Below are 131739 nucleotides of genomic sequence, written 5' to 3'. Positions count from 1 at the left end.
TAAATTTTGAATTACCTTCATCAGAAAAGGATATGATATGTATGAGAAAAGCAAAACTATGCTGTAAGTACTAGATGTTTAATGAGAATTAGTATGATTTGAAAGTTTGTATATGAAGAAAAGAATAATATATTTCTAATAGAAATGGGCCTGCAACTATTCATGTATGAAAAAATAATTTTGAAAACTTGCCAAATACCTTCTTCATATCCTATAATATTTCGTTAGAATACAGGCACTAGTTTTGTTTCAGCAGGTTTTTATTTGAAAGAGGAAAGAAGCAAAGAAAGCAAATTTTTTCATCGCAAGTAAACTCAAAATTTCAGTAGAAAATGTTTTCATAAATTATGTTTGAAATCACCTTCACCATTCCTTATATATGTATAAACACGTGCCCTCTTTCTTATTTCTTCAGTTGTTATACTTTACGCTTGAAATTCATTCTTAATATTCTCGCTGGTTCGTCTATTCTAACAGTGTAAGATCGGGACTTCTCGCTGGCCACGAAAATAATCCAAAATTATATCAAATTTGGTCAACTTAGAAAGAATCAACGAAAAATTAAGTAAGGTGAGAAATCTTCTAAAAATAACAAAAACTCAAATTTCTCGTAAACTGTTGATTTTTGGTCATCACAAAATACCTATGGCTCAAACGATTAAAATGAGTCATACTAACACGTCCTCCAAGGTTCAAGTCTAATTTGGAAACACCCTGTATATACCTATGACAATAAATACCTACAATATAGAATAGAATTCAATCAGTATTGAACAGAATATGAGAGATTCCCTTGTTTTCAAGATACAGGGGGTTTCTTTTCTTGGGGTCCTACTTTTTGTTAGGTATTATTATACCAGTTCATCCAATCTATATCAAGCTTCGATACAGATTGGGTAAATAAATACCTACCAATGCTAAAATTAATTCATTGATCACAGCTCACTAACTGGATCATTATAATAATTGGATATTTATAATAATTTGGATGTCCCTGAGGATTACTAGAGAATTGTTTGAATTTTTATTCTCGTAATCGGCAACACATAAGACAAAAGTACAAACAACCAAAAAGTGTAGGACTAGACAAAGTTTCTTTTTACATTTTTCAAAACTACCAGTGATCCAACAAAGAAAGTTCTGGAGGAATGAAGTGGGCATTATTCCAGAAAAAATTTTTGCATTCAGAATTAGCATATCGCATAATAAAATATTCAAATTGGGATATTTATACTAAATTCAAGTTGAATATTTTTTGAATGGAAGGAGCTACGAAAAAAACTTGAAAAAAAAATTAAACCTTATTAGCTTCATAGCTTGTAGGTATCTTGAAAACAAATCGTTTGCGTGTCAATGATTATAATACTTTTTTTCTTAAAATGATCCGATAAATCGGATAAATTTGGAAACACCCTGTAGAAACCAACATATAATATCAACCTAACCAGTCTAAGGTATATTTCTATCAAATACTTAAAGTTATTTAATGGCTTCTAGATATCGAACAAGAAAATTTTTTTTACCACAAGCAGTACCGTTTGGAAGTAATTTTCTGTTATGATCATAAACATTTCGAACATTGGTTCCAAATTGAGGTGATCTATATTGGATATCAGTTAATTTTCGCCTTGAACACAGTCAACTACTATGGATTTTCCCTGAAAATCTATGACTAACAAATTTCAATTTCATAAAAATATCTGATATATTCGAATAAACTCTTATTTAATCCACCTCACACTAGAATAATTGTACTTTGAATTATTCATTTCATATAAACGAGAGGACCACGATTCAACGGAGACTTCAACAAGCAGTTAAGCGAGTAACCCAGAATCATTTGTAATATTTTCTAAAGAGGAGCATTGACTCTGGGTCAGGAGTTTTTGCGAGCACTTTCAGTGAAAAATGAACTCATTTCACTGACTAAGTTGAAAATTACAAAATACTCTGAATACAAAAAAAAAGTTTTCGCGAATGCACCAAAATTTAAAAAAATTGTTCTTTTTATTCAATTTGAAAATATTGTTTGGAGGTTTTTGCAAGCTTATTTCGAAAAATATTGTGCCTCAATGTTTATGATTTTCAGATTCGGATTTTTCCACCAGTTTCACCATTGCTGGTCGAGAAGGTGCTTCACGACGACCAAAAGTGCTTTAGTTTTGCGAACAGTGATGCAAAATAGTCGATTGCATAGCAATAGAAAACTTTTAAATTAAATCTGAATCTTAAAGCAGTAAAATCATTGGGTTTATTAATTGAAAGATGTAGCATAAAAAACATTCCGAAATTTTTGGTCTGCTTTATAAAAAACATAGTAATAATATCTATTTTAAGATATAAGTATAATACAATGAAACATCCAAAAGACAAAATTATATATATTTGCATAATTAAAAACGGTTATGCTTCACCTCATGAGCGTAGCTAAGGAGGGAGCATTCAAAATTGGATTAAAAGAAATAAATCATAGAGTATAGTTAAAATTATAAGTATTGCAGCATTCAGCAGAAAGATCGGTAACGGAAATAGCTCCGCTACTGATAAGTATCATTTTGGTAACGTTGGTATTTTCGCTTGGACGGGTTGCTCCTTTTCTTGACAATGTCCTGACGTTTTAAGAAACAAGATGTTCTGGGGTCTTTCTTGAAGGTTATGCCATGATAAGGGACAATTTTCCGTTTTAATATAGATTTTAATTTCCAAGTATTTTTCAGTATTATTACTTTTTATTTCGCCTTCTTTTCGAAACAATGGTTATGGATATGAGAGTTATTCCATTCGTTTTCGATGAGGACGAAGATATATTCGAAACAATAATTAGTCTTATTCTAGTAAGATGTTACCAAAAAGTGGTATAAGATGAATTTGCTACCAAAGATGGCGGCCGCTAAGGAGCATATACTACGAACCGGAAACTAATAGAATGCGTTCAGCAGAAAATCCATAGAATATTAACAACTGTTCCTTCTGCTAAACAAGGCATTTGAATATCGCAAACTTCAAAAACTTATAAGTTGAAATTTGTAAATGAAATAGAGATGAAAATCATAAATAGTAAATAAATACGGCCACGAGTTAACATTTGTATATATAAAATGAAATTACAAAGTAGGTAAATATATAATCAGAAATTTATATTGAATAGCTAAAATTTCTGTATAGGTCAAATCTCCCCGTGTAGATGTTAAAATTACATCCTGAAATATTTCAGATATTTTTGTGTTAATCCTCGGACCTACCGCTGTGCTTACATAGCATAAAATTCTTGAATAATATTTGGAAGAATCGTCCATCCGTATATACCCGGAACTGAAGGCGATTATGAGGAACCGCTTTACATGTGAAGGTTTTCTTCTGAAGAAAAAATATCAGTTCCTCGGAACAGCTCAAAGGCGATTTGACGGAGACCTGTTCATCATTTCATAACAACACGATCTGGGAATATTTTACTATAATTGAATTATTATCTCGTTGATTAAAATGTACATTTTATGATTGTTAGACTCCAATTAGTTAACGCGGTTTTCATTTGTTTAATTAGCAGGATCTTTAGGCATCCTTTTTGTGATTTCCTGTTTCATCAACTGAAGAATGAGAGATGGCTATTGTATTTATAGTGGCAGATAAAACTGGATTTCATGGAATTGAATTGAATAAATCGTAGACAAACATCCGTTTGCATATTTTTTCATATGAAAAATTCGAACGCCAAAAATGTTCCCATATTGTATATGCTATTTGGAAATAATTGCAAACAAATTTGGAGAAGCATTAACGTGGAGTCAGGAAGCAGGTCTTGAACGTTCGTCATTCATGCGCTAATTAAACGTATGAATGAAAAAGTAGTAGGTATACACCGAATTGGTCTACAAAAATTGATTGGCTCAACTCGGTCGGATCTTCTAATACTGATTTCTTTCTTCTTGGTATTGATATTTCATATAAACAAGCAGAATCTGAACTCGAACGGAAATATTCATAATTTTAATTTTCTGTGGCTTTGATAATCAGCTTGATTTTGTATCTCATGCTATTTTTGCTATTCTACCTATGTCCATTTTACTGATGTGATCGTTTTAAAACCCATGACCGGCGTTAGGACTGAAACAGTGAAGTGACCGTTTTAGGCGTCTCTATTTGAGGAGCGGAAATTCGGCCCAGTTTGATGTCCGCCTTTTATTTTTCATCCCTAATACTTAAAAACAATATAAGATAATGAAACATGCAAGCCCGGCGTTAAGGGTGAAACAGTGAAGCGACCGCGACTATGTGAGGGGCGGCAATTCGGCCTAGTTTTCTGGCAGCCCTTTTATATTTCATCCTTGAATCTTGAAGACAATGAAGGCTGTTTAGCTTCGCTGCTTTGTCAACATTCCCCACAATAAAATTCCTCAAACCTCCTTTAATAAATGGCCTGTATAATACATAACACATGACAGTCCAACCGATATAAACAGAACTCCATATTACCCTCATTGAAAGAGGGATAATATCATTATGTGTTTCACAAAGCCGAAAAACAACAACAATCTTGATTCGAATTATTTGGAAGCCAATGTTTACACCCTCAACATATGGAAAATTCCTACAATTTTTCATTCGAAACTAGTAAATATTGAATGTCTAATGTTTTCAGCGGAACACAGGTAAATATTGAATGTCTAATGTTTTCAGCGGAACACAGGTTTGTAATCCAAATTAGTTTTCGAAGCAGTACTGAAACTTTGTATGTCCTACCGCCCTTTGTAACTTGTGATGTGATAAGTAATCATTCTTCGATTTTACGCAGTGCCATGTTGATGTGAAAATCAGATATAGTACTCAATCATCGGCTTCGAAGAAGTCCAGGAGTAAATAAGGAAATGTACAGCGACAAAAACGAATAGTACCTAAATAGACACATAGACATACATTTTGTTTTACATTATTAGATTTGAATTTTCTGCAAAAGCAGGCAAGTGAAGAATTATTATTTTAGGTAGGTAAAAATGTCAGAATTCAAATTCGAAATCAATTCAAAAGAAACCCAGTTTCCACTAGGTTTCTTCACCAGGTTCACTCTTTGCTATGAGTTCTCTTCACCAGGTTCACTCTTTGCTATGAGTTCTCTTTACAATATATATTCTTCAATTGTACTTGTAACATCACACAAAGATTCTTGAATCCTTCGGGAACTTCCCTTCTTGCTTTCATGTTTTGCTTTCTTCATTTAAGAAGATATGCATATCCTCACTGCAATCACACCACAAATGAAGAGAGAATTGACTTTTTGAACCGAATAAGAATTTATTGCAAATATATGACAATTTTGACTGGAACATTAGCCCATTGGAGCAAGAATGTGACGTGTCAATTGACCATATTCAACGTCGCCATATTGTTGTGCGACAATACCAACTACCCAGTGTTCCCAACGGAGAAATATTTAGTTTACTAGAAAAATACTATCAGCCATAGAGATTATTCTTCCACTGACTATTTCCAAAAATGGAGCGAAGCCTTTATTTATATAATCGGCCACAGTTAATTTGTTTATAAAACAATTATGTTTTATAAACAAAATTAAAAATTATAAAACACTTATGGCCAGTTGCACCGTTTGCCTAAACATTGATTACTTTCTGATTTCTTGAGAGAAATCAGAAAGTTCTGATTTCTTGAGAGAAATCAGAAAGTAATCAATGTTTGAATTTTTAAACAATGTTTATGCAAATGGTGCAATTGGCCATAATGTTTTTATTTCCAAAAGGTGAAATTTTTGCGAAATATTGTCCCAAACAAGCCTATCTGACGTAGCAGCCGGAAACAGTACTCCGGGATTCACATATAAACCATACTTATAAACTTTATATTGTGGAATTTTTCTAGTAAACTCAATATTTCTCCGTTGGGAACACTGGGTAGTTGGAACTGTCGCACAACAATATGGCGACGATGAATCAGGTAATTTTTCATTTCAACATCACTATATCCAGGGAACAAACTGTTACAATGTAAAAAGTCGTTCATTTCTTGAAGATGACAAAATCGTTCTTAAAAGTATGTTGAATGATAATTTGAATCATTCCCCAGAATGAAGTTACCTAAGTTTTTAACCAATGAGAACTCGGAAATTTTCTAGATAACTAAAGATTCAAATTTTTAATTCAAACATGAATTTTGTAATTAAAACTTTTCAAGATATTTATTGAAAGCAATGAATTTGAAACCAAACAAATTAACTACATATATGCTTTGATACACATAAATAAAAGAAATAGAAGCCCTTTTTAATTTCCACAAATTTTTAATTTATTTGCTAATAGGTGACTTTGCAATGCGACCTTTTCTTTATGAAGCCGCTTAGACGGCGAAACAATTGTCGATTAATTTAAAGATATGTGAAATTTAAAAAGTGCTTTTATTTCTTCTATTTATTTTTATCAAATCAATATGAATTTACATCAAGTAGGGACTGAATCCATTGAATAACTGTATATCCTACTATTCATGATTCTTATTTCTATAAAATATACTTAAATCACTGTTCCTAAAACACATTACACGTTTGGAATTATTTGCTATCAATTTGGAAATTATGCAGAAATGATCTTATACAATTTCAGAACTTTTTTGTCGTCTTTGATTTGATATAAATTTCCCTAGCTCTAAAAACAAAATACATATTATCTGGATTTCAAAGGCTTTATAATCAAGAAATAGAATTAAAACATTTTCGGGAATTCGGGAACTTGACGGCAGTTATGATACCTCTGAATTTCAACTACCCACCAAAGTTTTGAAGTTTACGAGTAGTGTGTCATAACCTTGAAACAAAAAGAGGTCAATTATCGCAAGTAACATCAGACTAGAGCCTCATAATTAATAATAAAAATTTCAGTTATACTGCCAATAAATTAGATAGTGAATTTATAATCGACGATAAAGATTTTATGGCAGTCCAGTTGTACATGATTCAAAGAGTGATAAACTGAGAGATTGTGATATAGATTTCATAATGAAAAGAGTAAAGATATAGGTATACTTGAATATCAGAAATATAATATCTACATAGGTAGATAGTTTGTTTAATATTGAAGGGAAGATGATAAAAATTAATGGGGAGGCAAATGGATAAGGTCTCCTTGAAATTGAAGAAGAGTGTTAGTATTTCTTTCCTTCTCTTTGATCTAGTGACCACAACTAAATAAGGGGTCAGGAGCTTTCAAGCGCTTGTTCTTTCATGCGGCAATTGCTCCCTTTGGAGGGTACTTATACCCATATACAAGGATTCAATTGGCGCATGAATGAACGTGCGCTCGAAAAAATTCGAACATCACGTCAGTGCCAACTTTTTTTTTCGAGTCCTGCTTAAATTTTTCATGGTCCTGACGCCGCTAGAGTGGTAGGGCTTTTGGTAATGCTGATAAAAAAATAAAAGGGATTCTTCTACTTAAAAAAAATTAAATCATAAAACATGATATTAAATAAAACTTGCTTTCATAGCAACGAAGTGATAAATATCTCCGAATATCTCAGATAAGTTTCAGTGTTTTTCCGATAATAAGAAAACATGAAATGATAAAATGTTGTTGTGAATTGGAATTGAAAAATATCTCAAATATGTTTAAAATTTTTTTCATTAATGAAATATTCAAATGGAGCGTAAAACTACAGTGTGAATCCCTAATTTCTGTAACCTCGAATGAATTGATGAATAATCTTTTTTGACTGTTGAATTTCATCTTCCAAGCGAAAAGAACAAGGTTAAAATTCAATCTTCCATGTTCTGTATAATTTAGTGGGTAACACCAGAAGATTTATAACCACAAACACATGATGATTGTTGGTATCCATGAACCGGAATATATCAACAAAAGAGAACGAAAATCTCGAGGATATGTAGCTTTTGAAATTTTTGGGATTCTTTTACAATGACATAGACCATTGTCATTATTATCAATTATGTTCAATCGATCAAGACACAGACACGTCGTAAAATAAGAATAGATGCTACTATCGTTTCGTTATTAATCAATTTTGTTCGAAGAGTTTTTTATTTGTTTAGCTCTAGGCGATTATTCGGTAATTTTCAGGATGCTTTATGTCAATGCTATAAAACGGCTCAATTTGCCCACCAAGGAGAGGAGTGAAGTTTTTTTTTGTGAGAAAGAATAATTATTTTATGTTCAGAAATAAAAAACACTGAAAATTTTATACGAAATGGTTAATTATATCCTTTTTCAACACAAAATATCTCGAATCAGGGAGAAAAATAGAAAAAAGAATATCATGTAGCTGGATTCGAAGGGGTCATAAGGTCCAAAATTCGAAAAAAAATTTCAAATATTCATGACTGTATTAAGCCAATTGAAAAGTTCCAGGTCAGATGCACAGATGACTGTGCTAGTTTTGAATGCATATGATTTGTAGTTAGTACCAACCTTCGAAGGATATGTGTCAAAATTTGACAGCAGTCCGACCATTAGTTTGTGAGATGTGTAGCTACTTTTGTTATTAAAAAAAAGTGGAAAAAAAAAATCGTGTGGTGATAAATATTGCTTTCTGGAGGGCAAAAATACAGTTGAAGCAACATCTTGGCTTGATGAAGAGTTTCCAGGGTCTGCACCAGGAAAATCAACCATCATTGATTGGTATGCTAAGTTTAAACGTGTTGAAATGAGCACCGAAGACGGCGAACGCAGTGGACGCCCAAAAGAGGCTTTCACCGACGAAAAAATAAAAAAAAAGTTCACAAAATAATTTTGAATGACCGTAAAGTGAAGTTGGTCGAGAAAGCAGTCATTGTTAAGATATCATCTGAACGTGTACATCATATCATTCACAAATATTAGTACATGAGAAAGCTGTGTGCAAAATGGGTGCCGCGCGAGCTCACAACCGATCAAAAGCAACAACGTGTTAATGATTCTTAGATTTCTTAGCAATGTGTTGAAGCTGTTTAAATGCAATAAACCTGAATTTTTGCGTCGATATGTGACAATGGATGAAACATGGCTCCATCATTTCACTCCGGAGTCCACTTGACATTTAGTGGACTGTACACGATGAACCGAATCCAAAGCGAGGAAAAATACAACATTCAGCTGACAAGTTCATGGCATCAATATTCTGGGATGCGCAAGGTATGATATTCATTGATTACTTCCAAAACGGTCAGACCATCAACAGCGATTATTATATAGCGTTATTGGATGGTTTAAAGGATGAAATCGTTAAAAAAACGGCCCCATTCGAAAAGAAAAAGGTGCTGTTTAATCAAAACAATGCGCCGTGTCTCAAATCGATTAAAACAGTGCCAAAATTGCATGAATTGAGCTTCGAATTGCCTCTCCATCCTCTATATTCACCAGATCACAAAAGAATGCTTGCTGGAAAGGAATTTGGCGCCAATGAAGAAGTAATCGCCGAAACTGAGGCTTATTTCGAAGTGAAAGACAAATCGTACTACAAAAAATGGTATCGAAAAGTTGAAAGATCGTTTAATCGCTGTATCGCCCTCGAAAGCAACTATGTTGAATAATAAAATCGAATTTTGCCAAAAAAATGTGTTTTACTATGGTAGACAGGGGACTTTTCAATTGACCTGTTAAGAGGACGTTGAAAAAATATCATCCTAGATATTTCAAAGCTTTCGAGTAATTATTTAGGCAATAGATTCTGAGTAAATATAACGAATGAGTGTGTATTGTTTGAGATTTGGTTTGTTCAACACCAAGCAAATTGGTATTATGCGTTAGTACTTATTTCCACTGTAAAATTCAAAATTTTGAATTGTAGGTATCCTTGGATTGCGAGGGCTGGTGCTGCAGCCCTGAAGCCACCAGTTCTGTTGGTGATTCCATTGATCATTTTCAAGAAATTTCAGTTGAAAATTGTCCAGCTATTAGTTGAAATAATGGAAAACGTTCTGCGTTTGACAATAATTTCTACTAGATTCCGATTAATCTTCTTCCAATTGATATATCCTTATTAATTGATGGGAATTATTTTCAAATGATCACATGTACTGAAAACAAACAGTTCAGACCAAAAAATACGAATTTCATGTGGATGATTGATGAAACGGGTACGTTAAGGTCTTTCAGACAGAAAATTCAAACTCGGGTTCAGAGACAACTGTGACGATTCGTGAGAAATTGTTCTTACAAAACATTTGTGTTTTTTGGCGCAGTATTCGAATCTGCAATAAAAAATAGGGCATGTTATGCCAAGAGTTAGCATTTAAAGTAAAATTTTTGATAAAATATCATTTTCTGCTTGACACAATAAGAAAAAAAGATATTGACATTTTAATGAAAAGGGAGCTCATTCTGGGATTTTCAATCCAAGACTTTCATTCAGTGTGTTATTTTTGTTTTATTGTCAATGTGTTTATATTGTTTAATTGAATGTTAGAATTGCTTGCCACTGGCTTGAATGCAAACATGACATCTTTTCAAAAATGATCTCTTCATCAGTTGTGCGCATCCGGAGGTATTTAGTTCTTCAACTATTTCATTAATTCTTTCTCAGAGTTCTATTTCAATATCGATCGGTTAGTAATTCATCTTCTCCTTTATTCAACCACAGAAGAAAAAATCTAATGGATTCAAATCTGGTGGTCTAGGAGGCCACAAAATGGGATCAAGGTGCCCAATCCATCTTTGTGGATAATATTCGTCCAAATACTTGACTTGCGTAGTGTGCCGGAAAGTGATCATTTTACAGCCACATTAATATACGTGTAGCCAAAGGTATTTCTTCTAGAAGATACCAATAATAGTTGAAAGCTCGTAAATTAGAGATCTGGGCTTCAACCACTTAGAAAGTGGTGGTGGTTGAAGTTGCAAAAAATAGGATATTATATTATAAGGATTAATAGTGCATATTTTTTTACGAGCAAAACTATTGTATTCTTGTCCACCCTGTACCAATTGGAATCAACATATCAACATGTGATACATTTTTGGAATCAGCTCAGCTAGAGTAATCGGAAAATTAAGACAAAATGGGAGTGTCTCATTAAAAAAAAATGACGGAGACGTCATTAATCGAGAGTAATTCACCCTGTATATCCGATTATTATTTTAAAATACGGTAAATTAAAATAAAAAATCGATATGTTTCTGGATTATTTCTTAAAATAGTCTGTTTAGCTGAAAATGAATTTGTTCCATACTTTACGGACAGAGTGTATAATTATATGTATATGTGTTATGTTATGAAATACTATTATAAATATGAATGTTTTCTCTTTTTGACATTAAAACTAATGTTATAATTGCCAAATATGTACTTCATTCTGAATATTTTGATAATGTTCATCCCAACCTCACATTCGCCAAATATATCGAAATATCGTAGCAAATTAGAGAGCTTACTTCGTCATGCAGAATCAGAATCATTCCCTGAAATTCCTTGGACCTCAATATCCTGCGTTCTACTTATACGATTTTGACGAAATTAAGAATGAATATTTGGATTGAAACATAAAATGTTTCATAGCAATTTCAGTGTTTTTGAATAAACGGTGTGTATTGTGCCTACTGCCTGTGTAAATTTAAACTTCTCCGAAGATAATAGTGTTACAAAATGTAGGTACGTAACAACGTACCTACAGTGGAGTGCTGACTTTTCAGAACCGAAAGATGATTAAACATTATGTCAAAACCATTGAGGGAGATTTCGGTTTTTCCATTAATTTGATACTCTATACAAGGTGTTTCCAAATTAGACGTGAACCTTGAAGGAAGTATTAGTTTCGTTGATTTGCTGTTGATTGCTGTCGATTTGGTCAACGTAGAAATAATTGACTAAAAATGAAGTAAGGTGAAAAATCTTTCAAAATCAAGAGAACTCAAATATTTTGTAAATATTGATAATAATATAAATTTTTGTTGATCGATAAATAAAGCTTAAACGACAGCAAATGAGTCATACTAACACGTCCTCCAAGGTTCACGTCTTATTAGGAAACACCTTAACACCCTGTCTTTCTCATAATTTTGTCACTCGGAAATTCTACCACACCAGGCAAAAACTATCTAAGCCCCTCTCTCCCAAATAAGCTTATGCTCATGCACAGTTGTGTTTGACTTTTCCTGATGCAGTGATGTGCATATTCATTTCGCGATTGTATGCTGTCTTGGTTGCGCCAGAACAGAAACATTGCCGAAGAAGCCTAAATCATATAAAAGTAAAAATATTCCACCAAAAGTTCAAGGAAAACTGTGAAGAAGGTTTACAGATGCGACACACTTAATATATTATAGAAACAATCTGAATTAACCTGACCTACCTATGTTGAAACACAATAACCTAGCGAACAATAATAATGAGACCAAAACGGAGGAATTTTTCGAAGCAACATATTGCGCAACATGACAAAATTAACCTATCAGAATGAAATTCCCCTTTCAACCTCTAACAACCCGAAATTCGCCATGCTCATCTCAATTTAATCAATAACGCCGTGGAAAATCGAACTCAACAATGGATTCTCTGTTGACATACAACCTGATAAAAAAAATTATTGCGTTGAATTGATATTTTGTAATCACTATCTTCGTGAAATGCATTAATAATTCATGGGTTCATCCATCCAATGGAATGTTATATTTGTAAACCAAGACGAATTTGTTATAATCCCAAATATATGGGTTGTTGATGATTAGTTTCGGCGATATGTTGAAACATTAGTTGATATGTTGAATGTTTAGTATCATAAGTTTGGTAAATGGAGATTTCTATCGTTGATTGATTGTTTAAACGAAGATGAATTATGCTCTTGCGCTCGATGGAACATTTAACGATTGTGAGAATTTCTATTCGCCATTTAGTTTGAAACATTCTTTTATAGACAGCAAGCATTCATTCTTCTCATCTAAGTGCACCAAATGTTTGGACACCAATTTCTTCATAGTATATGTATTAAAAAAATGATTTTAGAACAGGTTCAAATGAATGTTTTTTAAACAACAACATTTTTATTATAAATTGAATATAAAGGTCCATGGACTTCAAAAATACGCAGTCTTCTGGGTATATCTCGTATCAAGCCTTGAACCGTTCGAACATAAATTCCTCGGATTTTAATGAAAATTATGTATTTATTACACCATTCAACAGCCTGAGCCAATCACAGAATGGGAAGAAAATTACAAGAAGTGAAACCTTATTAGACTAAATACATTCTATGTGAAAAATAAAAAAAACAAAAGAAATCGAAACCAATAAGTGCGAGCACTTATCGTACGGTGAAAAAATGTTAGATGAGCAACACTTGAAGAAAAACAACAAACAAACGGAGTCCACAACAGAAGCCAGCCGTCCATTTGTGGTTTCCGCAGGAAGACCCAATGGGTTTTCGGGCAACAACCAACATCACCATGTGGGAAGCTATAGCTACCTGCGTGAAAACTACAAATGGACGGCTGGCTTCTGTTGTGGACTCCGTTTGTTTGTTGTTTGTTTTTCTTCAAGTGTTGCTCATCTAACAATTTTTCACCATACTGATGAGGGCCGAAATCTTATAAATAATACTTCCAAAAACTTGCTGAAGTTGCTCAAAATAAAATTGGTCTATAATTTTCATTCATCCGTTCTAATGATTGTTAGTCGTTTTCTGCTTCCATTATACATGTGCATCATGAATGGTTGGCCATAGCCAAGTGGTGAATTCAGGTCATCCAGGCCTTTCATAAGAGTAGCTTGTTGTATATCCTAAGACTCTTAGTTTCGGAGATACATGGTGGTTCATGGAAATTGGCCTAATTTTCTGATATCTATAACTTGGCAATCAGAAGTACGATTTTGTTTGAAGTCTGTGGGCTTGTTCACTTCATACAACCCTTCATAACGTTTCATGTAATTTTAATATTTCCAGTAACCAGATTTTTGAGTTTTCTACTTTAGAATTCGAAATCTTCATTTCTACACGATTTAGAGGAATGTCGTTATTGCTATGAAAAAATACATAATTCAGTGTGATGAATTCAATTTTTATTTTGAATCGCATACTTCTACAGCTTTCTGTTCAATTTTTTTTCATTCTGAAATATTCAGCTCCTACTGAGTGTTATGAAATTATTCTGAGGTCCAATATAAGGCAAAAAAACCTCGATGCATTAAATAGAATATAGCGCACTGAAGAAACTAGATTTTGGCTTAATATTACGCCAGTTTGCCAATAACAATTTTTTTTGAGTGATTTCAGAATATTATTTTCAATTCTCAAAAGTTCCTGTAAGAAAATTTTTCATAATAAAAATTGAAATTTTGTTTGATTCCAAGAGATCCAGCAGTGTCAAGGCCGCCAGGGGGCTAGTCGTTCTTCTGTGACCACAAGCCCAAAAATACCTCAAACCAGCACCGTCTGTATAGGCTTCAAAACTGACCTTTCCACTTCAGGCACACAGCAGTATTAGTTATTTATTCAACAGCAAATAGTTGAACTATCCTCAGGGAATATTTTTTGTAGCTCAGGAATGGAAAAGTTTTATAGCTTAAAGGAACAGTTTCCTCAATATGATATTTCAACAATTGAATGACTATATTCAAAGCCATGCTATGGTATCAATATAGTGTATGAAGTATGTACATCAAGATCCACTCCGTATAAAACGGTAGCAAAACTTTCTTATAAAAAGCTTTTAACATTATTTAACCTTTATTTACAATAAGGTTCCATCAACAATAAAAAATTCTGCAACTCTTATGAATTCAAGAGGAAAATCAAAAATTGGTTGAAAATGATGTCAGCAAGAGTGGTCGAAGAAATGCTCTGTATAAAAAATTCATTTGTTCATGTTTAGATAATGTGCCTGCTCGCTCAGTTTTTCTTCCCTTTCAAGATGAAATGTTTTTTCTTTTTATATGTCATCTGGATTTGTTTCTCTTTGAGTGTCCTTTTGTTTTTGAGTAAATGACAAAATAATTTCCCACACAAGGCAGATCCAGTGGCTTGCCAATGGATGTGCGTTCGGGAAAGATATCTATATATTTTTTTCTAATGTTTTTTTTTGACATTTTGAGGGTTAATGGAATTCTTGTTAGTTTAATTAGTACATAATGTTATACAGATTGTAAGAAAGTTTTGTGTGTGGGTCAAATAAACATTTTAATTATTATTATTATTTGCCACATGGCAATCTTTCCAAAAATTAACTTTATTATCTTATTATCACCTAAAAAACATTTTCCATCTAATACAGTAACTTCACTCGGGAAGCTACTATTCAATAAAATAATATATTACATTGCAAAATATCATTACCTACCTAGTACCTGATCACTATCCTTTTCAACAGTGATTGTTTTGTATGGATTTATACCATATGTTTCAACTGAAATTGTGTTAATTCAATATAAGAATATTTTTCTAATATTAATTTGGAATGGAAACATTCAAAAGACGAAAGTTGAATTGAAAAAAATTTCCTAATATTCTGTATAGTATGGGCCACATCTTAATCCTATATAATTTTACACGTCATTAACTCTCCATTCAAAATAAAAGTTCTATTGCTGAAATATCAATTATAATTCGTGATGTTGTTAAAAAATCTTTGGTTATATCGTTATATGAAATTCTTCAACATCAATCAAGATGTTACATTTGGAAGCTCACCTATATGAGTTCGGCATCTTCAATTGAATTTGCATGATATTCTGAATAATGATGCTAAATAATGTTACTTTAGCGATTTTCTTTAAATTTCTGTAAACCTTCATTATCGATTAACACAGAGGCAGATAGATAGGCATGAAATCAAAGTTATTTGAAAGCATTTTATTAGTGAATATAAACACCAAAAATAATTTATTGAAAAAAAAATTTAATATTGATTTATGAAAGTGTTCATAATGCTGTCTTAATATAGGTACACCCGGAAGTTATATACTTATAATGCCTCGAATTATTTCAAGTAATATAATTTTTGTTTATTATTTTCAGAAATATTCCTTTGGAATTCTTCGAGGGAGTAATTCGAAAACATATTCCGTGAATTTTCAAGGCCAAATATCGAAATGAGGACATAATATAGTACAGGGTGTCCTAAATTCGATGCTCACTGAAAGCATCTCGAGAACTATGGGAAAAATCTTCATAGCCGCGGCCAACGGACTTCTTTCTTCGAAACAATAAGATATCGGAAAGTAACATTTATTGTTAACATACAGGGTGGCCACTTTTTCAATGGGATTGTATTGGTAACTTTTAAACCATAAGAGTTAGAAGGTCGGTCAAATGGAGAAAAAGTTGCATGCATAGAAGCATTTTCAAGTAGTTCAAACAAATCCAGATTATCAGGGCCGGTTATTGAGATATCATAAGAAAAGTAAATTCTGTCATTTTGATTTTTCTTTTTTTCCCACTTTATTTCAAATATTAACAAAAAATGTTACAGGAATTTTTTATTCGACAGTAAATTATCCTCAATTTGACGTAATCAGATTTCGTATCCAACGTTTCGTACTCTTTGGGCCACCCTCAACCTCATTTTTTTCAATACGGACCTGCGTATTTTATGACATTTTTCGAAATAACTTTTAACGCTGAATTCAACGATATATCATACAATGTCATTCAAAGTAGATTTTAAGGTGATTTTGACCTGCTTGATAATGCTTCTATGCATACAACTTTTTCCCCATTTGACCGACCTTCTAACTCTTATGGTTCAAAAGTTACCAATACAATCCCATTAAAAAAGTGGCCACCCTGTATATATGATAGTCGTAACAGATCATATAGAAAATAATTAGAGTTTTAGAAATATAGAGCTGAATTGAATGGGACACCCTATGTTTTTCAACACAGTTTTTTTGTCCGCAGATTTGTCGAAAAGCATCCCGTTTCCGGTTTTTCAAAAATTATTCTCGTTTCAAAAATATTGAGTTTTTTGACTTCTTGTTTTGATGGGACTCCTTACATGTATATGAATATTTTTCATTCATTTCGAGATTAAATTCATTTTGTGTCCATCGTATTATTGATAAATTCAGTGATATATAGGGTGTTTCTGTGTTTATAGAAATTAATTATCGATTCAGAGATATAGAGGACTGTTAGCGGGACACCCTAAATTACAATTCTACAATTAACACAAAATGATTTAATCTACAAATGAACGAAGAGTGTGCCATCAAAATATTTAGGCAAAAAACTCGAATCTTCGAAACATTTTTGACATTTTTGAAAAACCGATAGAGGAATAATTTACGACAAATTTTCGGATAAAAACAGCTTTGAAAAAAATTGGGTGTCCCGCATTTGAAAAGCACCAACTTTGCTCTGTATTTTTAAAATGGTAATTGATTTCTAGAATCTGTTAGGAGTATCATATAAACCATAAAAACTACTGAAAAAAAACGATTCTGAATTTTTTGAATATTTCGTACTGAAACCAAGATATACCGAAATATTTGTAACAGTCATTTTTCAGAACGAATCGAGATATCTATGATCTGACTTCTGATATCTTATCATTTCGAAAAGAGAGCTCGAGTGTACTTGAAGATTTTTTCTCTAAGTATTATGGCCAGTTGCACCATTTGCGTAAGCATTGATTGAAAATTGTTTCAAATTGATTAAAAATTTAAACATTGATTACTTTCTGATTTCTTAAGAGAAATCAGAAAGTAATCAATGTTTAAATTTTAATCAGTGTTTAGGCAAATGGTGCAAAATATGAGTTTCCGAGTGCCCTTAGAGTTTCCGAGATGTTTCAGTGAGCATCGAATTTGGGACACCTGTACGCACTACGGTTATACTGCATACCGTATAGTTTTTTGGTTATGAATATTTCATTTTAAATTTTGAAAAAGAATCCCATATTCGAATCTCTGCTATATTTTCACTAGAAATTTTTTTTGTTTGTATTGAGATAATTTGTTTCGACGTCGTGGCAAGTGGAAATTCGGAAGAAAAACAAACACTGCATCATAATATTTAAGATACAATTTTTCTTTTCAGAGTATATGAAATGAAAGTGAATACATAATAAACTTTGGTGAGAAAGTTCTTATGTGTTTTCATAACATTATTGCAGATTTCAAACATTTCTTTCCGTCTTCAGGTGTTCTCGTCTTTCTCTTCTGAAAACTTCATTTGGATCATCTTTGAAATTGAAAAAGACAATCTCTACTTTCTACACATCCTCCAACTATAATATTGTTTTCTACATATCTATAAATTTTTTGATAATATCTATCGTCCTTGAATGAGAGTAAAAGAAACTGGACATTGCCAACTAAGTTAAACGGACTAATCAATTAAAATGTCCAAAAAACATCGAATCCGTGGGCGTAAATAGATCAACTACTTTCCTAGATCGAGATACACCCACTTATTCCTAATAATATCAGCGAATTATCCACCAAATCGGTCCCCCGCAAAAACTAACCATCACAATGGGATCAAGTATCGAAAAAAGTATTTGTTTAATCGATTTCGGCTACTGTATATTTATTTATTCAAATTCACACTCGCCTACACGGAGGCTCTCGAGAATTGTTACAATGGCGCTAAATTTCAATAATTCGTTTTGTTACGAAACCTTCAGTGGATAGAGTGGAAGGTGCGGTTTCATAATGGTTAGTGGAATGTTTGAAATAAGACGAATTTTAAGATGACTGGATTTTCAAGGGAAATCTGACGTTGCTTCATTTGGCGATATCTCAGCAGTCAAATAACGGATAAATAGTTATCAATGAAAAAATGACAGCTAACACGATCATATGAGAAATCTATTAAATAAAAGAAAAGTATCGAATTGAATTGTGGCAGTTTAGAATAAAATATCATGCAATAATATTTTCGCAATACTAACATCAGGAATGTTTCATTCCTTACTAATTTCAAGTATCAGAAGTAGGATATATAATAGCTAGATAGGTAATATAGCAAGGAGTAAATGATTGAATTTGGAAAAAAACTCGTGAATATGTGAATAATTTTTGTTACTTGGATATTGTACTTTTTAAATTTTACAACAAATCAGCTGTTCGAGGAGATCAAAAGTCAATGTTTAGTTTAGTAGTTTTAGGCATTTTAACAACAACTAAACATTGACTTTTGATCTCCTCAAACACCTGATTTGTTGTAAAATTTAAAAAACGACTACAATATTCAAGTAGGTAACAAAAATTGTTGACATGAAAAAACCTTCACGAGTTTTTTCCAAATTCACTCCTTGCTATATTATCTATGTTTTACCAAAAAAAAATTAAAAATTTAAACAGCTCCGTCTGGGTGTTGCTGATTCTTTGTCAGTTAGTATATTTTGCAGTCTGTTAGAAATAGCCGTTCGTACGCGTACGAACGGAAATCCAACTACTGTTATGAGATGTTATCAAGCATGGTTTGATAATGCCCAAAATCGAAGAAGAGTAGGCAACGGACGTCGAAAGGGCTCTAATAAAGTTCAAGATTGACGTCTAAGACCTATGACCAATAGAAACCGATTTGCGACAGCTCGATCTTTGGCTGATGAGTGGTTAGGAGAACAAGGCCATCCTGTAACTTTCCGAACGGTTCACTGCTGTATAAGGTCTTTTTTACTGCAGCATTATCAACCCCATCTTGGGTTACCTCTGACGGTTGAGCATCGCCGGCAACGATTACAGTGGTGCAAAAAATGTCAAAATTGGAATGTAGAATGGCATCAGGTCGTCTTTTCTGAAGAATCTCGATTCTCCTTAGGTGCACATGATGGTCGAAGAAGGGTAAAACGACGTCGGGGAGAAATACGCGAACCCCAATTTGATGTTGAGCGTAATGTACACCGGACAGTAGGCGTTATGGAATGGGGTGCTATTGCACATGCAAATAGGTCACCTTCAGTCTTTATACAAGGTAACATGACAGTGCTGCATTACCTTCAAGAAATAGTGGAGTCATATGTTCTTCCTTACATTAACCAGCTCGAGAATCCAATATTTCAGTAAGATAATGCTCTACCTCATGTTGCCAAAGTTAGTTTAAACTTTTTCGAAGCGACCCATGCGAATCTTTTGCCATAGTGGCATAGTGCCATAGTGGCATATTATTATTATTATTATAAGTTTATTGAGCAAAATTATATTATTATATATTATTATTATTATTATAGCCGCCCACTTCCCCCGATTTTTCGCCCATAGAGCATGTTTGGGACATCATGGGCTTGGAAATTTACCCTAGCCACCACAGAATTTGGCAGCTCTCAGACATGAAGTACAGGTAGCTTGGGATAGTATTCCTCAAAAAGAAATAGACCATCTTATTGCATCAATGCCGAGACGTGTTTGGGAGCGTATAGATAATTGCGGTGGACAAACACATTATTTACAAATTGTAAACCCTTCGTTTTTTTTCTAAATTTCATCATATACTCCTTGCTATACTATCCTTGTTTTACCAAAAAAAAATTGAATATAAACAGCTCCTTCTTGGTGTTGCAGTTTCTTTGTCAGTTAGTATATTTCAGTGACAACAGATCCCACCGAATTTAATTCATGCAAGTGAACAATTTCAAGCTTGATGCCAGATTTCGTGTTGATAGCATCATCAAAACCATAGTTTTTTGTCACTCAAATTTAGTAATGCTAAGTCAGCTTTGCATTGCTTCTGTCATTCGAATTCTGGGACTTTGCTTGATTTTTTCCATTTTCCCTTTTTTTTTTCATCTGGGTTGTAGTTGGTTGCTTCTTTCAGTTTTTGGTACAGATGATATTCTGTTTTTTTTTCTTATTTCTTCATTCCTTATGTACCAGGGAGTGTTGATGGCTCTACTAAGTGTTTTGCTTTGGATTTTTTCTAGGGTTCGTATGTGTGACGAGTTCGTGACACGTATGTACTTATTATCGTGGCATTTACATTGTTATGAGATCTTTCCTTTTTCCCGAATAAAATAAACTCTGTTATTTCGAATTGATCATCCTGCATATTTTGCGAATATTTCTTATTCAATGTTCCCTATACAAAATATATAGCTATATTAAGATTATCTTCGCGGAAGTTAAAATATGAAATTTTACAAATTTGATGGCTATGATTGGATGAACTGGTTTAATTTGAATAATCTCTAAATGTGTGTTCCATGTTAGAGGTATATCCACATTTGAGTTGTAGAACAATTAGGAATTCTAAATAACATAAGTCACGAGCGTAGCCAGGGGGAGGTTCGGCCCATTAAAGAATTTTTATGGTTCCCACCTATTTCTTTTAAATCTTACAAATCAGGAATTTGAGATTTTAAACTTCAATAATATTAAAAAAATGTGATCACTAGTGAAATGCCTTTATGAAACTACATATCAACTACAACTACCTATCAAGCAGAAATCTACTACTAGGTTTTGAGATATTTATAGTGGTTTAAAAGTTCATGCGATATTTCGTGAAAAATTTTATCAAATGAATTTGAAAATGCGTAGAAAAGTTCCTGACTTCACGTCAGTCCTTCAATTATTCAATATACTATACGCCAAGAACATAATTCATTGGAATGTCTTCATATTCTATAGGCTGTTTCTAATTACTTATTATCTATATTATTAATACAGTCATTAATAATACCATTCAAATATTTTAATGCTTGCACCATTATGAATATTTTGCATACCACATCTAATTAATTTTTCCATGTCATTATGTTGCTATATTTTGGGATATCGACTTGCTGTTTTAGTGTTATTCAACTCATAACAGAAACTTTGACAGTAGATTAAGCCCGAGAATCATCCTCTGTAGATACATTTCGTAAGGTAGATTCTGAATGGTGAAAAATATCGAGGAAAAGACATAGAAAGGAAGATCACATCTAAAAGCACATTCGTAATAGTTTTCGTAATAAACATTCATAAAAATATAATATTTCTTGAAGACGGTCAACCGAATACCTCGATAACGTGTTTTTGGCTTACCCACCTCCAATATAATATAACACTTTATGTAATAACAACACAGCAAAATTTATAGCATTCTTATTTGCTTTCGCCGATTGTTTATCGGTAATTTCGGTCAAATAACGCATTTTAATTAACTCTGAGGTGTTCGAAGAGGATTATTCCGTCGATTTTAATTTCAAGGAACCGCAAATGTAAAAGTGAAATTTTTCCTTATTTTCGATGTTGAAGAGACACAGAAACGAATTGCGATATCTCATCATGATAATCATTTCTGCAAATCTCAAGGCGCAAAATATAAAAGTTTCAGTTTTGGTTTTCAGAACAGAATACCTGAATACAAGATGAAAGTAGGTAATAGTAGAAGTCGAGGCTATACACATATAGTTTATCCAAAGTCACTTGAACTAGTCCATAAAAAAGCTTGGCTAGATGTCCCTTCGTAGTGGATATCGCGATCCGCTAAAAACCGAGGTTGATTTTGAAGAATTGTAAAACAAAAAATTCACTGGTCCCAAAAGGAATTTCTAGAAACTTGGACAACCCTTGTATAATCGAAATATTCTGGCTTCGTCCAAGTGACTTTGGATATACTATACAGAGGAGTTCATTCGTAAATGGGCGGAAGCTAAGGGTATATATAGGACACTAAAGCTAGTCAGAATAACATATGAATATGAATGATTGAAGAGTCTATCTCTCTTTATAATCAAGATGCACAGTGTTTAATTGATTGTGTCAATTCCTTCAATTAAAATAAAAATGTAAATGTGAATGAGAAAAAGCCTTTTTGTGTTTTGGTACAACCGATGTAAATGTGCTGCAAAGTAATCGAGACTGCGCTATAGTTTTTAATCCCATAAGCAGAAATCCAGTAGTGAGTGTCCCATTGTTATCGACGTATTATATTTCTGCCTATATCTTGATTGAAAACTATCGTGGCGTCCCAATTACTTTGCAGCTCATGTGCACCGAGTCTAATCTGCTCTTTTCTTACATCCTATGGTAATTTTCTCAGGAATATATAAAATTTTCAGATACATATATAAATTTATATAATTGAGCAATGAATGAACGATTCACAATGCATTTTCTTCAACTTTTAGATTTCACGCATTCTTAAGCTCATACTGTGCAATTTTATTTTGGGAAATGGTAAAAAAAGTCATGTGTATGAAATCAGATAATTGCAACAGGTTGAATTGGAGAAAAAAACCTGAGTGTAAAGTCGATAGATATACACTTCAAGCCTCTGTTTAAGGTTCAACCGCTATTAAATCATATATCATTACCATTAATTATTTAGCTTATTCTGTTAATCTCCTGAAATTGAAACGTAAATCTTAAAATCCTCATCGAATAAACCTTCGTGAAAAAAAACACAATGAATCGGTTGAAATTAACATGACTTAATCATTTAATTACATGCCTCTTTATACTCCTATCTACATCATTTTTAAACTATTTACTGAATAGATCGATAATTACCTAACAAAATACGGAAATATGAGATATCACGTTGACCAGGTCTTAACGTAATAAACCTTTATCTCGAATAGCTATACATCGATTTCTTCTGGTTCTTTTGTTGCATTGTTAGACTGACGCTTTGATGAATGACATATTTTAAATTGAGTATTTACGACTGAGGATGGTATAACTCATTGATAAATAAAAAGAAAAATTTCGTGACGTAATTTGCCATTTTGAAAAAAATTTTCCGTTCTATTCGATTATGTAGATGATAACAAGAAAGCTATAGCAAGAAATTTTTGAAATAAAAGAAGAGGAATACTACTCTTCGACGGAATGAAACATCGTCAAAATTCAATTTTAGATCGAGATATCTTTAAAGATTTCAAACTCAGTTTTTAGGGAAACGTCAAGAGAAATTCGTTAAAACCACCCACAAACAAATGCATAAAATTCACATAATATTGTTAACCTACGACTATTGACTAAAATAAGCACGGTAAACAAATCGTACCTACAGTTGTCACAAACAAATTGCACAGTTAAATATATTTGAATTTTAATTGAACGAATGATATCTTATTTATTTATTGAAAAAGTGAGTTGGGGAACCTAAAATATCCTCTGTATTGTGTATTGAACAGTTTTAATTCAAAATTCCGAAGATGTAGGTAATCATAAGCAAGATGTTTTCGGACATTATTTTTTTCAAGGTTAAGTTCATCGAAACAATTTATTTGTTTCTCGTTTCTGATTTTCTCCTAACTAATCAATGTGAGAAATTTCCCCTATTGGTGTCTTTTTTATGACATCATTGTGCCAAAATTTTTATCATTTTGATATAATATAGGTACTTTTTACCGACAAAATATTAAAACCAATAAAAAACTCAATTTGTTTAGTTATGTAAAATTCAATTTTATTTTGGTTGGTTTCAATATTTCATAACTTTGATATTTTTACCACATTGTCTTCATCAAACAGATTCATTTAATCTTTATCATTTAAAGCAATTATTTATTCATGACAGTGAACATCCACCAAAAGACAAAATTAAATTTGTTAAAATTGTAATTGGAATTGTGAATGTTGATTTGCACATCCATTCACAGAAGAGTAAAAAAGAACCAGAGAAACAGTTTCTTTCAGTTAGCCTACGGTGTCCTCAAATACAAATGAATGAAATGAATATACCTACGAGTTGTAAGTTTGTAAATTTAGTAAGTTCTTTAAACTTTGGAACACTGGTTAGAAAAATTGTATTGAAAAATTCCGAAACAGACCTCTGTCTTTATGTTGATTTAATTGTCCAATTTTGTTAACCGTTTACTCAATTTGTACAGTTTTGCATATTTCGATTTTTCTTTTGGTTGGTTATTTATATTTTTTCAATTTGAAGTTGTATTTAAAAAAAATGAAAGAAGGAAATGTAGAAGAAACTATGAATATTTATAATAATTGTTAATCCACAGTCATCCAAAGAAACTTCACCATTAGCAAAGAAAAACATTCAATATGCTTAGATAAACAGACTATTAATTCAAATTTCTATTGTGACGGCGACTTTCTTCGGATTGTTGATTATTTACTATTTCCCTTCTATATTACCTCGGGCGCCAATTGCGATAGGTTTTATAAGGTCGCAATTCCTTACGTCGCTCACTATTATCGACCCTGGGTAGCTTTTAAACAGTTGGAGAAGGGTTCGATTCAATCTAAGGTAAGAGCGATTGACCAGTGGTGATTTATTTCGCTAAATGGCAGTAAATGTCTATGAGATAAATAAAAGACACCCTGACGAAACACACTATATTTAACAATATCCGTTCCCTTAGGTACAACACCAAATTATATACAATACTATCCTATATATACAATAATGAAAAAGGCTACTAAACACCAAGAGCAAATATTTACAATGCAACACGGTACGGAACGAGAAATAAGCGAGGTGAGCAGGTGGCGTATATCAAGCAGCAGAAATGAGTAAGCAGTGAGCAAGCAAATTGAGCGATGATAAAAACGGTTAAGTGCGGACAAGCGTGGAAAGCATGCAGATTGGCGTGTGAAATGCAGTCTAATAAGTCAGATGTGACTACCTATCCTGTGTCCCGTACGGTCCGGTTCGATACCTCTTTATTAGAAACAGCAAGCCTGAACAATATCTTCGAATCAGGTCTTGTATCGGCGCATCCACCAAAAATTGATATTAAGTCAGACTGGGCAGGGTGACTCACCGAAATGACCACGGTGATCAGTGAATCGGAAATAAGCGACCCCTCTCCACAAGATAAGGAATTCCGTCTGGTGGTCCCAAATAAGAGTTGCTCGCAATAAGGGACCCGACACACGGATTCCACTTGAGAAAGTTGGGTCTTAGAAACAGATTTCAATCAGGGTATTTGTCGGCGCATCCACCAAAATAAATCTCAGGTCGGACTGGGCAGGGTGACTCACCGAAATGACCACGGTGATCCGTGAATCGGAAACAAGCGACCCCGCTCCACAAGATAAGGAATTCTGTCTGGTGGTCCCAAATAAGAGTTGCTCGCAATAAGGGACCCGACACACAGATTCCACCTGAGAAAGTTGGGTCTTAGAAACAGATTTCGATCAGGGTATTTGTCGGCGCATCCACCAAAACAAATCTAAGAAATAAATTTCGTTCGGGGTATACTTTGGCGCATCCACCAATTCCAGACTCGAGTCAGACCGGACAGGGTAATTCGCCGAAAAGGCTGCTGTGATCCGGAGATCGGAATTAAGCGACCCCTCTCCCCAAGATAAGGAGTTATGCCTGGTAGTTCCAAATAAGAGTTGCTCGCAATAAGGAACCGGACAGACAAACTCCACCTGAGAAAGAAAGATCTAAGAAATAAATTTCACTCAGGGTATACTCTGGCGCATCCACCAATTCACGACTCGAGTCAGACCGGACAGGGTAATTAGCCCAAAACACCGCGGTGATCCGGAGTTCGGAAATTAGCGACCCCTCTCCTCAAGATAAGGAGTTCTGCCTGGTAGTTCCAAATAAGAGTTGCTCGCAATAAGGAACCGGACAGACAAACTCCACTTGAGAAAGAAAGATCTAAGAAATAAATTTCGTTCAGGGTATACTCTGGCGCATCCACCAATTCTAGATTCGAGTCAGACCGGACAGGGTAATTAGCCCAAAACACTGCTGTGATCCGGAGATCGGAAATTAGCGACCCCTCTCCTCAAGATAAGGAGTTCTGCCTGGTAGTTCCAAATAAGAGTTGCTCGCAATAAGGAACCGGACAGACAAACTCCACTTGAGAAAGAAAGATCTAAGAAATAAATTCCGCTCAGGGTATACTTCGGCGCATCCACCAATTCACGACTCGAGTCAGACCGGACAGGGTAATTAGCCCTAAACACCGCGGTGATCCGGAGATCGGAAATTAGCGACCCCTCTCCTCAAGATAAGGAGCTCTGCCTGGTAGTTCCAAATAAGAGTTGCTCGCAATAAGGAACCGGACAGACAAACTCCACTTGAGAAAGAAAGATCTGAGAAATAAATGTCACTCAGGGTTTACTCCGGCGCATCCACCAATTCACGACTCGAGTCAGACCGGACAGGGTAATTAGCCCAAAAGACCACGGTGATCCAGAGATCGGAAATTAGCGACCCCTCTCCTCAAGATAAGGAGTTCTGCCTGGTAGTTCCAAATAAGAGTTGCTCGCAATAAGGAACCGGACAGACAAACTCCACTTGAGAAAGAAAGATCTAAGAAATAAATTTCGCTCAGGGTTTACTCCGGCGCATCCACCAATTCACGACTCGAGTCAGACCGGACAGGGTAATTAGCCCAAAAGACCACGGTGATCCAGAGATCGGAAATTAGCGACCCCTATCCTCAAGATAAGGAGTTTTGCCTGGTAGTTCCAAATAAGAGTTGCTCGCAATAAGGAACCGAACAGACAAACTCCACTTGAGAAAGAAAGATCAAAGAAATAAACTTCACTTACGGTATACCTCGGCGCATCCACCAATTAACGACTCGAGTCGGACCGGACAGGGTAATTAACCTTAAAGACTGCAGTGATCCGGAGATCGGAAATAAACGACCCCTCTCCCCAAGATAAGGAGTTTTGCCTGGTAGTTCCAAATAAGAGTTGCTCGCAATAAGGAACCGAACAGACAAACTCCACTTGAGAAAGAAAGATCTAAGAAATAAAATAAATTACAAATAAATCACACTCGGAAAGTATCGATGGAACACAGGAAAGTCACCGATAATACAGACAGGAATAAAACGGTTCTTACCAATCCTAAGAATTTCCCACTTCGCTACACGAACTCAAATTCTTTTCGTGTACGGGCTAAGTGTCAAATTCACGAATATAAAATACGGCACTAAAACGTCCAACGTTCAAAAGAAAAATTGCAAACTAAAAATTAAACTCTAAATTGTTACTCAAGAAAATCCGCTCAATAACTATGAAAATATATAGCTCGAAGACGCTGACAGGAGTAAATCGGAAAATATCTTAATACTTCGAAGACACCGGCAAGAATCCTTCTCCTTTTCCGAAATACTTCACTTGTAATCTCGGTTGGAAGGGGAAAATTTCGAGTCTCAAAATCGGCGGTGTGCCTATGAAAAACAAACGACAACATGTAAAAAAGAACATATTGAAGAGATAACGTCTGTAGCTGTGTCGCACGGAAGTTTTTATACATAGGATGATATTTTAAATTGCATCGTTATATTTTCATGAAATAAATAAATCAGAAATTATTCCAAATGAAAATTTCTGAATTGGACGAAAAATACCTTCACTGCTCTCAATTAAAATTTTATTTTCACCTACTCATATGACTGGTAGAATAATGATAGAATTCTAAACATGGGGCAAATTATACTGGGTGATTCTAATAAAATAATTATTGAATTCTAAACCTGGGTAAATTATATGATACTAGGTGTTTCTAGTAAAATAATTATTGAATTCTTAACCTGGGCTAAATTATACCGGGTGATTCTAGTAACGAATTTCACTTCGTTACACTATTACGAGAAGAATATTTATTCAGTTTTTCGAATTGTTATTTCAACTTTTTTTTTAAATTGAGGCAGATAAATTACTAGAGTTATTTATAAGCTTTCGAAATTTTATTGCGCGTGCGCGTTCAGACAAAATAATCATCTTCAAAGAATAAGTAGAGTGAGTTTGATATTGATCTCATAAGTTTATTCAAGGAATTATCTATAAATCGAGCAAATGAAATGACTTGGCGTTATGAAATAGACAAATTCCTGACTGAACCACGTGTCGACAGTTCTGATGATATTTAAGAATTGTGGAATAGGCAAGGAAACGTTTTTCTAAACTTGGCTAAAATGGACAAAGATATTTTCATCGACGCCTCGACTGTTTCAAAAACCCGCAATAGATTGGGCGAAAAATCTTTAAGATACCTAATGCATCTGGATGGAAAATAATGTCATCAATCAGTGCTTGAAGGTTCCTCAATATTAAGAAACATATTTTATAGTTTTTTATGTTTTATAGTGATTTTATTTGTGTTTCGACGATTCAAGTCAAAACTGCTATTGGCGAATGCATAAATCCAACAAATATTACACATGCTCAGTTATTCTATCTGGTTAATCTTAAACAGAGTCATTTGCACTTTCGATTTGAAACAGATTCCTCTCGAGATTCTCCAGCCTTGTTTCACACGACAATGAAAGGCGTCCTTGTCAAGGCTGTTCTTTCTGAAATACGCAAATGATGGTTCATCTCGTTCAAAAATTCAACGATACAACTTCGAATGATTCCTAGCATCATTTCAGGTATTCCCAAAGACTCGTTTTGTTGGTGTTGACAAATAACAGCACACCAATCACGTCATATCCCACATTAATAGCACATATTTATAGGAAAACGTGAACTGATTCAGAAAGATGGAAATTTATAAATTACATTGAATGAATTCAATGTCATCAACATCTTAAACAATTTCACCTTTTCCTCGTATTATGAACTCATAGCTAGTGATTGTCTTCTATAGTATCACATATTTTCGATGTGAAAATTTGAAAAACAAACGATCGTATAAAAAGAAAATTATAATTTTAAGCTTTTTTTGTATACTTAAATTCTTTTAATTTCAATTCAAACGAAAGAATACCTGATGTGAAATAACAGTTTAAAGCCTTCTGCGGATTTTCCTGTTCTACTTGTTACTAGAATATAAGAAAAAACTCAATATTTCAGTGACAGCAGATCCAACCAAATTGTGATTTGCTAGAGGAAAAAGAATAACAGTTTCAAGCTTTTGCGGAATTTCTTGTCAATAGTATTGTCAGAACCATCTAACTTCAAGTAGAATATACAGGTGTCCCGTAAGCCGCCGTCAACCCAGCGCATGCTGATAGCTTAGATCATGCCTGACCAGAATATCCAAATTTAATTTTTGTAAAATCTACACCTCAGTGATTGTTCTGAGTGCCACAGATACAAATGTTGGTATTCTGTGATTACTGATAGATCAGCCTACCCATCAACATGATCAAATATTTTTCCAAGGTGCCTATGGTATGCTCTGAAAAACGGAATGATTCTCACTCTTCTATCTTTTCAAATTTCGTCATCCAACTTTGATCGTTTCTGCTATAAAAATTATATCAGGCTAACAAGGCAAATTACACCTAAGATAGCCTTTTAAGTAAAATTTTCGATAAAATATACTTTTCGGCTTGACACAATGAGAAAAAAAGATATTGACATTTAAATGAAAAGGGAGCTCATTTTGGGATTTTCATTTCTAGACTTTTATTCGAAGAATTTATTGTCAATGCGTTATTATTGTTAAATTAAATGTTAGAATTACTTGCCACTGGCTTGAATGAAAGCATCACATATTTTCAAAAATGATCGCTTATCATAAGTCTTGCGCATTCATGGCATTCAGTTCTTCAACTGTAGCATTAATTCTTTCTGGGAGTTCCATTTCAGTATTAATCGGTTTGTATTCACCATCTCCTTTATTCAACCCCAGAAGAAAAAACGAATGTATTCAAACCTGGTGATCTAGAAGACCACAAAATGGGTCCAAATCGCCCAATCCGTCTTAGTGGTTAATGTTCGTCCAAGTAATTTCGAACTTGTTGTGCGTAGTGTTCCGGGCAGCCATCATTTTGCAGCCATATTAATCCACTTGTAGCCAAATGTATTTCTTCGAGATTATGCGGTAGTTGATTTTCTAAAAAAATCTAGAAAGTGTCACCGTTTGAAACTCCGCTTTTTACATATAGGGAACAATAATAAGGTGATTCCATCTGACCAAAGTACTCCATTCAGGAAGTTGGGATCTTCACTATTTTTCTGCAACTTTATGTGAATTTTCGTGCCTTATGAAATGATTAAAAATATTTTTTTTCTCCAACCATCAAAAATTTTGACATTTTTGTATTATTTTCACTTTCAGGAGCAAAAGCCATCAATTCCCTTACCGTACAAAAATTTGCTCGTTTCTTAGCAACCCTTTTAATCCTAAGATTAAAAACGCTACTTTTAATCCTAGGACTAAAAGTAATAGCATTTGAGCTATCTAATTGAAATTTGAAGAAAAAACATTGTCTCTTACAAACTTAGTAAAACAAACTATCGCTGTTATAATTGATAGGCGTTCAAATTTATTAACAAATTATTTACGATTTTTGAATAAAACAGAATTTATTTCAATTTTGACTCGGTTGTAGAAAAAATAGTATATCATACGGACTAAAAGTGCCTATTTTTACTCGCAATTTTGCATTCGCTCGGCTTCCACTTTTTAGTTGTAATAATTTAATTTTTTTCAGGAACATATAGAAAAATTAAACATAAAAGTAGGAAACTAAATATAATATGATCAATATTCTGCGGCTCTTGTCTATTTATTGCATCTTGTACTGATCCTGGTCGACCGCATGATGATGCAGCAATCAAATGGGAGACTACTGCATTAAAAATATTTCTAACCATGTCTGTTAACACATTGTAATTATGATTATGAACGGATTCTATCATTTGTTGATGGCTTGCATCCGATATTAGCGTTATTTGGAACGTACCAATCATTCGCTCGGCCTATCCCCTAACCGAATTATATGATCCGTACAAGATGCAACAAATAGACAAGATCCACAGAATATCGATCATATTATATTTAGTTTTCGACTTTTATGTTTAATTTTTCTATATGTTCCTGAACAAAATTGAATAACTACAATTAAAAAAGTGGAAGACGCCGTATAATAGTAACCTCAGATCACCCAATATTAAAATCAAATGTTTTTTACTTATTCTGCAAGTCTACGAGCTTTTGCGTTTGACTGAGTTTGTTTAAAGAATTACATAAAAATTATGTAATTATTAATAACCCTGTATACGGAGTCTCATAACTTCTTATTACAACTCGTGTCGACAATATTGAGATTGTAATTATTATCTTCAACTTTTTGTAACAAAAAAATCGCCACATTATTGATTTTCTAAAGGTAAGTAACATCCCTCTCTCTGCATGTTTGAGAACCTGTATCTCAAAAACTGTACTTTAGATCTTGTTGTGCCCATGGAGACATTTGATCAGGACTTCATAAACTACATTATACTAAATTTTCAGGCAATTTTGGGACCCATTTTCCATAGAAACCGAGCGGGGTCCTTTCAGCATACCTAGTGCCAAATCTAATCTGCTCTAGGAATATTTTTATGATAAACAAAAGAATTTATCGAATATTGATCTGTTCGGAGAAAAACCTTTTAAAGATCAAACCAACACTTTACATGTAATGTATGTTTCCATTCAAAATAAATTCTTCTCCTAATTCAATTTTACAATTATTGATTGGAGGAATATACTAATTTCACTTAATTACATTCACTTCAACTTGGTGAAAATATCCTATTATAATTTTGAAGCATCTCCATCTCCAACATACAAAAAAAGAATAGCCTTTGGGCTGAATTTAATTGAACATTATTACTTCTTCATTCTTGTAAATGTTAAGGTCTCCAAAATAGTTTTTTATTGGTATCTACCTATTACGAAATCAAGACTTGGTTATATATTTAGACTTCCTCAAATATGAAGGTATCATATACATTCAGTAGAGTGATTTTAGGATTCGGGATGAGAATCAAATTAGAATAAGATTGATTGAGAAAAATGGTCTAATCAAAGATCCTGAGATTACCTTTATCAAAACTAACATATATAAGAAATTTATTTCATTTGTAGACATGTACCAAATATCTATATGCCCTTTACAACTATTTAATTATGTTAGCAATATTTGCAATAGGCGATGCTTGAAAATTTCATCATTACCGTGATTCTGATCAAATGTCTTCATTGCACTAGATGCAAACGTTTGGAATACAGGATGCTAAAAATAAATTTTTTAAAACTTTTTCTAATATATAAACCAAATCGAGTATACAACTGATAAAAGTCCACTATAGAAAAAAATGATTCCTGCACGCACATAAGATTTACAGGGTGAGTCCAAAGACATGATATAACGTGATTTTCAAAAAATTAAGCGACGGAATTTTATTCATTTTCAGATATTTTTTGTGGGATATCAATACCATTTGAGACTGACGTTAACATCTCCTGAATTAAACTGACACATCTATTGTATACCTATGTAGGTATGTATTTCTTATCAAACTTATCAAATGGCACACCCAGTATATAATCGAATCATTTAATAGTTTATTTGATTATATTTCAGCAATACGCCATAACTTGGTAAAAACTAAACGATTTATAAGTTAAGAGGATTCTTATGAGAAAAATGGTGCATGCGCCGAGGAATCCCTTTTTTTATTTAATACTTAATACATATTTATGCAGCAAGTTTTTTCGGAAAAATCGTTTTCAATGTTTGTTCCTGCCAATATGTAGTATTATAACACTCCAGTCTGGACTAAAAATGTACAGGGTGTTTATGAGATAATTATGATCTTGGACAACTCAAATTCATTGAAACTCAAGATTTTCGAATTACAACCTATATTTTTCATTCTTCTGTCTCATTCGATTCAAAAGTTATCGACCGGTCAGACAGATCACAATTAGAGGTCGGATTCGTCATCGTTTATGAATTAAGAATGTATACACCAATCTGCTCGAAGAACGAGAGGCCATGTATTTGTCAGCAGTCAGTATTATAGAATCCTTTGAGATCACTTCTGCTCGTTAAGACCTTCAAGAAAACCTAAAGCGTGCTCTTCCCCGATGCAAGAGCGCAAAAAGCGGAACATATCAGTTTATAGTAGTTCCTAACAGATGGCTACACCTCCCGGTGTCTACCAAAACTGATTTTTATTGTTTTCAAGGTGATCATTAGTTTAACAGACCATTTTAAGAAATAATCCTAAAACACGTCGATTTTTGATTTTAATTTACCGCATTTTAAAATAGTAATCTGGGTGAATTACCGAGTAATGACGTCACCGTATTTTTCTTAAATGGACACCCCCATTTTGTCTCAATCGATTACTCTAGCTGAGCTGATTCCAAAAATGTAATACATGCTGATTCCAATTGGTACAAGGTGGACAAAAATATAATAGTTTTGTATGTGCTCTTGAAGTAACGCGTAACATTCTTTATTAGTTAAATTAACAATATCATCAAAAATAAAATTTTCTTTTCATAAATTTATTCTGAAGATAGATAATGAAAAATAAAATATAAAAATCCTTTTGAAACTGAAATTTCCAAGATATTCAAAAATTTAATTGATTTGGTGGATGCGCTTTTTTATATTAATTTATATGCGAATTCTTCAAACTTCAAACTGAGCATGTACTCAGTATGATATATTTTTTATACAAACAATATCAGTGTTGATCTTAAGTCAATGGCATAATAATTTCATTCGATAATAATTGAATTGATGAAGCATGAAAAAAAAAATCACAAAGGAGACATCTTCCTGAATAATATATGAACATAAAAGAGATAATATTTTTCAATAATGTATTGTAGGTCCTGTATTATTTTCTTTACGAACTTTATCGTCTCCTATTAAGAATACATCTTTGAGTTTCGGAGCTTTCTCTTCAATTCGCCATAAATTCACCTCTATCATTTTCTTCTTTGTAAGAAAAATCTCTTTCAATTCAGGTAAGAACGTCAAATTTAACAGGGAAAACCTGTCAAACTTATCAGTTTCTAAGTAGAGAGTCCTCAATTTCTTGAGTGGGGCTAATGCATCTTTAGGAACTTCATCAAGTTCGTTCCAGCTGATTGACAGGCTTTCTAGCTGATGAAGGTCATCAAAAACCCCATTCGATAAATTTTTTATGCCATTATTGTCCAAAGAGAGAGACTTCAAATCGAAATTCTTGAAAATGTCATCTCCTAACTGTGGTAATTTCTGATGAGTTATGATCAGAGACTCCAACGGTAACAGACCAATACCTTGAAGGTCTTCATCCTTGAAATTCAACCAATTATTCACCTTCAAGTTTCTCAATGTTGGACAGCAATCAACGAAGACGTCATCTTCAGATTTATGAATGGTGGAATCCGAAATTGTCAAGTTTTCTAGCTTAGACAGCAGCTTGAGTGTGCTCTTGGTGAGATCGGAGATATTGCTGCTTTGGATCTGAAGATTTTCAACTCGATCAAAATAAGTACCCAGCATATGTTCGTTAAAAGGCCCTGTGTAATTGACAATCCTTACTTTTTCCAAGGTAATAACTTCTTCGGATTCTTGATTCAGACAGTAGGGCATTGAAAAAACCAATAAATATATGGCTTTCAGCCTGAAAAACAAAGAAATTCTAGAATTATTTTTTTATTACAATTTATATCTTGCTTAAATTTTTTTTATTATTCATTAATTAATAATCGATGCAAATGAAAGAGAAAAAGCATTGACGTGAAATTAGGAGCTACTCATTCATACGCCAATTGCATCCTTGGTGATCATAAAACTGTGAATTAAAATAAATAATTATATTTTTATGATTGGAAACCCCATTTAAAAAAAAAAATTCATTTACAAAGAATACAGTTGGAGCATCAACAGATTCAATAACAGATATTGAATTGAAATTTATACTTAATTGAGTGACTTAAATGAGTGTATTTAAGTGATTATCTAAGTGAATTGATTACAAATACCAATACATGATGTTGTATTTATTATATTATCCTAGTATAAAACTATATACATAATATAGTAAAAGAATGGTTGAAAATACGTGTTGTAGCTTTACTGGTTGTCTTATTTCTTGAATATTTAAAAATAAAATAAATGATCTAAATCCTGGCTTGAGGTTCGATTCTTCTAAATCTTCTGTATATGTATATATCTTGCAATTTTTCTATCTCGAATTCCTTGATTCTTGAATTCGTTTGATTTGCCATTGGTTAGATCATCTTAGGTGAAATAATATACATATTTTTCCCCGTTAGTAAGACAGATATGATGACAGGGAAATATTTCTCTGCTAAATACCTACAGCTACACACAAAATGTCAACTTGGTCAAATCTGTTCTTAGGGAACCTGAATTATGAATATACATGATATTGTGTTACATCGTTTTCAAATACAATCATCACGAAAAAAAAAACAGCTTGAAAAAGGTTTTTTGTTTTCTGTATAACTGCGAAATAAAAAAACAAAGTTTCATTTTATGCTTTCATTTTTGTAAACAATCTGCCTCATTAATATTAAACCCTTCTGTTTAAAATAAAGACGTGAGTGTGAGTACCTACCTAGAATCATTCATCTAATCTTCTATAATATTGGTCGTTACTCATACCAGTAGTACTCAGTAATAGAGTATTGTAAGGTAGTGTTCACGTAGAGATTTTGTTGAAAAAATTAGACTATATTGTTTGCATATTAGCTGTTTCATGAGATCAGAGGTTCAAAGGTTGAGGTAATAAGGAAACAATAAACTTTTCGAAGTAGTCTCTTTTTACCAAACCTACTCAAATATGTGCTTATTCATAATGATTCATACTGAAAAATTATCATTCCAACGCATGCAGAAGTGCAGATTAAATCAAAATCTTTTTATTTCATAATGTTGGTGATTGTTTTCAATTGCAGTACAAAAAAATGATAACTTCAATAACAACTTCATGAAATATTTTTTCACGAAAAAGAATTTCAAACTAAGAAATTATTCCTTATATGAGTAATAAATTGATGGATATCTAGTGGAAAGTTTTTATTTTAACAATAATAACAAAATTATCACACAATCAATAACTAGCCTTCAAGTGCATGCACAAAGAGATTAAAAATATAGTCAATTTTCAATGAATAAATATATCTCCTCACTAATAATGTAAATTCAGCTATATACTCGACTTAATTATACATGAGGTGATCCACGAACTACGGATATTTAAAATATACTCACATTTCAAAACGTATCATCATTATGCCCAAGCTGACAAGGGAATTAAAATTTAAGCAACTCACAGTTAAAATCCAACAAAGTTTAGGTTGAAGGTTCTCAGTATCTGTCCCAAGAATAGCAAAAACAATAGGCAATATCGAATGATATTCAAATCAACAAACGATCAGTGGAATTATTCAGAAGTTATTTCGGTATTATGAAACTAGAACCAATTTCAATTGATGGTAATGTGCGGAAAATATTGAATCAAATCATTTTATGCATCTCTGCTGATTTGAAATCAGATTCAACATTCTTTTTTTCATATTGACCATAGGCATAAATAACAAAAACTAGCAATACAACAGAAGCAATAAAAGCGAACTGATAGATGGATATTTTCAAGAGAGCATTAGTTCTCTCCTCCATAGATGAAACAAATTTTGACATATTGTATGAAATTTCATTATGCACCCAATAGGAAGCATCAACCTGTCTACTAGCGAATTCCATTGCAGTCTCATTATATCCATCGGATCTTGAGATTGTTGCAGTTGCAGCTTCTGTTTTACAACATATTTCACGGTATTCCTGAAGACAGTCAAATCCTCCTGGTGAAAATATATTTTTCCTTGAGAAAAACGATAGCATAGATTCCAAGAAGTTACATCGGAAATGGTTCTCCAAAATGTTTATCTCTCCTAATGATGGACATAGATGGACCAAATAAGTATAATTCAACGTCTCTATCAAATTATTATTGAGATTCAACACCGCTAATTTCTTCTTTTTCAAGTACAACGTTCCGTCTAAGGAAGTTATCAAATTATGAGAAACATCCAATGTTTCTAATCTTTCCAGATGAGAGAAAACCCCGGTTTGCAGTTTTACAATTCTGTTGTTATCCAATATTAACTTTTCGAGATTGGGAAAATATTTAAAAGCATCTTCCGTAATTTCTGATATGTTATTATGATCCAAATGAAGCTCTCCCAAACTCCAAATATCTCCTTTGAAGAAATTTGCATCAATTATTTCAATATTGTTGTTACTTACTATCAGGACTTTCAATTTAACTAACTGTTCACAGCCGGAGAGATCTACCAAATGATTGTAAGACAAATCTAGATAATTTATATTCGAGTATTTCATATTTGTATTTTGGAAGGTGGTTATGTTATTTTTCTTGAGGAGAAGTACTTGTAAATTCTCAAAATGAAGCAGAGAACCTAGAGGGACCTCTTGGAATCTGTTTTCGCTGATATCCAATTCTTTCAATTTAGTCATATTAGTTTTTATGAATGAAAGATTTGTGAATTTGTTTTTTGATAAATCGAGAGCGTAAAGATTATGGAAGGTTGAAGAAAACATTATCTCAGAAGGTTCCACTTCTGGCATCCTCAAATAATCCAGGTCGTTTCCAGATAAATCCAGGTACTTCAATTTAGACTCTAACGTGAAAAAATTCTCGTCCGATATCTGCAGTCCATCCGATATCTTCAAGACTTTCAATCTGGATTTTAAAGGTTGTCGAAACAGTTCTGTCAGATTGGCGGTCCAGATTTTTTTGGGTATGTGTCTTACACCGATTGCACATCTATATTCTAATTCTTTTTTATACCATTCTAGGTTCGGGTATGCATTAATTGATTTAAAATTCAAATATTTGAGCGGTTCTTGACACCACATGTCCAGATGCCTTTCAACGTTGAAGCATGATATTGGAACAATGAAAAGGCATAGTAGTCTAACTGTAGTTGCCTGAAATTCAAACAGAAATTAATTGAAATAATAATGTTCGATTCAAATAAAACTGTTGAAGAACAAATTCAGAAGAAGCAGGGATGACCTAAAAATAGCTGGGAATTTTCTTGACAAATATCATTTTTATAGAGATTTCAGTGAAATTCTCTGGGAGAACAAAGAAATGAAAAAGAATAAGTATTGGAAAAAAATTCTGAATACTAAATATTCCAGTGATTACAGATCCGATCATCTTGGGAATTCGCCTGAATTAAATCATAATGCAATGATAGTTAATCCATACCATATAATATGAAGGAATTGATTTTATATATAAAGGATATAGTAGCTGTACATAGTTTCATGGTGAATAGATGGTACCCAGGGAAGCCAGAAAACGACAATTTAATATTCTTTGTATTGAATATTTTCTATTTTGGAACTGATTTCTGAATTTCTTTCGTTCGGTTGGTTATTATTTCAAATATTGAGTAAACAAAATCATTTAAGATCCCTCTTGGTTCAAAATTTGAGTTTGAACAAAACGATGACCTTCTGTTTCTCTGGAACAAGCGCAAAACTATGTAGTTACAAACATATTACATTTACTATTCAGAGTGTGAAGGAAGTGAATATTTTATTGTTGTATTAAAATGAAGAACTTAGGTACCATATTTGTACAACTGTTACAAAATCCAACTGAGCTGGATGGAATTCACTGAAAACTGAATGATATTCTTATGTTGATGATTATGATTTCATCACAGGAAGTTGTCGGGTTTCTTGTTATTTTGATAAAGCTCAAAAGATAAATAGTTAGATAATCTACTATTATAGTAGATTTTTTAGGTAGGTAGCTGTGTCTTGTGGCTAATGTTGTGCAATCCTTACGTCCGATATCGCAAAAACCGTTGCAATTCTTATCGTGTTTGCTTCACAAAAAGCAGGAGACTCGCGAATTTCATCATTCAAGTTTAAATTTTCACTGAAATTTTCAGAAAGAAACTATTTAAATATTTTTGGAAATAATTATTTACAAATCTTCAAAAGAGATGAAAAGCTGAAGAGTTTTTGGATTAGGGATCTTCTTCAAGTCTGAAAACTAATAGGGTCATGAAATTAGTTAAAACTACAAATGTTCTTTCAAAACCTGATTCAGTTTTTTATGAATTGCTGCTGAAATGCGATGACAAAAATTCATAAACTGAAAAACTAGAGATTGAATTTATTCAAGAAATATACATTTTATTGAAACCAAGTGTTCATGTTTCCAGAAAAAATAAACAATATATACATGAAAACAAAAAGAGAAAAAAATTGCTGATGGGAGAGAAGTTATCTAACCTAACTATTTTCTCCAATTTCAATTATGAAACAAACTTTATTATAACAACCTGAAATTACTTAACTAATATTCAAATACCTTTCAGCTTACTCATTAATTCCTCCAACTCAATTCTGCTTTACTACCAAATCCAAGCTGTTCCGACTCAATCAATCTTAATTTTTATTCAGTTTAGTTTTTTGTTTGTTTCTTTTCTATAAACGATTTATTTTCTTCTGTATTATCTCTTGGATGAATACTTTTCGATTCTAGACTTTTTCAACTTCTCCAATTTTTTATTCTGATTAAATAAATACATAAAGATGACTTAGGAGGAGATGTTATATTATTAGTTATCAAATTCACTGTGTCATTAAGATGCATTGAAACCCTGGTGTGTCTACTTTCATACCTGTAAAGCTTTCAGATAAAACGGGAGATTTTTCAGATTTATCCCTACTTGATTTTGAGAGATGATGACAATTTCAGATGACGCATACAGCGTTCATATTTGGCATTTCTCGCGATTCTCGACTCTCGTATAAGCGTTAAGTATAGGATGATAATATTTTATATTCTATGCTCGTGACAATTTTCTATACCTACTCTGAATTCCATTCCATTCATTTCATTAAAAATTCGATATGAACGGAATTGTAATTTGTTGTGGAAGTTTGCATTGTCTCAAATCATTTCATTATTTTTAAAGGCCGCCAGACAGATAGCGGGTATTCAATCAATTTCGAAGAGCGCCACCTTTAAGAACTCTGGTAAGTTTTTATCAAAGTAACAAGTGGATTATCTCAAAAATTCTGGAACAAAATCGAATCAGTGCACACACCAGGGTTTTTATGCAACCTTTAATAGAGCAAAGTCTTATATAGCTATTAGTATAACAGAAACAAACCCTGAAAAATACTCCCTGATGTTCATAATTCCTTTTAAGCCTTTATTCACGAAATGATTTGTGAAACACTTTGGTATATCTGCAAATAAGTATATTCATAAATGCCATCAATTCTACGTGATTTACATCGTAGGTATTATTAGTATTAGGTGCCGAAAAAATGCTTGAAAAATGAAAATTTTAAAGTTTTCACTAACTAATTCGAAGTCCTCAAATCCAAGTCGGAATTGAAAGAGTAGGAATATGGTAACACTCACTTCTCATAAGCATTAAACGATAAAAAAATATTATAATTGATTGTGTTATGAAATGAAAACACATCTTATATTTCTTTAGAATGATCAGATGGAAATTGTGAAATGGATTCGTTTTTCCAATATTTTACATTCCTTCAAGGAATCAACATTTGGATTGAAAATTTGAAAATAAAAATTAAGTATTCCTTGAACATCAAGGAGGTACCCCAAAAACGCAATAAAAGTCAGCAAAGTCCATCAAAGAGGACACCAAAAAGACCAAAAAGTGCATGAATGAATTACAATACTTTGAATTTCCACATATTGCTGATCAAGCTTGAAATGCTGTCCTTGCATTTTTACGGCCTAGGCGACCGCCTACCCTGACTACCCCCTTGCAACGACACTGGAGATGCTACTTATGAGGTAGGTTGTCAGGTTGATAGGATGTCAGGTTTTCAGTCTTCTTAAGAAAAAAACGGAAAATTTTCTCTGTCGTTTCATGAAAATATGGTAATTTTATTCAATAGCGCCCTCTACAGAAGGAAATACTGGCAATAGCAAGCTCGATAATTATCTTGAACCAATATAAAATGACAGTATGCAATTAAGACCAGTATTTCAAGACATCTTAAACGTAACGTATCCCATTTTTTCTTTGTTTCATTCCATTTTAAAATTCTACACATTCCAAAACGTCAACTGAAAATTAAAAAAGGATTGAAATTTCTTTTCCACCTACAATCTAAAAGTTTAATTATTAGAAATAATATTTAAATTCAGGAGGATTAAGGTTTCAAAAATTATGATCTAAAACTGGGTGTTTCAAATTTCAACTGATTATTCAATTTATTTTATTGTTCCATTGAAAGTACAAAAATAAGAATACATGAGAGATAATCTTTAATCATCTAAAGTTCTCCATCTCCTCTCTATATTTGGACTACTATACATAGACCGCACCATAGCAGTACAATTCGGAATTTTAGTGTTACAATCGTAAGCCAAAACATCAAAGTTGCTTTTTCTGTTTTTAGTATTCCACCCAGAGAGGTAGAATATGCCAACATCATCGCCAAACTTTTTGTTTTTCCTCATCAAGGCCCTGCCTATTTTTACCTTCCCATCTTCGATGACCCGTCCTATATAATACATTTGAAAATCATCTTCATTTTCCCAAACAATGCCACCTTCAACCAAGCAGCAGCATGACATGATTTGATGACATATTAAATGCGTATGTTCATAACACGCTATTGTGTTGACGTTAGGATAACACTTATCAGAGTGAACTGGCATCCAGTGATATTCAGATTTATCAGTTACATGGAGTACCTGTCAAAATAAAGGTTTACATGAGGACTGATTTGAAAGACAATTATTAAGATAGAGTTAAAATAATACATATACATTTCAATGATAATAATAATAAAGCTATTTATTTCAAAATAATTCAATTTGAAATACAAGAAGAGAAATGCAATAGTGTCAAATAAAAGGAATCCAAATCACCCTGAAATCTTCTCCATACTTTGACGAGACGTTATCATCCAATTTTACTCTCTCAAGGGATTGCGTCAGTTTAAAACTTAGTTATCCCTTCCAAATACATCCTAAAACGATCGGGTTTATATTAGGGCTGGGACTTTTTCGCCTTTTTGTATTCGAATATTCATCCATAAATTTATTCGATTATTCGAATAATTCATTCAAACAACTATTCATGCTTGATTACTCATGAATATTCAACTATTCGTTGATTATTCAATGATTCTTCAGTGATTATTCAATGATTATTCAGAGATTATTCAGTGATTATTCAATGATTATTCAGTGATTATTCAATGAATATTCAGTCAATATTCAGTGATTGAACTCATGTTTTAATGAACCAATAAAATCCGAGCGTTTTGATGAGTGAATATACCCTTTGCGACGTGGTATAATCGTTTTGGTGTTTTGCCTCTCGCCATATACGCTCTATTAGTGTGACGTCACACACCGCCATTTTTGGTTCTCCTGTCAGTGTTCGGAATCCAAACGAATAAATTGTCATTCAAATTAGTACGGTGTCGTTGAAGGAATTGGCTTATTTTCATAAATAAGAGTATTTGAGGAATGATTTCAGTATTAATTGATAGACAGAAGGAACGAGGTTAATACCAGTAAACTTTGAATCCTGTATCATTCCCCAGAATTTGTAAAAAGCCGTGTTTATTAGTTGAACCTCAAGTTCGAACTTACGGCATTAATCTCGTTTCTTCTGTCTATCAATTAATAGTAAAATCGTTCCTCAAATAATCTTATTTATCAAAATTAGCCAATTTCTTCAACGACAACGTACTAATTTGAATGACACTTTGTTTGGATTCCGAACACTGACAGGAAATTATTTATAATTTTAATTCAATTGTATCTATCAATTTCAATATTATGTAATTTCCAGTAATTTTAATATAAATAAAACGATTTGTCCGTAGTGAATCACAAAACCTTGTTTAAATCATTCCTGAATAGTGAGTCAAGTGATCATTCAAACTTTCATTCGTAACTTCATAAATATCCAACTACTCACTGAATAGAAAACTACTCACTGAATAATCAGTGAATACTCAACTATTCACTGATTATTCATGAATAGAAAAGTAGTCATTGATTATTCAACTATTCAGTGAATACTCGACTATTCACTGATTATTCATGAATAGAAAAGTAGTCATTGATTATTCAACTATTCAGTGAATATTCATGATTATTCGAATAATGCAAAATGCAATTATTCGAATAATTATTCAATGATTATTCGAATATTCAAATCATTCATTCATGATTCCCAGCCCTAGTTTATATTCCAAGAGGTTCCGATCTTCCTATAAATGCGCAGACCACGTACAATACTGTATGGTTCCATGTTGAGTAGTAAATAAAAAAAGTGAAATATTAATAGTTTCTATCCTTTATATGTCCCTTGGAAGTTTGCTGAAGAATTTCAAGCATGTATACTTCGTTTGCCTCTGAATAATTGATAGTTTATGTTTTACAGGGCCACCGCCAGACATTTTGGCGCCCCGGCAAAATAAAATTTCGCCACCCTGCTTTGGCTAATTCATCCAAATTTTCTTTGAAGGCGCCTCTGTTATTCCCCTCAGGCATAGTTTCAACTTCTTATGTAATTATATTTTTAACTTAAAATCACTTTGTCGAATTTATTAAAGGGCGTTTCGTCGATTTCATCAATAAATGCCCTGCATTTTTTAAAAGTAATTCTTGAAGGTGTATTTTAGTACCTATTTGTATTTTCATAACTATAGTTGGGAGCGCCTATTCCATTTGAAAAAAAATGGGAGTGGTATTTCCACTAAGAAAACTTTTTTGTATAAAAAAATATGTCTTGTTTTATTTACTGACTGCGCCCCTAAAATTTGGCGCCCCGGCAAAATGTCCGGTTTGCCGGTACTGACGTCGACCCTGATGTTTTGTCAAATTGTATGACAATGTTCGTGCATAATTCTTGAGATTGAGATTTTGAGAAAATAGCTCCTTGTGTTTAAATAAAATTATTGAACATTTTTTAGTTCAGTATGCAATTTTTTCAAGTATCCTCTGTATGATTCTCTTAATGTCAATTTCCAATTTTTCCTATAGCTTTCAGTAAATAGGAATGAAATATTTTCTGGACAGACGAAAATAACACTGAATTTCAGATTTGCCTCAATAGTTGCATGATGATATCCCATGGCGGATTTACCACCAGGCTGAGTAGGCTAAGCCTAGAGCGGCAAATTTTTTAGGGGCGGCAGAATTTCAAAAATTGGAGAATAATTAAAATATTTAACAGAAATAGAAATATAATACCTATAGGCGCATAACTGTGCCCCCGCCGTTTTTTTCCGAAAGTCGAGACCTTATTGTGAAAAACTGGTTAAATAATCATGCGCTATGATTCAAAGTATTGTCCACCGCTTGCCACTACTTTCTCCCATCTTTCAGGCAGCCTACGAATCCCGCGTTGAAAAAAAGCGATCCAAGAATCGATGGTGAGTAAACTTTTTCCCTTAATGAACTGGATTAGAGCACACTCAAAATTTTATTACCATGTTCTTTGATTCAAAATCATTTACAAGACCTCACTAATCTTACTAATTCTCCTAGAAAATACACATATTATTGAATCAACATATTCATTATTCAACGAAAACACATTAGTAACAACCCAAGTTACATAGGCGTAAAACTTTGCTCTCGCCGTTTTTTTCCCAAAATTCGAGGCTTTATTGTGAAGAACTGGTTACATTTATAATTCAAAGTATTGTCTATCGCTTATCGCTGGCCTCTACTTTCTCCCATCTTTCGAGCAACGTACGAATCCTGCATAAAAAAACTGGTTATCTTTTGAAGCGATCCACGAATCGATCCAATTTTTTACTTCTTCATAAGACCGGAAATGCTGGTCAGTCAGGCCGTGTGCCATTGATTGAAACGAGTGACAGTCCGAGGGATCAACGTCTTGAGAATACGGCGGGTGGGGTAAGACTTTCCATTTTAACATTTCCAAGTATGTCTTGACCACTTTCGCAACATGGGATCGAGCATTGTCATGCTGTAAATTCACTTTTTATGTCTCTCGTTATATTGCGGCCATTTCTTTCAATGCTCGGCTCAAACGCATTAATTGCGTTCGATAACAATCGCTTGTGATTGTTTCAGTCGGTTTCAACAACTCATAATACTACTACTACGCCGAGCTGGTTACACCAAATACTGTGCATGACCTTGGAACCGTGAATATTCGGTTTGGTCGTCGACGTGGAATCATGGCCGGAATATCCCCATGATTTTCTACGCTTGGGTTTATCGTAATGAACAAATTTTTCGTCTTCAGTCACAATACGATGCAGAAATCCCTTTCGTCTTTGACTTGCAAGCAGCTGTGCACAAGCAACAAACGCCCTTCAACATCTCTCTGCTTCAACTCGCACGGCACCCAATTGCCTTGTTTCTGAATCATTCCCATGATTTTCAGGCGTTTTGATATGGCTTGTTGCGTCACTCCCAATGATCCTGCCAATTCTTGTTGCTTTAGACTCGAGTCTTGATCAAGTAATGCCTCCAATTCTATATTTTCTAAAACCTTCTCTCTTCCACCGCCATGCTGGTCTTCGACGTCAAAATCATCTTATTGAATCGTTGAAACCACTTTCGGCACGTTTCTTCACTAATAGTGGCCCCACCATATGTATTTTAGAGCATTCAATGAGCCCCAGCCGCAGATCCATATTAAAGCAGAAAATTAAAACCTACCGCAAATGACTAGAATTTGGCTCGTAAGCTGACAAATATCTCTCTTAGCCCCCTCTAGTTACGCCACTGTGTAAAAGACATATTTTCCACTTTTGCTTATTTCCCAATTTTAGTTGTCATTGCATTCATAACCAAAAGAGGTCGAAAAAATCCAAAAATAAATACATTGAAACGCTTACTTCAAGACCATCTGCATATCTCTCAATAGAGCCATTCACACCATAAATAGAGGGAGATTCTACATGGTCGTACATCAATTGAGCCGGAACTACCTATAACATGTTTTGCTAATGAAAAAATCACTAAAAAATTGTTATCATCAAACAAATAGGTATAATTAGTATTATCACTGTTTACTAAGTTGGATAAAGATTTTTGTTATATATCAGGTATAAAATGGTTTATTGAAAGGAATAAGATAAGAACAAAATACACATTAAATATCATAAATCATTCAAATTGCTGACCATTAGGTCACATATAGGGGTATCCAAAACCAAAGTGCAGCTATTGTAATCTTTTATAGCTTCATTTTTAATATGTTACCTCATTAATTATCATTTCAATAACAAAGCATAAGAATTGTTCGAGAAAAACAGATTCAAAACTCTAGAATTTCCACAATTTACGTTTCGGAATATATAGAATCAAAAATCGAATAACAAATCTGTCTGTACATCGTACAATGTTCAGAGCTCTTCTTGGAATCTATGGAAAAATCAGTTGACTACTGCATTGATCCTCCAAGCTAGTGATTACGATCCATGAGTTTTTAAAACAAAAATTCAAATCGTACATTCGTACATTGACCGATTGACCTCGAGAAAGATCCGTCTACAGCAGTGTTTTTTAATCTTTTTGACTTCGCGACCCTTTTACCGGTTGAAATATTCTGGCGACCCTACTTGTGACGTACAGTTTTTACATACGTTAGGACCTAACGAAAAACTTTACATAAATTCACGCGGGCCGAACTGCGTAGGTGACTTATTTCGTCAGCAGCACTTGATATGGTTGAAATTATGGTCAGTAAGCAGGTGGCTAACAAATTAAAAAACATACCACTTTCTGACAATATTATTTCACGCAGAATAAACGATATGGCCAAGGATATTCAAGAACAAGTAGTCGAAAAATTAAAGAACAGCCAACATTTTGCTTAGCAGTTTGACGTATCTACAGATGTTTCCGAATGTGCACAGTTTGTAGTATTTGTGCGCTTTGAAGCAGATGACAATATCATGAAAAAAATCTTATTTTGCAAAGCACTTCCTGCAAACACTACTGGCCAGTGTTTGTACGATTTTTTTTAGAAAGCACTTGTGATTTCCATATTGATTGGAAAAAATGTATCACTATTCGTAGCGATGGCGCTAAAGCTATGACTGAAAAAAATAGCGGAGTCATTGCAAGATTAAAAGCGATAATGCCAAACATATCCTGGACACACTGTTTTCTTCATCGACAGGCTCTAGCTGCTAAGGTAGTATCTTCTGATTTAAATGACGTGCTTACGGAGGTCATAAAAATTGTGAATTCTATCAAAGGTAAAGCTTTGCAAACCCGGCTATTCAGAAACGTTTGTGAAGATTTGGGCTCGCTAGATCAAAATCTCCTTTATCACACAGAGGTCAGGTGGCTATCCAAAGGAAAGGTATTGACAAGAGTTCTGGAACTGAGAGCTGAATTGTTAATGTTCTTACAAGATGCAAAATCTGAATATGCTTCTCGTTTTTCTGACCCTATTTGGCCCTTGAAATTAGCATTTTTTAGCCACCTTAACAATTTGAACAACAACCTTCAAGGAAGAGAAGGAAATATTTTAACAGCCAAAGATAAAATTAAAGCATTTCACGCAAAACTTCGTTTGTGGTCAACCTCTCTGCAAAAAAAAAAGTTCGAGTGTTTTCCATGTGTTCAGAAGATAATTGAAGACAGGGCCCCCGCAAGGGTCATCAACGCCCGCGTGCCGAAAATATTTTGGCGCCCCAAAAAGGGGGGAAGTGGAGAAAAGCGTCGCAGGATAATCGGCAAAAAATGTTTTAGTTTTTGTTAGGAATTTATTTGTAGAAGGGTTAAAAAAACTATCAGCAACCTTTATTGAATCCCTTAAGAACTTTATGCTGTCAGTTGTTGCATAATACATTTTTTAAATGTTTCATTATTTTATTCAAGCATTCGATCAAAACCGCATTTTATTTTAATTTTGTAATGAAACTGCAGAGTTTTCAAAACCCGAGCTTTATTCTCCTTCAAATTATTCATAATATTATATTAAAATATTAATATTATTATTAATAATTATTAAATATTATTCCATACTCCCCGCCATCTTCTCCCTTTGTTGACGTCTAGCTTTTTTTTGCTCTCGCAATTTTGCACCAGAAGGTCTTTTTCTCTTGTATGGCTCCTAGAATTTAAGAAAAACTTGATCCAGAATTGGTAAGGACATTCACCCATGATTTACTTTGCGCCATCCCTTTGAGAATAACCCGTATGTTTTCATTTTTATGAATTTAAACCTTAAATCCGAGCCTTTAAACCTAAACGGAGTTGATATTAATAATAATAATAAGTTAAGACCGATCTGAAGCACATACCCTGTTCCTGTTATAATAATTAATTTTTGGCAAAGGTGAAATATAATTTTTTTAGAATGTCAAACGGCTAAGAACATCAAATAAATAATACAGACCCAGGGTTCATATTAAAAAAAAATTAAGTATAATATGATGATGGCCCCAAGTAACAAATTCAAAATATCAAAGTCGATTCAATTTTTTCACGATTACAAACAATACTTCCCTATTTGAAGCAAATGAAAATAATATTATATTATATAGGTATGGGCTAATTTAGGATGTGCACCATTTTAAACAGAAAAAAAAATATCGAATTTTATAGACTAATAGAAATGCTAATACTGTATGTGGATAAGTACTTACCATTTCATAAAATTTAATTTAATCACAACAAGAAACAGTAAAACAAACCACAATCACACAAAATACAAATCTTTCCAATTATCTGAGTATTTTAATTTTTTGCGTCTTGACCTCAACGTCCTCAACCCCTAAACGTTTCGAAACAAAATAACTATTCTTTGGATAGGTTTCTGCTGTTATAGCATAGCAAGCAGATTTTGGTAGTTTCAGAAATTCTCTGTAACATGTAGTATTTTTCCTACAGATGGTGGCGAAAGTTTCACTAATTCCCCTAGCTAAAAGCTATCGCTTCGGTATTTATGATTGTTTATGTGTACCATATGCGTTTTAGTGATGATCGAAGAAATGGTGCCCGCCGTCCGGTGCAAGGTGGTCCATAAAGAAATCCCGTACCGACAAAGGGATGATTATTTATGATTTGTTTACTCGAAAAGAATCGTATAATTGCAATCTGTGGCCGAGGTTATTTTATAGGGATTGTGACGTTCGGGAACTTGTTTGGATGTGTAAAAGATGTCTTTGAACGTTTAAAATTGTTGAAAAAATAAAAAAAAAATTTTTTCAAAAACCTTTGGTCTTTCGGATTTTCATGCGGTCTATAAGAGATTTTGGCGCCCCTTAAGAGTGGCGCCCGCGTGCGGTGCACGCGTTGAACGCGCGGTTGCGGGGGCCCTGATTGAAGATAATGCAACAAACCAAAGTTTTGCATTATCGGCTCATATTCCTTGCATGATACTGAGCTTGCATAATTTATAAGAGAAACTTTTGACATACTTTACAGAATTGCACTCTGAAGATGACAATGGGCGTAGATGGATTTTAAACCCTTTTTTGGACAAATCAATAGATCTGGCTGATGTCCCCACAAAAATGAAAGAATGTCTTCTAGATTTAGTTGCTGATGGCATGCTCAAAATAGAATTTTAGTCGCAAAGTGTCGACGTATTTTGGATGAAAAGAAAACAAGAATATCCAGAGCTGGCAAAAGAAGCTCTTAAATTATTAGTGCCGTTCGGCACTTCATACTTGTGTGAATTGACATTTTCTTCAATGGTAGACTAAAAAGAGAAATAGACTGCAATTAGAAAATGATTTGAATATTAACGTTTCAAAAATAGCACCACAATTTGATAAACTTCTGAAAAATACAAGCACATCGCCTTCTCACTAAAATTGCGTTTTTATTGCGGCGTCACGACACCCCTAGGGGTCGCGACCCACAGATTGAAAAACACTGGTCTACAGGATACAGTACGTCTTTTCATATGATAGAGTGATAGACAAATACCTAGTCACATCATTAAAACAATAGAGAACATCTGTACGAATAACAAAATCCGAGCAAAGATTTCCAACGAACCAGTACCAGTAGAAAAAGGCAAATAACAAGCAGACTCTCTGAGTTCTTTGTTGTTTAACATAAAAATGGACGAAATAATTAGACAAGTTCGAAAGCTACGGGGAAATCAATGTTTGAGAGACCGAAGACGTCATACGAACTTGTAAAATAGACAACATAATAACATAAATAAATGAATTCTGAGAAGGAAGAAAGAATGAAGTGAACATACATATACTAGATCGAATGATCGAAGATCGCATAGTAGACCTAGGAAGAGATGGAGTGGCAACTTGTCCAGTCCAAATAGATGATGAAATGAAAATGACGAATTTTTGATATATAGAGCAGGCAAAGTACCTATTTAGAAATTTCAAACCTTTAGTAATATTGTAGTAGTGAATGATATATAGGAAAGTGTACCCATTGTGTGAGTTAAGATTAAAATAGAAACAAGCAGCTAGGGTCTCAATCTCACAAATTTATTGCTCAAAAACACGAGAGGTTTCGGGATGTCTAAACGCATCCCATCTTCAGGTTCCTACAAAATATTTTTCTGAGTTGTTACCTAGGCAAAGATGGCGCTGTAAACTTATAATTCTGCTGCTGCGACATAAAACCACCATTTTGTAATCACCTTTCCTAAGTATGCTTGTTTTATTCGTATTTTGAACTTTTTAGATTTTATAACCGAATTCCTAGTTTCTAACTGTAGTCCATCACAGGTTGGTATTTTACTGTCATTTTGTTGCCTAGGTAACAACTCAGAAAAATCTTTTGTAGGAACCTGAAGATGGCATGCGTTTAGACATCCCGAAACCGGTCGTGTTTTTTAGCAATAAATTTGTGAGATTGAGACCCTTGCTGCTTATTTCTATTTGAATGATATATGTTTATCTCCAATCATAAAAAAAGACAAAATCGTTCGAGTTCTTCGAATAACATCCTGTATTTCGGAAACGAGAGTCTTGAGATAACTTTAAATATCATTTCTCAACTAGGGATCCCGTAAATATGGCCATTTAAAATTTGGTATTCCTGCTTATTTTAAAATTACGAATTTCTTTGTTATGAAATTCTTATTTGTGATTTCAATTGCAATCTTCAAAGGAAAATTCAAGAAGAATTAAAAAAGTACCTAAACGTATTGATATGTAGAAATAAAATAACAATTTCGCGTTTAATGCAGAATTCCCTATAAATCGCATAATCAGAATCAGTGGCGACGCAGGGGTGGCCAAGAGGGGACCGAATTTTTTTTTGGGGGGGCCAAAGTAATGCAAAACTATAGTTCTGCTAAACTTTTAGCCTTAGAGTGTCCAATTTTAAGGGGGTCAACGAAATTCTAGGGGGGGCCTGGACTCCCCCTGCCCCCCTCTTACTGTCGCCACTGATCAGAACCATAAAAAATTCAACTAAAATATAGAAAAAAATTCCACAATAACAATTTTGACCGAAAAAAAATTTATGATGTATATGTAAAATTACAACTTTGGTTTGAAACAAATTTTGTGTTGATCGATTCGACAAAATCATAGAAGATTCAGGCTGAATCATAAAAAATTACAGATCCTACAAAGTTAAAATTCATTTGTTAATTTGTAGTCCCAATTTCATATTTATGATATCAATTAACACATGAAATTTAATCTTTTGATACTACAGTAAATATATTCACTTCAGTAGGATAATTGATGCAAAAAAATATAACGATCGATATCAAGGAATTTTACATCCAGTTTGATTATAAAATAATCCTACCCTTGACCATTGTCTGTAGGGAACAGTTACTCTAGCAATATAGGTTCTAGTGTAGTTTTTAGGCATTCCAATTGGAAAAGCATCTACTGGATCGACTCCTGTAGCTACATAAGGTTTCCAGTAGTGGTGCTCTGAAATAAATTGCTATATAAGAAAAAAAAAACAATGTTTTCCCATTGGGACTTATTATTCACATACTTTCAATATACACTGTTGATCTGGTTGATTCGAAGAATCATTCCTGCCATTATAGTTTTTTATTTAGAGATTTGTGTAATCACTTCTTGATTACTGCTATTGATACCCAAACTTATAATACATACATACTTCGTTCCTAAGATGTACTGAATTTCTATTGTGTACTTAAAACATCATTTCCAAAACAATTGAGGTAGCTAGGGAAATCAACATTGTTACATTGTTACAAAAATACAGCATAACTTGAAAAATATCATCGTAATCATGTCAATCTACTGATATCTTTATAACTTGTTACTATTAAAATATTATTTTTTTCTTTGAAAATTGAATAGAAGTATTTTGACATTTTTTGTTCTTACTGATATCAGAAAAATCGTTTTTTATTTGGATGAACATTATATCTCTATGTGTTGTATAGTTGTATTGTTTAAACAACTGAATAAAATATTATGATTTGATTTGACACTGTAGAAACGAGATTGTAATTCAATAGTAGTTCATTTTGCCAATAATGAGTTCCAAAAAAGAATGTTGTTCGAGTATTTTAAGTGATGATTGATGTTATTCACAAGTTTATAATTACTTATGAGAAAACCCCTTTTTTACTTTTAATTTCTTGAATTTTTTTTTAATGGAAATTAAATATTCAAAATTTGTTTACTTTTTATTGATTTGTTAGCGAATCCAAGAGATCCACCAGTGTCAAGGCTGACAAGAAGACTCTTCTATCTTTTGGGCTCAAAAAAACTTTCAAGTGGCACTATGTGACCAAAAGCTAATCCGTAATTTTTTTGTCTTTCAATCATGTGTCGTTCATTTTTGCAGTAATGAACGTAATGAGAAAAGTATATGAATGCGTTCAGAATAACATTATCCACTCCAGTGGCGTCAAATTGAAATTAGTAGGACAAATAATTGAAGGCCACTATTTTTCTTTTTTTTATGTTTTATTATATATTTATCTTTTTTCATTGAGCTCCATATTATTCAATTTCATGAAAGTCAATTTTTGGTAACTGTAATTAATGAGAACCTTGTTTTCACCTAATAAACCTATGAACTCTGAGAAAGAACAATAAACCTATCCTCAACTTATGGCGGTAAAACCCTGGGAAATCTATCAGAAATATTTTCATTATTTTCCAATGAATTTTTTATAAGATTTATAAATTCTTTGATTTATTCACGTCAACAGTGGATTTGAAATTATGTGTAACGATTCCAGAAGGAATTAGAGAACACATTCAAAATCTATGAAACATAACTTACTCGGCTTGCACATTTGCTTTCTTGGGGAATAGTTTAAGCTTGGCACTATGAGAATGATAAAAGGCCATAATGAAGGAAACAACATTTTCTGTAAGTCTCGAACAAAACTGAACGATTTCTTTCAAATAATAGCTTTTATTAGGATCGTTGTCGACATTTTCACGTAAATATTGATGTGACGTATGTATACAAAAGAATAAATCTCTCGATTGATTAGAAATAGGAAGTGCAGAATCGAGGTGAATCATAATATTTCATTTATTTTTCCGTAGGAATATTATTATTTCTAAAATAGTTGATTCACTTCTTGAGTAGAATGATTATTGAATTTCAATGTGAAACGTTCGAGAAGGAAGAATTCAAAATTAATGGAATGTAAATGGCAATTTCAAACTAGGTACATCTAAAATTTTGTGTTGATTCCGTCGTCAGAATTAAATTTAAAAAAATAGAAATTTGAACCATAATATCGAGGAAAAATTAAGTGGAAAGCACGGACGTAAACTTCATTCATTCAAAGATACAACTGGTGCATGATTGAATGAGCGCTCGAAATCTCTTTACTTCATATCATTTTCTTTTAAAAATTTTAAAATGATGTTTCTAACACGTGAGTTTTCTTTACGCAAAAACATGTCCAAACTACATATGTTATTCATCCAAATGTACCTATTTGCGCGTGGGGACGTCGCACTTGGCGTACTGGTTAAAAAGACAAAAATATTGATTTGGAAAATACTTTTGAAAACGTTATTGGACACTTTTTTCTATTTTTGAGATTTCTGATGTCCAGTCGATAACAGGATACCCTATGTTACTAGTATTTATTTCTGTCTAAGCTAGTCGGATGCTGTGATTCTAAAAATATCTAATATCCTAATGGGAGGAGCAGTCGAGCGGATAATTTCCTAGGATTGGTCAACTTATCTATGAAAGGCGTATCATATTTTCTGAAAACAATCGGAATTCGAGAGTTGGGAAACATATCAATTTTTTTCCAAATTGGAAAGAAAATCAGCAAAATACGAATATGTAATCTAATCCATTTACATTGAATTAATTTGTGCCCGAATTGAAGGTACAAACGAAAATGGTAGATTTTAAGGAAAAAGTCCTATAAAAATTGGCCCGCAAACGTTTTGTTCTCGAGATACAGGGTGTTGAAGTTCGATTTTTTTTTAAGTGTTTTTTCCTAGCACCTTCCCTGCACAATATATTCAACTTGATTTTGGCATAGATATTCCAATTTAATGTTTCCATCATGTAATATGCTAATTTTAAACAAAAATCTATAGGGCGATATTTTTCTGGAACAGTGCTCTTCAGTGCTTCTTTTCTCCAGAACTTTTTTTTTGTTTATTAGTGGCAGCTTAGAAAAATGTAAAAAGAAACTTTGGGCCAGTATTGCACTTTTCGGTTTATTATAGTTTTGTCGTATCTGCTACCGATTTCGAGAAAAACAATTCAAACAATTTACTAGTACTCCTCAGGGAAATAAAAATTATCTTGAAGATCCGGGTAATAAGCAGTGATGAATAAATTGATTATAAGTTCTGTTACTTATTTATCTAATCTGTAGTGAAGATTAATAAAGATTCACTAAACTGGTATAATCATCACAAAAAAGTAAGGCTACAAGACGAACCCTATAGCTATCTCGAAAATGAGCGTTTCGTGTTCATGTTTATAGAAATTTGTTTTCTTGAAATTATCGAAGGAATATCTCATTTTTCTTTGCACCTCCAATTTAGGAACACCCTGTATAAATTACCTATTTGATTTCTAACTCCAGTAGAAACCCGGAATTCAGCATACATACTTTGTTATAGAAAATGCTCAATGAATAGAAATAACAAACATAGTGAAAGGTACCTAATTCAAATGTACCAGCATTCCTACTTATTATATGTGTCTCTCCTATATATCATTTTTGGGGAATGAAAAACCGGTTTTAAATTTCTTTTTGTCATGATTTAACAAATAAAAATCTGATAAAATATTGATACAAAAGCTCAAAGGGAAAAATTTTCACGATTAGGTAGGTTGAGTAAAAAACAAATTTTAGATGTTTAAACATGTGAAGAAACATTTTGGAATGGGATAATCCATTCAAATTCAATAACTGAGTTGCACATATATTTTCTTGTATCAAATATATATGTCTTCACTTCTTTGTTTGGACAAACCCTCTGAAAATTGTGATTTTATATGCAATCTATTGCGTTCTTGACTTAAAAAAAATAACTTAGAGATCTTAAGTACAATTTTTAATGAAAAGATAAGTTGTACCTGATGAAATTGAAACCGTTCACAAAATAATTTTTCAAGATCAAAAAACTGAAATCCTCTATCACAAGAACCCCGTTTTTCGGAGCATTGATTGTGAATTATCATCAATAAACAATAATTTTATGATCTTAATTTGAGAATTGATTGAGAATGTATAATTTGTAATTCCTCCAGCCATTTCTGTTGGGACTTCACCTCACAAAACAAAATTTGAATCAAAAAATCAAAAGTAATAAATTACAAAAATCTTCATAAAAAGCGCAATCGGATCGCAAAGAGTAACAGCGGAACGGGCATATTTTTAATTGAGTATCGTTTCAACAGCCTCCTAGCATCAAGCCAAGATACGTGCCATCTACTGAAAGACAAAGATAGCGACAGTCGGTCCAAGCATTCGTAAATGAATTTCTGAAATTTCAGGAGCTCATTCCCAAGTATCACCCCGATGTGACATATGTTGGATAAACACATGTGCTACCGTGATCCTCAACTATAAACTCACCGAACGATCATTGAAGATGTCAAGATGAAGTACCGCTTTCCCAAAATACGAAACGGTGAATCTTTCGGGTATCACATCAGTATCGGCCAGAACATGAACCTAGCGAATTGCCAATATAGCTTCCAAAATCAGAGAAAAGAGCCTAAGGACAATGTATATAAAATTGGAGTTAGTGGACACAAAAACAGTCATCCCTTCATGCAGAAACAAGTACACAAAAGTGTCGATCTAGTCAAGTTCCAAGGAGACTACAACAGAACAGCATATGGGGTACCGAAAGGGTCAGTGTTTGCTCCCACAAATTACCAGGTGCATTCAGGCGAGTCCAAGAACTATAGTTTCAGGTTGAGCGAGGAGAGTTGTGTATATAGAGGTGATTCAAGTGGCGGCGGTGGTGGTGATAGTTGTTGGGATAGTGATGAGGAAAAAGAGGTGAATCATATTTTTGAGCCTCATAATAATGGACCAAAGAAGTGCCTTGCTTGGGCTTGTAAGGCGTGTAAGAAAAAAACAGTGGCTGTAGATCGTAGAAAAGCTGCAACCTTGAGGGAAAGAAGGCGTCTTAGAAAGGTAATCGAAATAATGTGATGTATTTTTATTTCCAATATAATATTGCAGTTAATGAAACAGTTGTAACTTTTGGTATGAGGCAATTAAGGAAAATTTTCATTTTTCATATTCATACGTGATAGAGCTGCGATTAGTTTACAGTTCATATAAAAATATCAATTATAATCAGTTTCGAAAATTTTATGGTTATGTAATGTATTTTTTTTTTGTTGGTATATTGAAAAAAGATTTGTGAAATCATCAGTCCTTCACATGAGGGTGAATGAACAATATCCGTTTATTCCTCCTAATAATTTGAAATCGGAATAATGTAGGTACTACAAGGAAGTATTGGGGTTTAGTTACTGAAATACAAAATATTTATTATTCAGCCAAAGTAAATTCTATCAAATAATAAAAGCACTCTTCCGAAATCATACTTTTATGCTGAATTGATCGTCATAACATTTCTAAACCTAAACGCATTTTTTGAATCGATTTCAGTACTCCGACGTGAATTCTTTTTACTCCAACTATTAACGAGAAAAGCACTTTTTGGTAGTTCAGATGATATGATCCTCCTGAAACTTGGCATGAACATTCGAGTGATTATTTTACATATAAAAACTTACTCTTCGGATCTAGGTATGGGAGGAAATTGAATAAAGTTATAAATTGTTTTAATTCATCTACGTGCAAAATTTCAAATCGGTCGGATCCGTATTAGTACTTTGTTTCTTTGATATTCTTCTTGAATTTTCTATGTTTCTGATGATACCACCTACACAAAATTTGTCACGAAGCTTAAAATTGTTATTTTGTATCTATAGACGCAAAATCTCGATCCAATCCATTCTGTTGTCATTGAGATATTGAGTTTTAGTATTTATTTCCGATATTCTCCTAGTTCAATCGACGTGAATGCAAGTGCATGATGGGTTAAACTGTTATTCTACATCTAAAGGCAAAATTTCATCACCATCAATTTCGTAGGTTTGAAATTATTAGCAAAACAAATATTCCAATGCTGAAAATGTTTAGGTTTTTCAGTTCGAGAGTTATCTTCATTACGTATGAAAGGCCTGAATTCAAGGGCTGATTCGTCATCAGCGGGCTCATCGGATCTTTTGATGAAGACCATTCCCAGCCCAAAATCCTGAATTTCATCATGATAGAATGACAAAGCGATCTGTTTGGGGAACCACCACTCAGAAACAGGTACTTCCGAAGTGGTGATTTGAGTTTCAGTGGGATAGAATGCTGGATTTTCTTGAATGGTGAATCCATTGGTTTTCAAATTTGGTTTCTTTCGATAGATTAAGAAACATTGTAACAGTTAACTCACTCGGATCATTCTGAGTAAACTAAATGAGTGTTTGCATAAAGGACAGTTGGGACAACTCAGCGGCAAGAAGAATATCGATAATTTCTAATCCGGGCTTTTCAAATAATAAATAATAATTTCTTAGTATTGTATCAGCAAGATGGGTAAATTGAATTTTCTATGGTTTTGCTCATGTGATCAGCTTGATTTTCTACACGAAGCTTGAAAGTGGTATTTCATATTTTCACAATCAGAATCTCTACAACCGTCGGTTTTTTTGGCAACGGAAGTAATTTTTCTCTCCTTCTTAAATTTTCTCTTCTTCTTGGGACACGATCATGAAAAACTTTTGAATGGAGCATAAAAGTTATGCGGTACTGATGATCCCTAATAAGGGTGAAACCAGTATATCGCTATTCTCCCTCGATGACATGCATTCTCCTTGGGATACCTTCGATTATGACTTCTACGTAATGGCGTGGAAATCTTCTGTCTGACAATGGTTATGTTGATGACATTTTGCTGATACATTAACCAGATAGATAATTAATATCGTATGATATTAATTCACTATTGGAAATTGTACTTCTTTTTCTTTTCATAAAATGATTATTTCACATCTTGATAATGTATTGCATCTCGATGGATTTTCAGGTTCTGAAATGATCAGGAAAACGAAATTCAGGAAAGTTATATTCACGGAACCCCTAGTCAGACTTTGCCTAGGTCTTTCCGTTCCAGCTTTATGTGTTTATGGAATACGGACAGACAAAATCGAATTCAACAACGGTTTCGTCATAATTGAGTCGACCTTTTTTGTTTGAGACCGCACCTGGCTCAAAATTCGAAAATTCAGACATCGTGATGGAATGATATGACGATCTGTTCGAGAAACGACCGCTCAGAAAATGGGGCTGAGTGAAGTCAGAGCTTTTGGGTGCTTGTTGAAATTCGTATTCATGAAATTTCATATAAACGTTTCTGTTTCAATATATTGCTTGATATGCAATGAAAACACATAAAAAAGCGGTATCTACTTTCATCACAATGTCACTTATCACTTTTCTCTAATTCTGTGGCTAATCTGTTCATTCTGCCTCATCTTGTAAAACAAAATCGTACGAGAATATCTCAGATTCAGACAGATTTCATTATTATATGTTGCTTTACTCGAAACTGCCTTGCCAAGGTTCTGAAGTTCTTGAGTCAACTGAACCTTATAAGGTTGGAAATGCAAAATACGCCATAGCGTGCCACAAGAAAGGCTCAAATGCTGTGCGCGCCTAGGACATATTTGGATCTTTTTCAACACTTTCCCTTATTGCAGCAAAATTTTCGTTCAAGCTTGTATATCCTAGTGTAGGGCATTAGTAACAGATCCAGTATCTTCGAGATCTTTTTACTGCACCTAATGTACGCTCAGATGAATGATTGTGTGGTTCACATTCTGCCCAAAATTCAATGAAACGTACTTACTACAGATTACAGAATCATTATTTTTGCATTAAGTTTTTACAATTTTTATACGTTCAGTAGTAGGTAAATGACCCATATTGTTAAATGGCTAACCAGTTAAACATGAACCTTCGGATGACATTTCTGTTGGACATATGTCATTGAAACAGGATTGTGAAATCCGCACCACGACATGGATAATCCAGAATTTAGGAACTTAATGATTATTACATATTAATTAAAATCATAAAGAACAGGCCAACTCCTGTTTTAAGGGGGATGAATTTCCTTCATGAGGTTGTTCCAAAAAAACCACTCCATGAAGGTGGCATCAACCCTAACATTTTTTTGGATAACCCGGGTAAAATTTTCAAAATCGGTTCACTATTTACGAAATAATGTAATTGAACTTACCGTCAAAAGGTGAAGTTGAACAGACAGTTAAACCGGTCTTACTCAAGAACCTAAGAGTTTTGAAGAATCCAAAAATAATTCCCATGTATATTAAGGAGAAATAAGTCCTATGACGGCATTGTTCCGACAAAACCAAAAGAAGATTTTTAATTGAAACACATCCGCCATCTCCTTCCTTTTAGAAAAAAGGGGATTGTTGCTATCTTAAGGTGGTTTTTTCGGAACAAATTCGTCTTAGGACACTTTGTGGACTTTTCAGTATTTAGGTGGAGATTGTCTTCCACGAATATGCTTACCGTTTTTGATTCTTACTATTGAATCCACATGCAAAAATTCAAATCGATCGGGTCTTTTGTCATTGAAATATTAGGTTTTTTTATATTCTGCTTAAATTTCCCATGTCAAATTATACATAAAATATCATTATGATCAGTATGATTTGTTGTCATTGAGATATTGAGTTTTTTTTCGATATTTTACTTGAATTAATTCAATCTAGTACATATATGTATAGTTTTGAAATTATAAGGAGATTAATACTCAATGGCTATATTTACGGAACCCCTAGTCGGATTGTGCTCATTAACGGACTCCACCTCGGCATCTGGAATCCAAACCTTTCTAGCTCCATTCATAGTGTATAATTTTTGAATTTTCTATAGTTCTGATGATGTGAAAATCTTGAAATTGCTGTTTTATATCAACACCTCAAATCTCAACTCCGTCGGTATCGTGATCACGGAAATATTGAGTATTTTATTATATTCTGCTTGAATTTCCTATGGTTCTGGTGGGGACATTTTAGGTCTCCTAGAAGTACCAGACTTATAATCGATTTATTCATTACAGCTTACTAACTGGATCTTTATAATAATTTGGATTTTCTTGAAGATCATTTACTTGAGAATTGTTAAAAATTTTTTCTCGATATCGGTAGCAAATACAACAAAACAACAAGGTTTAGTACTGGACCAACATTTTTCTTAACTACCAATGGTTCACAAAAAACATTCTGGAGGAAATGAGCGGGCACAGAAAAAATAACACCCTGCAGTTTGATCACATGATAAACACTTTGAATTGGAATATATATGCCAAATTTGAGTGTGTGACAGGAAGCCTGAAAGAAAATCAAATTTTAACACTCTGTTTCTCCAAAACAAAGCGTCAGCGGGCCCATGTTTATATTGGACTTTTTTCCTCAAAATGATCCGAGGAACCAGTCATATTGATTTATGTACCACCAATTTAGTATCCTGTAGTTGAGATGATCAAACAATATTCTACAAAAATCGAGGCATGCCCTAATGATTAAGAAAATTGACTCATCAATGATTTTTCAAATCCCACTTACTGACTTACACAAGAACACTCAAGAAGGCATGGCCAGAAGATCAATGTATATAGAACTCTGTCATCCGTCGAGGATGATAGCAATCAAATCAAAATCTCATACAATATTCACTTTTTTTAATATAGTTTATTATGCTTCGATCACACAGATCATTAGATCCAGGAAACAATTATATTACAATTACTATTATTACACAATTATTTTCATTTCATATGAAAGAAGAGATATCTACATAAAAAAAATCAAATTTGATCAGATTGGTTTCTTCTGGGAACCTAATCATGACTTAGAGCAATATTATATTGTAAATTCGCAATAAATGAAAAACTTTTCAATCAAATACAGGCATCAAAACAACCAATAGAATACCATAAATCAAATCCTATAGATAATAGGAAGTGGAGATTTTTGGTATTTTCAGTTAAGTTATAATGAATTGTTCCTATTAAAAATAATATCATTTGTATAAGATGACTATTTTTCATTATTAAGTAAATGAAGGAAATTAATCGCATCTCGTATTTCTGATTAGGTCAATGAAGCATTCGAGTTGTTGAAGAAGAGGACATGTAGTAATCCAGGACAGAGATTACCAAAAGTAGAAATATTGAGAAGTGCTATAGAGTATATAGAATATTTAGAAGAATTACTACAAGATTCCAAATCATCGAACGAACATTCTAGCAACATTACATTTAATAATAACATAATGGTGAGTAAACATTTTTCAATAATGAACTGAATCAGAGCCGCTTGAAATCTTATGACCATGATCTTTGACTGAAAATAATTTACAAGACCTCACTAATACTAATAATTCTTCTAAAAACTACACATATTATTGAATCAATATTCAATATACAATATGTATTCAATAAAAAACATCAGTAACAACCCAGAAAGTTATAACAAAATATAAATCTGTCAAGCGGATGAAGTCAGAATCAGAAATATTATCAAATATACTAACTGAAAAAGAAATTGCAACACCCAGATGGAACTGTTTCTTTTGGTAAAACATGTATAGTATCGAAAGGAATAAATTATTGAAATTTGGAGAAAAAAACGAAGGAATTAAAATTTTTTTCAATGAATTTGTTAATAATGTGTTTGTTCACTGCTATTATCTATTCACTCCCTACCACCTCTCGGCATTGATGCAAAAAGATGGTATATTCCTTCTTGAGGGATACTATCCCAAGTTACCTGTACTTCATGTCTCAGAGCCGTCAAAGTCCATGGGGGCTGGGGTAAATTTACATGCCTTCTACCGATGATGTCCCAAACATGCTCTACGGGCGAAAGATCGGGGGATCTGGGCGGCCATGGTAAAAGGTTCTTATTGGTCGCTTCGAAAAAGTTAAAACTAACTCTGGAAACATGAGGTCGGGTATTATCTTGCTGAAATATTAGATTCTCGAGTCGGCTAAGGTAAGGGAGAACAAAAGGCTGCAGTATTTCTTGAAGGTAACGCAGAGCTGCCATTTTGATAGATAGTTATTTGGACTGTATCGATCATCTGCACAGATGAAACAGCCCAAATAACTATCTATCATATAGTCCATCATCAATATCAAGCTGCCATTTTAACTCGAATAAAGACTAAAGATGACCTACTTGTATGTGCAACAGCATCCCATACCATAATGGCTCGTTGACACGGTGCGAGCTCGAACGCGTGAAACCACGTGCGTGAAGAGCATTCGTGACTCGCATCTCGAAAGAACATTCGTGAAATTGGTTGACACGATTCGAGCTTTCAGTTGCAAGAATGAATTCGGTACTACAAGGTGTGTGTGTTGTTAGTGAAATTTTGGCTGTAATAATAGCAAAAAAAATAAAAACTAAGAAGAAAGAAGTGTCAAATAGAAGAGAATGGGTGCGAAGGTGGGTGAGCAGACGAAAAAAATTTGGTGTTTCACAACAACTGTGTCAAGAATTAAGAAATGAAGATATTCCTTCATTCAAAAACTTTTTTCGAATGAGTCCAGACCAATTTGATGTTTTGTTACTCTTGACAATAATGTGAACGTATATTTTTTATTTTATTTTTACAATCGTTCACTGTAAAATTCGGGATTTTCATCTCTTCCACGATATTCTCTAGAGCCTGCTGACGTTTGTCGCGATTTTTGTACTCCGGAGAGTTTGTTTGCCACAAACAAGAATGAGTTTCATATAAATGAATAAAGTTTGACATTTGTTGTTCACTCCACTTTGCCATAATTTAAAAAAAACACTGTTTAATTTAGCAATCAACAACGTTCTACCACGAATCTCGAACGCCAACTAATAAACCTGCATAATACCCGTTCGAGCACGCACGTGGTGACACTGACCACGCGCGTGGTTGGTATACACGGTTCGAGCTCGAATGCGAATACGATTCGAGGCCTTCACGCACGTGGTTTCTCGCACCGTGTCAACGAGCCTTAACGCCTACTCTCCGGTGTACTTGACGCTCAACTTCAAACTAAGGTTCACGTCCTTCTCCCCGACGTCGTCTAACCCTTCTTCTTGATGTGCACCCAAGGAGAATCGAGAATCATTAGAAAAGACGACCTGATGTCATTCCACAATCCCCATTCCAATGTTGACGTTCTCTGCACCACTGTAGGAACTCGTTGCCGGCGATGCTCAACTGTCAGAGGTAACACAAGATGGGGTCGATAATGCTTCAGTCCAAAAGACCTTATCCGGCGGTAAACAGTTACCAGGAAGGCCTTGTTCTCCTAACCACTCATCGGTCTCTAATGGCCATAAGTCTCAGACGTCGATCTTGAACTTCATTCGAGCCCCTTCGACGTCCGGTACCTACTCTTCTTCGACTTTGGGCAATATTAAACCACGCTTGAGAACATCTCATAATAGTAGTTGGATTCCTGTTCGTACGGTTAGCGATTTATCGAAATGTCAACCCCGTCTCCCGTAGACCAATAATTCAACCTCTTTCAAATTCACTCAGCTTGCGATAAATTCCGCGTACACGTGCTGTAGGTTTTTTAACAACAACTGAACATCGACTTTGGATCTCCTCGAACAGCTGATTTGTTGTAAAATTTAAAATACTTGCAAAAAACGACTACAATATTTAAGTATATTTAAGTAAAAATTGTTTACAAGAAAAAAACTTCCCGATTCTTTTCTCCAAATTCAATAATTTACTCCTTGCTATACTATCTAGGTTTTACCAAAAAAAAAATCAAATTTAAATAGCTCCTTTTAGGTGTTGAAGTTTCTTTGTCGGTTTGTATATTTGAAATAAGCCCTGCATTGTTGTGCAAAAGCTTGAAATAATTTGTGAAGTGATTGTGAAAGAATATGAATTTTTTTATACTTTGAGGCCAATAATTTACTAGACAAGAATGACTGCAGCATTTAATCTCATTAATATTTTTTTGTAGCAATATGCCAGCTAAAATAGTCTTATCTTCGTAAACGCATATTTCGAAAAAGATCTTTTCACAATTATTGTCCAAAACTTCGACTTTTCAATATTCTTTAACCACCAAAAACTCTCTGATGACACTTGCTCCTTTATCCATAACACCTTATAAAAGAGTCACATATAGAAGATAAGATACTCTACTTCCTCCATTTGTACATTCCAGAAGACCTGGAATGTACATAGTGATTAATGATCAAGGCATTCGATGAATCCCACTGTCATTCCCATTAATTTCGTTATAGAAGTTATGTTTAATTTAATCTTTGCCGTGTTAGCCATTAATCGCACTTGTCCGGCCTGCAGATATGCTGAAAGTTTGTTGACAAGTTGGAAAAGAGCCAAAACTGGGAGCGATAAGAATGTCGAGGAATAGAAGAACTGTTTTGCTTCGACGAGGACATGAATCAGATATTCTAAGTTATATTAAAATGAGAACACCCAGTTGGAATATTTTAATTTCATGCAAGCATATATCTCTGGATCAGAAGAGTGTGCAATCAAAAAATTGGGTTCAAAAATAAATATTGGCATTTTTTATTGAAGTGGTCAAAATCTTAGTTTGAGCTTCTAATATGATGATTGAAAATATTGAATCGAGATCATTATTAATTAACACAGCTGGAAAATACCTATCATTCAATATTCAATTATTTCAAATTTAAATGGATTTCCATCAAGATGACCAGTGAATCAAATATTTAAATGGAAAAATGATGATTCAGTTCCTCCTTAGGTGTATTCTAAGTTACCAGAAGCTCTGGATGAAAAAACATATTTATTCATTAACATCACAAGCACCAAACTGGTTATTTCATGTAATGGCCTAACATAGGAATAACTACTGAATAATGATAGCATAGAAGGGAGAAAAAATATAGCATCGATATCAAAATGCAGTACTATACTGCCGCAAGTACCTCATGAGCTCAGCAAATCTAATAATGAAAAAGGCAGCAAAGCAACCATAATCCTCCAACTTCTCTATTAATCTGGTAGCTTACCTGTTGCTAAGTTGAAATTCAGATCGAACTCTTTCATATCAATTTTGATTCGCATTCACAGAGGTTCAAATAATGAAATATCCGAAATCTGGGTAGTCTCAGGTTATTGTTCTATGAGATAATTTGTGAAGGAATACATCAGAGCTTCAAAAGTAAATGGATTCAGAGTGTACCTGCTAAATTGTATGAATCCTGATTAATCTATCGCCAACTGATTAGGGTATTTGAAGGCACAATATAGCTACTACGCTAAATCAGCGAACTGAAAATAAGTGGATCAGAATTGAATATTTCATCGATTTGTCCGAGGAATCTAAAAACTGAATAATATCCAGGATATTAAAATTATAACAAGAAAGTTGGTATTAATAACATTATAAAAGGTTTTAGATGAAAAAATGTTCAAAAGAGGATATCAATCGACGACAGAATTGAAAATTTTGGATTTTATAGATGTGGTTAGATTACAAAGGTAATGATGAACCAATAACAATCAAACAATATTTTTTCTCCTATTGACAGCAAATATTGATTTTGCAGACACATATCGATCAGCAAAGTATTACTTTTTCTAACAAGGCAATATAGTTATTTGTTTTACTAGGCAGCGTATCTACTTTGCTGCCGAGTTGAACATATAATTTTTTCTTCGATTGTTTATAATGATATATGTTGGATAAAGTATTTACAAATTATTACAATTCCCACATTCCTTTTATTTTTCTTGTAGTGATAAATCAAAACGCTGTTTGATATAATCGCAATTGTTGGAATAGTTTGTTGCTATGGAAATGTATATGTCCATAATGCCCATAATAATTATAGTTTGACAACTTATGAAATATCTGACACTTTTTTTGGAGAAAAATTCGAATATATTCTCATGGATAGTGATAGCGACTTTCTCCTCCAAAAATAAGAGAGGTGGCAAAAAATATTGTTTGTCAGAATATGTCAAATATTTTATTCCCATTAAGAATAATCATTAATCAAAAATTAATTAATCAATAATTTTTCCTAGGCAGGAAAGTCCTTAATTTGCTGCCTAAGCAAGAAAACTAATACTTCGCTGATTAGATAACTGCCTGCAAAATTAATATTTGTTAGCAATAGGAGAAAAAAATTGACATTTTTTGACAACAACATTGTCTTGTCTAGAATTCTCCATTGTTTTAGCTAATCTATCAAAATAAGCAAGTATTAAATTCTCCGAAAAAGCTTTCGCATTTTTTCAAGTGCAGAAATCCAAAACTTATAAATTCCTTCATATTTCATCAGAGCCTTCTTCTTCGGCAGTCAATCCACTACTTTGCTACCTAGTAAAATGAATTACTATTCGTCAGTCAAGCTGAACAAGTAATTAATTGAAATAGTTATTACTAGGCAGCAAAGTTGTAGATTGACTGCCGCGGCTAATAGTTCATAGCCGAGCGTAGCAAGGCAAGGCAGTCAATCTACTTCTTCGCTGCCTAGTAATAACTATTTCAAATAATTACTTGTTCAGCTCGACTGACGAATAGTTATTTGTTTTACTAAGTAGCAAAGTAGTAGATTGACTGCCGCGGCTAATAGTTCATAGCCGAGCGTAACAAGGCTAAGAATTCATCAAGGCAGTCAATCTACTACTTTGCTGCCTAGTAAAACAAATAATTATTCGTCAGTCAAGCTGAACAAGTAATTAATTGAAATAGTTATTACTAGGCAGCAAAGTTGCAGATTGACTGCCGAGGATAATAGTTCATAGCCGAGCGTAGCAAGGCAAGGAATTCAGCAAGGCAGTCAATCTACTACTTTGCTGCCTAGTAATAACTATTTCAATTAATTACTTGTTCAGCTCGACTGACGAATAGTTATTTGTTTTACTAAGTAGCAAAGTAGTAGATTGACTGCCGCGGCTGATAGTTCATAGCCGAGCGTAACAAGGCTAAGAATTCATCAAGGCAGTCAATCTACTACTTTGCTGCCTAGTAAAACAAATAATTATTCGTCAGTCAAGCTGAACAAGTAATTAATTGAAATAGTTATTACTAGGCAGCAAAGTTGCAGATTGACTGCCGAGGATAATAGTTCATAGCCGAGCGTAGCAAGGCAAGGAATTCAGCAAGGCAGTCAATCTACTACTTTGCTGCCTAGTAATAACTATTTCAATTAATTACTTCTTCAGGTCGACTGACGAATAGTTATTTTTTTACTAGGCAGCAAAGTAGTAGATTGACTGCCGCGACTAGGAATTCAGCCAAGGCAGTCAATCTACTTTGCTGCCGAGTTGAACATATAATTTTTTCTTCGATTGTTTATAATGTTATATGTAGTATATTGTATTTGGAAATCAGTATACAATTCTCACAATCTTATTATTTTTCCTGTAGTGATAAATTAAAACGAAATTTGATAGAAATCGTGATTGTTAGAATGGTCGGTTACTATGACATATCCAATGTCCAGTTACAATCTACGACTTGGGAACCTCTGAAGATCCTCAGCGCAGTAGTGACCGAAACGTCAGGTGAAAAACCGACTGAATTTTTCAATTAAATAGCACCCACAAGCAAAACTGAAATTTTTGATAATTATCCATGATATTCCTTGTTACCTTAGAAATTATTATACATCGAATCTCCTCCGATCCTCTATATAATCGTCTTCGCAGACAGCTGACAGAAATATAGTCTGTACTGGCATCCAGATGTGAAAATGAGCGAGAATGGATGGAAGTATCAAGTGCGAGAACAGTTTTATAACATCGGCACTTTGCTTCTTAAACGTCCGACGATTGAAGCATGTTCAGTCGAAATTAAATGACTGATGGATCTATCTCGTAGAAAAAAAATACGTCAGAGACTTGTCACTCGATATTTGGATGAGATGAGATGTTTGTGATAGGTTTATGATTTAGAATTGTCAAAATATTTCATTCGAGAGACAAAGATTATTTGATCAGAGTAGCCAATGTCGTGGTTGAAGACGAAGAAAGATTATTTAAAAATCAATCATAATTTTTAATTGAGTTTTAGCAAGCTTTCTTTCAGAAATCTAAAACTTTTAAATGTATCTTGAATCTTCATACCTACCTTGGATAGTGACAAACTATCTATTAATAAAATCGAGAAAATAACTGACTTAGGCCTCTAGAAACTTTTCCTTTCCACTCAGGCACCTAGGAACTAATGATACCATCCTCCTGAAATTCAGCATTAAAATTCGAGTGATTATTTTCCATAAACATACAAATTAAACTTCAACCTAGTCGGATCTGATGTTATGGAAATATTACGATATTTTTAGATATTCTACATGAGTTTTCTATGGTTTAGAATGTTATTTAATATGTAACTTGTAAGCTATTGAAGGTTAATTTGATTTATTTGTTATGTTCAAGAGCAAATAAATTCTATTCTATGTGTACACTAAACTTAGTATTATTCTTTAAATTTTATTTTATATCTACACTCAAAATGTCAACTTGTCTCGATCAATTGTAAATGGAATATTGAATTATTCTTGATATTATCTGGTTATGGCAAAGTTATCAAGATAAAAATACAAAATTTCATCTCGATCGACTCATTTTTTGGATATTAGGTAAACAAGATTTCGAATGGCCATATTATCGAAACCTTTAGTCGAATTTTCTCCAAAAATGGAACCTTCCCTGAAAAATTCAGTTTTCTAGGCGAACTTGATGGTGGGACATAATGAATTTGACCATCATGGATTCGTCATGGAATGAGTCGAATCTCATCATTTTAGACCATTCCAACTCAAAATTCTAAAATCGCAGACAAATCGAAACTTACTTCAAAACTTCCTTTGATGCGTAACCATTTTGAATGCTAGTCAAGAATAATTGGAATGATTGGATCTAAAATTATATTCTAGTGAAGTTCACTTTATAATTGGTAATCTTATATCATAATATACTATTATTCATAATATCGTCATTATGTTCAATAATAAGTCTTTGGTACCATTTGCCAAAAATATTTAAAAAAAAACAAATACCTATATTTATTGAAATGAGAAGATGAATGTGTATATGCATTATTTTGTCGAAATATACACCACCTTATACCTAGTCAAGTCTCCTACAGAATATTCAAGACATTGTAATGAAAAATTTCAAGAGATTAGTTATTATCATACTCACAGCCATTTTTTTAAATTTTTTTTTTCAGAATAATACTGGCAACCACTTCCTTTCAGAAAAATTAGGAAATTTTTCGGACCAAGGCAACAAATTTTCTTGCACAAATGGTGAGTACTTATTGAGTTTGCTTCTTGAAACCTCATATCCAAATAATAATAACAATAATCGTGAGTATTCTTCGTTAAGACTCGAAGGATTCAAGAGAATTAATGTACAGGGTGGCCAAATAAGCGAGGTAAGAGGCTATATCTCAGGATTCACTCATCGTAGAAACTTGCGGTAAAAAATTTTACCACTAATGTATACAAGAAAACACACTGGAAATTGTTTTGAAGTTCAATACCTCTACCGCTAGGGGGCGTAATAGCTATCGTCGAGTAGAAAAATGAATTTTACTCGAAAATGTTTCATATGAAGTTGAAGAAAAAATGTCATCACTGTAATCCTTGTAAAATTCTCAATCTTTTTGTCACTTTCTATATTACGACATCAAATAAGGGTAGGTGAAAGGGAGAAATCTGACTGATTGAAGTGCCTGTAACTACAGTTTGGCTCAACATTTTTGAGCAAATTAGATCTCGTCTGAAAGATAATATCTTGTTGATTGAGGACATAATATACTCATGATAAATTTGTTTTGTTGCTATCGATAGGGGGCGCTAAGTCATAAGTTCATTGTTTTGTTCATTTTACTCCGAAATTTCAAATGTAATGATAGGATTTTCTTAGAAGGAACAAAAATTCCATCAAATTTGCATGAAAAAACCTACAAGTCGCAAAGCGATAGTTTCAGGCGTTCTGAAGTTATGGCCGAAAGAAGATATTCTTCAACTGATGCACTGCGAAAAACCAAATGGTGTCTTTGAGTTCTGACAGAAACAGAAATCCTATCAAATTTGTATAAAAAACCCCAAAAGTCGCAAAGCGATAGCTTCAGGCGTTCTGGAGTTATGACCGAAAAAAGATATTCTTCAACTAATGCACTGAAAAATTGAATTGTGTCTTCTTTCGGCCATAACTCCAGAACGCCTGAAGCTATCGCTTTGCAACCTTCTGGTTTTTTCATACAAATTTGATTGGATTTCTGTTTCATACACAAAATCACATTCTGATTGGCTCTGTTGACACGGAAATATTCAGTATTTCTTCTTTTTAATATTCCTCTTCAATTCTCTATGGTTCTGATTATGTGATCGGTTTGAAATGATATGCACTTGAAATTGTTATTTCTAATAAACACGCTAAATCTCATTATCGTAGGTTTTGTAGTCAAAGAAATATTGGTTAATTTTTTTAGATTTTCTTCATGAGATTTGAATAATTATACAGGGTAATTCCCCGGAAAAGCCTATTAGACGTTTATGGAAAACTAATCATAATTTTGAGCTGAAAATTTGCATATTGAGGTTTGAGACAATGATCTTTCTGGCTAAAATATTTTCAGATCTCTAAAACTTCCGGTTATACCGGAAACGTACTACTAGTCCCCTATTTCAAATGGCATACCCAGTATAATATACATAATACCTTGGGAAACAACTCAAAGGTTCATCAGTTGATAGGATTCTTATGAAAAAAGTGGCGGTGATGAGGAATCAAATTTTTTTGAATTATTCGGCAGAAAATAATCCTGCTTCTCTGAATAAAGACGTTATTTATTTATTTAAAAAACTTTTTTCGAAAAAAAATTTTCTTTTCGATTCAGTGAATACGTAGTATTGTAAGACTGTTTGCGGTTTGGATCATAAATGTACAGGATGTTTATAAGAAGATCATGAACTTGGACAACTCAAATTCATCCAAACTCAAGAAAATATTTGAGGAAGAAAGATCATTGTCTCAAACCTCAATATGCAAATTTTCAGTTGAAAATTATGATTAGTTTTCCATGAACGTCTAAATAGGCCATCCCGGTGAATTACCCTGCATTTTAGTAGAATTTTCTGAAAGAAACACTGGTGTTTGAGGGCGATCGGTCGAACATACTTGAATTTGACCACGGATTCGTCCAATTTTATCTTTTGAGACCATTGTGATGAAATGATAGCATGATCTTTTTGGTGAATGAGCGCTCAATATTTGATAAAATTCATTATAAACCTCTAGTTCTGCATGCCTTTCCTCAAAAACTTCACTTCTACGTAAAAATACTTCTTTGCGTTCTGATCCAAGGGTAGAAATGAAGTGCATCTTCGTCGTGTTATATCCGGTAACACTCGAAATGCCGAAAGTTCTTAAGTACCCCTTGGAACCAAAACATCGCCACAGAAGCGGATGTTATAAAGTGCTAATTGGTATCTTGAGAGGCGGCAAGGTATCAGGGATTCTACTCTAGGAATCAAGTGATCCTTGTCAAGCAGAGTGAGCTATTTTGGTTAGATTTATCGCCTTCCTTTTTTATTATTATTGGGTCCATTCCGGTCCATTAGGGTGGAATTTGAGAAACGAAGATTGAGATGTATCTTTCAACATCGGAAGCGTTCAGATTTGACGATTGCTATAGAAATTGACTGGGTTTTTATTTTCTACAAACCTCTTTAGTTTCACAGTTTTTTTATTTTCATCTGAAATATGTATCGAGTCTCGTTTTTGGGATGTGTAAAATTTGAAAGTAGAATAAAAAAATATTTAAGCACTGACCGGAAGTCAATTGTATCTTTGAAAACCTCATAACTGTATATAGGTATATAGGGTAAATGCACTGGTTAGTGGTTAGCCGACCGGCACTGGTTCTCGACCATTCCGTGATTTGAGATAAAATAATAATAAAAATATATCATGTAGTGCAAAATATTTTCGCGGTAGGTGTTCTCGACCATTCTACCCTTCCAAGATAGTTTGCATAGTAGTGGTATAGGTCAAAGTTTTCGCGCTAAAAATTAGTTTATAATCGTCTATCATAGAAAAGGGTTCTTTCTCGTCCTGTCTTAGAAAAGTGCTTTGTGATATATGACCAGAAAATAGTAATTATTTCTAATTTTAAATCAATTATGTGTGTATATTTTGTTGCATGTCAACTATAAGATATAATTTTAAATGTATTTCAATCAAGAAGCAAATAAATGTATATTTTTTTGTTCAATATTCGGCGGTCGCGAACTGGTATTGCAAAATTTGTATCTTTTATTTCTCGACCAAAGTGGTCGAGAACCAATATGTTACTTCAATAATTGTTTATTTCAACCGATATATTTCTGTTGGATCATTTTCGTTTTTTTTCGATACCCTGATTCATTTATATATCTATTTTCTGAATATTAGTTTGCGTCGAGAACCAATTTGATTGTACTTAATTCTCGACCACTGGTGGTCGGTGTTTTATATTTCATTTACTCATTAGTTGTTAAATAGATATTAAGAGCAAAATAACCAAATAATGTTGTATAAGTTGCTATTTGGAAATATTTATAGAAAGTGGAAACTTTTGCAAAATAATTTTTTTTTACGTTCCGAGTGTTTCTTACTTGATTACCTCATCCGAAACCCATCTGAGTGATGGTAGTGATGTCAATGGTACGGTACGAAAGTAAGTACTAAGCACTCATCTCGCTCTTAAGTTTTTTATAAAATTTTTAAGTGGAGCGGCCACTATTATTAGTGGTCGAAAACTAACACAAAAATGGTCGAGAACTCTGCGGCGTGGTCGAGAACCGAAGGTTATTGAGATTTTCTATATTTTTTCACATTTCAAAGGTTAAATGCGGAAAGAACGCTTAAAATTATATGACAAATAATTTAAAACTCCCCAAAGAATCGATGAACACCAACACCATTAAAATTTGATAAGTTTATGTGTGAAAAAATCGTGCTCGAAATCGATGTTTCTGTTAACTGGTCGAGAACCAGTGCATTTACCCTATCAGGTCTCCAAGGGTGCAATTGGCGCATGAATGAATGAGCGCCGAAAGCTACTGACTTCACGTCAGTGCTTTATTCATTATTTTTTCTATGCTGCTATCGATATGCTGTTATGGTTTTCAAAATGCTATCAACATGAAATTTCACAGGAAGCTTGAAATGATTATTATCTACAGGGTGTTACATCATAAACTGGATAAACATAGGCGTAGAAGACACCGGGAGAATAATTTTCGCATTATGACATAAACCTCGTTTTCGAAACATAATGAGATTTCTGAGCAATATTCTATTGAATGAGTTCAGTTACGTAAAACCTCTGAAGTTACTATTTCTAGTCATATCAGAGTATTTTTGAGAACTCAATTGAAAAAAGGTGAAAATCTATAAGAAAAATTCAAAATGGCATTTAATTTTTTTTCGGTTTCCAAATTGAATTTCATTTTCTCAGAATAGTTGTGAAAACAATTTTTCATAAATCGACCGAAAAAATGTTTTAAATGCCTACAACGATTACATACCTAATTAGGTATGTAATCCGCTTGAAATTTCGAACGGAGCTTCAAATGGTTATTTCAAATGAGCACCGAAAATCTCAACTTAATCGAGTTTGTGTCCACGATAATATTGGGATAATATTTTTTTCGATGGTTCTGGTTACTCCATCAACATGAAATTGAAATATTGTTATTTGACATCCAAATGCAAATTTTTATGTCGCTCGTAGGTATATGCAATTTTGTAATTAACAGAAAAAACAAATATATGATCAGCCATATTTATGGAACTCCTAGTCAGATTTTGCCCATTAAATAACAGTATTCAAGATCCAAACCTAACCTGCAAATTTCAATTTTTCAATTCAATTTTTCTGTTAGAAAGTTATCGTGTAAACGACAGAAAGAATCAAATTTGAGGACGGTCGAATTTAATCGTTTTGAGACCGTTCCCGGTTAATCATTCAAACTTCAAACACTACAGACATTGATAGAAAGTTGAGCGCTAAAAAAAAATAATTTCACAAAACTAAACTTCAAATATGAGTCATCTATAAAAATTTGTTCCGAAGTCACAATCCTGAATTGCATGATCTCTTGTTTGACAATTTTGCTGGTGATTATAATTTCAATTCAATCGAATTCATTTTTTCCAATTATTCAGAAATAGTTATTTTTAAGAACAAGTGCAGAAGTCATTGATATTCTTCCACGAGTTCGAAATTCAAAAACGTTTTTGAATGAATGAGTGTTAGAATGAATCCTTTGTACGAGTATTATACAGTATTTTCTCGAATTGACTGAAATTTTATTGATATTAATGGAATATTTCAATGGATATCGTTTAGTTGACAGAACTATTTTCTGTATCAAAAATTCGACAGATAATAGGTAAATCCGTGACGGGAGAGTTCCGGGTAATAACATACAGAGTGTTGTAAAATTAGAGATACAATCATACAAACGAAAATGTCCTATGAACATGGACCCGCATACGCTTTGTTTCCGAGTTATAGGGTGTAAAATTAAGTTTTTTTCAAGTGTTCCCATAGGGGAACACAGGGAACATAGGGTCCATGCGGGGACATTTTCGTTTGTATCAGCATCAGCAGAACACATAATATTCAACTGAGATTTGGCATAGTTATTCCAATTTAGAGTTTACGTCACGATTGCCAATTTCGATTGCAAATCTAGAGGAACATATATTTTGTGTACTCGCTTCTTTCCTCCTTCCTGGTGGAGCGCTGGTGGTTTGAAAAAATTTAAAAAGAAACTCTAATCTACTAATGATTTTTTTGGTTTCCTGTTGTTTTGTGGTATCTGCTATCTGCTACCGATTTCGAGAAAAACATTACAAACAATTCTCTTGGAATCCTCAGGAAAATTATTATCCAGTTAGTAAGCTATGTTAGCTATGTGATGAATAAATTAATTATATCTTTTGTTACTTATTCATCAAATATACAGGTATACCGGGCTGGCCTATTGGACGATTATGGAAAACCAATCATAATTTTGAGCTGAAAATTTGCATTTTGGCGTGTGAGACAAATGACAATGATCTTTCTCCCTAAGATATTTTCAGATCTTTACAACTTCTGGTTATACCGGAAACAGACTACTACTTCCTTATTTCAAATGGCACACCCAGTATATTATTGCATCATAAGCTTTTTTGATGGCAATTTCGGCAATATGCCATACCTTGGTTGAAAACTCAACGGTTCATGAGCTATTGGGATTCTTAAAAAAAAATAGTGGCGATGACGACTCACATTTTTTTTTAATATTCCAGCACAAAAAGCTTTTTTCGGCAACCGTCCGGGAAGTGCTCACTTCCCGGACGCTTTTTCTCTGAGAAAGTAGCATTTCCCGGCCTAGTCCGGAAAGTACGTACTTCCCGGACTAGGCCGGAAAAGAATCATAGAATCCATAACAACCGAGATAACGGCTGACAGTTCATATGAAATTAGTTGTCAAAAATTTGTGCAAAAATTTCGCTTACGCTCGTCCTGGAAGTCTGTGAGTCCAAAAAAAACCATTTTCGGGCGTGTTGCGTACAATATTTTTTCGGCAACCATGTAGAATAACACTATCGCTGCTGCTTTCCATATTTTATTGCGATTGCGATCAAAAAACATGCAAATTTTTGACAACTAATTTCATATGAACTGTCAACCGTTATCTCGGTTGTTATGGATTCTATGATTCTTTTCCGGCCTAGTCCGGGAAGTACGTACTTTCCGGACTAGGCCGGGAAATGCTACTTTCTCAGAGAAAAAGCGTCCGGGAAGTGAGCACTTCCCGGACGATTGCCGAAAAATTACTATTTTCGAAAAAATTTTTTTCTTTTTCGATGCTGCAAATGCTAAATATTATAAGACTGTTTGCGGCTTGGACCAAAAATGTACAGGGTTTTTATAAGAAGATCATAAACTTGGACAACTCAAATTCCTCAAACCCTTTACCTAAGATGAATACTTTAAGAGTTATCGAGGAAGAACTTTAAATGAGGAAAAACCGCTATTTATAACTGTGTGGAGTAGTCTGTGACTTCCGAAAAACACAGAAAGAAACTAAAATTTGATGTTTGGATAACTAAATTCGACATATCAAGGATTGTAATGAATTATTCGTAGTCACAGACAGTTATTCACACAGTTATAAATAGCGGTTTTTCCTCATTTAGAGTTCTTCCTCGATAACTCTCAAAGTTTTCATTTTAGGTAAAGGTTTGCTTGAGTAAACTCCACTATTTTTGTACGTAGAATCGACTGAAAGAATAAAAAATATAGGTTCTAATTTGAAAATCTTGAGTTTTGATGAATTTGAGTTGTCCATGTTCATGATCTTCTTATAAACACCCTGTACATTTTTGGTCCAAGCCACAAACAGTCTTATAATACTATGTATTTGCAGCATCGAAAAAGAAAAAAGTTTTTTCGAAAAAGGTTTTTCTGCTGAAATATTCAAAAAATGTGAGTCCTCATCATCACCATTTTTTTTTCTAAGAATCCTATTAATTGATCAACCGTTGAGTTTTCACCAGAAGTATGGCATATTGCTGAAAAGGCCATCAAAAAAGCTATCAGATGATGTAATAATATAACCGGAAATTGTAGAGATCTGAAAATATTTTAGGGAGAAAGATCATTGTCTCAAACCCCAATATGCAAATTTTCATCTCAAAATTATGAATATTTTTCCATAAATATCTAATAGGCCATCCCAGTGAATCACCCTGTATAGCGAAGATTAATAAAGATTCCATAAACTAACTAATTATCATCACCAAAAAATAGAACAACAAGAAACACCATGTTTCTCAAAAACATAGCATTGAGGGCTTTTGTTGATATGACATTTTTTCTCCAAGAAATCTCCCATTTCACTTTGTACCTCTTATTTAGGAACACCATGTACCTTACCATGAAATTTGTGTGAATTTGAAATATTACCGCACGATTTTGATCTTCAAGATATGACAGAATGAATGGATTTGCCACAAAATTAGGGAATAGTTATTTATAATAGAAGTACAGACGGTATTTATATTTTTTCAGGAGTTTAAAAAGAACGAGTGTTAGAATGACTCTTCTTTACGAGTGGGTATTACCTATACATTATTTTCTCTAATTCACTGAATTTTCATTAAAACTAATGAAATATTTCCATAAATATCGTTAAGTGATTTTTATACATTGAAAATTGTGGGTTGCAGAATAGTTCTTATTACAAAATTGTTCGATTTCGTTCTACAAGATGTGGCAGAATGAATGGATTAGCCACATAATTGAAAAAAAATTTTATAGTTTTAACCCTAAATCATAAAGAAATGATCCATCAAGGAACCCGTTACTTATAGTTGAAATCCACCAAAAAAAGGCAATTTAGTATAGAAAATGTCCACTGTGGAGAATGAATTTGAAAATGAGATTAAGTCATGAAGGAATAAAATTTATTAGTCTTCAGGGTTAAGACTTGGAAGCAGTGAAGCACCAGATGGTATCCTAGAGGCACGCCCTTAATGCCGATTTCGTGTTGTCGGGAGGTTTCAGGGATCAACAGTCAAAATAAAACAGAAATAGACAAATTGGGCAGATACTATAACAAACAGATGCCGGCTCATCTGTAACTTCCGAGAAGAACTCTTCAGTCACACTGTTTGACGTCATCGAAGATGGTTTATGATCTTTTATGGAGATTTTATTAAGAATATTCCATATTTTGTTGTTTCGATCTTTACTTGACGGATTTTCATCTTGAAATGAATGAATGAAAAAAACATTATTTTACAATCTCAATTTTTTTCTATACAGGGTAATTACTGGGGTGATCGTCAGATTTTAGAAGAAGTTTACACTATATTTCAGAAACATTGTTTGGTTTATGGGGGTCCTTAATTAAGACTATACAGGGTGATTTGTGAGGTTCAAACGACTCTACTTTAATTAATAACTTTATCATGGTTCATTCTATTGTGATGAAAATTTTCAGTTTAATTACAATATCAATGAGTATATTAATAAATTATAACACTCATTTCAAAATACGCTAAATACCGGGATTTATTTGAAAGTATTGTTAGGCAATATATTCACTGGTCCCAAAAGAAATTCTGGAAACTCGGAAAACCCTTGTATAATCGAAATAATCTGGCTTCCTTCAAGTGACTCGGGATATATAAATTTTGATGTTTCAGCACCACAACTTTCAAACCAGAGGAAATAGGCAAAATCTGATAGATACCAAATTCTCATTTTTTTTTAGCGGAGATCTAGATATTATTTTTTCGATATTGCCATTTTTGCCATTTTCGCTTATAGCTCGAAAACAAAAGAAGGTGGCCAAAAATGATTACTATTCTCGTTAGTTTCTCAGAAAAAGAGAACGAGAATGGGGTATTAAATTTTGTCTATTTCCCCTGGTTTGAAAGAAGTAGTGCTAAAGCATGAAAATTTGCCCACCCTGTACATTGCGTGTCCAAAACTTCTCTATCCGTTTAAGATTCTATCATGATGAGTCATTATTGAGGTGTCTCAAATTTTTTTGAAATACTTCCGGTTTTCCGAGAATTTCGGTTTAAAACAAACAATATCAAAGTTTCGCTCCAAAGCATTGGCAATATTCTGAACAAGGTAGTGAAGCTTTATCGTCCAAGGATGCAAAGCTGTTCCAAAATAGTGTTATCATATTCGAAATTTATATTTCATCGCTATATTTCGAATAAAATCGTTCAATTCAAAAAATTATTTGATAAGCTCTTATCCAAAAAAAAACAAAAACATAAGTAAATGAAAACGAATACTGAATAAACATACGAAACATATAATAAGTGAAAACAAGGATCGAGAAAATATTGACATTGAATTTTCGAAAAGGTTTTTTCTTTTTTGAATACATATTCGCGCCCTTTTCATTAAATTTCCAAACTAATGAAAAAAGCAGAAACTCTAAACTGTCTTGGAGTCAGGATTTTTCGAGCGCTCGCTCATGCATGCGCCAATTGCGTCCTTGATGAGCACATTTACCTATATTGAGTTCTGTGTTTTCCAAGGGTGCATTTGGAGCACGAATGAGCGAGCGCTCAAGAACTCACTTTACGTCACGTCATTGCTTTTCTCATTTTTTTCTCCAGGAAGTACAAAAATTTCGTTATTCAGTTACTTACAACTGCAGTACAATTTCGTATCGCTGCTTGAGCCAATTAAAATTTCCATATCACTTCTGTAGACCGCACATATATCTTTCACACTTTGTCCATTTCAGATCTAATTATTGTGGATCTAACAGAGCATAAAGCATTTGGACCAAATTAGAAACACAACTCCTCTGCCTCATTTACACGAGGATCAATTATTCATCCTCTTTGATCCCGAATTAGTTGTTGGTGCTTGGCTTTCAAACCTACAAATGGAAGTTTTGTAATTATCGATTTAGGTTAAATCGTCAGAACATCCCTAAAAATGATGGAAAGCTCAAGGTGACTCTGATGCTAAACCACCCAAGATCTCATTTTTTCTAACAAATTGCTCCGTTTTGTAACTGTGGCTTAGCGAAATAAACAACCGTTCAGGTTCTCCGAGAAAGTTTATTTTAAAACGTTCCTGTTTATTAATAAGCAGCATTTATCATCGACATGATTGATGGGGTTGTTTTACTTCAGATATAGAATTTGGCAAAAACGGAATCTTGGGTGATTATGATCGATCTAGAGAATTTATGTGATTTTCCAAAATACATGAAATAGTTTGTGAAGGTTGTGAGATTATTATATTACTTTTAGCATTCAAGAAAATAAAAACAACCATGAGTAAATTTTGATTACAATTTTAGGAGAAGAAAGGATTATTTTTTCAAATGATACCATTTCATCAAATTTTAAATTTTATCTATATAATTTGAAAACAAACCTTCAGCCTAGCATATCGTTTCCTGCTTTCGTTCTATAATTATTTTCTATCCAGATATTTCTAAGCCTTTGAAACATCTCTGGGTGACTGAACCACCGTAACCAGAAAAATTCTTAAATGTTCAAGTAATATGGAAAATCATGAGAAGATCTGAAGAGAGGCTAAAGGCACACGCGTATTTTTTTATGCAAATCAATGTGTGCCCACAAGAGTCTCTCACGGAAAGTTTGAGGGTAGTTTTTATTTCTTCGATTAATAACGCTTTTTGAAATGCTGAGTCTGAATCTGGGGTTTTCCACCAAAATTTCGTGACGGAACATTGAAAAAATGTCAAAAGAAATGAACAAATTTAATTTTTTTAACGGTTTTTTGTATATTACTTGAAAAATATCAATTTATTTGTGAATGACCTTCCCACACATGAACAAACTATATAAACTCTCCTAAAAATTTCTCCATTGAGTTTTTTGTCCGATTAACCGTTCCTTCTCAAAAGACAGTTGAAAATTGGCGTATTTTATCTGTCTATGCAAAAACCCACTTTTTGAGGTAGTTTTGATTTCTTCTATTTTATATGTCTGGTCATTTATGCCTCCTCGTTATTCTCAAAGGCTTATAAACATGAGCAAGACCAGATATATACGGAGTTATTAGTGGTTATTAGCAGAATTCGTTTGCTATTTCTTTTTATCATGGTGTTCATCTAATGAAAAGTCCCCATCTGATGCACAGATGGCGGTGCTAGTATTAAATCCATATGATTTTTAGTTAGTACCATCCTTCGAACGATACGTGTCAAAATTTGACATCAGTCCGTCCATTAGTTTGTGAGATAATGCGTTGTGAGTGTAGCTTCTTTTGTTATTTGAAAAAAGATGGGAAAAAAAGAAATTCGTGTGCTGATAAAATATTACTTTTTGAAGGAAAAAATACAGTTGAAGCAGAATCTTATCTTGATGAAGAGTTTCCGGGGTCTGCAGCAGGAAAATCAACCATCATTGATTGATATGCTAAGTTTAAACATGATGAAATGAGCACCGAAGACAGCGAACGCAGTGGACGACGAAAAGAGGCTGTTACCGACGGAAGCATCAAGACAGTTCACAGAATAATTTCGAATGACCGTAAAGTGAAATTGATCGAGCAAGCAGACATTGTGAAGATATCATCTGAACGTATACATCATATCATTCACGAATATTTGTACATGAGAAAGCTGTGTGCAAAATGGGTGCCACGCGAGCTCACAATCGATCGAAAGCAACAACGTTTTAATGATTCTGAGCAGTGTTTGGAGCTGTTTAAGTGCAATAAACCTGAATTTTTGCGTCGATATGTGACAATGGATGAAACATGGCTCCATAATTTCACTCCGGAGTCCAATCGACAGTCAACTGAGTGGATTCCACACGATGAACAGAACAGTCAGCTGGCAAGGTTGTGGCATCAGTATGCTGAGATGCGCAAGGTATAATATTCATTGATTGCCTCCAAAAACGCCAGACCATCAACAGCGATTATTATATAGTGTTAGTGGATCGTTTAAAGGTTGAAATCGTCAAAGAACGGCCCCATTTGAAGAAAAAAAGGTGCTGTTTCATCAAGACAATGCGCCGTGTCACAAATCAATGAAAGCAATGGCAAAATTGCATGAATTGATTTTGTATCCACCGTATTCGCCAGATCTGGCCCCCAGCAACTTTTTCCTGTTCCCAGACCTCAAAAAAATGCTTGCTGGAAAGAAATTCAGCGCCAATGAAGAAGTAATCGCCGAAACTGAGACCTATTTTGAAACGAAAGACAAATCGTACTACAAAAATGGTATCGAAAAGTTGGAAGATCGCTATAATCGCTTTATCGCCCTCGAAGGCAACTATGTTGAATAATTTTGCCAAAATATGTGTTTTACTATGGTAGACCGGGGACTTTTCAATTGGCCTGTTAAGAGACAGAATTGTGGGTATTTTTTTTTTGGGACGGGGAGGGGCTGTAGAACCCTCCCCGGAGTTAATCAATTTCGTGGTAAAAATGAAGAGTACCTTAAAGGCCAGGAAAATTCGATTGAAAAATGTGGTTTTGACATTTTTAGACACGAAAGAACATTTGAATGATTTTGGAGAAGCTGCTGACATTTTTATGATTTTCCCATGAAAGAATTGAAAAGGGACGTTTTGTGGTTGTAATTCATTCCCTTAAGCTTTCTGAATGATCATTTTCCCGGGAATTGGTATATGAGTAACTTCGGTACTTTTATAATTGAGATCTTAATTCTAGGCTGTGTGTATTTGTAAGCAAGACATTATAAATGCAATAGTGCCAGTTTCTATTTCAAATTCAATGACTGTCACCAGCATGGTCTTACATGTTTCTTCTTCATTGTGTCCGAATTTCTGTCCATGATCCTAAACCCACATAATTTAGAGTGTGCCAGACATTGTGGAAACAGTTCCAACTAAATCATTCGACTGTCGCAAACCGTGGCAGATCTTATAATGATGATAAGGAAATTATACAAAGTCGGTTTATTTATATCTATAAAATATCGTCTCTGGGTATTTTTAGAACTTCAGACATTTACTGCGGCTAGAAAACGAACGAAAGATGCGTGTTTAGTGTAAGTGATTTTGTATATGGATGTACAGGATTGGATTTCGAATAAGCCAAATAGACGAAATTATCCAATAGAGCAACTGCTTGAAACAACTAAGGGGTTTGCCAATGAGAGATTTCATTTTGAATAGCCCTCTATCTGTGCAGCTGTCACTTTTGAATCTGTAATATTCTGATATTTGACTAGTAATGACAGTTCGCAAAATTGAAGCATTTTTGTTCGTCGTGAAGCACCTTCTCTGCTGGCAATAGAGAAACTGGTGCAAACATTTGAGCTGTTAGGATAAGTTAGTGATGTAAAAATTGAAAAAGTGTGCATCGCTCAGGAACAGCTGACATTATTGCCTCTGTGGTCCGTAGTGTTGACGAAAACCTAGGTTTGTCGATACCTCATCTATCTTGGAAATTAGGCATTCCACAAACGACATTACAACGTATTTTGCATGAGGACTTAGGCGGTATGAAATACAGTTAACACAAGAATTCAAGCCGGTCGATCACCAGCAAGTTAGTAGGTATGTTCGCTGAAATGCATCAGAATGAAGGTTGAAAAGCCTCCTCAACGTATTAGTTTAGTGCAGCTTTTGGGCTGGTGGTGTGATTAGAACTGATTTATTCGAGAATGGGGCTGTCATTGGAAAATATTGATGGGTTTGTTGATTGAGTTTATTTCCAACACAAGCCACACAAGCAACGAAATAAAAGCAGTTTTGCAAGAAAAGTTTCCTGGACGTGTTATCACTCGAATATTACGTACCGAGATCTTGTGATTCAGCACCTTTTGACTTTTTTCTTTGAGTCCACGTGAAGAATGAGGTCTATGTCAATACACCACAATCCATTCAAGGCCTCAAAAATGGAATGCGTAATGTTATCGAGGACATACAAACCCAATCCCAAATGTGGGAATTGGTCATGAACAATTTCATGAAAAGGACATGGTGCTGAAACTGTAGCCGAGACGGCCATTCGGCTGATATCGTTTTCCTTCGTTAATGGCATATCTTCTCTTCACAATGAAATAACATTTTTCTGATAATACACTCAATTTTTTCAAAATCAAAATGGGACGTCTTATTGGAAAATCCTTTACAAATGAAAATTGAAGAATTATGAGGGTCATTCATCATTATTCTTGGGAGCGAGATCACTATCGAAGTTTTTCAATGGCAGATACTCAAATAAGCTTGAAAATTTCCTCACCGGTAATATTATTTTCCTACTAGCGTTTCGAAAGTATTACTTTCCACACGCATTGACGTTTGGAAAGTAGTACTTTTCCAAATTCGCATATGTGTGGGGAAAGTGAATAGCAAGGGTTTTTTCCGCACGGAAATATTAAAGAGTCGCATCAATCAAAAAATTTCTCTATGCGACAATCATAAAATTCAAACGTTTGTCTATGCGACTGAGCGCACAAAAATATAATGTCAGTCGGTAACAAAACGAAAACTATCCGTGACAGTGTTTCATTAAAGCTGGTAGGAAAAATATTGTTCCTTATTCATGCTGAAAGTGCCTTTTCGGAACTCGGCAGCTCTCTTGCGGAAAAGTATCACTTTCCACACTTGTTAGGAAAATAACTATTTTAATCAATTATAGGCAATCTCTATCCTACATAATTTTTTAGCACAGGGACCTTATTTTACCATCAGTGGAGAGAATAGTTATTTATAATACAAGTGCAGAAGGCATTGATATTCTTCCACGAGTTCAAAATTCAAAAACGAGCCACCAAGTGGCGAGTTTTGGAATGAACGAGTGGTAGAATGAGCCTTCTGTACGAGTATTATACATTATTTTCTCTAATTCATTGCATTTTCATTGAAATTAATGAAATACTTCCATAAATATATTTTAGTGATTTTTGCATTGAAAAATGTTGGTTGGCAGAACTGATTTCTTTAAGGCAAATTGATGAATTGACAGATAAAGCCGTGGGGGAAAGTTCGGAGTACCAACATAGAATAATAAAATATAACCATGAAAACTGTGCGTTTCTGATATATTCTCGCACGATTTTGTTCTACAAGATGTGGAAGAATGAACGGAATAACCACAGAATAAGAGAATAGTTATTTATAATACAAGTGCAGAAGGCATTGGTATTCTTCCACGAGTTCAAAATTCAAAAACGAGCCACGAAGTGGCGAGTTTTTTAATGAACGAGTGGTAGAATGAGCCTTCTGTACGAGTATTATACATTATTTTCTCTAATTCATTGCATTTTCATTGAAATTAATGAAATATTTCCATAAATATAATGTAGTGATTTTTGCATTGAAAAATGTTGGTTGGCAGAACTAATTCCTTTCAGGCAAATTGATGAATTGACAGATAAAGCCGTGGTGGAAAGTTCGGAGTACCAACATAGAAAAATAAAATATAACCATGAAAACTGTGCGTTTCTGATATATTCTCGCACGATTTCGTTCTACAAGATGTGGAAGAATGAACGGAATAACCACAGAATTAGAGAAACTAAGTTCCAGAATTCTGGATGATTTTCCTTCTCCCAAAATAATTATCAATTCAAACGAAAGTAGTCATTTATTCTCGAATACTTTATTTGATGTTTTATATCAAGCTTCAATCGTTATCATTCACTTCATTTTTGAGTTGAATGGTTTTCCTAGGGAATTATGGGTACTTATATTGATTGTGTCTTATCGAGGCAGCTATCAAGAAAAATGAAAATTGATATAACAAATTTTTGTCAACGTTCAACAAATACATACATTTGTTTCTCCGACGACAAACTATACGATAACTGATTCTGAACATACAAAGAATCTAAGGAAATCGTGCGTACCGTTTCAGAGATAAATGAGGCCTTCAATATTAACAAAATACATAGGGTTCAAAAAGAATACCAAAAATAAAAAACTCTGCTAATGACCGGAAGAAGAAAATATACCGGAGAAAATGAATGAACATGGAAGAAGAAATAATTAATATCATTTGTGGGGAATACAAGGCTAGAATCAATGAAAAAAACACAGACGAGCTTGGGCATAAAACCTAAGCCCCCTCTGTTAGTTAGAACGTGTGACACAAGAGTGGCATTTTTCGTGTCACAAGTGCCCATAAATCGGCTGCAATTTCGTTTGTTTATGTGACATCATCGCATTTGTTTTATGCCGCAGTTAAAAATGATCTCCGTTATAACTAAATGGAATTAATAGATTATTTTGGGGACTTAATAATGTTATATATCAAGGAGTTTACACTTCGAACCTTCAGGAATTGGACCTTTCGAACACAAATATATTATTATTATGTCGTAAATTTTCGTCTTAATGATGCTTTCGGGAGTTTCGATATAGTAAGTAATTGTATACAGAAGTATTCTGAACAAGAATTGAAGCTTTTCGGTCATTGTTGAAGTGAGAACTTTACTCTAACACTAACGACTTGCTAGGGTTAGTAACAGTTTTTATTAATGAAATGGTGCGTTTGAGACGAATATTGATGGAACAGAAAATAATCATATCGTACAGGTTTAGTGGTAATCTATAAAAAAACATATGAATGGAAATTCTAAAGGTGTAAGTTACAGTTTTTACGTAGACCGTGCATAAATCTCAGGCAAGAATTCTGCAGAATTTGAATCCCATTTCTATCTCGATTTCTATCGAAAGCAGTTAAGCAGGGACCGAAGACAGCATCACAATAGTTGATATACAGGGTATCCCGTAAAGACCACGTCAAACCGAGGGAGAATGTAGATCAAAGGATAACCCACCTGCTATGACAAAATTCCCATTATAAAAGTCTTACCGTTTTCGAGATATTTTTTTTTTTGAAAATAATTAATTTTTGCCCCTTTCAATAGTTCTGCCCTTACGGTTGGTACAATTTTACATCTTTCTGGTTAATTTTTTCAGTAAAATATTGCTGAAGAATGATTCCAACGTTTACATTAAAAACATCCTCCGAAAATTTTAAAGGGGGGCTATGAGAAATATTTTTATTGGAAATTTTGTTAGTGGATAATTTTGTTCATGAAGTTCAGCCCATCGTAGTGAAAAAAAAATTTTCCGAGCTACTGCTGCACATTACACCAATAAATTGTCTATTTTATAGTGATTTTAAAGAGGTATCACACAAGTCATTTGTTATTCAAAGAAAAAAGATATGGCTGTTTTTATCCAAATGAGTACGTTTCTGACAAAATCAAGTTTGTCAATTCTGTTGAGAAATCTTCGATGTTGCATTACTTAGTGAACAATGGCAATTGTTTACGTGCGAAAATATTACTCGCATAATTATTCACCTCAACCAAATTCAATTTTGCCGGCAAATTTTGGAAAACATCATGCAGATCCACATTTTTTTAATAAGATCATTTGGAGCGACGAGTCTTCCTGTACCAAGGATGGGTACATGAAGACCTAAATCCTCTGGACTTTTAATATTGGGGCTGCCTAAAAGACAAAGTATACGCAACACCCATACGTGATGAAGCCGAATTGCGGATGCGTTCACTCAATTCGGCATCATCACGTATGGGTGTTGCGTATACTTTGTCTTTTAGGCAGCCCCAATATTAAAAGTCCAGAGGATTTAGGTCTTCATGTACCCATCCTTGGTACAGGAAGACTCGTCGCTCCAAATAATAAAAGTCCATAGGATTTAGGTCAGGTGAACAATGAGGCCACAAAATTTTCCCTTCTCTTCCAATCCACCGGTGGGGATAAGTTCTATTCAAATGTGCGGTAACTTCGAGTCAGTAATGTAATGTGCTGGGCATCCATCATGTTGAAACCACAGACTACGTCGCAGCGCCAGTGGCACATCTTCCAATAAAATGGGCAGCTGGTTGGTTAAAAATTCCAAATAATAGTTTGCGTTCAGTGATGGCGGCAGTTCGATCGGGCCCAAAATTGCACCATTAAATATTCCAGTCCATAAATTGATCTTGAATCGATATTGTGATCTATCTTCTCTCTCCTCGTGTGGATTTATGATATTCCAGCTATGCAAATTGTGGAAATTCATGTACCCATCCTTGGTATAGGAAGACTCGTCGCTCCAAATGATCTTATTAAAAAAATCTGGATCTGCATGATGTTTTCCAAAATTTGCCGGCAAAATTGAATTTCGTTGAGGTGAATAATTATGCGAGTAATATTTTCGCACGTAAACAATTGCCATTGTTCACTAAGTAATGCAACATCGAAGATTTCTCAACAGAATTGACAAACTTGATTTTGTCAGAAACTTACCCATTTGGATAAAAACAGCCATATCTTTTTTCTTTGAATAACAAACGACTTGTGTGATACCTCTTTAAAATCACTATAAAATAGACAATTTATTGGTGTAATGTGCAGCAGTAGCTCGGAAATTTTTTTTTTCACTACGATGGGCTAAACTTCATGAACAAAATTATCCACTACCAAAATTCCCAATAAAAATATTTCTCATAGCCCCCTTTAAAATTTTCGGAGGATGTTTTTAATGTAAACGTTAAAATGATTCTTCAGCAATATTTTACTGAAAAAATTAACCAGAAAGATGTAAAATTGTACCAACCGCGAGGACAGAACTATTGAAAGGGGCAAAAATTAATTATTTTCAAAAAAAAAAAAATATCTCGAAAACGGTGAAACTTTTATAATGGGAATTTTGTCATAGCAGGTGGGTTATTCTTTGATCTACATTCTCCTTCGGTTTGACGTGGTCTTTACGGGACACCCTGTATGACAGTACCGTAGACTCGTACAGTGAAATTTTGCTGGATTTACTTGGAATACTCACCTTTGAATTGATATAAACTTCTCAAACTTGCATAAGCTTTCAACAACCAGTTTGATATATGCCTAATGAAACGCAAATCGGTATCGACCTTTAAACCCAAATCTCTTGTAAACTTCAGAAAACTGATTTTGCTGCCATCCATAATAATATGTTCGCTAAAAATCTGCAAGAACCGTATTTCATTTTCACGACCAGAAAGTTAACATACTGATTTATTGAAATTGCTCTATCATTTCATCATGATGTTTGTTATTTTGGAATTTTGTATAGTATGGTAGACTACCTCGGTAGCGCAGTGGATTAACAGTCGACTGTGGTGCTAAAGTACCGGGTTCGAATCCTGGTTAGGTCATGGATGTGTATGTCTGGTGGTGATGAATTTGATAGAGTTTAAAAATATAAATTTGAATGATGACTGGATAGTGATCCACTAAGGTCAAAAAACTAAAATAAAAAAAAGTATAGTATGGTATGCTGTCAAAAGATAAGGTTAACCTCACTGATGATGAATGCGTGGTGAAACACAAGTATGTTCGATCGGTCTTCGGTCCGTAAACACGATAATTCTCGAACGGGGAAAACTAGAAACTTCATGGTATATGTTCGGACCTCGAATGCCAGGAAAAATTCTATTAGAGGTTCCGCAAATATGGTCTTCCGAAAATTTGTTTTCCTAGTGATTTCAAACTCTCTGACCTCATATTTCAGTTGTATAACCTAGATAGGTTTTACAACTGAAATATGTTACCAAAATTAATTCTGTTAGATCCCAATGTTTTATGTTGATGTTTTTTAGATACTTTGAAATAACAAGTTATTATCCACTAAAATGTTATTTTGTTTTCAGGTTATGACTTGGCATCATCTCCCACAACCTCGAGCTTGGATTGCTTGAACTTAATTGTACAAAATTTATCGAATAATAAAATTTCCGAGCCTACGGAACCTACATAGTGAATTTCTGATGTTTTTTGTACTTTTATTTGTAACCCTTTCCTGCTCTTTTTTTAAGAAAAACAAAATGTGATAACATATGACAAATTTTATTGATGCGTTGTTCCTATTATAAAATACTTCTTTCACTTATATCAGATTTTTCAGATTTATACCTACTCGATTTCAGGGGATCGCGTCTGTTTCAGATGGCGCATACATCGTTTATATTTGACATTTCTTTCGATTCTCGGCTCTCGTGATCTTTGAGTATAGAACAATAATATTTTATATTCTATGCTCGTAACAATCTTCTATACTCTGTCATTATATTCCATTTCATCAAAAATTCGATAGGAACTGAATTGTAATTTATTGTGAAAGTTCATCCAAAATCAGTATTTCATTTTTAAACGGCGCCAGGCAGATAGCGGGAATTCGAAAATTTCTGAAGAGCGCCACCTTACAAAACTCTGGTGAAGAAGAACACCAAAGCAACAGGTGGATATCTCAAAAAGTCTGAAACAAAATCGAATCAGTACACACGCCAGGGATTCTATGCATTTTAATCACTAGTAAGTATAGTTTCATGAAATAGTCTTGTCAAATACCATTCGAGCTTTTAATTTTTCCTGTGAAAAAAATCTGAAAAACCTTGTGAAGTAATGCTTTTTCGAAAATCCTCCTTTTCGATTCGGATTTTTGTTGTCACCAGCACTCATGCTTCTTGTTGAAATATTACTTAGCAACGTGCTTTTTCATTTTTTTCCGGAAAAATCAGATTCTCTTATGATATTACCTATAGATGAAACAATTGCAGCAATTTTTAGTAATATTTACCATGATTACGACTTTGGAATAAGTAAGATACATTGGAAACTGTGTAGGGTTTGAACAACAAAATAATAAAGAATAATATAGGTATTACAATTTTATTTCGTATTTTTCTTCCAAAAAGTCATTCATCTGGCATACAACCGCACAGATTTCGAATTGAATTGATTATTTTAGACTATTAAAATTTAAAAAAACTATCAATTCCCCCAATAAAGATTTGAATAAACAATAAAATTTGTGAATATTACCAATTCATCGGAAAAATTAAATTTTTTTTGGAAAAATTCACTATTATGTAACCATCCTAGTTAGTCATTACTCTGGCCCTATTATACTAAAAAATTACATAAACGACATAACAAATGGAGCTATAAATTTCCGAAGTAAACATTTTGCATTTAAAGTGCATTAAAGTGCAGTATTATTTTTTTCAACTGGATTTTGAAGCTTAAATATACATATTTGAGTCAATCTACGCAAGCTATCATTTCGAGTTGTATGAATTGAAAAAAAAAATATTTGAATATATTGATGATACAATTTAAATAAATTGTTTTCATTGTTTTGATGCGTAATAATGACAGGATCAGATAAGTTTTTTCCAATTTAGTGAGATTTTTCGGAAATATAAAAAATATATTTCAGAGGATTCCAGAGTTCTGACGCCATTGTCTCATTTTAAAACGTTGTTCCCTTTTACTCAGTTCGTTAATAGGTCTTATAATTTTGTATTCCTTTTTCTTTAAATATTGATCACGTTCCTTTTGTCTTAGTTTTTCTCTTCCATCTGGATTCGCCTTCAATCTATCATACCTTTTTTTTCAGCTTGCCTTTTCCGCTTTTATATTTCTTTCCTTGACAACGGCATATTACCCTTAAAATGAATCCGATTTCTTTCAACGAAATAATGAAATGATTTTATCTACTCCTGTTGAATTATATATTCATTATTCAACTGCTTTTGAGCAATTAATAGTATCTATTAACAAACAGCGTGAGTTATAATAACTCATTACTATAACTCACTATACTAAATCGGAAAATATGGATCTATGCTTCTATACTTCTGTGCTTCCATTCGATTGGCCGAAAGGGAACATTCCATTATTGTTATTGAGGGAGGAATGTCACTTTGATAATTTTGACGTTTATAGGTAAGTTTTGGAGTTTGTCAATATCAATAAAGTTCTTTCTCTATTCTTGTATTTTAGTATTTATTGTAATAGTCGTAAAGAAAGTATAGTATAATTATTATACCGCAAGTTGAATAACTTGCGGTAATGGTCATAACTCACTTGATGAATTACAGCACTCACCTGCGGCTCGTGCTGCAAACTTCATCTGCGTGAGTTATGACCTACATTACCGCTCGTGAATAATATGCTATTATTCTGAAAGTATTGATTTATGTTACTTATTATATGTGTTGGTTAAATTGGGAGATTGTCAGTATCCTACGGAAACACAAGTTTTCAATCAACATTTATATTCTTTCAAGATCAACAGCAAAATAATGAAAAACATTTCGACTGATTCGAACACATCTTCTGAATTAATTGAGGTATATAAAAAGTTTAAGTTTATTAGAATAAATTATGTATTGTCTTATTTTATCGGTAATTTCGAAGACATATTCAATCGAATCCCTGATATCTTTTTATAGTTGGGACTGTGGAAGCAACTGTTTTTCTTGTTGCATTATCTGATGAGCTGCCATGTCCATCTCCTCTTGGGTCATTTCCATTGCTTCTTGCATTTCTTTAGAAGTATTTCTAATGAACTCTGGGTCAGCGTATTCTCCCAAACCTTGCTCAATTAAAATCCTTCCTACCAAACTCTCAGCAGAGCCTATAACTTCAAAAGGAGGGGTATCATTGGTTGGCGGTACTCCCATTGCAACATTGCCGTTCGGTCTCCCTAAACCAGAAATTTCGATATTAGGTACTGTAGAAATGCTGAATTTCCAAAAAAAAACATTTTTAGTGCAAATCCACTAATAATTAAGGGTGTTTCTCTCACATTTAAAACAAAAGTTAATGTGTTAGAGATCAAACAGAGTTCAAACATTGAACGTCAAAATGCACACCCTTACCCTTGTAGGTAGGCTGAAGAAAATCAGATCTCCTGTAAAATGCCAAAAAAACATTTAGCCTATATTTTTAAAAATAATAGAAATTTCACACGATTGGGTTTGATCAAATTATCAGGAAATATATCAATTCAAAAAGTTCGATTCACTCCATATAAGTAATAGAAAAATATAGGCGATTTTATTAATTGCAGTGAAGAAGAAATTTTACTTTATTAATAAAAAGTAACTCACTCTATAACACCAGGAATACTTTTTCCCAGAGGACTAACGTGGTTGATTCCACCATGGGTTCCTCTTCGAGAAGCACTAAATGGTAAGAATTCCATACTTGATTCCACAGGAGAATTTTTAGGTTTCGTAGAGTTTTTTCTGTTCAAAAACTTTTCTCTGAAACTTGCACCTCTTCGCATTGAAGACCAAACGCTTCCAAATAGCGTATGGTTTCTCTGTTAAAAGAAATATAAATTCAAAATTTGGATGTTAGTTTTTATCAGATACAATAACAATGACCGGTATCTGAGTTCTATCTCATGATAGTTTAGTTTAGACATATCCTAAAATTACAATTCGGTAGAATTATGAGACCCAAAATAACTTAATAAAGAGGGCTGACTTTTTAGAAGAGAAGGACAATGAACCATAGTGTCACACCCATTGGCAAGGTGTTTCAAATTTTATCAAGGGGTCCTTCATTTGTTAAGGAAATTCAGTCAAAGATCACAGGAGAAATACACTGATCAACAAATGCTAGGGATCACTTATGAACTTCTCTTCATTTGTATTTTTTTCAAGTTATCTCGTGAATATCTGTACATTATATGTTCTCTAAGGAAAAAGTAAGATGTTTTGAGTTGATTATATCAAAGTCTTCCTCACTTCATCGGCTCTTGTTCACAAAATCGATTATTATCTGTAGGCTGTTACAGGTGGAGTGAAAAGCAATGTGGTATTTGTTATTAAATCTGTTTTTTTCTCTCGTTCAAACACATAAGGTGACAATAATCGAAGAAATGAGAACAATATCAGCTTATAAGTCATGCCGAGAAGACGTTTGGCTCCTGTGCAACTGGACCAAATCATACGGTGGATACAGGAAGGTTTGTCCCAGCGAGAAGTGTCCCGGCGGTTGAATGTTTCGCAAAGTGTCGTGAGTTGGGCTTGGAATAGGTTCATCCAAAACGACTCAGTAGCTTATGTTTATGGGGGAGGTCGGCAGCGCAGTACAACAGCTGCCCAAGATCGTCTTTTGATCCTCAATGCTAGGAGAAATCCCACTTACCCGGCGTCACGGCTCAATAGATCACTGAGAGTTGCAACAGGAGTTCTAATTTCGAACCAGACTGTAAGACGACGACTACATGTTCGTGGTTTGAGAGCACGTAGGAGGGTACAACATCCCCGTTTGAATAGGGAACACCGGGTTCATCGACGGCAATGGGCTGAGGAGCACCGTAATTGGACACTTGAAGATTGGAGCCGATGTTTATTTACGGATGAGTCTAGATTTCGTTTGGTCAACTCCGATGGACGTATTCTTGCTTGGAGGGAAAGAGGTCGAAGGTATGCAGAACAGTTTATGGTACCCACAACAGCTTTTGGCGGAGGTTCTATATGTATATGGGGAGGCATTTGTTTGAACCAACGCACAGAGTTGGTTGTTTTGCAGAACACCATCATGACCAGCCAGAGATATCACGATATGATTATTGAACCCATAATTGTTCCGTTTGCGGCTGCCGTGGGCGAGAATTTCATTTTTAATTGACGATAATGCCCGTCCACACCGTAGTCGTCTGGTTAATGAAGCGCTAGAAACTCATGCTATTGATAGGATGGACTGGCCAGCTCGCTCTCCAGACATGAATTGCATCGAACATGCCTGGTCTGAGATGTCTAGACAATTGTCAACCTTAGAACAACCGATCAATAACCTGGAGGACCTTTCTAACGCTTTACGGGATATTTGGACGAATTCGCCCCAAAATTTTATAAATCGTTCTATCGAAAGTATGCCTCGTAGGGTAGAATGCTTGAGACGAGCTCGTGGGGGACCAACTAGGTACTAGCTTAACCGAAACTTCAGCCTTCTTGTGGTTTCATCATAACATTTTTATGTTATTCAAACACAGAATTTTGAGTGTTCCTAATAAAGTCTTTTTTCTCTCCAACTTTCCATTTTTTCATTCTTTTCTCAAGTAAACCATATTATCAACTGAAAATACTCTGATATCTGACTAAATTTATAATCTTGGAGCAAATATTTCAGAAATAAATTTAGAACAAGTAAGTGATCCCTATCAATTGTTGAGCAGTGTATATGTAATTCACCACATTTTAATACATATTACATTGAATCTGAAGCTTCAGCTTGACGTGACAAATCAGCATACTTGAGTTGAAAAGGGAACTTGTAATCGGATAAATTTTAGTAGTTATTTCCTCGGTTTTCTATGCTTTGTGCTAATAAATTAATAGGAATTAATATAATTTTCTAATAGAACTCACTCTATGTGTTGGTTCAGGCTCCATCATCTCGTCCAAATTTCCAGATATTGCTCTCTTCAGTTCGGGACCTGCCTCATGTAGAGTCCTCAAACCAGCTTGTAGAGTAACGGTGTGAGGAGTTTCCTTATCTCCACCCTTCAACTCCTCCTCTTTCCTCTTCTTGAATCTCTTGAAGAAATCCTGAATTAGGAAGGTAGCATAGAACTTACCTACAGTCACTTCGTCTTCAACTCCAGGTGGTGGTACAACTTGATCCAACAATTTAGGATCTGTTCGTTTCCAAATTTTTTTAATAACTGCCCTGAGCTCAGTGTTAGCGTCATCTATATTGCCTGAGGAATATTAAACAAATTTTATTGTTATTATGTAGGATGTTAATATTAAAAAAAGAGAAAATTTACCTTCTGTCTTTATTCTAAGAGATGTTCTGACAACAGCAAACAAGGTGGCATTAAAATAAACTGTACCATCGCTGTTCAATGGCATGTTCATTGATACTAGCCTCTTGCAAGCTACTCGGTAAGGACAGAGCTTTCCAAAACCAAGAGGTGGTGATATTTTTCGAAGAAGCGTGACTACATCCAGATGTTTTATTCTTCCTTTCGCATCTGGATCGTATTCACTCCACAACCTGATGAACTCGTCCAGATGATGACAACCCAAAATAGACCAGTCTCTGGTTAGATAATCGAAGTTGTCCATGATGACGGCCACGAAGAGATTGATAATCTTAATTTGAAAATGCATTGATTGAATATTTGTTCCTTTGATTGTTTTGCAATAAAATTCTTACCAGAAAAGAACACAAAACATAGAACGATATGAAGTAGGGAAAGGATATGTCTGATCCACAATACTCTTGGTCCAACCTGCTATCGCATTTAGCTTTATCGTCAGCACAGTCCATCATTATTTCCTGCCAAGCCTCACCTTTCATAACATAATAAAAAGTTATCAAATATGTTATATGTTACTGTATTGATTTACCTGTGGCTGATCTGAAAAGAACCAATATCGCTTGGAAAAAGGTTGCAAAATTCGAATTCCTATTTATATTTCCTTCGCTACTCCTAGACTCAATCTTTCCAAAAGTTTGCATACCAATAACGGCGTAGATGAAGAACAACATCAACACCAGCAGAGCAACGTAAGGCAAAGCTTGAAAGGATTTTAGAAATGTCCAAAGTAAGGTTCTTATACCTTCTCCTTTGCTCAGGAGTTTTATGAGCCTCATCACACGAAACAGCCGAAAGAACTTTCCTGTGAATTTGAAAGAACCCCCTCCTTTAGGCTAAAAGGAAAACGAGAAGTAAGTTAGATTATTTTGATATTATTTTGAAGGAACTACTTACAAATACTTCTTGATACACTATGTCAATGAACCCTCCTAAAACTATAACAAAATCGAAAAGATTCCAAGCATCACTCAGGTAATTCTGTAATTATAGATTATTAAAATTTGAAAATTTTCCACTGAATACATTTTGCTTGTACTTACTTTCACTCTAAAAGCTGCCAGTTTAAAGATGAACTCCATGGCGAAAATAGCAGTGAAGGCCATGTTTGACTCATCTAATATCATAATATAAAAATCAGAGGGATGAGGTATCTTCATGGCTAACGTTATGGTGTTTATAAGAATCAGCACAAAGATGGCATATTCGAAAGGTTTTGAAGTAACGAACCACCATACCTAAACAAAAGTATATGTGAGATTTACGAACGTTAGAAGTGAAACTTCAGAGCTGCTTTTTTTTACGGTTTTATTATGGTTGGATAAGGAATTGGATATGTTGAACTGAATTGAAAAAAATATCTAGATATAAGGTCAATCACTTTTTCATCTATTAGGTTGCTGATGATGCCATGCTGATGATTTGCATATGTTGTCTCACTTCAAATTGAGTAACATTAATGTTATAAATGAACGTTTCAATTATGAACTTGATAACATATCAAAAAATTTTAGACAGCTTGTATGGCTCTGAGCCATGGATCATTTCTTAGCTTTTAGTTAAGTGCTGCTACAGACTCATGTAGCAGTAAGTAGGCATGCTAGATTAATGGCTTTATTTAACGAGCGAGGAGGAATAATTCCCCTTTCTTAGTTGTCTGCCAACGAAAATACTTGATAGGGAATATTTCTAGACTTAGTTGAGCGAAGGCTAATCAAACTAATTCAATCTGTTGAGGCTATAGAAGATTCACACTAATAATATGCTCTTCGTTGTCAACAAGAGCTTCATGAACATTACCTTGTACTGTATTCGTTCTTTTGGTATGTACCTCCGCACAGGTTTCGCCTTCAGAGCGAATTCTATACAGTTTCTCTGGTTTTTATCAAGGTCGCAATTCTTATACTCCTGCTCACCCTCATTCTGGAAGGTAACGATAACGAAACCGACGAAGATATTAACCATGAAAAAGGCTATGATGATTATATAAGTTATATAGTAGACTGCCACAACTGGACGATAGTTCAAAATTGGTCCTTTGTTTTCCTCGTGAGAATCTATAGATACATGAAGGAGGGTTGGCCATCCTTCAAAGGTCGAAACTGTGAATAGGGTAAGCATGGCCTTAGCTACATTGTCGAAGTGAAAACGGTTTGTAGTCCAAAACCTCTCAACTATTTTGGGCTTGTTGATGTCTCCGTCTTGGTAAATGATGAATGTTCCACTATAAAAAAATAATCATGAAACCGATTAGCTTTAGAGCTTTGGAAGTTGCAAACTAGAAACTCACTTGCAATACGCTGCATCAAGTTTTGAATGATCTGAACATTCTGAGAACTTGCCCTGAAAAAATAATTTTTTTGATACAAACACAATTCAATTTCTCATATCTACCAACCTTGAAGAGTTGAACACCGATAACGGCGAACATGAACTGAAGTAGGCATGTGACGAGTACAATATTACCAATGGTTTTGATAGCAACAATTACGCACTGGACGACATGCTAGAAACAAAAACACATTTAAAGTAATCATACCGCGACATCTGTCATCGCACTCACCTTTAAACCTTTAGCTCTATTGATAGCCCTCAAAGGTCTGAGTACCTTCAAAACCCTCAAAATCTTGAATACTGACATACCACCTTCCCTGAAGAAAAAAATAATCTATTGAAAGAATTTGACTCAACGAATGAACCCTTTTTTTTGCTTACCTACTCCAAATGGATGTCAAAGATACACAAACAACGATCAAATCAAGGACGTTGAATGCAGATCTAAAGAAAGCACCTTCGTGCAGAATGCATCCATATGCTATAGACTTGAGTAATAGCTCAACGGTGAAGATAGCGGTAAAGTATGGATCACAAATAACTGGGAGCTTAACAAATACAGAGTGAAGTTTAAGTATTAAAGCATATAGATTTATTAGAAATAATCTCACCCTAGTGAAGAAATCATCAGCACCTGTTTTTACAGGTTCCTCTAAGGCCAAAAGAGCTGAGGATACCAGAATACAGACAAGGATGACGTTGCTGAAGACGCTATGGTTGCAAAACCAGTGACAGAAAACTCTAAACCTGTGGAAATAGATCAGTATCTTCCAGTTTACGAAAAGAAACATTCGATTATATGTATTTCATATCCACATTTTCTCTGATAACTATTGTTTCTGTTGTATAAATAGAATCTAGGTTTCAACAGAGACTGCTCTAAATATTATGTTATATACTTTTCTTATACTCAGTGTCAAATAAGTATTACACATAGAACTAATTATTCTTCAACCTAATTTTTTGGAAATTATAAATCTGACATCAAGAAAGCAATAATATTTTCGAGAAATTTAAGAATGTGTAATCCAAAAACATCGATAAATTGTTAGGCGATGTTTATTTATGGCACATCGTTTCAGGACGAAATGAACTACGAGAAGCAAACAATATTTCTAAAAATTGCTCTTTAACGTTTTTCTTTTCTCCAATGATTCTGCAGATTCTGTGAGATATGAGCAACTAATAATACATATCTTCTGTGAAATTTGCTTTGTTTTTCTTGTTTACTTTCATCTCTTTAACATCATTAAAGAATTACAGTTTTATTGATACCAATAACCAGTGTTGATTGAAATAAACAAAACGGGTCAATTCAAATAGATGACACTAATGACAAAAATTTATTAACCTAAAGACAATAAATTGAAGTTGTTATTAGTTATTTATGCAACAAGTGCAATAAACAATTTTTGCACGAGTTGCATACAACATTTTTTCTACGTTCATGCAAAAAGCAAAAAATGATTTATTGAGGTGCGGCACTAGTTGTAGGAAAATGAAAAGCGCCACTTGAATACTTTATTATTAATATCGATTTGCATTGAAACAGGAACTAATAGGTTACGAACAATTTAACTCAAACTTTATTTTTACCCTCAATGTTGAAAGTGAATGAACAATTGGTGCAATTTTCAATATGAATATTTCGTAGTGAAGTACTTTTTAAATCCACTTCTTGATTTGTTACTGCTGTAAACGTACTAGTACTTGGTAACTGTACAGTGCATCCCATTTTCGGTGAGACAGCCAGGTTTCTCGCTTGTTATTTAAGATAGAGCCTTGCGGTTTTCACGTTCCTGTCCTACTTTTTCGTGAAACTCAAGTTGGTCTAATCAGATTCTGTATAACTGTTTCCGTTCAAAAGATACAGGGTGATTTTGGAAATTGATACTTTTCGGACCCCTTCTTTATCTCCGAAATTATTAGAAATAATGCTGAGCTTAAAACTACGTCTGAATCAGAATTCTGCGTAGAATCCAGTGGCGTACTCAATATTTTTTTTTCGGGGTATGGTTTTGAAGATTCAACACAAACCTATATTTTTTTTAATGGAACACCCTATATATCATTACTTCGTTGAATTCGTTATTTTTTTCCCTTCAAAATGATATATGATACTATGTAGGTAGGATGTTCAGAAATGTTAAAAAAACACTAAAACGTCAAATAATGATGATTTTTTGTAAATGGGCCATGAATTTTCTATGTTTCAATAAGAGGATTATTACTTTCGATTTTTAAAAGTAGTAGGTCATTGATGACACAAACATCCTTGTTGTTATTATGGCTACTGTGCATTTGGGAGCATTGTTTTATCAAGTAGGCATTGGAGGGAAAAAACCAATCTGATCTAGCTGTCATCGCTATAAATTATTGTTATTATTATTGATTCTTCTTTTCAATGGGAAATCCATTGCCCATTAACAAAAAATCATCATTATTTGATGTTTTAGTGTTTTTTTAACATTTCTGAACATCCTACCTACATAGTGTCATACATCATTTTGAAGCGAAAAGAATTACGAATTCAACGAAGTAATGGAACACATAGTGTTCCATTTAAAAAAACATAAGTTTGTGTTGAATCTTCTAAACCATACCCCGAAAAAAAATAATGAGTACGCCACTGGATTCTACGCAGAATTCTGATTCAGAAGTAGTTTTTACCTCAGCATTATTTCTAATAACTTCGGAGATAAAGGAGGTGTCCGAAAAGTATCAATTTCCAAAATCACCCTGTATCTTTTGAACGGAAACAGTTATGCACAATCTGATTAGACCAACTTGAGTTTCACGAAAAAGTAGGACAGGAACGTGAAAACCGCAAGGCTCTATCTTAAATAACAAGCGAGAAACCTGGCTGTCTCACCCAAAATGGGATGCACTGTACATCGTTATTTCCTTCAGGCTGAAATATTTGTTTGTCATGATGACAGCAGGTTGAAGTAGAATGACAGATGAGTACAATAAAAACTTTATTGCACTAGTGCAATGAAGAACTTTTTTTTCCATTAAATATAGTTCAATAAAGTTTTGCTTTTTGCATGAATGTAGAAAAAAAATGTTTTCTTATCAACTATATGCTTCATTAGTGTGAAGTCACTTTGCCACTTTAGTTTTCTTAGGTCAGGATGCTGTATGTACTAAGAGTTTGTGGACGACTTGGTGAAGCAGACAGTATTTTCCCAATTATACCCGAGTGAATATTTGAATTCTATCAACGGGCTAAACATAAACTTTAAAGTATTGGCTCTGAGAAAAAAAAATATCCTGTAATATTCAGAAGTCTTTGAAAATAGATGTTCTGTAGGTCTCCAAAGTGACCACGATGTAGTGTGAAGACTGAATTATGCAAGTCAATCTCGAAGAGGCTTCCAGATGAGGAACGATTGCTGATATTTCAAAAGATCATCACCAATGGAAATATCTATGAAATAGAGCCAGATCCCTCACTTGTTACGATATTCCAAAGAAGTGAGGGAGTTTCTAAGCGAGTCATCACCGACGAGACGAATTGCTCTCTTCTGGACAGAATCCAATAGTTTCAAGATATGTTTAGGTGCAACACTCCAAACATGGGAACTGTGCTCCAGGACAGGTCGAATAATCTGCCTTATACATCATTGAAATAAACATATTATTATAATAAGCATAGGACCAGGAGTGAAATAGCCACCTGCACCAAACAGAAAACCAAGTTTTTGGGATGCAATTTTAGCAATTGATCTCAAGTGACTTTCCTGAGTAAGGTTATTGTTGATAGTAATAACAAACATCGAGATGGATGACTTCAATGGAATGGTTACACCTGACAAGCTTATATTGGACACAATGAGATCATCTTTACTAGGGAAAAGACATGCTTGTGTTTTTTGTGCGATGAACATGTCTTTTCTAGGGAAAAGACTTTCGAGAGTTGTTGCCAAGTTCATTTTTTTTCCATTCGTTTCTGATTTGGTGGACTGGTACTGGAGCCCTGAACGAAAAGGCGGCAAGGCGAAGCTGTGTAGTGGGCGTGAAGTTGCTTTCAACAAATCGTTGATGTGAAGTAGGAATAGTATTAAAACCAGAACTGACCCCTGCGAAACAAAACCATTTATGGGTACAGTGTCAGATAAAACTCCATCAACCACTACATGGAGAGACCTCCTTAGAGAAAACTGGCCAGTAAAGAACAAAGATGGGGGTCATAACAAAGAAGCTTGATGAGGACGCCCTGATGCCAGACTCAATCGAATAATACCCTGGATATATCTAGTGATATCTAGGGATATATATGTGAGAAGTAAGCAAGCAGGTCACCAGTTGATCTCTGATGACGGGAACCATATTGCCCATCGTTGATAATTTCTGAGTATTCCAGATGTTTCATAAGCTCGATGTTAATGACTTTTTCATTGACCTTTGAAAGAATAAATAACAGAACGATAGGTCGAACATTAACAGAAAAGAAGAAGCACCATTAGTTCATAGCGCCTGGTGACCAAAATTAGATCGCACTAAAACTAAATCTGTCAGAAGTGGAGGGGAAGAACCACATAGTTCCACATCCGATGAAAAAGCAAAAATAATGCATCCAGACATAATCGACATTTTATTCAATTGAATTCAGCATCGAGTTACTTTCTACAACCTAGAAACCTCTGAAGATGCTTACCGCAGTAGTAAGTGGAATGTCAGGTGAATAATAAATATAATAATCTGAATACAACCGCTGGCTTACCAGAAATTCTACGTTTACACCTGCACAATAATATTATGCAGAAGAGCTCAAAACCCTTTGAAATAATTTTTGGACCAGTAGTCTCTACAAGTCAGTCGCAAGATTAACGTTGTTTTAAATATTTGAAGTCGTCAGTTTCCGGAAAATCAAGTTGCAGATACTATTTATTCTCGGTGTAAGACATTTGATTTCACTGAGTATATTTCGAAAAATATTTTCGAATACATCATTGTACGAAATGCAACTATTGGTAGGTATACCAATTTGTCGAAAGATGTGCTTGTCAAAATTGCATTTTGTATTTCAAAAATTTGATGGTGTAGATGTGAAGATGATGGTCAGAAAATGTCTTTAAAAACTAACTGATTTCAAATAAGCTTCGATAAAACGCAAAACAAGTATATCTTTTTCTAATCTACATTCAAAAATTTCAAAACATGATGCCAAGTTCTGAAAAATAAAACTCCAAATCACTCAAGTATCAAAAAGTAAAAAGGACAAAACTAGCAGGGGGTTCTGAATCAAATTGTTATTAGTGACAAAATTTTTTGATATTTCTTCTACTGGTTGTCGAGGAAACCTTTGTTAACATGAAATAAGTCATTAAAGTTACATCTTGAAATTGCTTGGGAATCTTCCAATGATTTTGCTATTGATATTATAGAAATTTCGTATTTGAAAAAGTTTTTGATGAAAATGTTCTGAGCAATTAATTGTTGATGTTGGTTTCCTCGTCAACCAAAAGCAGGTTTCAAAATCCAATGGGGACAACCATCATCTACCACAACCAGTTTCACCTGTTGTTTGGCGAGAATATGAAGAAAGAAGACGCTGGAGGTATAGGCAACTGAGAGTTTGGATTATCTGATTCAGGAATACTTGCTGCCTCTTCATCTGAAATCATTTAAGACCGCGAGGTGTTAGTTGAGATGAATCGACCACGTGACTGCAAGAGCTGTCAAAATAGAAGTCCAGGGAAGACATAAATCCTCCAAATCCGCCAGTTCAAAATAGCCAGAATGTACAATGTTCTGTTAGGATAATTTGAGTTACCTATACATATAATCAAGAGTTCTTTATTTATCTTGCAGCCACATTATGTCCTTAAACTTACTTGTTTGTGTGAGAGAAAATAAAAAGGGCTGTCCCTTTTGGTATTGGTTTGATTTTGTTGACGTGTATCTCTGAAAATCTTCTTCTTGGTTGTGGAGCTTCCTCGGTATCTTCTGAAAATTATCAACACAACTTCTGTGCATACCCTTACCACAACTCATACTATGTTCAGGATCATTTCAAGTTTTCAACAAATAGTGATTGTGTCGTTTTAATGAGTGTACCTATACCTATTTTGGGAGAGTTAGCACTAACTACACTCTCTGTTATATTTAACCAGGCTTTAAGAAACCATTACAAAAATGTATTGAACCAAATCATATCCTCTCACCTTCTCCCAATCTGTCTTCCTCATTATATTCTTCTTCATATACATCTTCTTCTTCTTCCATATGGATTTTGGTCTCTGAACCATTGTCTTTTCTACTTCCTGACCTATTCGAATAAATTAATATAAACATGAAAGTAACTAATGCTAAGGTTAATGTATTTTATTGAAAAGTCAGTAATATAGTGGATTGAATAGCGTTTGATAAGTGATGAAAGAGTATCTGTCAAACTAGCCATCTGCATCTTTAAACGTACGTAACATTGGTTGATTAAATAATGATATGATGACTGAAAAAGGGTCCATTAATAATAGTTGAAGTTTGTCTAATGAATCAATTTGTATCATAATATGAATGAATTTCTGGTAAAACTGAAGTCAATGCATTTGAAACAAACAGATTGAATAATTCGTTGGCTTGTATGAAATTATTCGGAAGGTGTCTTCTTCAAAAGCAATGCATAATCTCAGTATGAATAACACATATATTTGTTTCATTACCCAATTCCGAGTATTTTTTCAACTTGCTAGTATACAAATACAATAAATAATAGATATGTAAATATGAAGAAATATATACACGAGCATATTTCAATCAATGAAAATTATCCTCTCTCGAAAAACGTTAAATCTTTTTTTTTCTGTGAGACATGATCATAACATGATTACCTTTCAGAACCATAATGACCTTCTTCCTCTGCTTCCTCTTCTACGCTTTGTTCCTCTCGTCCTTCTTCCAAAATAGGAGTTATCGTTCTTGATCTGTTTTCTTCTTCGCCTTGGTCCCCTTCTTCTTTCTCTACCTCATTCAGAGATTCTGCGTCAGCAAGATTGTCGACAGCAATGGCCAAGAAAACATTTAGCAGGATATCTAGGCTGTGTTAAGGATAATCAATATTATAGCGAAATGTTACTGAAGCTGATTAATGTTGACCTCTATAGAGTCAAATTACAGTTATGCAAAAGGATACAATTACCACAAATGAACAGAATGATGAAATATATGCAAGCCAGAATACCAGGAAAGCCTACTCCACCATAAGCTTCTATTCCGTTATACATAACCACATTCCAATCTTCACCAGTAAGGATCTGAAAAGAAAATTAATGAGATCAAATACATATGTGTATAGCTCTAAAAGTTCTGAGATATAGTGTCATTTTCACCTGAAATACAGTCAGAAGAGCTTGCCAGAAGCAATCAAAATTCGACCTTGGTTTGTTCTCATTCTTGTTGAAGTTAAATCTCCCTCCAAATACTTGCATGCCTAGGAGAGCAAAGATTACAATAAACAAGAAGAGAAGGAGCAAAAGAGAAGCGATGGACTGTATGGAATTCAACAGAGACACCACAAGATTGGAGAGTGACTTCCAATATCTGCAAAGAATATCAGTTAAATTATTCGTGATAACACAACATAGTCAGAACAGCTTTCATGAAACTCACTTGGTAACCTTGAAAACCCTCAACAAACGTACACAACGGAGTACAGAAATTCCCAACGGTGGCATTATGGACTGCTTCGTCAATACTGTTTCAGCAATACTTCCGATAACAACAAAGCAATCAAAACGATTGAACTGCGATACAAAATATCCCTACAAGAAGAAAAAGAAATCAAAGGTGAGGAACAATACAAAATCACCCTCATCTTAACTCACCTGCAATCCTAAACTATACATTTTCACTAACATTTCAAGGGTGAATAAAGTGATGAAGAATATATTGGTTATATCTGAAAAATAAGGGAAATTCTATTAGTATTAAGGCAAACTGTATCACATTTATTATTTTCGATACCTTGAAACTGATCCAGATATATAGGTTGTCCGTGATGTTCAGAAGCTAAAACTAGAGTGTTCAAAAACACCAAAATGATAATTAACCAATAGAATGCTTGTGATTTCACAGCCTTTCTACAAGATCTCCTACATTTCCTGTTGAAACGATCGAAACACTGTTTTCTTCTTTTGAACCAAGAATCCTTCTGATTATCATCTTCTCCTAGGCGATCTGTTGACTCCATCTCGTTTCTTAAACTTGATTTGGTATCCTGTGTCTGTTGTTCCTTCTCCCCTTCTGGTTCGATGTCTTCAGCTTGTGTTATCCAGTCCAAATAACCTCTAAGATCTTCTTCGATCTGCTGTTTTTCACGTAGTTTTTGGAAATCACCTCTATTTTTGGCCTTTTCCCTCTCCTTGGAGAATTCTCTGAAATTTTCAGAGGTTAAAAGTAAAGTTCTAATGAAAATACGAAAGCATGGGTTAATTGTTACACATGATAACCACTAGAATTTTATAATAAATTCTTTTTTAGGAAGGAAACCTTATAAATTACAGAAAAACTCAAATAACAAGGTGCTTGAGATTTCGAATGATATTTTGAAATTTGTTGAATTTGAGAGATCAATAATGAAATTAAATAAATTAAACCTCAAAGGAAATTCATTGCAATTCTAATGATATATCGATATATTCGAAAATAAGAAATTAAAAATTCTCAGTTAAAACACTGAATTTTGAAAATAACATAAATCAACAAAACCTCTAAAAAACATGGATAAATTTATTAAATGTAAATACAATTGAATGAACGCCGTGAATGAGAAATTACATTTTCATGTTGAAATTATGAAAATTTCTGTGGTATTGCATCACAGTTAGGATATCACATAGTATTAATACATTTCTTATGGAAATGTCAAGACAACAAGAAATGTACATTGTAATATCTTCTGTTTTTCAAAATTTTGCGATATTTTTCAAAAAAGCCTAGTTATCAGTGGTGAAAATAAAAATATAACTCTGTTATTGTAATAACTACAACAAAGTTTTCTCAGTGTATAAGAAACGAATATAAACCTACCCGCTGAGGACACCAAGAATCAAATTCATAACGAAAAAAGCTCCCAAGATTACCATAGAGACGAAGTAAGACCATTGCCAAGTTCTGCCTAGGGCATCTTGGATCTGAAAAATTGAATGAAAAAATTCATATTTTAAGAAGGAAATTATAAAATAGGAATGTTTACATTAGAACATAACTACTGGTGGGTAGTAAATTTGACAGAGATTACAGTGACTGTATATACTACTATACTACGAGTATATACAATCGCTGTAACAGAGATGTGGCAGAGAGTGGTGAGCCCGACGTGGGGCAGAAAGCTGCGATCACGTTGGAGTGCTAAGCTGTCCCTCAAGCTAGGTTGACATGGGTAGTGCATTGCGTTCGATTATTTCACGCCTTTTTCACGGGCGACGAAATGACGTATATTCGTATCTCCAGAACCTATTTGGCAAATTTATGTTGTTTCTTCGTCGGCCCAAAGGGATGCCGACCAGCCCTGATGACTGCACATGTCTTTCTGCGTCAATCTAGATATTTATGACTATGATGCAGCTCCTTTTTGATGGGAATTAACTTTGTCGGTATTCCTGCCTGTTGTTTATGACCGAATTAAATATCATTCCGAATTTCTAAACATGTGATTTTTGTTGATCAATCGCAAAACGTTTGTGGCTCTATTTTCATAGGACTTTTTTCATCCAAGGAATTTCCTTTTTTCGTTTTCTCTTGCCGCTAATATTTTCACAAAAATTTTTGTCTGAGAATTGTTTTATATAGTTAGGCTATATGCAGGGTATCCCGGAAAGAATGCGATAAATGGATGCAAAAATGAAGGTCATCATGAAGGACGCGTATCAAGATCGCCGTTTGCTATATACAGGGTGATGTTAACCTTATAAGTGAAATTTCATAGTTCGATAACTCTTTAACTAATCGACCGAATAATTTCAAATTTTGAAGTGTAGTCACTCTGCTATCCTTCCTTCCTTCAATATTTCTGAAATCGCGAACAAATCAGATCCGGACTTTTTCTATTTTCGGAAATATTGGTTCATCCTGTATTTATGATTTTATCTCGAATTCGTAACCACAAATATTTAATTCATAGAGACAATTCAAAAATCATTATTGGCACTGTCATACAGGGTGATCAATGCCTTATGAGTGGAATTTCATTTTTCGATAAACTTATCAGTAGAATTAAATTCGAAATTTGCAGATCGCAATTCCTGACGTCAAAGGAAATATTTTTTTCCTTTACCATTTTTTCCGAATGTAATTTTTAGTTATATCTCGCAAATGAAATGGAATCGGTACAAGCAAAAACTTACCCTGTATAGTTGAGCTATATATTTCAGCTGACTAATGTCTGTCAGATTTTCAAACAATTCACTGATTTCCATCCTTTGAAGAAAAAGTAGAGAGTTATTTCTGAAAATCTGACCAGAACAAGGAAACTGCACAAATTTGGCAAAAGTATCTGAAGCAATTTTGGTCGAAGAAAAACGAAAGTGCACGACTAACTTTCTTCAATTTTTTTCTGACGGAAATGTCAGGGGCACAAGTTTCCATGAGTGCAGCACAAAATCGAAATACAGATGTGCTGGGATGAGTTTTTTTTCTAATTTTTGAGTACCTATTCCTGTGAAACCCAAAAAATTTATGACATAGGTGCTGGCCTGGCTTCTAATTGAATTTTGTGATATTATGTACAGGGTGGGCAAATTTCGATGTTTTAGCACTACAACTTTTAAACCAGAGGAGATAGACAAAATCTGATACCGCATTCTCGTTCTGTTTTTCTGAGGAACTAACAGGGGTAGTTTTCATTTTTGGCCACCTTCTTTTGTTCTCGAGTTATAAGCGAAAATCGGAAAAAAGGCGATATCGAAAAACATTGATATCTCCGCTAATACTGATGATAGAGCTCTGAAATTAAAACATTATACAGACACTTTTTTACGTAGAATCCAGTGGCGTGCTCGTCTTTTCAAAAAGGGTTTTTGATTACGAAGCTATGACCCAAAGTTATGTTTTTTTCAATGGGAACACTAGATTTCTGTGTCATTTTTTGAAAGCTTAATTTTTCCTGATTTCAAAAATATATAACATCGTTTGGTTTTCATCAAAATAAATAACAGAAAATGATCAAAAACCTTTTTTTATCTAACCGTCCCAATATTTCTATGGTTTCAACTGTTGATGAGCACAAAAAAATTGAGCTTTCTATAACAAAAGTAGTGTCCTTCTGTCAATCTGGTATGTCGTCAGATCGAAATTTTCACATTTCCACACTGAATTTTTGAAAACACATTCACCATTCTCTGCCTAGGGCGGCAGTTTGGCTAGCAACGGCCCTGCCAATTCTACTTAAAAAACCGTCTTTTTCGTATTTATCGCCCCTGAGAAAACCTGAACTATCGATGCCAGCAAATAGTAACTTTGGGTTTCTGTGAACTTGAGAAAATGAGAATATAGCTTAACACATAGTGAAAACAGAAATGTTATTGAACCACTGTCATGGAGTCATGGGCGTATTTCGAATATATTTATCTACTAGAAATAACAATTTATTTGAAATGAGAAAAACCTATACGATCATCTCTGGACTCTGATTATATGATTTCACAGATAAAATCAGAAAGAGTGCATACTGAGAGGCAGCTCCTTTGTTATTTCAAAAATGATCGTTCATTCTCCATTCACGATATCTGTTTTTTTCGAAAGTTTATATCAATAAATTTGAAAGTTAGTGTGATTATATACAGTTATCTACTGTACGTGAATTTATTCTTTCTTGTCCTATTGGATTATTTTCAACGGCCACATTAATTTACATAATAAAAATCAACTTTCTGAGTTTGATGTGAGTTATTGAAGAGAAAACTGATCAGGCCATACTGATTCCGTGATATTTTCCACATTTTTGGTAGTACAAACGCAAACCTAAAGCAATGGACTAGTTTAGTGATGTTGATAATACTATATTTGACACGATAGTATTAAAACATAGAGCAAAACTGATAAATCAGTGAAAAAATTTTGAAAATCCATCAATAAATGACTGAGAAATAGATCATTTAAATTTACGTATTTTAGCGCGGAACGTCTTTGGTCTGTGACGTCACGGCACTTGCCTGTGATCGCTACACCATAAATTACGTTTAAATACCTAGCCGCGCCAAGGCTCCCGCGCCGTTTGTACAGTGTAGTTTTAACTCGTTGTACAGTGTAGTTTTAACTCGAGTTTTGTTTTTATGTCACCATATTGGAAGAAGGCTTCGTGAAAGTACAAAGTGACAATTTGCCTAAAATGGATATATTCGCAGTGATGGAGTTTTTTTCTTCAAATCCATCTTATGTCAGTGCAGAAATAAAAGGAGTTAAACTTTTCAAGTAAGTATCTACTTTAGAGTTTGCTTCATCATGCTTCAACTTATAACGATGATTTATTTGAAAAACGTTTCATAAACAGTTTGTAGTTGAGTACTGGTTGTTGAAGTCTATCAATGGCAAAACATATTTATGTGAGGAGTAAAAAGTAAAAAGAGAAAAAAGTAATTTATATGTATGTATATAGTAAGTTATTTCAGCCATCGTGTAACGAACAAAACACGACACGAACGGCACAAGTGATTGTACACCAATGAATTCGTAAGCACTCTGCGAATACCATTCGTCTAGTGTGTGACGTCACGACACTTACACGTACTATGAAATTATTCTTCCAAGCTCAACTTTTTCATTTCTAGAGATATTTCAATGATTCTTCCACATTTTTGTTTCATTTTACTTAATTTTTTAGGATTAATCCTTAACAAAAAAATGAAAACTAATCCATTGAACAAAATCCTATCAGTATATAAGGCGAATATATATAGGTTGCGAAATTTTGTTTGCCGGGGCGCCAAAATGTCTGACGGCGACCCTAAATGTTATCATTTGAAATATTTCAGCAGCGATCATTCGACCTGACACTTCATTTAACACACATCAATAAAATTCATATCCATTCAATAGAAATTGCAGAACTCGACTGATTCCAATGACAAAATGAACTAACGAATGTTGATGAACCGATATAAAAACAATAAACCCAATCATGTATTTCCTGTACAAACGCGTTGGAGATTCGACCCTTTCGTCGATTTATTTTTAGCCCTGGACCGGTATCGATCCACCGCAGGGCCGGCGTTAGGGGTGAAACAGTGAAGATACTGTTTCAGGCGTCTCTATTCGAGGAGCGGCAATTTAGCCCAGTTTGTGGCCGCCTTTTCATATTTCCGAAAAAATATAATCTCGATTCTTAAAAACAACATGAGATTGATCCGCTCCGCTGCGTTTATAAACATTCCCTGCAATAAAAATCTCTAAACCGTCTTCACTAAGCCGCATGTTTAATAAATAACACATGGCAATCCAACCAATATGAGCTGCATTGCCTATCACCTTAATTGAAAGAGGGATGAAATGTATTTCACAAAGACGAAAAGCAACATGATCTTCGCTTTCGAAGTATGTGGAAGTTGTTTACACATTCAACATAAGGAAAATTCCTACGATTTTGCATTCGAAACTAGTTACTGTTAAATGCCAAATGTTTTCAGCGCAACACATGTTTTTAATCTTATTTAGTTTTCGAAGCTTTGCATGCCCTACCGCCTTTTCTTGTATTGTGATAGGTGATCTCTTGTGAATGTGAAAATCAGATATATTATTTACGCATCGGCGTCGAAGGAATCCAGAAATAAATCAAGATACCTACAGCGTAAGTAGCTGTTTTATTCAATTAAAGAAACCTTAAAAAAACCTGTATAACACACTAGGGGAATAAATTAAAGGATCAAAATAAAATTCGAAATTTTAAGTGGTTTTTCAAATGGCTGTATTTTCGATAACAATGGTCGTATCTCAATTTGAAAAGAAGCTTTTTGCAGCTTGAAGTTTATAGTTTAGAGATCTCATGATGAAAAAATTTTTCAAGCAACGTGTATCGCTCAATCCTAATGAATACAATATCTAAAATGTCTGCGAATTTTTTTCAATTTTTATTTTTGGCCCACAGACTTGTAAATTTTTTTTTCAACTCAACCACTATATGGATGAGATAACTTGTTCATTCATCTTAAATATCCTTCCTTCAAAATTTCGATACGAGCATTTCTCTCTGAAATATCGAACTTTGAATTGAAAAGGACCTTTTTGTCTTTAACCATCAATATCTCACCAATCAATGTTTGCACAGAAAATTTAGGGGATGTTTTGAAATCTTGAATGAATACTCTACAAGAAGTAGCTATGGTATTTTCGGAAAAAAATTTTCTTCGTTCTCTACATTAATTTGAAAAGTTGATAAAAAAAGGGATTTTGTAGATTTTTGGATAATCAAGCAATGAATTGAAAATATCAGAAAAACCATCAATGTTGAGTGTGCGTTTTACAGTTCAATATCACCACAAAAATCCCAGAGAATTTCAATTCAATCCATGGAGCGGTTATTTTGTTTCATTCGATCGAATTTTCAGAAATGCTCGTATAGAAATTTTGAAAAAAGGATATTGAAGCTGAATGAACAAGTTATCTCATCCATATGTATAGTGGTTAAGTTGGAACAAAAATTTTCAAGTCTATGGGCCAAAAATACTAACTGATAAAATTTCGAAGAAATTTTAGATACTGTATTCATAAGGATTGAGCGGTACACGTTGCTTGAAAAATGTTGTCATCAAGAGATCTCTAAACTGTAAACTTCAAGCTTTTCTTCAAATTGAGATACGACCATTGTTATCAAAAATACAGCCATTTGAAAAACCGCTAAAAATTTCGAATTTTATTTTGATCCTTTGATTTATTCCACTAGTATATTTAAAAAAATTTCAATGTTCTTTATTAACTAGAATTTAATTCTTTATCTGAAGTAGAATGTTCTGTATTATCATCCTATCATCTGTATTTCGGTTGGTGGGGGGGAGGGGGGGGTAATTTATGAAGAAGGTTATGTTGTTATTGATACTTTTTAGAACAGGGGCGCAAAAAATTCTTTGCTTCAGGCGCCAAAATTGCTCGCTCCGGCCCTGATCCACCGGAATTATTACTCACGTTATACAGGACGTCGGTCCAACCTTCCAATGTGATGCACTGGAAAACCGTCAGCATGGAAAGACCGAAGTTATCGAACGTTGTGATTCCATTATTCGGCCCATTCCACCCCAAACGACAGACGTACGTTTCACCGACTTCCAAACAGCTGAATCCCGTTCCATCTTCCAAGGAGCAAGGATGAGGATTCTCCATTATCTGAAAATCTGAGAGCATGTGATTTTTTTTCAAAAATTCGAACGAATTTCACTATTTGGTTCACCCTCGTATATTTTCGATGAATTATGAAATATTAGAAGGATGGTTAAGTCATCTTAGCAGATCCCCTCGGAATTTGAGATACCCAGCTTTATTAAACTCGTATAATAGTATATTGTGCAACAAGTGTTGCACACTATACTTTTCCTACAACTGCACGAATTTCAATAATTCAAGTAATGGACTTGATTCAAATCAAAATGACTTGAAACTGAGTGAGCTATGAAGAATACGCTACTTTCCATATCAGTTGTAGGAAAACTTATATTTTGGCATCCTAAAGTTGTCTAAAAACCTATATATGCCAATATCTCGTTTTTTATGGATTTTGCGCTATTACATAGGCGTACAACTTTGCTTACGCCATTTTTTTCCGAATTTCGAGGCTTGTAAAAGTCTGGCTTTACATTTATGATTCAAAGTATTGTTCATCGCTGGCCACTACTTTCTCTCACCTTTTGAAGCGATCCACGAATCGATCAGATTTTTCACTTCTTCATATGCTGGTCAGCCAGGCCGTGTGCCATTGATTGAAATAAGTGATGGTCCGAAGGAGCAACGTCTGGAGAATACGATTGGTGGGGTAGAATTTCCGATTTCAACGTTTCGAAGTATGTCTTGACCACTTTCGCAACATGTAAAGAAATGCTATTATAGTTTGAACGAGTTCCTAAATGAAAGAAATTTTGAGGAACTGTAAAGTTAATTTTTCTTACTCTTTTGTTTTTTTCTTTTACCTTTTGTAAATGAATTGTGATTGACAAGATCAACAACTTTATTGGTTACATGATTGAATAAATGTATCACTCTCTCTCTCTCTCTCTCATGAACCAATTTTTCGTCACCAGGCACAATGCGATGCAGAAATTCCTTTCGTCTTTGCCTTGCAAACAACTGGTCACAATTAAACAAACGCCATTCAACATCACTCGGCTTCAGTTCGTAAGGCACTCAATTTCCTTTTTTCTGAATCATTCCCATGACTTTCAGGCGTTTCATAATGGCTTGTTACGGCACTCCCAATGATCCGGCCAATTCTTGTTGCGCTTGACACCAGCCTTGTTGATCAAGTAATGGCTTCAATTCTTCATTATCGAAAACCTCCTCTTTTCCACCACCATGCTGGTCTTCGAAGTCAAAATCACCATTCTTGAAGCGTTGAAACCACTCTCGGCACGTTCTTTTACTAATGGCGCCCTCACCTTAGGTATTTGAGAGCATCCGATGAGCCTCAGCCGTAGATTTCTTCATATTGAAGCATATAATTGAAACCTCCCGCAAATTTGGCTCGAAAGCTGACATGACAACTTTATTATACAGACACGAATCGACTAATATTTCGATGACGTTATATTTACAAATACCTAAGCTTATTGTTTGATCTATTTATTTCGACTACCACTTACCGCTACAGCCATCCATTGCAAAACGGCGGAAGCAACGTTGTACACCTAATAGGTTACATTATCAATATTGTAGAGGATTAAATTCCCTACAACTTTTTTCCCATAAATTTTTTTGAAGTTGATTCGTTTTCGAGAGGTTGATGAATACATAATACATACTTTTTATATACTATTATTATATTATTTATATATTATGAACGATTTTTCTTCATCGTTGTCTTTCGATTGAGACAAGCTTGCTCATTATCTTTCGGGTATCATGGAGGAATTGGGAATTTCAACTTTCCTTACATGTCAGACCATACAGTGCGCAAGATTTCGTTTTGATGTGTTTTTATAGTTATAATATTGTAGTTAATTTTTATATTTGTAGAAAATTTTGAGTTTTAATTTCTGGGATGTCTTTTTCTTATTTATGAAATACTTATTTATTTGTACCCTCTAATTGGGTACTCCTGTTGGGTATAATAAAGATTTATTATTATTATTATTATTACACTGGCCACAAGCTAAAGAACACTTCAACCCCGATTTCCTGCTTCTACTTCGCGAACCACAACAATTTTTGTAGTAATATTGCATTGAGCAATTCCTTTAGAGCAGATGCTAAAATTGTTGTGAGAGGCTCCAGAAATTTATTAAGCGTTATGTTTATTTATCAATAATTTATAAGTTCTGGCGTATTTTGGACCGGTTGACCTTAAATTAAGGCAATTAAGCTCAAACGCCTCCAACCGCAAACTCTCCTTCCTTAATCTCCCAACTTATAAAAAAATTTTAGGACACAAATTGTAAGAAAATTAATCCTCTACAATATTGATGAAAGAAAAACCCATAGGAAACTAGATATTTCCAGAAATTTCACAAAATAGTAATTTACGTAACAAGTCCGGAAAATAGGGTTTTTTTGGACGAATAGACAAAAATCCAGGACGAGCGTAAGCGAGTCCTGGAAGTCTGTGAGTCGAAAAAAACCATTTTCGAGCGTGTTGCGCACAATATTTTTTCGGCAACCATGTAAAATAACACTATCGCTGCTGCTTTCCATATTTTATTGCGATTGCGATCAAAAAACATGCAAATTTTTGACAACTAATTTCATATGAACCGTTATCTCGGTTACTATGGATTCTATGATTCTTTTCCGGCCTAGTCCGGGAAGTACGTACTTTCCGGACTAGGCCGGGAAATGCTACTTTCTCAGAGAAAAAGCGTCCGGGAAGTGAGCACTTCCCGGACGGTTGCCGAAAAAATTGATTTGTGTGACCTTGAACAATAGAATTGAATAGTCGCAGGCACCCTACTATATATAGGGTTTGAGACAACTATAAGGATGTGAAAATACAATATTATACGAGTATATAGCTGGTTGCCTCAAATTCCGAGATAAGTACTTAATTCTGATTAAGATGACTGGTATAGGAGGCGTTGGAGTCCAGGTGACTAGACTTATTGATTGCAACTCAAAGGCTGAAGTGAGCATGAGCAAAAAATCAAATAAGAAACAATAATATCAATAACAACTAATTCACATTGCAACATTTTAGGTACAGTGTTCCATGTAATATATGTGGATAAAGTTAGGAATAAATCCATCACTGTGTTATCGAAAGTTTTTCAGCAAAACTATCAACAAGTCAACTTATGACGTATGTAATTTATTTTTACAGAGTGACATCATAATTTTTTTCTCAAATACTACCTCAATTTTTTTTTGCTGATGTATTATACATGTATAATATACAAAGCAACTAACCTACATGATGATGTAAAAAAAATTGGTACAATAGATAATATTTTTTTTTGTAAATTAATCCATCTAGTGTAAGAAATAAAGATGAAACTTTCAAGGAAGAAAATCTTTATACCCATAAAAAAACAAAATTTAGCGTAAATCTTCTAATTGCTATCCTCAACCATTTGGAATTGACCTCGGAATTGAGATTGGAAGTTTGTGGCCTCAAAGGCGAGTGATTCGATTCAAAATGGCCTTTGTTGACAGTACATATTAATTTCTTGCGTTTTCATAGAAACAACTTTTCAAAAGACCAATTTCATTGGTGTATCAACTGAGGTGTGGGTAAACTTCCGTGAGAAATAATATTTCTCACAGTATGAGCAATACAAAGTTTTGAAATTCAGTAAGCTATAAAGAAACGTTATTTTTCATAGCAGTTGTAGGAAATAGTATATTGTGCAACAAGTGGGGAAAGTCCAACTTTTCTCGCGAGTGTGGAGCGCAAGCACACGAGCGAGAAAAGGACTTTCTCCACATGTTGCACACTATACTTTTCCTACAACTGCTCAAATTTCAATATTTCAAGTAATGAACTTGATTCAAATCAAAATGACCTTCGTTGACAGTATGTGCTAATTTATTGCGTTTTCATAGAAACGACTCAAAAGCCCAATTTCATTGGTCTACCAAGCGAGGTGTGGGCAAAGTGCTGTGGGGAATAATATTTCCCACAGTATGAGCAATACATAGTTTTGCAATTGAGTAAGCTATGCAGAATACGCTACTTTTCATAGCAGTTGTAGGAAAAAAAATTTTTGCACTACGAATTCTGTGCCACATTTGCTACAAAACAGGACCATATCCTAGAGAACGAGGAAGAAGAATAATTACTCTTAAATTTAACTTCCTAAAAACAACACTTGAGTAATTGCAGTAATAGTGTGAAAAAGGCAAAGCCAAGTTTTAGGCTAATTATATTTCATAGTGAAAAAAGGACGTAGATACTTAACTCAATGGAAACGAATTGAAGGTTTAATAATGGTTGAATATGGTGATAAGATAAGCTAAGAACACATGAGGGAGCATGTGAAATACTGAACCAAGAACATCCTGGCACACTGCCTATTTAACGATCCACACTAAGTCAATTAGTAGCTAAATTTACTGAAACGGGATTCGTCCATGATTTACCTGGGCCAGGTGGACCTCGGTTAAAAAAAGAAATCAGATTGAATGTGTTAGTTGGAACTGAAGAAAATCCTCCGTTTTTACAAGACACCTAGCCCTAAATCATAAAGTGAACCACTCTTTTATCGGAAAGTTGTTCATTATAGAGAACAATCATAAATTCAACTGATTCATAATTTATGTTACGCTGAGATGAAGACATCAATTTTTGGAATAATATTATACAGGGTGGCCATTTGAAAACGAAACAGACGAGATTACAGACGAAATAAAGTTTTTCGATAGAAATGCTCGGACAGGTCGATTTCTGTTTCGAGGGGGACAACTTAAGATGTAGGTTACGGACGCATAGCACTTCAACCCTTGCTGCTACAACCCCCTCCCCCAATTTTTGAATAGGGAAGATGGGGTGAGTGATACCTCAATTTAAAGGTATTTTTATACTGATTTCAGCACAGTAATTGTTTTTTCATTTTATGCATTAGTTCTCGAAATATTCATGCGTTAGTTAGTTAGGAAGGAAGCCACAGTCATGGTTGTTTTGAAGCTCAAAATGTCGATTTTTCACAAAACACTACAAGTGCCATGAAAACACCCCTTCATTTTCAAATACTTAGTTAAGAATATTTCGAGAACTAATGCATAAAATGAAAAAACAATTACTGTGCTGAAATCAGTATAAAAATACCTTTCAAATGAGGTATCACTCACCCCATCTTCCCTATTCAAAATTTGGGGGTGAGGGTTGTAGTAGCAAGGGTTGAAGCGCTATGCGTCCGTAACCTACATCTTAAGTTGTCCCCCTCGAAACAGAAATCAACCTGTCCGAGCATTTCTATCGAAAAACTTTATTTCGTCTGTAATCTCGTCTGCTTCGTTTTCAAATGGCCACCCTGTATTTCGTAGTAAAAAAAGGACGTAGATACTTAACTCAATGGGAACGAATTGAAGTTTTAATAATGGTTGAATATGGTGATAAACTAAGAACACATGAGGAAGCATGTGAATTACTCAACCAAGAACATCCTGGCACACTGACTATTTAACGATCCACACTAAGTCAATTAGTAGCTAAATTTACTGAAACGGGATTCGTCCATGATTTGCCTGGGCCAGATGGACCTCGGTTAAAAAAAGAAATCAGATTAAATGTGTTAGTTGGAACTGAAGAAAATCCTCTGTTTTTACAAGACACCTAGCCCTAAATCATAAAGTGAACCACTCTTTTATCGGAAAGTTGTTCATTATAGAGAACAATCATAAATTCAACTGATTCATAATTTATGTTACGCTGAGATGAAGACATCAATTTTTGGAATAATATTATATATTCTAATGAAACCACTTCTTGCCTGAATGGGACAATGAATCTACACAACTGCAGGTACTGTTCAAGAGAAAATCCTCACTGGACTGTATAGTAAAACCTTACGACAGAACTTTATTTGAACTTTTTGCGATTTGATCTAGTACCTGTTCTGACAGCAATGTTTCCAAATGATGACAAAGCAGGTCTACCTACCCCATCAAGATATTTGATATCAACAAGATCCTCCTTCTCATCTTTGAATAAACGTTTGTCAATATCTTGGCGCCACAGCTGGAGAGTACCCAATGAGTTGCCACAGCGTTCCTCAGACTTGACCCTCCTAGACTTTTTTGTGAGGTGATATAAAACCTCATGTTTATTTCAATAGGACAAATAATTTAGAAGAGTTACGACCTTGAGCAAAGTGTATACAAAGTGTTTACACTCGTATCGATCAGTGCCAAATGGTTAACAGGACACAATTTGAACATTTGCACTAAATTTCGTTTGTTTTTTGTTTGTTTGTTTGTTTTTTCCTCCATGAAAGTTTCATTTTTAATTGTCACACTAACACCCAGTTGAAAGAACGTTCATTATAATTTATTGCCACATTGATATTTTAATCCTCCATTGAACGGTACATGTAGCTCATCCAGGATTAAAATTTTAATGACGGCATTGAATTTTGATGCAAGTTTCTGCAACAGGGTGCTAATTTTTCAAAGCAATTATAATAAAAAATACCAATTTTTTCTACACCATCAATTAGGTTAGTTGGCGCCGTCTAATAAAACCAGCAAAAAAATATCTTCAATGATTTTGTTAGAAACCTGTTGTTTCTACATATCATAACATAGTTGTTAAAATGGCGTTAAGCGTTAATAAAAATCGAAAGTGTATTTACTTCAGCCTTTGAGTATAGCAGTAATCTACTCAGTAGGTACTCAAAATATTTCATTATGATTACTTCTATTACTTACTATTGGCAGCATCGTAACAGGTACTGTTGAGCTTCTCAGAAAACAACTCCAAACCTATTATTGCATAAATGATCATTACGAATAACACCAAAAAGGCAATATGTAGCAATGGTACCATGGCCCTCAATATGGAGTTCAACACAATTTGCAGACCTGCAACAAAATTGTTCTTAAATTTTTATAGTAGCATAGATGTTCAGTTAAAATCCCGAAGGAGCTTTTGCAGACACGAGTGGCACTCGCGAGTATCACAAATTCTTTTGCTCAAACTGATGAGTTAAAAGGAACACTTTTTTCTTTGACAGCATTTTCTCCGATTCGGCGTAGATAAAAATGTTTAGCCTTTCCAAATTTTCATAATAAGCTATGAGGTGTGATCATCATTTAAAAGAATTAGATAACACCTTCGATAACAATTTTGAAATTCTCCATTCAGAAAATGAAAGCAAAAGATTAACACTCTTAGAATCCCTAGAAATAAACGGGTATAAGACTCAATGTATTCTGTTGAACGGACAAACATCCCCTTTATTGAATTTCTTCCGATAGTGTGGAAATCCCAGGTGGTGAATTGTCCAATATAACTTTGAAGTTTATGGTGCCAATGTCGAATTTTTGTTCCTTTATAAGTTTCCGAAAAATTCTGTACTCTTATGAGGCAGAAATTTTGTCTGATGAAGCCACAGTGCGGCGAAACAATTATTGCTAACAATTAAATAATCCAGTGGATAATATTTTGTTTTATTTTATTTTATTATTTATTTATTTATCGCGTACAGGCTCTAAAGCCTCTGCGATTAATGTTTATGATAAAATGAACTACATTATTATTATTATCATTTATATTGAATTTACGCCAAGTAAGGACCGAATCCATTTTACATTTTATTCTTCTTCTTCATGTGCCTTGTCCGGTTCGAACATTATATTTATTTTTTATTTAATTTCTTTCAAGAGTTATCCATTAAACTATTCAACTTCATATGAATAAATAAATGATATTCATCTGAAGGAAAAATTTTATTCTTCAAAATGATCAAATATTCATTAATGAGCGTTCAAATTACTTTTAATCATGGGTTCTTCGAATTTATAGTATTTCAAGGAAGTTTAATTGTCATAATGAAGAAAGTGGAAGATGTCAATGGAATTTTGTGTTCGTAGAAGATTTATCACATCAACGAAAAACTATAGATATTCCGAAAATCATTTCCTTCGATGAAACCTTTCATGAGATATAACCAACTATCATGTTTTTCGCGGATTTTCAACAACCTGTATCTTTTCAACCAAGTCGAATCGAAAAAACATAGTAAAGAAACAAAAGTATTTCTTTTGTTCTCAGGAATCTAACCAAATATTTCAACAGAAATATATGAACAATTCAAAGACTCACCCTTTATATCGAAGAAAAATTCTACTTACTTGGAACTCCTGAGACCAATCTTAAGGGTCTGAGTACTCTGAAAGCTCTCAAAGCCTTCACATCGAACGTTCCATCCGTGAAAATTTGGATTATCGGACTCACCATACTAAAAAAAAAACAAAATCTTAGGAAATCATTGGCATGGAGTCAGGAGCTTCTGAGCGCACGTCATTAATGGACCAATTCTACCCTTCTAGAACACAAATATGTTTACCTATATAGAGATATATGTGGTTTTCAAGGGTGCAATTGACGCATGAATTGAAGCGCACCTGAATTCACGTCAGTGCCTTCCTTTTTTTTTCGTTTTTCTACTTGGATAATGGATCTTCAGATTATGATCATCACGAAATTGTGCATAATGTTTGAAATTTTTTTATATTTACTTGCAAAATCAGTAGGATCTGGGTCCTACTGCACCAAATTACATAATACTTCCTTGTTTGTTATAGGGAAGGTTGAACAAAAAAAATGAAAGTAAGATTTTATTCAGAATAACCTGTGGAGTGATTCGTTGACTGAGGAGATGAGGAGATTGTCAATGAAACCTACTCAGATGTTGCCCCATCTTTTCAGAACATTTCATATTTTTATTCATTGCGATATCCTAATTTTGAGATGGATTACAGTATTTCATAATTTGGTACCGTTGTTGAACGAGAAATTGATGTTTTGAATCCCAAAACTTTTGAAGTCAATTCCAATTGATACACACACAGTAGTGTATCAACTGAAGCATCTGCGTATTCGTGAACAATCTCCTCTGTCGACAAATCCACAGGGTGTTCTGAAAAAAACTTCACTTTTTACTTTTTAGTTTTTTGTTCACAAAAAATTGGGAGTAGATGGGACCATACGAATTTATCATCGATTATCAACGTATTAAGCGAAAATAAATTAGTACGATCCGTGCACTGTGCACTGAACAGTTGTGTTTCCGAGGAATCAAGCTACTATTCAAATAAATGATTGCTGAAATCGGCCAAAATGTTCAAGAGAAAATGAACTACGAACTGTAGTTCATTGAAAAAATTGGGTAATATTTCCTTATTCTCTATTTTCAAAGGTCCTAGTGATGTGATCAACATTAAATTCAGCACGAGGCTTGAAATTGTCATTCTAAATCCAAATGCAAATTTTCATCCCGCCAGAATATGCAGGAAAACAATATTTACGAAATCCCTAATAAACTCACTGATTATTTTCAAGAAGAAATTTATGGTTTGTGTTTTATAGCACTTTGAAATTTGAAAGGTTTTTCAGTCATACCTCAATTATTTTAGTGATGAATTTCAAAGTTGATTCATTATCATGGAATTACCAATTTTTCTACAGCACTCCTTTAATCCAATTGTGATTTATCGCTTATTTGGTAATATTTCTATTTATTGATATTCTAAATTTTCAAAGTGAAATGCATCAGAACGTATATATTTTTCTTTGATAACTCTAATTAGATGTAGTGATTGTATGTATTTTTTCATCGCAATATAAAAATTCCAAAATTTCGAAATTCATCATTGAAATAATTGAAATTGAACAACCTATAAAAAAACTATAAATATTTTGGCAAAAATATCAGTGAGTTTATTGTAAGGGTAGTGTATACCCTTAAGAGGAATTACCACCACGTGGCTTTCCGGGCATCAGTCAAACATTAGGTACCCCTAATTTCCCCCCTGGCGCTCCTGCGATGACCAAACTTTATACGGTGCACTCTACTTATAAGCACAGAAGATGAAGTGAATGTTGAACTTAATATTAATAATAATAATAGTGCCTTTTTTCTAGCAATGAAGGCATTATTATTATTAAGTTCTACATTCACTTTTCTTCTTTGTCTTTACGAAGCACATAAGTAGTGTGCAGCACTAAACGACGGTCGATTATTTTTTTCACAAAATTATAGTTTTATCCCTTTTGTAATGACTTTTTGTAGGTCTTTTTTCACGATTATTTTAAAAATATATCAGTGCTGTGTACATTGAACATGTCATCAATTCTTTTGCGGAAAACGTAAAGTTACCAACATTTTTTTTCCTTCGCAAATTGAAAATATTGTCATTCTACAATGTAGTTTATTTTTTAAAGAAATGTTGTGAAAATCCCATAAAAATCGGTGGTTGTGAGAGGAAAAATCTTTAATTTCGTTGACTAAAACAGAATATTTTGATGTTCTTACCCTATAACAACTATAGTGAAATCAAGTAAATTCCATCCATTTCGAAGATAGGCTCCTTGATGCATCAAAAATCCATAGGCCACAATTTTCATAATACACTCTGCAGTGAAGACCACCAAAAATATGTATTCGATTTCTTCCTATAAAATTATATAAATTCAAGAAAACTTTTGAAGTATTATGTAGAGTGAGTGTTAGGTATATCATACAGAAATTGCTTTTCTATGAGGGTAAATTAAAGTGCCCGAACAGTCGATAACTCTTGGAAAGTTTGGGCTAGGAGAATGATTCAAATTTTGACGGAATCGACAGTACTCAGAGCATTAGCTTCAATTATATTTGACTCTACAGGCTGGTCCTGAAATGGTACAACACGAATCCCCCCTTTTTTTAAATGGGAATGCCCAATTTTTATATCTAACTCATAATATCCATGAACTTCGACATACATCATGGATACGAAGGTTTAAACTGAAGATTATATCTGGAAATCGAAATATTTGTACGTTTTTTTCATTGAAAAAGTTTTCAAGTTTACTAATATACGTCACTCTACAGGTCTTCCGAAAGACTGCAAATTTAAAAAAATGACCTCCAAAATAAGTCAATGAGTCGATTTATTCAAATACCCTTAGTTTTTTTCATGTCGGATACTCTAGTGAGAAGTCATTCATTTTTTGTTGAGACATATTGTGCCTAAAATTAATAGTTTTCGAAATACTTCGCATTTAATAAATAAAAATAAATAATGTTTTGTACGGGGTCTGGCAGTATACCTTCTTTCCACGCATATAGTTTCAAAGCGATAAGATTACTCAACTCCACTTAATACCTACTAATCATAACAATTTAATATAAGCCTATTCAAATAAATTGTCAAAATATTCGGAAATATTCATTTTGATGAAATAAAATAGATACCACGTGAAAAAAACTATATGTGAATTCTCTTTAGGAGTTCAAAATGACTGCATATTTTCAGCTGAAAGGGTCTCATCAATACTTATCGCTCATAATAATCAGCTCAGATCGGTTTTCAAGATGTTATCTTTAGTTTAAACTCTTTATATCCATAAAATATATCGAAAAAAGTGGAGATTATGAGTATGATATATAAATGGGGCATTCTCATTTGAAAAACAGAGTCGTATCCTGTTTCATCACTTTCGGACCAGCATGTAGAGCCAAAAATAATTTAAACTTATGCGCTGAGTGGTAGGTACTGTCGATTCCGTCAAAATATAAATCAGTCTCCTAGCCCAAAATTTCCAAGAGTAATCGACCGATCGAGCGCTATTCACCCACCCTGTATAATTCAATAAAGGTTTTTAGACTCGATACTTACCAAATAGGCATTCGTTTGATTGGAATCACCATTTGGAAATGGTGTGAATAATGCAAGAGCTACACAATTTCCTAAGATTGTCAATAAAATGATGTATTCAAAGGGTCTAGAACATATTAAGGAAACATTCTATATCACAAACAACATGAATGTTGTAATTTTATCTCATTGAAAATATCAATTTTCATATCTGATTCGATTCCGAAATATCCCTTTTCCGTTTAGCCCCCAAAAGTAAATTAGAGCACCGGAAAAATTTTCCTGATCCCTAATTTCAATTGCCTCAAAGCTTAATTAATTAAGCATGAATATGAGGAATATATGACCAAAATTCAACATGATAATTTAAATAACATTCTATCAACATTTATCATCATCGTTATTGCAAATAATAACCCAAAACAACAGATACAAGCAAAAAAAAAATTCACGGTATGCTATGATATTCCTCCTGTATACAGGATGTTTTCCAATTGAATGTCAATATTTATGGGGGTGATTTTTGGGCCCATATTAAGGAAAAAACTTCTTATGAACATATGTTCTAAACGTCTTACCTTTTGAGATATAGGTTGGTAAAAATTTCAAAAATAAATCATTTATTATTAATATCTACAATACCACTTCAGATATTTCAATGAAATTCATCATACATGTACAATGAATCAAGAGGTATTTTTTAATGTATCACTTTTTTTAATTTCCACCAGTGGCGTTCGTACACGTAATTCGACCTGCCTATTTTGCCAGACATTGATGGTACGCCACAATGCGTCTGTTTCTCTGCATGATCTTAAAATATCGTTAATACATACATTTGACAATATCACCATAGATTTTCTTTTTTTAGATGAAAACCGTTCGTTGGACTAAAAAAATTTAAGAAAATAAAGCTCATAGTAGAATACAGATTTCATTATTTTTATTTTTGAAAACTTTACCACCCTGTATCTCAAAAGGTAAGACGTTTAGGACATATGTTCATATGAAGTTTTTCTCAAAATGGGCCCAAAAATCACCCGCATAAATATAGGCATTCAATTAGGAAACACCCAGTATACTTATCTGAAAAAGCTTGCAGTATGAATTGTAACATTATGGAGCTGATTCTCAATGATCCAAAGTTTTCTAGCTATGAAAGAGAATATTCGTAACAGAGGAAGGTTGTAACTTCAGTACCTACGTAATTATAAATAAATAGCCCTAAGACCTCAACAACAACAAAAAATAAAGGAGAAAATCGTTTGTTGTGTTTCACATTGAAAAATGCATTATACAAAATTTAGGCAAAATCGGTGGCATACCGAAAAGAATTGCAAAATTTTTGAACCTGCAAAACTCCCAAGATTTCACTGAACCTACATAGTTCATGCTGATCGTCAGCAACAATGTCGGTGGAAAATGGAAAAGATTTGCTTCCTTGCGAGACTTGGGGTTGACAACCTTCAACTGTGGCTGAGAAGTACATTGAAAAATCGATTAACAGGAAAATATGAGCCTTCAATAATCTGTTATGTTCGTTAACGAAAACAATCCAGGAACTTCGAGAACTCAACGAATATCTAGCGATTTACCAATGTGTCTCCTATTCAACCGACTATACCTACAGATAAATATTATTGAAAAGTATAAACATCTAGAACAATATGAACTTTTCGATTGATATTACTTCTGGAAAGTGATTGTTAGTGATTTTAATATTACTGATAATATTTTTTTTCGAATGTATAATAACAACTCTAAAGTGATAGTTTAGTATATTTACTTTTTTTTTGCAACGATTATAATCATTGAATAGAGAGAAGGTTTTCGTAGATACAGAATTGGAATTTGGAAGCATTACTTGATCAAGACTCAGGTCGAACACAACAAGAATTGGCAAGATCATTGGGATTGACGCAACCAGCCATTTCAAAACGCCTGAAAGTCATGAAAATGATTCAGAAACAAGGAAATTGGGTGCCGTACGAGTTGAAGCCGAGAGATGTTGAACGGCGTTTGTTTGCTTGTGAACAGTTGCTTGCAAGGCAAAGACGAAAGGGATTTTTGCTTCGCTTTGTGACTGGAGGCAAAAAATGGGATCATTACGATAATCCCAAGCGCAGAAAATTATGGGAATATCCCGGCCATGCTTCCACATCGACTGCCAATCGAATATTCACGGTTCCAAGGCCATGCTCAGTATTTGGTGGGTCCAGCTCGGCGTAGTGTATTATGGGTTATTAGAACCGACTCGAACAATCACAGGCGATTGTTATCGAACGCAATTTATGCGTTTGAGCCGAGCATTGAAAGAAAAACGGTCGCAATACAAAGAGAGACATAATAATGTGATATTACTGCATGACAATGTTGCGAAAGTGGTCAAGAAATTCTTGGAAACGTTGAAATGGGAAGTTCTACTCCACCCGCTGTATTCTCCAGACGTTGCTCTCTCAGACTATCACTTGTTTCGATCAATGGCACATGACCTGGCTGACCAGCACTTCCGGTCTTATAAAGAAGTAAAAATTAGATCGCTTCAAAATATGACCCGTTTGTTCAACGCGGGCTCGTACGCTGACCGTTAGAAGAGAGAAAGTAGTGGCCAGCGATGGACAATACTTTGAATCATAAATGTCGCACCATTTTTTTACAATCTAATTTCGCATAAAAACGGCGGAAGCAAAGTTGTACGCCTATGTAGTATAAAAGACAGATATGTTATCATAATATGGGAGATAGTGATTCATTTAACTAACTGATTGCCCACAAAGCAAAAAAATCTAAGTTATGCTTTAGAATCGGACGATCAGAAAAATATTGTTATGGCAGGTATCTCGCGTCAACATTAAAATGTTAAAATTAAAATTTTGCAGAAGACAATAGATCTACTCCTCTCTTAAGCACTAACACTGAGACAGACCGTCAAAGAACTCGAAGCGTTTTATTGAAACTAACACTATAAAAGGGAGGAACAAGAACTGAAAATTTCTGTACAAGTCAGCTCACATTTCTTAGGAAAACTAAGAGATAAAATTTTGTTTGTCCCAAAAAGGCATCGAATTCAGTCGATATGTTGACAAAAAATCGAATTCTTGGTGTGCATCTAGATGAACAATATCCAGTTTTAAGCAAAATTTCATTGATTTATTCAAATGATATGGTAATGGTTGAGGTAATGTTTGAATTAAAGGATACTTCCAGTCTATAATGTTGATGCATAGTTTTCTGATAGGGTTTTTCAGTGTAAGGCAGAAAAAAGCACGTGCTGGTTTTTCTGGAATGGCCTTGGGACCTCTACGAGCAGGTCTCTTCGGTTGAACTGTTGTTGAGTAAGGCCCATTTGGTTGAGCTGCTGCAGCTTGTCCGGGTGTCAGGCTGTTGGTTACAACGCCTTCCATGGCTTTTTAAATAAACTTCAAGTCAGGGTCGGACAAAAACCAGAACCATTGGCATAGTGTTCTGCAATATTGAAAAAAAACTTATCCAAAGGTAGGAACCTAACCTAAAAATATTCATAGATTATGAGAAACAAAATAAAAAACTGATATTTGATTGATAATTTTCAAAGATGCATTTCTTCTAATTTCGAAATTTCCCAGGACATTCTGTACAAAACAATTGGAAGCTTGGTATCAAAAATTGTATATACACTTTGTCCGTAAAGTATGGAACAAATTCATTTTAGCTAAACAGACCATTTTAATAAATAATCCTGAAACACGTCGATTTTACAGGGTGAATTATTTTCGAGTAATGGCGTCATCGTCATTTTTTTTTTAATGGAACACCCCCTATTTGTCTGAATTTTCCGATTACTCTAGCTGAGCGGATTCCAAAAAAGTATCACATGTTGTCCAATAGGTACAGGGTGGACAAAAATACAATAGTTTTGTGTGTGCTCATTAAGTAACGCGTAACATTTTTCATTAGTTAAATTAACAATATTATCAAAAATACTTATTGTCTAGCGGCAATTGGTTCGAATGTAACACCCTGTAGTTCAATTTTATTGCCTCTTTGGGGCGGCTTCTGTATTATTTTTCTATTCAATTCTTCAATCAGAATGTTGACTCCTCAGAATAGACTGTAAAATATATGAGAAACGATCCCATTTCCCGATTTGCAACTTATCCTTCATAATAAATATAAGAAGGTTTTTTATTTCCTTCTCGCCAATCCTGAAATTGAATTAAATTTAAGTACAGGTTTTTAATTGTTGGTTTCTTGTTAATGAATATTTTTATGATCAAAAATTTTCAAAGGGATGCCTTAAATTTTTTCGCTTGATAGGAGAGTTAGCTTCTGTTAGGGTGGGAAATTGGGTCTCTACCTAAGGCGCCAGTTTGGCAAGCAATGGCCCTGTAGAAAACTATCATTATTTTTTAAATAACGTCACGGTTTGAATGAACTATCCTTCAACCATCATCTAAAAATCCCAAAAAATTAAAAAAGGTACAATAGAAGGAACAAAGTCGGGTCCAAAAAAAAACTGAATACCATGTGTGACCAAAAATATTTTTTATCTGGTACGTATTGCTCAAGCAATAGGGTAACATTATAAAATGTTAGATTTCTATCTCTTTCCGAACTAGATATTAAGATATAAACCTTTTCGAAAATGATGAAATTCAATTTGATTTGGAAAGCAAATAAGTTTTTTGTTTTAATGAAGTAAATTAGGTATAGTTAATTCATTTTATTATTATTATTATTATTAGGTATTTAGGGTAAGTGAATTAAGTATAGTTAATTCGTTAAGTATTTCCATTTTCCATCTATAGTAAGAGGATAGCGATCTGGAAAAATGACAATTTTTGAATTACGAAGAAATGGATCAATTTGAAAATTATAAATATTTGATTACAAGGTGTTCAATGTAGTGATTAGTGTAATATTTTTCTGAAGGTGCATTCTCCACATTTTACGATACTGATTTTATCATAATAATAATAATAATGATAAGTGTACATCGCCTTTATCGAAAGTTAAATTAAACATTGAGCACAATAAAAAATAACAATTTTGTGATTACAATGATGTGACGAAGTCTATCCTAGCTATTCAAACTTAACCACATAAAAGTAAAAAGATATAAACAAAACAAATTGACCCTTCATTAAGTCACTAAATTTTGACCACCTATAATATCTCATGATATGAAATAAACATAAAAAACTAATAACTACACTTTCAGATAAGTCAGGCATGCTGGACCACAATTTTTGAGAATTGAGAACATATGTTTCATATATGAGATCTTAGTGATCCTTTAAAGAGTCCATTGATGAGGTTTGTTTACTTAAAGTGGAATCACAAATTTATATTTTTAAATTTCTAAATTTTTAACATCATCATCCGAATTTATATGAACAATGAATCATCAAACATGGAATCGTGAAAGACGAAATAACGTTTGAACGTCCGCAAAACAGTTCTGGTTAAAAGATGATTTCATTAGTACTCATGATGATGAAAATATATTTTTTCGACTTTTATCCATTTACCTGAATGAATTAAAATTGAAAGAAGTTAATATGAAAACTGAATCATAAAATATCAAATATGATATAAGGGAAAATATGCCAGTTAAATCAAAATAACATTCGAACAATCAAATAATTATTAAACCTATAAATGTTTTCAGAATACGATCAGAGAAACACAATATTGTTATAATTAATGCAAGTGGAATAAAACAAAATTATTCGTCAAGCTTCGAAAATAATAATTTTTTTCTCAAAATTCTCACCTATTTTCTAGAACACATCGGTTGCCAAACAATATACACACGTTGGTCTATTTTTATGCACGCAGCACACACTAAACTTAACTTCAAACCCACTTCCAAATTTTGTCAGCTATACTTTTCCGGAAAATCAGAATTCAGCTCCAGGGCCCGATTTATTCAAGAAAAATACATATGATAGTTATATTGAAAGGGAGCTTTGGTTATGCAGCGTTTATTCTGCGTTCAGCTCCGAAACTCACTCTACTCGCGTTAGTCAGTGTGGTTAATTTTGGAACAGATTAATACGGGAACGTCACAGCCGAGCCAGCATCTCTGCGTCTTGAACAGCTGTTTTTCGGATATTTATCCCGGTTTCCTGTTAACCTGTTCCGGACCTGTATACATCAACGTACCTGTATACCAACAACGTACAGAGTGATCAGTAGCGACGCCAGCTTTCAAGAATAGGGTGGGGGGGACAAGGAGGGTTCAGGATTTATCAAGGGGGGCCAAGATTTTCAGGTC

At 33.9% G+C, this 131739-nt stretch overlaps 4 protein-coding genes across 10 annotated transcripts; 1 reads left to right on the top strand and 3 right to left on the bottom strand.

The window, feature by feature from the left end:
- Positions 1–34184: 34184 nt before the first annotated feature.
- LOC123675187 (leucine-rich repeats and immunoglobulin-like domains protein 1) lies at positions 34185–39302 on the bottom strand. Of its 3 annotated transcripts, XR_006746764.1 has the most exons (3): positions 39157–39302; positions 36765–38504; positions 34185–35148 (listed from the first exon to the last, which is right to left on the bottom strand). XR_006746764.1 is itself a non-coding variant. In XM_045610496.1 (2 exons), the coding sequence occupies exons 1-2, from the start codon at positions 36120–36122 to the stop codon at positions 34350–34352; spliced, it is 813 nt and encodes a 270-aa protein (XP_045466452.1). In that variant the 5' UTR covers positions 36123–36170; the 3' UTR covers positions 34185–34349. The 3 variants fall into 3 exon arrangements, 2 of the variants coding, with proteins under 2 accessions (XP_045466452.1, XP_045466451.1); XM_045610496.1 differs by lacking the exons at positions 36765–38504; positions 39157–39302 and adding an exon at positions 36109–36170; XM_045610495.1 differs by lacking the exon at positions 34185–35148 and having other exon boundaries at positions 36555–38504.
- A 2488-nt stretch (positions 39303–41790) lies between these two features.
- On the bottom strand, positions 41791–53922 carry LOC123675186. The gene is made up of 4 exons (XM_045610494.1): positions 53770–53922; positions 52300–52430; positions 46434–46526; positions 41791–42288 (listed from the first exon to the last, which is right to left on the bottom strand). Exons 1-4 carry the CDS (start codon positions 53852–53854, stop codon positions 41857–41859), a joined length of 741 nt encoding a protein of 246 aa, XP_045466450.1. The 5' UTR covers positions 53855–53922; the 3' UTR covers positions 41791–41856.
- Positions 53923–56404: 2482 nt separating this feature from the next.
- Positions 56405–90366, top strand: LOC123675185 (transcription factor SUM-1). The gene is made up of 4 exons (XM_045610493.1): positions 56405–57130; positions 62189–62368; positions 70281–70359; positions 90244–90366. Exons 1-4 carry the CDS (start codon positions 56585–56587, stop codon positions 90348–90350), a joined length of 912 nt encoding a protein of 303 aa, XP_045466449.1. The 5' UTR covers positions 56405–56584; the 3' UTR covers positions 90351–90366.
- A 2269-nt stretch (positions 90367–92635) lies between these two features.
- LOC123675184 (muscle calcium channel subunit alpha-1) lies at positions 92636–131526 on the bottom strand. 5 transcript variants are annotated; one of them, XM_045610488.1, is made up of 31 exons: positions 131236–131522; positions 128682–128945; positions 125502–125607; positions 124157–124296; positions 121974–122080; positions 120549–120701; positions 113670–113875; positions 107586–107689; positions 106521–106930; positions 106382–106455; positions 106167–106318; positions 105887–106097; positions 105691–105811; positions 105389–105590; positions 104723–104826; positions 104393–104504; positions 99164–99299; positions 98934–99100; positions 98782–98869; positions 98617–98724; positions 98509–98561; positions 98019–98442; positions 97262–97456; positions 97116–97199; positions 96751–97054; positions 96557–96693; positions 96165–96492; positions 95764–96095; positions 93490–93704; positions 93259–93290; positions 92636–93083 (listed from the first exon to the last, which is right to left on the bottom strand). In XM_045610488.1, the coding sequence occupies exons 2-31, from the start codon at positions 128882–128884 to the stop codon at positions 92824–92826; spliced, it is 5268 nt and encodes a 1755-aa protein (XP_045466444.1). In that variant the 5' UTR covers positions 128885–128945; positions 131236–131522; the 3' UTR covers positions 92636–92823. The 5 variants fall into 5 exon arrangements, with proteins under 5 accessions (XP_045466444.1, XP_045466445.1, XP_045466443.1 ...); XM_045610489.1 differs by lacking the exon at positions 104393–104504 and adding an exon at positions 104076–104172; XM_045610487.1 differs by having other exon boundaries at positions 98934–99299; positions 131236–131524.
- Positions 131527–131739: the final 213 nt, after the last annotated feature.

Source organism: Harmonia axyridis, chromosome 3 (assembly GCF_914767665.1).
Source record: "Harmonia axyridis chromosome 3, icHarAxyr1.1, whole genome shotgun sequence".
NCBI classification, from domain to species: Eukaryota; Metazoa; Arthropoda; class Insecta; order Coleoptera; family Coccinellidae; genus Harmonia; species Harmonia axyridis.
This window is presented reverse-complemented; position numbering and strand designations above follow the sequence as displayed.

Coding starts and splice junctions, on each gene's coding strand:
- LOC123675186 (XM_045610494.1), bottom strand. CDS start 53,854: ATGTTGTTTCCTTCATTATGGCCTTTTATCATTCTCATAGTGCCAAGC. Junction 52,431..53,769: donor AAAGCAAATGTGCAAGCCGA/GTAAGTTATGTT, acceptor AATTTATTTCAG/AGCACCACTACTGGAAACCT. Junction 46,527..52,299: donor CCTACAGACAATGGTCAAGG/GTAGGATTATTT, acceptor AACATGTTATAG/GTAGTTCCGGCTCAATTGAT.
- LOC123675185 (XM_045610493.1), top strand. CDS start 56,585: ATGAAGTACCGCTTTCCCAAAATACGAAACGGTGAATCTTTCGGGTAT. Junction 62,369..70,280: donor CATTTAATAATAACATAATG/GTGAGTAAACAT, acceptor TTTTTTTTTCAG/AATAATACTGGCAACCACTT. Junction 70,360..90,243: donor CAAATTTTCTTGCACAAATG/GTGAGTACTTAT, acceptor TTTTGTTTTCAG/GTTATGACTTGGCATCATCT.
- LOC123675184 (XM_045610487.1), bottom strand. CDS start 128,884: ATGGAAGGCGTTGTAACCAACAGCCTGACACCCGGACAAGCTGCAGCA. Junction 120,702..121,973: donor ATTGGTCTCAGGAGTTCCAA/GTAAGTAGAATT, acceptor ATTTTGTTGCAG/GTCTGCAAATTGTGTTGAAC. Junction 105,591..105,690: donor TCTGTTCATTTGTGGTAATT/GTATCCTTTTGC, acceptor AACACAGCCTAG/ATATCCTGCTAAATGTTTTC.